At 35.7% G+C, this 144179-nt stretch overlaps 2 protein-coding genes and 1 long non-coding RNA gene across 3 annotated transcripts; 1 reads left to right on the forward strand and 2 right to left on the reverse strand.

Moving 5' to 3' along the window:
• The first annotated feature begins 13596 nt into the window (after nt 1–13596).
• On the forward strand, nt 13597–22963 carry LOC145666075 (uncharacterized). Its single transcript, XR_014127686.1, has 3 exons — nt 13597–13801; nt 21354–21499; nt 22469–22963. It is a non-coding gene; the product is annotated as an uncharacterized LOC145666075 (long non-coding RNA).
• Nucleotides 22964–32732: 9769 nt separating this feature from the next.
• sicily (NADH dehydrogenase (ubiquinone) complex I, assembly factor 6 homolog sicily) lies at nt 32733–59311 on the reverse strand. The gene is made up of 5 exons (XM_081757898.1): nt 59157–59311; nt 48099–48327; nt 47086–47245; nt 41876–42111; nt 32733–33181 (listed from the first exon to the last, which is right to left on the reverse strand). The coding sequence occupies exons 1-5, from the start codon at nt 59279–59281 to the stop codon at nt 32996–32998; spliced, it is 936 nt and encodes a 311-aa protein (XP_081614024.1). The 5' UTR covers nt 59282–59311; the 3' UTR covers nt 32733–32995.
• A 21155-nt stretch (nt 59312–80466) lies between these two features.
• On the reverse strand, nt 80467–117850 carry LOC145666081 (outer dynein arm-docking complex subunit 4). Its single transcript, XM_081733176.1, has 5 exons — nt 116690–117850; nt 104424–104556; nt 102454–102606; nt 97631–97819; nt 80467–80699 (listed from the first exon to the last, which is right to left on the reverse strand). Exons 1-5 carry the CDS (start codon nt 117338–117340, stop codon nt 80572–80574), a joined length of 1254 nt encoding a protein of 417 aa, XP_081589302.1. The 5' UTR covers nt 117341–117850; the 3' UTR covers nt 80467–80571.
• Between the last annotated feature and the right edge of the window lie 26329 nt (nt 117851–144179).

The following is a 144179-nucleotide window of genomic DNA, read 5'->3' on the forward strand; positions in this document are numbered from 1 at the left end:
AAAGTTTGACAACTTTTACTAGCAGAGAAAGAAGGGTTAAAAGAAAATGGGGCGCCAGCCCCTTCCCTTACACCTCCGATTTGGTGTTTTCTTATTTCAGTTGTTTTATCTACGTTTATTCAGGTTTGAACAACAATTGATAACGTTTGATTAACTTTATTGCAGAGACTTGTAACACTGCTAGAAATAAACAACTATTAAGTGTATTTAAGTGTATTTTAATTGTCTTCTCAAACAATGAATAAGAATGTGTAATAGAAAGGGAACAATTACATAAAAACCCTTTGGCTGAAATGCTGGGCTTCGCATGGTAAGAATAATATTTATGCAAAATCTTTAAAAGGAAGGAAATGCGTGACTTATATAATCGAATTAAATATATAAACACTATTAAACGTTTAATAAAGGTCCGTCAACTTGGAGTCCGAAATCGACAAATCATGTATTAAACATGTTCATAATTTTGTACACATTTTGTACATCTTTTAAAAACATTTGTACACCCATGTGTTTCCAGAAATTTGCGATCAAAATTCCGCACTCCAACTTGACGTTCGAGTGCGGAATCACCATATTCGAGATTTAGGTAGCTAAAAATAATATGCGAATTTCGTACAATTTTGTAGGTCCCTCCTCATATAACCTCGCTGCTGAAAGAACGTTAAACTCAAAATCAACTAAACTCAAATAATTTTGTTCACTCCTGTGTTTCCAGAAAATTAGCTCTAAAATTTCGAACTCAACCATCAACTTGGAGTGCGGAATCTTCATACCGATGACTTAAGTAAAGAAAAATAATGTATGAAGTTTGTACACTTTTGCACAACTTTTTAAAAAAATTGTGGCCTCCCAGTATTTCGAGAAAATTGACCTTAAACTTACGCAATCTACCATGAACAAACAATCAACTTACGTGTCTGATGTTGGTCCCTTACCTCTCCCAAATTACACCAAACGTCGTCCATCGGAAGTGCATCGTTAGTGCACATTAGTGTACTAAGAACTAACGTTAGAGCTATCAGAGTTTACGAGTTTTTGAAGATTTTTGGTGGGGGTCTTTCTTCATATGAAGTTTGCTCGCTACCCGTCTTTATGCAGACAGATTTTCACCAAACTTATCACATCATTAGTACATTATTAGTGCACTAAAACGCACTAAGCACCAAGGTTAGTATTACCCTATTGTGGGACATATTCAAGATTTTCGGTGGGTGGTCCGACTTCAGAAATATCAAATTTCATACTAACTGACATAGATAGGTTACATGGGTTAACGGCAATCGTAAGTGCATCGTTAGTTCTCTTAAACGCACTGAGCACTAATGTTAGCGTTACCATATTTTGGGATTTATTCAAGATATTTGGTGTGTGGGGGGGGGAACAATTTCAGAAATCAAATTCCATACAAACTGTTTTTTTTCTAGAAGTACTAATGATGCACTAACGAATTGCACAATTTTTTTCATTAGTGCTTGAAGTGTGGGCAAGTTCATCATGACCCCAATGATATTTTACTTGTAGGACATACACTAATGAACCACTAACGTTAGGGGTTGTTGCACTAAGAACCAGTAACGATGCACCAATGATTTTGTGATAGTGTTCCAGATTCAATTACAATGTTAAAGCATTCATCGACTCACGCGGAATTATTGCATTCTACAAGTGGAAATTTGTATTTATTATTATTATTTTAATGAAGATAAAAGAAAACCGGTTCTAGATGTTTCTATTTCTGACACACTGCTGATCTTTGTTTCATCCACCTGGGTCAAAGTGACTAGCATAAAAAAAGGGTGTGAGGAACCCTCTGCTTGGGTGCCATGACAGTGAGAACGGCTTGCATTGTTTTTTTATCTCTTCCAGGGGTAGCCACGGGGGGCTCCCAACGGGGCCAGCCCCCCAAATGACTTCCTTCCCCCCCCCCAAACGACAGCTTTAATGTTTATATATAAATAATTTTCCGTTTCTCTTCATCAGATTTCCTTCAAACTTGGCACTTATATACAAGACCGAAAATAAATCGACACGTATTTGTTGTTTCTTTCGGGAAATAGGTTGAAGGGGCAAAGGGCCCCTTTTCAAAAAAGGGCCCCCTTGATTAAAAGGACTACTTTAAAGAAACTAAACTCTGCCCATGCAAAGATGACTTCAAAGTAGGGAATACCGGTTTTGTCGTTTTTGCGAGAAAAGGGTTATAGGGCCAATGCCCAATTCGAAATGACAAAGGACCCCGCACAATCCTTACGAAAATCGGATTTTCGTGGAACTGCTTGAAACCGTGATATGTTGTAGATATGATGTTTCTGAGAAAAAGTCTCAATGGACATAACCACAAATCACTGACCGTTTGGCCACTACAGGGCCACTTTTTTTAAAACAGCCTATGATAACGACATTCTGGATTTCGGTTTAAAAAAATGACTAAAACCGTGATATGCTGTAGATATTGTGATCCTGAGAATAAGTCTTAACGGATATAACCACAAATCACTGATCGTTTGACCACTGCAGGGCCATGTTTTTAAAAGCAGCTGAATATCCTGATATTGTGGATTTCGACCAAAATGACTGAAACTCTTATATGTTGTAAATGTTGTGATCCAGAGAAAATGTCTCAATAAGCACAGTCAGCAATCACTGACTGTTTGGCCACTACAGGATCACTTTTTTGAAAACAGCAGAAGGTAACGTCATTCTGGATTTCGGTGGAATTGCTTGAAACCTTGATATGTTGTAGATATTGTGATCCAGAGAAAAGTCTCAATGTGCGCACCCACCAAACAATCACGGTTTGGCCACTACAGGGCCACTTAAAAAAAGAACAGAATGTAACAGTATTCTGGATGTCGGTGGAATTACTTGAAATCGTGATATGTTGTAGATATTGTGATCCTGAGAAAAAGTCTTAATGGACACAAACACCAATCAGTGACCATTTAGCAACTACGGGGCCACATTTTTTAAAACAGAAGAAGGTAAGGATACCTGGAATTCTGGTAGAATTGTATAAAATCATGAAAAGTTCAAAATTATCTCACAACCCGAAAAAGGGATGGAAGAGTAGCGGCCAATATTATTTAAGCATACCGGTAGATAACATTCAGATGCTCATTTTTCGAGACGAAGAAAAACTCTAGAATGTCCTAGACATTTTTTCTCAGGATCACGACTTACAACGTATCACAGTTTCATTCATTTACACTGAAATAAAAAATGTCATTATATTCGGCTGTTTTAAAAAATCTGAGCCTGTAGTGGCCAAACAGTCATAATTCGATAGTTGTGTCCATTAAGACTTTTTCTCATGACGAGATCTTCAACATATCTTAGTCTTACTCAATCTTACTGAAATCCAGAACATCGTTGTACTCAGCTGTTTTCAAGAAAGTAGCCCTGTAGTGACGAAACGATTAGTGATTTGTGGTTGTGTTCATTGAGACTTTTTCCTCAGGATGACAATCTATATATATAAAAGAGAACGTACAAATCCTTTGTCCGCTCATCACGCTAATACGGCTGAACCAATTTCTTTTATTTTTGGGGGGTTATTAGGATTTGGACCCTAGATAGTTTTTATCATATCACTTTAATTTTCAATTACCAGTGTCTTGAGATAATTGACCATTCAGGTGTCCACAAATCCTTTGTTAGTTCATCATAGGTAAAAATAAACGTATTTATATGCAACCCGCATGACCGTGTCACTCGGCGGGTTAACATAAATGACAGGCGATATACAGCGGAAAATAGCTTGAATCTTCTGTTTAAAATTTTTTAATTGATTTGCTTATTTTTACAGACACTTTTACAATATGCCAGCACCGGGATGACCGCAGCGAAGCGGGGCGGGTTAACATAAATGACAGGCGATATAATGTTAAGATTTACTGCAATCTTCTATGGTTTTTATCATATCACTTGAAAGCGAAAAAGTAAAAATTATCTAAGTAACAAAGTTTATTGCGTTCCGGGGTGACCGCAGCGAAGCGGGGTGAACGCTGCTAGTGTACAATATATCACGGTTTCTGTCATTTTGACCGAAATCCAGAACATCACTATCTTCGGCTCTGTTGCTTTCAAAAAAGTGTCCTCGTAGTGGTCAAACGGTCAGTGATTAGTGGTTGTGTCCATTAAAACTTTTTCTCAGGATCACAATATCTATAACATAACAGTTTCAGTTATTTTCACCGAAATCCACAAGATCACTATTTTCGGTTGCTTTCAAAACAGTGGTCTCGTAGCAGCCAAATGATCAGTGAGTGGTAGTTGTGCCCGTGAAGACTTTTCCTCAGGGTCATAATATCTACAACATATCACGGTTACAAGTAATTCCACCGAAATCCAGAATACCGTTACCTTCTTTTTCCAAAAAGGCAACCCTGTAGCAACCAGTCAGTTATTGGTGGTTGTGCTTCTTGGCTTGTTGAGACTTTTTCTCAGGATAACACCATCTAGAACATATCACAGTTTCAGTCATTTTCATCGAAATCCACAATATCACTATCTTCGGCTGCTTTCAAAAAAGTGGCCCTGAGTGGCCAAACGATCAATGATTGGTGGTTACGTTCATTAAGATTTTTCTCAGGGATCACAATATCTACAACACATCACGGCTTTAGTCACTTTACCAAAATTCAGAATGTGATATATTCGACTGTTTTCAAAAAAGTGGCCCTGTAGTGGCCAAACGGTCAGTGATTTGTGGTTGTGCCTATTGAGACGTTTTCTTAGGAATATAACATCTAGAATATATCACGGTTTCAAGCAATTCCACGGAAATCCAATTTCCTAAGGGTTGTGTCCTTTATCGTTTTGAAGGGGGCCATTGCCCTCTATAACTCTATTCTCGCAAAAACGACAAAACACGTATTTTCTATTTTTAAGTCATCTTTCCATCGGCAGAGTTTCATTTCTTTAATGTGGCCCTTTTAACCAAGGAGGCCCTTTTTGAAAAGGCGCCCTTTGACCTTAACTTATTTCCCGAAAGAAACAAAAAAGTGTCTATTTATTTTCGGTCTAGTATGTGTCAAGTTTGAAGAAAATCCGATGGCGAGAAAACCTTGTGAAGCTATCTCCTTTACACTCTCACTTTTTGCCCCGAAGTCTTCAATTTACTGCGATTCATATTGGACAGTTTGAAGTCAAATGTTTTAACAAGGTACTTCAAATACTACCATTAAACAACGATACTAAACTAATTAGTAACGATATTATATATTTTTATATGTAACTAGTGTTTTTTTTTATCAGATGGAAAATTTAGTGGAAAATAACGTTTTTTTATCAGTTTTTCAGTTCGGATTTCATTCGCTCTATTTAATGCTACTTGGTGTGTAACAGGATATATAGCTATTAATAAAATAATTATGTTTTTTAGGGACGAATAATAAATAAATATTTTTGTCAGGAAATCTTAAAGAAATTAAGTGCAATTCCAAAGATTAGTCTTATGTATAAAAATAGCCAAGAATGTTCTGTCCCTTTTTGTGGAGGTATGTGATCCATAGTCCCTCACACCATGAGTTGAATGCGAATGGAAATAAGGCGAAGGTCAGTTGTTGGTGTGGGTATATCCAACGTACTAACTGGTTGTGACAGTTCAGTTATTCCGTGAACTTGTGTAAGGACAGAGGGAATATGGGACCTCCACAGAATCATAAGGGCGTGTATGCTGTACGAGTTCAAACTAGGGTCAAATGACGCTGCAGTGAAGTAGAAGATATGCCAGGTCTTTTGTGAGGGTGTCGTGACTACGCGGATAGTGCAGTGGTAGTTTAACAAGTTTAAGGACGGTGACGAAACACTCGAAGACGCATCACATGCCGGAAGACCAACACATGTACAAAATGAAGATCTGCAAGCAGCAATTTAGGCTAACAGTGCCAGACGTGTCAGGAACTGGGACTACAATTCAATATGAGTGAAGAAATCATTCGGCAGCACCTCCATCAACTGTGGAAACACTACAAGTTGGGTCGATGGATCCCACATGATTAAACTCCGGGCCAGAAGGCAACGCGAACAGACACCTATATTTCTTTGTCGTCTCGTCTGAGGAAGGAGCCATTTCTGGACAGGGTGTTGTCATGTGATGATAAGTGGGACCTGTACGAAGCTCCACGGTGCCGCCATCATTGGTTAGCATCCATGAACCAGTTCCAAAACAGTCGAAACCAGCACTGCACCAGAAGAAAGTTCTCTTGTGTGTTGAGTGGAGTGCTCGCTGCATCGTGCATCTTAAACTGCTACCAGTTGGTCAGAGCATCAATGCAACTGTGTACTGTCAGCAGTTAAGCCGTGTCCAAGGAAAACTCAAAGATGTGGAGCCAGCAGTTCTGAATCACAAACGGGTCCTCCTGTTACAGGATAACGCTAAGCCCCACGTGGTAAGGATGACCCGGGACACCATTCTACGCCTTGAATGGGAAACACTATTGCATCGGCTATACTCCCCGGACATTGCACCGTACGATTATCACCTGTTCCATCCCTTGGACAGTCACCTTAGATGATGCCAGTTCAAATCCCTAGTAGAGATACAAAATTAACTTGATATCTTCTTCACTTCACGCTCCACGAAGTTCTACCGCGATGGAATCCATGGTCTCCCAGAACGTTGGCAGAAGATCGTTGATGCTAATGGGGACTACCTTTAATCTTCCAGGTAGTCTTAGCCAGAGGTAATACATCGATGTTCGAAGGTGGTGGGTGAAAAAGCGATATAACTTTCTTGGTAACCTTTATAGATAGGTTGTGTGTCCAAGGGCTTAAATTGAAATAGTTATACACAAAGGTATAATGTTTGGTCCGGTTCAGTAGTTCTTGATGAAACATAATAAAAACTACCTGGAACATAATTTATGAAGAAAAAGCAATAATAATAATAATAATAATAATAATAATAATAATAATAATAATAATAATAATAATAATAATAATAATAATAATAATAATAATAAGCTAAATACCAGTGTTTTTACTTTTCCGGAAGGAAACAAAAATTTTCCTATTTTTTAGGTCTCAAAAAACGCTAACTTCAACACATGTTTTTTTTTTGCTTGTTTTATACATTGTAGCTGGCCCCTCTTCAAAAACGAAGGGCCCCTCCTCCTTAAACCTGCTGGTTACACCCCTGATCTCTTCAAAAAAGTAGCCTTACTTTTGCCTTCGAAAAATATTAATCATATATACAGGTATTTTAAAAATAGCTTACACGGGAGCCTGCGGCTGCTTTGCACGTCATGGCGGTCACTGGTGTCCTTATCAAAGAAAATGCCATCGGACGAACACCGTTACAAATAAATAACAATTAAATATATTTTAGTTCTTCCCAAGCAAGCTAAACAATGTCCTAGGTAGAGAAGAAAGTAAAATTGATAGCGATGGCGACTCGTAAGTGAAAGATATAATGGTTTGCACTTGCCACACTTAACACAGTGTATAAATTATAATACACTATATACCTATTGGTAGAAGTACTCGGTTTAGCACGAGAAGAATAATGTTTATGTAAAATCTTTAAAAGTACAAAATGCATAAAAATATATAACTTTGAATAACGCCTTCGGCATTGCTTTTGTATTATAGTAGTGCAATCTGATATAAATTACATACATTAATATGAAAGTTAAGTTTTGAAATAAAATAGCAAAGATAATAACATGTATTTTTGTATATAATTTCCAATGTTTGTAGAAACTTGCAAACATAATTATTAACAGATAGTAAGAAAAGTGTAAGTTTCATCAAGGTGAAGGCACCGAAGGGAGGGGGGGGAAGCGACGCCGAAATATTTGTCGCCTAAGGTCTCGAAATGTCTACGTCCTTGGGCACACAAGTATCTAAACGTTTAAAGTTTGTTAGCAGTCCACACAAGGAAATTATACAGAAATAAGTAGGAAGTAAGCAAGAGTAGATGTACAGTCAGAAACAATATTAAGTATAGGTTGGACCTATTGTTTCTTATACCTCCACCTTTACTTATTATTGTTTCCGACTGTACACGAAAGATCACAATACGGTACTCACCGTAAATTGATGCATGAAGATGTTTTAGCTGTTATTTGATGTTGCTGATTCAGGAGTTTCTTCACTACTCCATGGTCCAAGAGAGTTAAAAAAAAAAAAAAAAAAAAAAACTCTTTTCATGTTAGTTTTACATACTTATCTTGACTCCCTTTTTCTCATTATTGTGAAACAACGCGCTATTTGAATCACTTGAAACGAAAAGAAGAGAATTTATACTCTCCAACTTTCTGCACTCATTTTCCTTCAGGGAAGAGATTTTTATTGGTCCATCCTCTTAGCACGGAATTCCGATTTACTTTAATTTCTGCATAGGTAGATACATTGGCGAAACTCCGGGGGGATTAATCCCCTCCAATCTTGGAACTGAGGGGGACTGTCCCCCCAATAATTCGATTTGAAATGTGTTTTGGGAAAAATATGATTATTTGTGCCTGATTACAACAAAGGAAAGTGAGAAGAAATTTATGTCCTCTCAGAATAGCCTCAAATCTGCCCCTGCAGGTCTCCCAATGTTGAAGACAATTAGTGATGCGCACGAGACGAATCGAGACAGGAATTTCCTGACAAAATTCGAGTAAAGACACGGCTCTTCCAATAGAAAAATATACGTTTTTCGAGTCGAGACATCACTTTGACAGAACATTTTCGAGACGAGACAGTCACAAATCTTGTCTCGTGCGCATCCCTAAAGACTATTCTAGTTTTCTGACACTCCACAGCATTGTTTTTCAACTTCATAAACATTTTAAACATCTTAAAAAATTGCTAACGGTCTTATCCGTCACTTCCCCCCCCCCTATGTTGAATACAGATTTGCGTCGCTGGGTAGATAACCGAATGTTTCCCCTGGTAGGTGGCAATTTATCATTGTTACTTTCTCAAATTTATTTCACTTTTATAGCTCCGTTAGTAAAGTTGATCAAACGTTAAAAATTGTTGATCATACCTGATCAAACGAAGATTAAACGATTGGCATAAGAAAAGATCGAATCGGAGGTGAAATGGGGCTGGCCCCCAATTTTGTAACCCTTATATCTCTGTTAGTATACTTGATCAAACGTTGAAAATTGTTGATCGAAGCTGATCAAATGATCATCAAACGATTGGCGACAAAAAAATTCGAATCGGAAGTGAAGGGCTAGCGTGTAATTAGCCCCAACCTACTAAAAAAAGCTTATGTTTATTTTAGTAATGCTCATTAAACGTTAAAAATTGTTGATCATACCTGATCAGACGATGATCAAACGATTACATAACAAAAGATCGAATCGGAGGTGAAGGGAGGGCTGGCCCCCCATTTTGTAACCCTAAAATCTCTGTTAGTATACTTGATCAAACGTTGGGAATTGTTGATCAAACCTGATCAAACGATGGTCAAACGATTGGCGTCGAAATATTTCGAATCGCAGGTGAAGGAGGGGCTAGCGTGTAGTTAGCCCCCCTACTAAAAGTAGCTTATGTTTGTAAACATTTCAGAAATTACCTGGAGTACATTTTGAGAATGCTTGCCGGAAAGTAAATCCAGGAAAATATTCACAAAATATATTAGAAATATTGTTTTGGATCTAATTTAATATATTTTCACTGTTGAGAAGGGAAATATTTTTGAAATGATACTAAAAATGTTTTCCACATGTCATACGGAAAACAATGAAACGAAATATACTCCACATATTTAAAAAATGTTTTCTAATACGTTATTTGCAATATTTTCTATTTTTACGAGAAAACGTATTAAATATATATTATAAAAACATTTAGAATATTTAAAAAAATATTTCGTAATATAAGAAATATTTTTCAGAAATGATTTTAAAAGGTTTACTTAATTTTTACAAAAGTATTTTGGTAATCTTCTTCTATAACTTAAATTAAATATTTTCGTATGATATTTTAGTATTATTTCCAGAATATTTTATCAAATTTTGAATATAAAACTTTAAAGCAGATAAAAGAAAACATTACAAATGAATAGAGAAATGTTTTCCATTCTGTTTTGGAAAATATTTTGTCTTTAGTGAACAACATTTTCTGATATAGGTCTATTATAGAAACATTTTTACATTGTTTTCAGAATATACTCTTCCGTTATTAGAGAAAACATATTCCTTGTTAGATCTGAGAAGTATCCCAAATATTTGCCGGAAATATTTTTAAAAATGTTTGGAGAACATTTAATGAAGTACAGGAAGCAGTGGCGTTAAATAAGCTTTCCAGGCTTAAGTCCCACCAAAATTTGTTTTACTATATTAAAGTAAATATCCTGCAGAATTTTCACATGTCCAGGAATAAAGTTAGCAAAAATTCCCTCCACGAAACAAAATCGTAAATACGCCACTGACAGGATGCGCATTTTTAGAACGTTAGTAGAAAATAATGTAAGGAAAATTTTCACAAATTGTAATAGAAATATTGTGTTGAATGTAATGTAATATGTTTTAAATGTTGAGAGCAGGGGTAAAAGTGGATTTGAAAAGGTGGGGGGACGGTAGGTAGCGGATGACGTCACGCCATTGCCCCTGACTATCTTTGACCATTGTATTTTTTTAGGAACTGGGGAGACGCCGTACATATTTTTGACAGGTGGGGGCGGCATCCCCCCGCACTTTTTACCTCTAGTTGAAAGAGAAAATGTTTTCGAAGTAACACTAAAAATGTTTTACATAGGGCCTACATGATAAAGAAAACAGAATAGGCCTGTGAACAGAATAAAATGTTTTCCAACATGTCATATGCAATCTTTTCTATTCTTACAAGAAAACATATGAAATATAATTTTTAAAATATTTCGAATATTTTAAAAATAAATTCGTTCGTAATATGAGAAATATTTTTCAGAAATATTTTTAAAACGCCTATTAATTTTGTATGGAAATGTTTTTGTTACCATGTCCTGTAACTTAAATGAAATATTTTCATGCAATATTTCAGAATTATTTCCAGAATATTTTATCGAATGTTGAATCAATTCTCTCACAAGAGTATCGTAGTAGCATTATTACCAATCATTATAGGGCCATTCCATCGTCACGGGCAGGACATTTACACTACATTTTTGATGCTTTAAAGTTGCATATTTCTAAAAATACAACATAAATTCTGCTAATTGTATGATACATGAGCAGCACAGACTTAGGAGTATATGTAGCTGATGTTTTTAGTATTTTTTTCTGTTTAGAGTAGAAAATATTAATTCCTAAACGTCTGTCACGGGCGGGGACAAAAAAGAGAACTGACTTTCGAGACACCAAGTGAATGTTACAAAACTCTGTGAATTCTTAGCTCAAAATGTTTTTATTTAACCGGAAATGTATAAATGATGAAATTTTTTACCAAACTTCACTTAAGAGAAATTTGCCAAATATTTATATTAATAAAAAAACTCAACTTTACTGTGTCACGGGCGGGACACATGGTTGTCACGGGCAGGACACCGTGTGAATCAACACACAAAAACTCAATAAGAATGATTTGAAAACTGAAATAAAATCGAAAATAAGTCAATTTCTGCTGTTCTGTTATATCATTGTACACAAACAACTCTATTTACTTTACTTGGGGCTCGCTTTTATCACATAAAATAAAACTATATAGTACACTTATTTCTAACCACCTACACTTTAGGAAATGGTTTTATTTGCCCATTTACACCCACCTTGTAGGGAACTTCGTACAAAACACTGTCTAATAGTATATAAAATAGGTGCTGGTATCCAGTGCCCGTGCCGTGGAAAGTCAGCGCCCGGGGCGAGAGTATACGACGGCGCCCCCGTAAATATGAGTGAGGTCGACAGACCAGCCGCAAAGCGTCACATGGCTGGCGCCATGCGTAAGAAAATTTTCAAAAATAAACCCTGTTTTTCTTTGATTTTGAGCACTATTTAATACTTTTTCCTTCCATTTTTATATATCTTTTATTTTGTTGTCCTGAATTTTGCGCCCCTATACTTTGACGCCCGGGGCCGGCGCCCCGCTCGCCCCTTTTTTCCAACACCACGGCACTGCTGGTATCACAGGTATTATTTGATTGAAATGCATGTAAGACACATCTTCAACAGTCTTGAAAATTTTACAGCAATCGCTTACGGTCTTCATACGAATTTCCTTGACTTCTTCGTCCTCTTCCACTGGGCTATGTGCGATAGTTGCACGTATATGCTTTCTTTTTCTGTCCACTAGAGAAAAATTCCATCAACAAAAATGTTCCTTGTGTTATATCTTCAACAGCTTGCCTAACACAAGCTTGTTAATATGCAAACCTATGTCGTCGCTCAGGATAGCTTCATGGTTTTCGGAATCATCATTTTCAGAATCTGAATAAAAGTCTGTTAGGAATTTAAACATTTTACACGGATGAAGCTCTGATTTAAAAGTTCGACGAACTACTCAATTTTCGCTATCAAATTGCAGGAAAAAAAGTGTTTTGATTGGAGTCATTCAATTGATAAGAGCATTTTCCCGCCTTTTATTCAAAGCGTCTTTTTTTATCTTAATTTCTGCTGATGATAATAGTAAAACAGATATATTTTCAAACGAAGAGCTTAAAGCTGCTACGAAATCAACAGCACATTCTACAATTACTTTCTTTTGTTTCACAAAGTTCTATACTGGCCTTCTTGTACGTTCTCCAATCCCATCCACTTCTCCCTTGAAATGAACAAAAAGGTGACGCTAATGATAATATTTATATGACACTTATTTTACGTTAAAACATCATACTGACAGTAATAGATAATCCTCTATTTAAGTAAATAATGTTCATGCTTAGAAAACTATTTTAGTACACATGGAATCATTTTCTATGATGAATAACCAATGTACACAAACTTTCTCACCAATGGCATGCCCACTGTCACGGGCAGGACATGTTTTCAAATTGAAATAAATCGAAATATATTATTAGCATTAGTCCAAAATTTGGTAAATGTGAAGTACACATGCAAATTGTTACTTCTACTAAGTATGAACCACATTCTCAAATTTAGTAGTTCAGTACAATAACTTTTGGTAGTTTTCTGTCACGGGCAGGACACTCAAGTTGACGTTTATATCTTTAATGATAGTATAAACAATTTTTATCCTGTAAACACTTTTTCAACTGCAGCTTGTAGCAAAGAGAAGCATCTTGAATAGCTCGAAGTTACTTTAGCCAAACATGCACAAATTACCGTAAAATGTTGCCGATAACAAGAATAAAAAAATCCTCGCAGTTGACAGGTTACAAACTCACAACTTAGATTTAAAATTTTACGTGAATTCTAAGTATAAATAAGTTTTTCTTTGTAGAAAAGTAAATTTCATTCTATTTACTTCATATATATGTAAAAATGCATTGGTTTTGACAGTTTTCGAAAATTTGGTTTCAGGCTCACTTTCGCGTGGAATGGCCCTATACTAATTATAGCAGCATCAAATAAATATATTTGTTAAAAATTTGAAATTTATAATATCTTGGTGACATCGCACAGGCATTTATTTCAGATCGCAAAATAGCATCGCTACATCAACCGTCATTTGTTTCTCAAAAGTACCAGCATTCCTTGCGCGATATGTTGAATTTGAATGTTGATCTGTTCCTGTGAAGTTGTGACAGAATCCCGGCAATTCTAAAGATCAAAGATTCATGTGAAACACTAATTCGAATGTTACCATTTTACAGTTATATTTATTATATAAATAGGAAGAAGGCATCTGATCTGAACGGTCGTGCCTATGAAGGTGTCCAATTGGAGGCCGAAATGAAATGAAATGAAGCTTACAACAAAAGTCGGTAAGTAGAACGATTACATAAAATAATTTAGCTTTATTGTCTGTAAAATTTAGCTTTATTGTCTGTAATAAATTCATGTGGGAGGCTAGATTTCCATTGTTTATGATTATACATAAAATACCGTGCAGGTTTCTTTTGGCTCACCATTCGAAATAATTGCTGAAAAATTAATCATTTTAATAACTTTCTTTTTATTGTCTCCTACGTGATTTTCGATAGGCGATTTGAAATACGTCACATGGCATAGATGAGATTCTAAAGGAGCGTCAGAAGTAATTGTCATTACAGTTATTATTTTATGATTTGCGTATATATATACGGGGCCGGATGTATCACGTAAAAACTACAGTGCAAAAAATACAAATCAGCCTACGTGGCCACTAAAAAGCACCAATAGGCAGGGCTCTAGAACACAGGTCTCCCTTCCCATTAATATGTAATATAGACAGAAATCAACATGCCCTGCGGGGCTCTAACCCGCTTTCTTGCTAACGCTCGCTCGGCAATACTATGTGAATTAAATACTTTACTTTGGTACAGAGAAAGAAATCTGTTAACCTATATGGGGACCTGTGTTCTAGAAACTTCCCACAACAATACTATCTGAATCAGAACAGGGCGAAGGTGGAGAACAACAGGAGCGAGTAGATGCTTTCCAAAGGGAAAAGATGTGGGCAAGTCTTTACTTTAGGCAAGGCAGTGGCAATAAACCATTCATCTGAACCTGTTCCTGCAGTTAGTTACAGTTCTCAAGAAGGAAAGACAGAAGATAACGTGCCCTACGGGGCTCTAATCCGCCTTCAATCGCTAACGCCCGCTCGACGATTTGTATTTTATATTACTACCTTGCCCAAAGTAAAGAGTTACCAGGCGTATATTACCATTTTAATGCCAGGTTATAATAATTTTGCGTGTAGATTTACTTCTGGCGTGCCACTCGAAATCTCTGTTTCTTTCAGAAGTAATGTTCCGGGGGCATTGCTAATACTATTCTAGTTATTATTGTAAACGTATTGTTTTGGATGCTCCGGGGGGCACTGCCCTCCCAAAAACAGGTCTGGAAGAAACACTGCTCGAAATACTTACTGAGATATAATTCTTTCGCCACTTTCTTTCTTGTTGTGTATTCAATGATTTTCGCCAAGCGAAGTATAAATTTTTCACTTGGCATAGATAAAATTCAAGGACACCGTCAGAATTAATTGTCGAAAAGTTACAATTCTTTTACGATTTGCGTATTTATACTGAGTCCTGATGTGTGGATAAGAAGTACAGTACAAAAAATAGAAATCAATCTGTGTTAGGGGGCTACTAAAAAGCACGAATACCATCTAACCGAGTCATGGAGGGTGAAGGCGGGGGCCCAAGGGGGTGCTTCCGAAGGGAGCAGGCACGTACTCTTCTATTTTGATCAAGGGATAATGGCGCGTATATTACCATTTTAATGACGTATTCACGATTTTTTTTTAGGGGACAGACGCTTGGCTAACTTTGTTCCTGGAGATGAAAAAATTCTGAAAGATAATTTATTTACTTTAATATAGTAAGTACAATTTCAATGGGCTTAAACCCGGAAGCCCCCCTTAAATACACCACTGGGTTATAATAATTGTGCGGTTCATTCGAGCAGACGTTTACATCGAGAGCAAAATTTATAGGTAAAATGTGAAGTATTTTTCGTGAAGGAATAAGAGTGTGAATGTAAGTTATTTCTGTCATTGCACAGCTTATTGAAGTGGATTTTGAATGCAAATAGGGTAAGAGTAAGCGACGGGAATTTCCGGTTCATACGTCAGTTGTGAACATCTGCGATGGCCGTAATGTGATTTTTATTTTTTTAAAGAATTGTGGAGTAAAGAGAGAAGGATTATAAAGTTTATGCAGAGTCATGGTATGGTGAAGCGCGTAAAATCAACTGCGCAAAGTGTGGAAAAGATGTATTCACGAAGAAAAATTCAGAACAAATTCAGAAAAATTCAATAGCCCTGCATAAACTATTTTCAGTCGTAAAGGTGAGAAAGAAAGGGGGTGTAACACACGTGTATTAGCTGTGAAAGGTGTTTTTTTTTAAAGGATCGAAATTTAATGTTTTTGAAGATAAGAATAATTACAAATATTGTGAATGACCATCCTCTTTTATGCGTACCCCCCACCCCCTGTCGCTGATGTTCCTGCTCCCTACGCTGTCGCTCGGGCCCCCCTGCTGTGCTTTGCACTGACTCGGTTAAATAGCGTTCTTGTTTTTTTACTGGCCACCTAGCACAAGTTGTTTCGCCTTTTCTTTTAGAGCTCCTCATTTAGTGCATAGGGAGGCGCGGTTGCTTAGTGCTAGAGCGTTCACCTCTGGTTCTTGGGGTCCCTGGTTCGATGCCAGCTCGAGCCGTGTCGACTTTGTGGTGAACAAACGTCGTGCTCGTGGGTTTTCTCGGGGTTCTCCCGTTTCCCCCACTTCCTTCATTTCACTCATTTCTCATTATCACCGTCTTCTTTAGCCTAAGCGGCATAAGCGTGGGACGTGAAACTTAAGGATTTTTCATTTAGTGCATGTTCTGCAAAAAGAAACTGGAAGATGCAAGAAATGCGTCAAAATTTGGTACAACAGCCTGCTAGAGTATTGCCTAATTCTGTGTGCAGGTTTACTATTGGCGTGCCGCTCGAAATATTTGTTGAAAAATTATAATTCTTTCGCTAATTTTGTTATTGTCTCTTAAGTGATTTGCGGCAGGCGAATGTAAATATTTCACCTAGCATATATAAAATTCAAGGGGGCCATCAGACTAGATTTGCCGAAAAATTACAATTATTCTTGTATTGTATTGTATTGTATTCAGGGTTTGCCCAAGTGGGTTGGACCCACCTGGGTTTTTGAGATTTTCGTTAGTATATTATTGGTGCAATTAACGTGATCACATTGGAAGTGATTCTTATCAGATTTTGGATTTTCCTTGGGCAAATTAGGTGCTTTCACGTTAAGGTATACAACATCCAAAGTGAGGCCTTTATAAAGTTCTTAATGCACTGAATGCATTTTAAAAAGCCGTACCTTAGATTGAGATAATTATAGAACAAATTAATTTATGGAATGTGCTTATATCCTATTTCAAGTAAAATATGCAATTTTATATTTTAGAAAATACTTTCCGTGAACAGTGTGCTCGCTTACTTAGCGACGCCGAAGGACATTATCCCTCATACATCTGATGGGTTTAGTGCTATAGGTGCTGGTACTACTAGTAAATATGTAGTGTATTAATAAAACTATTAGTATTATTTTTTATTATCTTTGATGGTAACACTGGTATTCTTCAGTAGAGTTTGGTTTTCCAACAACAGTTTAGTTTAGTTATTTGTTGCTGCTTTTCAACTAGCTTTCTGTAGAATCAACACCAGCAATAGCGTAAAAATTCGTGTCAAATTTAAGAATCTTAGTGCTCGGAGTTTCGAAGGGTGCGTAACGCTTACTATTTCAAGTCCTGAATTCAAACTTTGTACTAGTGGAAGTTTCGATGTACAGTAAACAAAGCTTGCATTTTCGGAAAATAATAATAAACCTTCGTCGCGAAATAAGTGCTCGGGAATTTTCAGCAATTAAACGCACAAAGCATTGGAACTGAATACTTGAACAATAAAACTATTTGGAAAAAATGAAATGAAATCTTTCAGTTTTACGTCCCACGCTTATGCCTGTTAGGCTAAAGGAGACTGTGATTATGAGAAATGAATGAAATGGTGGAATGAACCAAGTGAGAGGAAACGGAAGAATCCGAGAAAACTCACGAGCACGGTGTTTATCCACCAAGAAGTCCACACGGCGCGAGCTGGAATCGAACCAGGGACCCCAAGCACCGGAGGTGAACGCTCTATCACTGAGCCACCGCGTCCCTAATAAAACTGTTTATTTTACGTTGTAAGATATTTAGTTTCATTTAAGACATATTGAAACATTTACTTTATGAAATTGAATTATACAGGGTGTTTCAAAACAACATCGACAACGTTTTTGAGATGATTCCTGACAGCAAAATAAGACAAAAAGTATAGACCAACCTGGGTGCACAATTGCTTCCTTTCGGACTTGTAGGCTGCCGAAAATATGAAAAGATAAATTTTGAAGGTCTATAGCGCCAAAACTGTGGTACCTACCGTAGTCGTGTCGAGACTTCACTTAAAAACTGAGATGTGCACTCTCCAAAAATACGCGTTTCAGAATCCTGCGGTACTCACGCAACAATTTTTATAGAGCTAGCCTTGCTACTGGCATATAATTTGGAGTACTGGCCAACTACCTCTTGTTCATGTTTTCGGCAGCTTATAACTCCGAAAGGAAGCATTTGTTCACCTAGGTTGATCTATACTTTTTGTCTTACGTTGGTGTCAGGTATCACCTCCCAAACCGGTGTCGGTGTTGTTTTAAAACACCCTACATATATGTTAATTGTTTTAAATTAATTTTCTGGGAGAACGGTCTTGCAACAAGTGCTCGGGAAATTCCCGTAATTCAACGCACAAAGTGAACTTCAACAATAGAACCATTTATTTTACGCTAGAAAATATTTAATTTTATTTAAGACATTTTGAAACTTTTATTTTATAAAACATGAGTTACAGATTGATTTGTTTAAATTAAATTAATATATTTGTTCTCAATTAATACATTCGGCGAATGTCAGTGAGGGTATTAGGCTGATTCGTTCTATATTTGTTCGTTCGTCTGCCTGTACCACGCGTACAACAGGGTACCACTTTCCGTCTTTTAAGTTTAAATTTTCAGGGTACAAGTACGAGACAAACTAAATTTCTCATGTTCAGATTTTGGCGGCATACCAACCTAAAATTTCAAAATAGCGGGTATCCACGCCGCAATTTTCAGTTTTTCAAGTTGAAATTTTCAGAGTAGAAGCACAAGACACTCTAAATTAACTGTATATATTTTGGCGGCGATCCAACGTAAAATTTCAAAATGACAGTCATTTTTCAAACCAGCAGTGAAATTGTTGCAAGTTGTGACAATCATAATCTTGAAATATAAATCACATTTTAACACTTTTACCCTAAAGGCATTGGAATATTTAAAAAAAAAAAACCCTCAAACACGAAGAAAAAACAATTAATCCCGAAAAACCCCATATGGGTCCAGGTGTGTTGGGCTTTTTCAAAAAAGTCCGGGTTTTTCAAACACTGATTGTATTGTATTTATTTTCACACGTTTTCATACAAATTGTTCACAACATGAACGTATGAGTTGGACACGTCACAAGAACATTGAATGTGTACATATTTATACATTTAAATCTACATCCGATAGTAAAATAGCGTCAATTTAAGTAAGAGAGGTACAATTTTTCATTATTCTAATTTGCATACAACGATATGAAACAATATAACAGTTAATAAAGCATTACATTATACATATGCAAAAATATATATACACTAAACCATATCGGACCGGAGTTTTTGAAAATTCCGTATATTAGAGTGAAAGAGGCTCAATTGTTGGTCTGACAGTGAAGCGAGTACGTTTAGAACTAGTTGAAACGTTTAGAAAGTACGTAGTTCATCTCTGCTGCATGGGGTCCTTGGTTCGATCCCAGCTAGCGCCAAGCTGTCTTTGTGGTAGACAAACCGTGTGCGTGTGTTTTCTCGGGGCTGTCCCGTTTCCTCCCACTTACTTTATTCCACTATTTCATTCATTTCTCATCATCAGCGTCTCACCCTGGATGCATAAACGTGGGACGTTAAACTAAATGTTTCATTTCATCTTAATTTCCATGTACAATACCTGCTTCTTGAGTTATACATAATATTTTCAATCTGTGCTAAACTAGTGTATTAATATAGGTTGCTGACGTTATAGTACCTACAATTCTCCGCAGAATTTGATATTTATGAATTCTGATAGAACAACTTCGTGTAGGCTTTGCTTTGGAAGTAATTTGGAAATACGTGACTTGTTAAACAATGCATGCTAGAAAGTATCTCTCATCCATGTTCGCGAATAGATTGTTTTCTGCATTACTACTCCCTGAATACAGCGTGGGTGTAAAGTCAGTTCTTATTTGTAACAATGAATATTTCTAAAACTAAACAACTTATCACAGTTTTATTTTCATCGAATACATTATTAGAGTGCACCATTTGGTTATTAAGTTACATTGCAACGTATGCACCCGCATTTTCCACAACTGCTAAAATGTTAACTGGCCAGCTAAGCTGATGCCAGTTTCTAGGATAATCTAGATTAAAAATAGGTATTGACTTTACAACCACCGTGTATATTCTAAAACTGTTAAATTATTCCTCGTCTTCCTGTAGATTTCATAATATTTTTTATTGAAACGTTGCTTTCATCAATTTCTAATTTACAACGGCAGGGTTGGCTGGTTTAAACAGCTGTTTTTTTTAAAAAAAAACCCAACAGGTTTAAACCAAAAAAAGGAAAAAAGAACGAAAAATGCTTTAAATCGTGTGAACTTCATGGTGACGTTTCCACATATCACACCATCTGCATTATGTTTATCTACTTTTCATCTTTTAATCAAGGGGTCCCGTGTTCAATTCTCGGTCGAACCACAACCCATCTTTGAAGTGTAAACCAAGTAGCGATTAGGTGTCCCTTTAAGCGAAAGTCTTCTTCGTGATAACTTTTGTATTTCATAAGGATGTTAAGGCTAAACATACGAAACGAAACCAAATTGTATATTTCTACTTGCCTGAATGCCTGTTGTTTTATAAAGAAGCCAAGGTTGCTTAAATATATTGATAGAAATTGGCAAAATGTATCAACTGCCTACGTAGCTTCCAACATCAGCTTGGATTCGACTTTGTTTTAATTTTGTTGAATGTTATCTACATAATAAATTTGTCATTTAATATGATACGTTGAACTTAAAATTTTACATACAAATACATTTAAACTAATAATAGGATTTTCCCAATGGCTAAGGCGGGAGTTTCTTGATTTATATGTAATTCTGTATAATGTTTTTACTTCTGTAACTACTTATCTTTTTGTCCTTCCGAAATGACTCTTGACAATTATATTAACAACTAGGCCTATGTAAAGATCAATATAACGTATTTTTATCAGGAGTCCTTCGTGAGTGAGTCGACAATCTCACTTGTGACCAATTAGTCCCGGTTTCGTGTCGAAATGGACAATTTCTCTTGGATGTAACCCGAGAAGCGGTTTGGATTCCCTTTCAGCATAACCTTGTTGTTGCATAATAACACCAAGACGAAACAAATTAATTTCTGTCCATATCTAATATAAATACATAGAGTAAATTATTTAAACAAAAAAAAAACTTTTTTTTTTCAATAAAAACCATGGTTTTTGCGAAACCTGTACAACTGCTTGAAAATTAGTATGTAATTTTTCTTTTATTGGAAAAATAAAACGTCAGTGCAAATATTAATTTTTGAGGATGCGCCAATTGCAACTGACTCGGTGAGACTGTCGTCTAAAATCAATGTAATTTGTTTAAGGGCATCAGTTGTATGCTCTAAATTTCCATTACTATTACTTGAGTGCTTAATGTGTATTTCATTACAGGTCTAAGAAATGAAAAACTGGGAGGCCACAGCTTAGAAGCCATCATAAGAAACATCATGAAAAAGACAAGTGCAATAGCTGAGCAATTTAATTGGCACGTTGCAAAAGGAAAGAGCTTTCCTCGTTAACCACTAACACAATAATAGGTAAGAAACTCTCCCTACTGTTCTTTAATCTCATTTTCAGAGTGGAAAACAAAATATAGAAGTTGTCATTTAAAGAGGGATACACTATGTTTAAAATATTGTATAAAAAAAAAAATCTGGTGCCCTTTTTATTTTCTTCGCTTTAAATACTTACTATTGTGCCATGAATACTTCTCAGAACCATCTTCCTGTGAACTTTATTTCCCAAAAGCATATACTGCAACCGCTGTTATAACATTTAAAAGGCTTTGGAAATCCTTATTTTAGCAAAATGTGCAATTTTCCTGTCCTCAAATGACACGTTACATTTAAGTGTCCGTGGAAGAGAGAGCTGAATATGTATAAAATATATTTCATCTTTTTACTGAATTGTTCTGTCATGTTGGTAGTTTTCTTGAGTATTTCATGATTAATTCCTACATTATCAAAATTATTCATTTGTATAAGGCAAAGTAATATGTATGGCCTGCTCCGTGGCAAAGAAATCGAGCAAGGTAGCGGTCATCAAAGCCTTAGTAACCATCTCGGCATTCATCTTGTGCGACTGAGGGAAAAAGAATGATCAGGCCCAGATTTGAGATCGGAGCCTTCGGAATGAGACGCTAGTTCTTCATCAACTCAAATGCTGCCACATGTTTTCAAATTATTATTATTTTTAATATTAGGTTTAATATTTATAAAATGCTATACTTTTTAAAAATAAAAGTGCGACAACTTCAACATGTTAAAACGACCGTAATTAAGCTACAGTCTGAGGTATGTCACCTTCAGCTTTAGCTGTTGTCTTCCTTGCCCTTTACACTTTCTTCAGGATGTTACTTTTGTAACACATTATTGTCTTCACAACCTGCTGTAGGTCCTACACAAACATTTTAAATATTTTTGTAAGTTTAAGATGTAATAATTGATCTCTAATCATTCCCTGCTGTTATTATGTTATTAAACACTGCCTATTATTTTTATTTTCAGAAACTGCAACACGAGAGAAACGTAACTAACGATGAGATCGCGTAGATTATTGGGATTTGGCTTCAACATGCCATACAGAGACGAACAAGAAAATCAGTTAAGAATTCAGCTGCAGTTCCACAGAACTTGGAGTGACAATTCCCAGCGTCGAAATTAGAGTTAGTTGTGGTAATCAAAAGTGAGATTATACAGAAGCAAATGAGTATTTCTTGTTATTCAGCAATGTGATATTTCTTGAAAGTAGCAAAAAAGTGACATTTCGTGAAAAGATCTATTCCCCATGCGCCGTAGATTTGTGGAACATATTTTTTGCAACATCCATAAATATTGTTGTTGTTGATTTTTATTGAATTAGCGTGTCAGTGACATAATTTCCTGGAACAAGTTTTTACAAGTTAAAATGTGAATTTCTGATATTTGAGAAGATTGTTCTTAATGTATAGAAACAAATAATACGAACAGCATGAAGATTCTGCTGAAGAGAATTTAAATAAATAAAACCAGAATAGTGTACATTTATATTTTTATTTAACTACTAACCGATATAAACTGATATATATGCATATTTATTATAGTGGACAGTGTAAATTATAACTACATAATATTAGCTTGCTCTCATATTTTTTTTCTCCTCAAAATCTTATTTATGCACAGAATGTTTCTGGGTGTTCCACTGCTACTACTGGTATGTGGCCACGCCGTGTATGTATTTTGGGGTGTCTTATGTCATATTGCGAGGGTCAGACTGCAAATTAGTCTTCACAATCATCGCGTGCCAGTTTTCAAAGCGGCTATATTGAATTTATTATTTTTAGGATAGGAAAAGGTTTGCCAACAATTGTTTCTTGAATTGGATGTCTAAACCTCAATCTTTTTTTTTTTTTTTTTTTTTTTTATGGATCCAATACAGCCGCTTTCAAAACTGGCAGGCGACGATTATGAACACACTGATATCCAGTTTGAATCTCGTAAGTCACATAAGACACCCCAACATATATGCACGACGTGGCCATATACCAGTAGCACCAGTGGAACACCCAGAAACCATTTGTATAAATAAGATTTTGAGTAAAAAATAATGCTTAAAATTATGAGAACAAACTAACATTATTGTAGTTACAATTTACACTCTTTATTATTATTATTATTATTAATATTTTTTTTATTTTATTTTTATTTATTAATTAATTTATTTATTTTGTGTGAGTCTGTGGGCCGCAATGGTTTTTCGTCATGAAGACAGAGTGAGGCAAAGGCGTCTAAGCAGGTAAAATTGGACAGAAGAATATTATGTTTTCTTCCAGCTGCTATGTCACAGTATGGCCGCCTTGTTTTCGACCCACTATTTGTTCCCAGCAAGAAACCATTATATATACACAATGATGGAAAAGGCTGGAGCCCATAGGCCAACTCGGTTACTATTGCAGATATGAAAACAAGGTTAGATATGTAAGGACACTTTTAAATTCCAGCAACACTTTTGTTTTTGTACTAGTGTACCGCTCAATAAAGAAAATGCGTTACCATACATCATGTTGGGCTACACGAATGAAATAATGTGTGGTTTAAAATTAGCTACACCGAGAAGAATTGAAAGGAGACACAGTGAAGAATAAACATGCAAATGCAATATCTACGCCAGTGGCGTAGCAACCACGGTGTTGGGGGGGGGGAGGAAGAGCAGATACGAAGGACGCGAAATTGGGTCTTGCACTATATTTTTCATTGTGTCTTTCCGTTCCCTTTGGTCCAAATAATTTCAAACCACACTTTCTTTCATTCAGTGTTATCCAACAGTGACAGCTTTGTACTTCTCGTTACTATTGGGCAGTATACTAATATAAATACAAAACTTGCTGCATTTTAAAAATTTCCTTCTATATCTTACCTTGTTTCCGTATCTGCAATGGTAACCGGGTTGGCCTATGGGCTTCGCATTCTATCATGTACAGAAAATATTCTGTAAATATTTTGTCATGTACAGAAAATATTCCCTAAATATTTTGTCATGCACAGAAACTATTCTCTAAATATTTTCTGAGATGTACAAAAAATATTCACTAAATATATTTTGGCATATGTAGGAAAATATTGTCTGTGTTACTGGTAAATAATTTTAAAATATTCCATGAGAAACATTTTAAAAACCATTCCGTTAACATTGTATAAAACGTTTCAAATACATTTTCAGTAATGTTTGGAAATCGTACAGGAAACATTTTTTGGAAATCTTCTCTAACGGCGTATAAAATATTTCTACAACGTTTTTGAGTATATTCAGAGAATGTTTTCAGTATTATGTGGAAAATGTTTTCAAAAACATATGGAATATATTTCCTTAAGGGAAGTAGGATACATTTTCTGAAGGAAAATGATGGCACGTTTTAGAAACGTTTTGAAAATATTTCATTGCTGTGTGGGTATTTACCTTAGTAACACTGATCAAACGTTAAAAATTGTTGATCATACCTCATCAAACGATGATCAAACGTTTGACATAAGAAAAGGTCGAATCGGAAGTGAAGGGGGGCTTGCCCCCCATTTTGTAACCATTATATCTCTGTTAGTATAGTTGATCAAACGTTGAAAACTGTTGATCAAATCTGAACAAACGATGATCAAACAATTGACATAAAAAAATTTCGAATCTGGCGTGAAGGAGGGGCTAGCATGTAGTTAGCCCTCACTACTAAATATTGCTTATATTTATGTTAGTAAAGCTGATCAAACGTTAAAAATTGTTGATCATACCTGATCAAACGATGATCAAACGATTGACATAACAAAAAGTCAAATCGGAGGTGAAGGGGGGGCTGGCCCCCATTTTGGAACCCTTATATCTCTGTTACTAAAGTTGATCAAACGTTGAAAATTGTTGATCAAACCTGATCAAACGATGATCAAACGATTGACATCAAAAAATTTCGAATCTGACGTGAAGGGGGGACTAGCGTGTAGTTAGCCCCCCTACCAAATATCGCTTATATTTCTGTTAGTAAAGCTGATCAAACGTTAAAAATTGTTGATCATACCTGATCAAACGATGATCAAACGATTGACATAACAAAAGGTCGAATCGGAGGTGAAGGGGGGGCTGGCCCCCCATTTTGGAACCCTTATATCTCTGTTACTAAAGTTGATCAAACGTTGAAAATTGTTGATCAAACCTGATCAAACGATGATCAAACGATTGACATCAAAAAATTTCGAATCTGACGTGAAGGGGGGGCTAGCGTGTAGTTAGCCCCCCCTACTAAATATCGCTTATATTTCTGTTAGTAAAGCTGATCAAACGTTAAAAATTGTTGATCATACCTGATCAAACGATGATCAAACGATTGACATAAGAAAAAGTCGAATCGGAGGTGAAGGGGGGGCTGGCCCCCCATTTTGGAACCCTTATATCTCTGTTACTAAAGTTGATCAAACGTTGAAAATTGTTGATCAAACCTGATCAAACGATTGACATCAAAAAATTTCGAATCTGACGTGAAGGGGGGGCTAGCGTGTAGTTAGCCCCTCCTACCAAATATCGCTTATATTTCTGTTAGTAAAGCTGATCAAATGTTAAAAATTGTTGATCATACCTGATCAAACGATTGACATAACAAAAGGTCGAATCGGAGATGAAGGGGGTGCTGGCCCCCCATTTTGGAACCCTTATATCTCTGTTACTAAAGTTGATCAAACGTTGAAAATTGTTGATCAAACCTGATCAAACGATTGACATCAAAAAATATCGAATCTGACGTGAAGGGGGGCTAGCGTGTAGTTAGCCCCCCCTACTAAATATCGCTTATATTTCTGTTAGTAAAGCTGATCAAACGTTAAAAATTGTTGATCATACCTGATCAAACGATGATCAAACGATTGACATAACAAAAAGTCGAATCGGAGGTGAAGGGGGGGCTGGCCCCCCATTTTGGAACCCTTATATCTCTGTTACTAAAGTTGATCAAACGTTGAAAATTGTTGATCAAACCTGATCAAACGATGATCAAACGATTGACATCAAAAAATTTCGAATCTGACGTGAAGGGGGGGCTAGCGTGTAGTTAGCCCCCCCTACTAAATATCGCTTATATTTCTGTTAGTAAAGCTGATCAAACGTTAAAAATTGTTGATCATACCTGATCAAACGATGATCAAACGATTGACATAAAAATAATTTTAAATTTAGCATGAGGGGGGGCTAACTGCACGCAGGTCCTACGACTGCTTCTGGATAACTGAAAACCAATTGCAACCGCACTCTTCGGTTTTCAATTAGTTCAACACTAGTAATTGTATATTACTTCGATTTATCCAAACAGAAGACTCAGACGTTCAATTTATTTACGATTTTTTAACCATTATTTTCAACACAGTTTTCAAGGGGAATAGGCTTTTGCTGGAATAAACGATAGTCCGCTGTATAATAGTACCCTAAATGAACTCTTATTTTCTTCATGAATATTAGAAACAGACTGAGAATCTTATAAAATATAAACAAAACACAGTAGAGACTATAAAATAAAATGAAATGAAATTATATATTTCAGTTCAACGTCCAACGATTATGCCTTTTAGGCTAAGGGAGACGGATGATTAAGGAAGTGAATGATGATGGAGGAATCAGTGAAATGAAAATGTGTGAAGAAACGGGAGCGCCCCGAGAAAACGATGTTGCCCACCACAAACTTACTTGGCCGGATCATTGAGAGTACTGTCACTGTAGATGACCTAATATCACATTATCCTGAAAAGTCAATGCTGCTAATAATTTGTCCACGTCTGTAACTGTATTTCAATCAAACAGTTAATGCTGTGAACTTTTGTGTGTCGCATGAAATTTCAGCATGCTAATCACTTGACAGCAACGATATTAACGGTTTTCACGGCACTCTTTCTTTCGGACATGATTCTTTGATCATTATTTTGTATGTTTGAATACAGGTTGTTATTAAAATAATAGAAACAGCTGAAAAAAGTGCAACTTACCAGATTGATATGGCGTTGAACCACCTTTCGCCTCAGAATAGATCTGTTCTGAGGCGACGTAGAATGCAGTCACGGAGATTGTGAATGGCAGCAAGTGGAATATTATACCACTCCATGCACAGGGCGTCATTCAGTTCCATGAGAGAAGATGGAAGCGGAAATCTGCATCGGAGTCTGGTCTCCAAAATGAACCACAGATGTTCTGGTCCAGAAAGTGGGTGAGCCACAGGAGGTGCTCAATTTTATCCCATCATTCATCAAACCACGCATAACAGCTTCAGCTGTATGAATGGGCTCATTATAATCCTAGAATATGGTGTCACTGTCCCAAAACATCTGGACCGTCAGATGCACTTGGTCCCCTAATATGGCGGCGCAATCACGAACAGTGACGCGCACGGTAAACGTAAGCACAGAACCCAATGAAAACCAAGATACCGCGCTCTACAGCACCGAAGGGCTGTCGCCATGTTTCACTATTGTGCAGAAACACACATAAAAACGACCCGTGGTTTAGAAAAATGTGAACAATGATTCATACGACCGTACCACATGTTTCTAATCATTAGTGGTCCTAACGTTGCATGTTCGAGACAGCATTGGCGTCGTGTTAAATCATGATGATTTGTTATCAGCAGTTTCTCATGTGCAACCTCTCCCTGTATGTCCATGTCCTGTAAATCGCGTGGACTGTGATTGTCAACACAAGCTACGGGAATTCTGCTTAAGTTCCTCTGTCACTTACACCTCAGTCGCACGAGAGTTCTGAGTGACAATCTCCTTTAAGGCTCAGCGGGACTTGTCACTGAGGATCTTCGTCCAATAAACTGTTCCTTTCCGCCGATGTGGTTTTGCTGTGAGTTTTGTAGGCTGTCACATGACAAGCAATACACCTTCCACTTCCATCACACTCGTGTGACATAACCGAGTGCCAACGATTTGCTCCCTTTAGAAATCAGAGTAGTCGTCCATTTTCACTATCACCATGATGTCAATTCACTGCACATTACCGTTTTACTCTTCTCACATAATATGAAGTTTGCTCTAACACACCATCACCAATGACCGGTGTTGTGCTCATCAGCTATTTGTTGCCAATCCAGACATTGACGTCTTTCCACTTTAGCTGTTTTTATTATTTTGATAATCATGTGTTATTAATACGAAAAATATTTTGTGTAAGTTGGAAACTATACTGTAAGGAATAACCTTGACAAAACAACTGAAAGATAATTTGATATTCTAACAACTCTGTTTAGACAGTCTACAAATTCTTGTACTTGAGGTCAGGATAGTCCTCTTCAGAACTATTTTCCTTGAAAACCTTAAATTTTTCTAATCAATTTTGCAACCTATGAATCTAGGTTGAGGCAATGTTTCTCCTTAAATTATTCATTAAGCTTGTAACCCTGCTACGGATTAGATATATATACATTTTTGTTTACCACTCAGTAAAATTATACTTCGAAAAAAAATTCAAGCAAGCTGGATTTTGTGGAGTCCTTTGGTTCGATCTTCTCAGCATATCTCTAAAATTACCCTTAATTTGAGCCATGGATATCTTATTTCGGGGGGAAAAAGGGAGATGAAGAGAATTCGTTTTTTTTTTTTTTTTTTTTTGTAGTGAACTTTATCATCAATTTTTCGAGGAAAATAATGAGAAAAATTGTAATTTATAAAATTCTACACTAAAAGGTATTTCAAAGATATAAACTGAATTATGTTTGAACAGAAATAGCATACACTATAATCTTATATATAAAAATGAATGTATGTATGTCCGGTATACAAACCTAAGCCGTTTGCTTGGATACTTCTAAGTAATTTAAACGAAGAGACCATAGTCTGGAAGACTCAGTAGGCTATTTAATTTTTTTTTATGCATATCCTAAGAGGAAGGAGAGGGACTCAAAGAAAATGAGGTACTTTGTCTTATATTTTAAAATAAATGTTCGTGTGTTTGCCCGGCAACACAAAACCACATCGCTTGCTTGGAATACTTCTAAGTAACTACCGAAGAGATCAAAGTTTGGAAAAGACCGTAGGCTATTTAGATTTCTTTTTTATACGTATGCCCTAACGGAAGAGGAGGAGGTTCAAAGGAGAAGAGATAGTTTAATATATATGCGAAGAATAGGGTATTTCACGAGCTCCTCATATTAGAAAGATGAAACTCAGTTTGTAAACTCATTTTAAAAACAAATGGACATACATATGAGATTCACAATCTAAAAAACTAACTATGCGCATAAGATATCTCTAGCATCGAGGGGAGTGAGAGTGGATGATGTAAAGACAATAAAGTGCCAAAATGACTGAGACTAATGCCGAATCCATTTGATGTCCTCAAGCTGACTGGTGACACTACCCGATGGCATTTAAGCCCAAATTTGTCAAAGAACGTGCATTACAGCGTCATCTACAATAACTAGAGATAAATTTTCGAATAAGATTTATCCTTTTTTTCTCGTTAGATCTGCATCTGTAATAGAACATGAGAGTCCCCATTTGAGTTTTCAAAGTTGGTCTCTATCCTACTCCTAGGGGAAGCGTGAACGGGATAATGTTATCACACGTGAATTTCCTCCTCCTTTCTTCCGTCCGACTTCTATTGTTCCAAATATATTGCAATCTCAAATTCAAACCTCATCCAATATTTTTGTTCACTCTGTCTCTCTGAAACGACTGGTTCTACGAAAAAAAAAATGAAAGGATCTTTCCTGTGTAGAAATGTAGATACTACAATTTTCCTCTTAAGAGTAGTTTTCAGGATATGCTAAGGATATCAAAATAAAAGTCTCTTCAAAAATCCAGTTTGCTCGAAATTTTTTTTGAGGTTTTATCCTCTTTTGTCTAATCTTCTTGGGCTACACCACTATCCTGGGTTGAATATATGAAAGCATGACATAATGCAATTTGATAAAGTCATACTGAGTTGGCAACACTGCATTACTTTTGACATTAATAATAATGCTTAATTATATCATATATAGTATGTAGAACGTTACGGAAGTTTCTTGATTAAATGGATTTGAAGATATGTTTTTAAATAAAATTTTACCATTGACCGCTTTCAGGTTCCTGCAATCTTTATTGCGCCACCTCTAACTTTACTCTGTATTATTCATGGCTATTAGCAGCTACAACTTTAAAAATTGTTACACCTTCAGAGGTGCCTGCAAAATCTGCCTTGAGATTTTTAAAACCCACTTTACAGTTGGAAAGCACTCATTGTGAGATATGTTTTAATTATTATGTTCGCATCATAATAATGTAAAATGCCGGAAGCTCATTGACCAGTTGCATCAATTAACAAATAAAATCTTTTATCATTTCATGAAACGTACTTTTACTATAAATACATTCCCTTTAAAGCTCTAACGAAACGGAATTAACGAAACTCCTCTTGCTCATGGTTACTCAAGTTTAACAGTATTTTTCACACGATTTATGTACTGCATCTTCGCGAAACATAATTTCCTTGTACACGTAATCAAACATTATTAGTTACATCTAAACGCCCAGATAACATTGAAAGTTGACTCCACTCGTTAAAGTAAATATGACCATCTTTGTACACAGTTAACACGACGTAGCTGAATGTTTCCACCCCGAACACTGTCCGTTATTTGATTTTCTTATTACTATTTACTAAAAAGGTTACGGATATGGCTCCTGGTCCCATTTTAAATTGAAAATAATTAGCAATGAAAGATACAAAGGAATTTTCGAAGGAAGTTAGTTAGGGACTAAACCCACATATATCATATCTGCAGTCGTCCGGAGAAACTGGTGGGAAAAACACTAAAATTGTTAGGATGGCCGGTTATGGGATATGAATTGTGGACAATCTAACTGCTAAGCCAGAAGCTACACCTGCTCGACATGTGTTCCTTCGAAAACGGTTACATAATATTTTTTTTCCAATATTTTTGCTACCTCACATTATCAATACTTATACGCTTCAAAAATGCAACTAAACGTATCTTTTAAAAAGCACACTAAATTTTATCTTGTTATGACTGTCAAAATCTATGAATAAAGCCTACGGAAAATCCACATGCAATATAGCCTTAAATAAAAGTAAAATTTGACCAAAGCAAATGAAGAAAAAAAAATGAAATCTTTGAGTTTTACGTCCCACGGTTATGCCGGTTAGGCTAAAGGAGACGGTGATGATGAGTAATGAATGAAATGGTGGAATGAAGAAAGTGGGAGGAAACGGGAGAACCCCGAGGAAACCCACGCACACGGTGTTTGTCCACCACAAAGTTCACTTGGCGGGGGCTGGGATCGAACCCCGGACCCCAAGCACCAGAGGTGAACGCTCTACCACTGAGCCACCGCGGCCCCCAAAGCAAATGAAGAGTATTACTATTTCGGCAATGTATCATTGCCTTCTTCAGACACATTATCGTGATTCATTATCTTGTTCACACGTTACATTGCCGAAACTGTAACACTACTGTTTATTAAAAGTGATTTGCTCTGGTCAGATTTTACTTTTATTCCTAAGCTAGAAGGAATGGCATTCAGATGGAATATAGATATTGTGTTCATCTACATACATAGAGAAACATATGCTCAGGGGTAAAAGTAAGGGGAAACTTCGTCACCCCACTTCTAGAAAATATCTGTAGCATCTCCCCACTTTCTAAAAATATTACAATGCAAAGATAGGTATGGGGGGCGGCGTGACGTCATGCGTCCCCCTACCTTTTCAGATCCACTTTTACCCCTGCATATAGTATCAAATTTATATATATATATATATATATATATATATATATATAGAGAGAGAGAGAGAGAGAGAGAGATCGGGTGTTCTAAAAAGGCGCCAACAAAGCGCTATTCTTCAGGTCAAAATTAAGCAAAAACCCTATAGCATACCCTCCTGGGCCTTTTTTACCCATTAAATTTTACTATGTTGTAACGTCTCAGATTCACTTGGAACTATTAGCATTGCTCTACGAATCCATCAAGCACTACTTACATAGATTGCTATGCTAATAAGTGGTGTAGTGTCAACGTCTATCGACTTGAACCTTCCATCTACAAAGAATCGATCCAACTATTTGATAGATCTTCTCTGTGGTTCTTTATTTGCGACACTGCCACATAATGGGACTCGCGTCTCTAGATGCGGACCCGAAAGGTATACAATTATATATTTTTCGCTTTATTTTCACTTGTGGAATAGACTTGTGGTCCCTGGGCGTCATTTTTAAAATATCCGATATACCCTCGATTATTGCTCACACGACGCACAAAAAATACACTTCAATTCAAAATAAATAACATATATTTTATTTTTTAAATAACAAGAAACATCAAAATATACATATATCAAAAAATTTACTTCTCTCACATTCCTGAGGCATTCTATCACGATAAATAAATATTTCTTCTGTTATTGATCTTCCACAACATATCACTGCGTTGCATCCTCACATTCAACCATTCATTCATACCTTACAACACACTATTCACACAAAATATAGCGACCTGATCCTACTATTATCACTAAATAATTTCCTACATCAACGTCTAATATTTTGAACGTAATTTATTCCAATATAATGCAACAGGAAGAAAATTATTTCTTTCTGTAAGTTTATTATGGAAAGCATCGAAATCAGTCTGTTGAAGCTTCTCTAGGTAAGATTCAAGAGATATTGATGGCAAAAATACAATGTACGCTTCAGATGGACAGCTCTCTCGTAATGATCTTGCCTAAAAAGAAAGAAAGCGTACCAGTTACTCATTTCACAATAAACAAAATATTTCATATTAATCAAATCTTTTCCACCAAAATCAACGTAACATTTATATCATTACATCATTACCATTACATTAACTATAGTACGAAGTTTTCTTTTATGCATTCTACATGAACACTATTTGTTATGCGACAAAGTTCGAATAGGTAATCCATTTCTTGCCACACACGAATTATCTGGCCCCTGGTTATTGAACTCACTGCTGTAACAATTAGATCTCGTAAATCTTGAAGAGCAGCAGGCGCAGATGGTACATAAACAGTCCTTTATGTACCCCCTAGATAAAAATCTCAAGGGGTAAGATCTGACCTTGGAGGCCATTTAAGATGAACAAGATCATGTTGCCCACCTCTTTCAATCCATTGTCCTGGAATTGTGTCATTTGCATACTGCGTACCTCGTGATGGAACTGAGGTGGAGCCCCGTCTTGCATGAAGATAAAATTATCTCGATCTTGTTAAATTTATGGAAATAGCCAGTCTTGGAACATGTCCAGATATGTAATTCCAGCCACAGTTTCTTCCGTAAAAACGAAAAGATCATAACTTTGTTAATGTAAATGGCGCAAAACACATTCAGCTTCGCAGAGTATCTTTCAAGATTGATGACTGTGGCTGGATTTTCAGTCACACGAATTCTGACATTGTGGCAATTATTAGGGAGATACGAAAGGTTGATTCATCGGGAAAGATAACCTTTCAGAAAAAGTGTCATCTTTCAAATCTTGCGAAATTGCAGTGCAAAATTATGATCTTTTTTTCATGATGCCTAGAGTAACTGCAACTTGTACGGCTTTAGCTGCAGATGTTTTTTAATTACACGCCATATCGTTGGTTGCGAAATTCCAAGTACTCTGCTTCCTCTGTTCGTGCTACGTTTGAAGCAGTTTGAATACGCTCAAAATTTTTACTTGACGTGTGAGGACGACCAGTGTTTTTCTCTTTGCATATGCAACTGTCTTCTAGAATTTCTTGTACTTTGTGAATTTGCTTATGATGCAGCGGTCCTTTGTTGAATTTACAACGAAATATATGACTGCACTGCAATATTGGATTCACTCTTTGCATACTGCAGAACACAAAACTATTCTCGTCGCTATTTTCTCGTAAACAAATCACAGCACTGCTGTAGGCATTGAATGGAACTAATAGGTGGGGTTTAAAATTTTGAACTTTCCTCTATTTAGTGATGTATTGTATTGGTCTTCAATACCGAACAAAAAATTGTCACCCCCTTCTAGAACTAACTTTGGTCCATTTCTGTTCTTATAGATGATATTTCATTGGTAACACATGATTAAATAATTCACTTTAGACCAATGTGTTTAACTGGAGTGACTGTATTCGTTGGTTGTATGGAAACAGATCGTCAAGATGGGTCAAAGTAAAGATGTGACAAAATACCAAAGAGATGCCATTATGTTTAAGCAGGCATGCCCATGAGCATACATATAGTAAATAAAGTTGCGATTTGTTGGTGTATCAAAGCAAATTGTTCAACGCAGTGGCATACACAAGGGGTTGTTTCAGGTTTAACCCTCATTAAGCAAAATACTATGGAAAAATAAACATTTATTATATTAAGGTATATATAGAAAAATCACGATTGACTGGAAGGATATGAGAATGTGTAAATAAACCTCCTCCTGATAAAATTCTCTGTACGCCACTGTTCCAATATATCTACAAAAATGCCTTATTATACACGTGAAGGCAAAATATCAGAATTCTGGTTCCGAAGATTCTAACTCAGCAGACCTGCAGACGAGTTTCACGCTTGACCAAGAAAAATCGTTTCCAAACTCAATAGGAATTGTGCAGTCCGTGAATGCAGGTCGATGCCAAACAATTTGCGAAAGGAACTTCATGCAAAGGACACTTGAAGTCGATTACTATGAAAGAGGACAATTCTCAATGCAACGTATAAAGCTGAACGTTTTTTGTTTAATGTCACACGATTACGTACTGAGGTTAAGGGAGATAATGGTCATAATGGTGGAATGACGAAAGTGAGAGCAAACGGAGAACAGCTAGAAAAACTACCACCACTGTGTTGTCCACTACATAGCACACTTGGCAGGAGCTGGGATCGAACAAAGGTCCCCAGGCGCCAAAGATAAGCGCTCGACTACTGAGCCACCGCGGCCACTTCAAGTCTCATACCATTTCAAAAAGAACTGAAAATAATTTAAAATTCCCCACCAGCTGAACAAAATAAATTCCCCTAAGATGAAGCATAAATGTAATCTGCGCTCTACTTCAGTGAAACGCCCCTAGAAATAATGAAAATATTTATTAAGGTTTTAAATTCCACGCGGATCCGAATGTCATTAAGAGCGTCCAACTTAATATTTTCTAGGGAGTATAAATATTAATGGTTACCCTCCCTTCCCCCCTCCCCCAGGGAAAGTACCAAGCTACGGCGTTGTGTAATTCACGCTTTCATTAGATACGCCATACCATGAATTGTGATATCGGTAGTTCTACTCTAGTCAGCATAAACTTACTCAGTTTCGCTGCACAATCACAGCAGTCTTGACTCATGCGTGTTCTAATATACAAGATGCCTACCTCCAGCTTTCATGTAGCTACCCTGTTTACATAGTGCTACTAACATCAGTAGTACCTTAATTTAAATATTCAAATAACAACCTGAAACCTTTTCTCTTCAGTGACTAACTAGTTACCAGTTTTCGTACCATCTTCTTTTGAATTTTCAATTAAATGAGACTAAATACATGGTGTAAGTCTCAAAATTGCAATGTAGATTACTTCACTTTGTGCCCATTTATTCCTTGATATTTAATAGCTAACGAAGACCAATCCTGAGTGATATATTTAGAAAAAAATTCTAGTTCAACTAAAATTCTTCATAACAACATTAGTAGCAAATTAAATTGAAATGAACATATTTTTCATCACAACAAAAAATTACGTATTGTTTGTTTTGGTCTTCGTAGAATAAGAGTGATAGAACACAACCATTACTTTCAGTCAACTATGCAAAATTCCAGTCGTTACTGAGTTATGATATTATGTTCTGGGGTTGCTATAGTGAATGTATTAAAACTTTTCGTTCACACAAATAAATAAATAAAATAAATTTAAGGTTACATTTGAATTGTTGGCAGCCTTCTGGTAAGCCTACTTTCCAAGCACATAAATTTTACCCTTTCCTTGTTTATACTAAATGGGCCATATTGATGGAACATATTTATATTTGAATACTACGAGAAATAACAGACATGCATGTTTTTTTTAGTCTGTGGGCCAGTATAGGTAAGGTAAGTATAATTTAGGGGCACCAGATTTGCTTCGAACTACAATTGTATTGGTACCTGAGGACCACGAAAAACTATGATGGTTGTCTCGGAACGGTAGCTTTTCAAGATGGCGCCCGAGTCGATTTATAAATCTGGCAATATCTCAGCTCCTAATTATCGAATTTTAACACTTAAAAAAAAATAATAATAATAATAATAATAACAATAGCTCATTATATTTGCAATAATTATCGTTCTCATCATTTTACCGTATCTTGGACGATAAATGAGGAAAATAACAAAAAATGAATTTCGAAGCGCTTTAAGTTTTATTTAATCTATACTAATCGTGACAACAAAAGATTTTATGAAAATACTTTGGGAAAAGGAAAAGAGACATTAATTAGCATTCGTTTGATGTATTTGTGAACATTCTATCAATAATACAGCTGGAAATATCAAGATTTGATTGTTCAAAGGTGCGAGCGACAGCACTGCAATTCAATGTAAACAATGAATAGTGAGGCGAAATGTTCCCATAAACTCACCGAGTTAATGGCATTATAGTTCAGAAAGTATCAAAATCGTGTCTACCTCTATGACCTGTATTTAATAATTAACAAGAAAAGATGCATGGTAGTCCATCATTTATTGCAGGTAAGGAGATTGAGTCTCCTAACACTACAACACAGCCAATTCCTGATTGCCTTAGCTTGTTTTCGGAAAATTCACTTTGGGTTCTAAGTCAACAATACAGCTCTGGAAATTAGACGGCTTTGGACAGGATTTAATATACTAGTCAAGAACAACGTTAACCAAATACAATAGCTTATTTGCCTTCCATAAATCATCCAGCAACTAATAAGTCAACAGTTTATGAAATGTTGACTGAGTGCATCCAAATAAAATCAAGGCTAAATTTAGAAAATGTTGTTGTGTGTAGATTAAAAAATTAAATGGATACATCTCAATGAATTTGACAGCATTTTCATAATGATGGGACTTTTTCACATATTTTGTAACCTACTTTCTAATATTGGGAAGTTATTGGTAATGCTGGACTTAAAGACAGTAGTAGAATCAGAAAGAATTGCAATTAGCTTTATTTATCACGTTTTAGACGGAAAGCAATACAACAGCGCTGTAAGACTTCACGAATGCGTCTACGAAGCCTTCATGAGAATATTTTGGAATGAGTTTTTGGATCATGTCGAAGTCGAAAATACTCAGCTTCCCTTTAACAGTTACAGAATTAGTTATTTTGTTCATTTGCCGAAAAAATGTCTCAAAACAGTTTTGAAACGTACGGAGACGACAAAATCAAAGACATTTTTTATTCTTTTCGAAGGCTATATGAATCATTTGAGACATGAGAATGTAGTACTTTCATCTTGCTGGATGTTTTTACATATATTTAGTCGAGTTGCTGTTGGGCTTGATTTGAGGTCATGGGGAAGGTAATTGGTTACTCTACCTTTCGTGTTTACAAGAAATGATCCCATCGCGTTTTCTTTAGATAAAATGAACTATGCCAGGTACTTATCAATTCAATTGGCTAAACTATCCCACCCGGAAAATACAAATCTTTCTATTTTTGCGTTCTACATAACTCTAGAATTTTCTGTCCAGCTTAAATCAAAGAATCCATTTACACGAATTCCGGTTGATCAGGCTTTAGAGGAGACAGTAAATAGATACACATACAGCAGATGGGACAAAAAGATTCAGTTTAAAGCTTGGCACAGTCAGTAAATACTATTATCCGCAGAATATCGAGTTTCAGCACTTGGGAAGATACGAAAATTTGTGGAAATCATTCCAGACAAGAAATACAAGCATCCGGATCTTAGGAAGACCCGTATTTCTAAAGAACAAGTCTCGGCCTTAGTTGAACTTCTGTAGAATGAACGGACCAACCCTTTCCACAAAAATCCCTCAACATTATGCACATTTAAAAGACTTAGAAGCGCAGACAGAAGTTCACAATGATTTATTATTGGTATGACAGAAAGCTTACGAATATTTCCAACATGATCGTTTAGAAAAGAATAAATGTTTCTTTGACTCTACTAAAAAAAATCAGTTGCAAACTTTGAAAAATTACCACAGGTTAGGCGTAACACAATAACAAAGAAATAATTTTAAAGACAGATAGAAATATTATCGGGAATATGATTTTGATAGCAGAAAACTGTAACCTAAACATAGAGGAAGTTTTCAGTCATCCTCTGGGTCCTTTGCCATGGAGCGAATCCTAATGGTACTTTAAGGAAAATTAACTAGCGCCACACTAGCGAACTTTCTTGAGGGTATGGTTTCACTTACTGACCGTCTGCAAGGTAAATCTGCAACAGTTATTGACACAATGAAGCTTATTCATAAGTTACATGGAGAAAATGTATTTTTGATTAAATATCTCATTTAATACTGCTAAAAGTTTTAAAAGTAGGTCGTTTATGTTTTCAAATGTTTTATGTAAATCAAATGACAAGGATACGTTCGTTTCGTGTGCATATGCGTCTGTGCATATTGAATATCAAAGTAATGTTTCCATTAAACGGGAACAAAAAACCGAATTCGACTTATTGATGTAAGGAACTTGTCTCAGTTTTGGGATCTCCTTTATTGTCTGCTTTACCTTCCGTTCACACAATGACTGGTTGTGATTCAGTTAGTGATATGTGTAGTCAAGGAAAATTAAAGGCAACTAACCAAAATGATTATAAATATATAAATTAATTTTCTTTCTTTGGGAGAGATTGGAATATAAACAGTGAACTTTTCAGCCAACTGTTTACTTCCTGTATTTGACAAACAAGCGTATTGATCAAGTAAATGAAGCACACTACCAATTATTTCGAAACAAACTAGGTGTAATCGATTCTGTTCAACTTATTTCCTGCGAAGATTGCCTCTATCAGGATGCTCTTAAGAGGAAATTACCAATCTGCAATTTGGAAACGATGCCTGGAGAACATTCCTGAAAACCATAATTGGACAATTGATGAGAGTGGACATGTATCTGTTCAGTGGATAACCGAATACCAGCTCTAGAAGCTGTCTTAAGCTTTTTGAGTTGCCCTTGTTCTCGTTCCTGTAAGCTACTTAGCTGTTTTTGTTTGCTTAATAACATGAAGTATACACGTGCTTGTAAGTTCGCCGACTGTGACAACCAACTTCAAACAGATCCTGAGGAGTATACAGTTAACGAAGGGATTGTTTTCAGACAGTGAAGAAGAGAACTAAAATTTGCAAGATAAGTTCACATTTAAAGAGAGTAAAATAATATAAAATATAGCTCATGTTGCATGCTTTTTGCAGAAGAGAAGTTTTATTTTAAAAATAAATTTTTATTTGAGTTTTCTGAACGCCGCGGATCTTTGAACATCCAAATCTTTATTTCCGGCTGTGTTATTGATAGAATGTTCACAAATACATGAAACGAAAGCTAAGAAAATGAAATAAAACCTTTAGGTTTTACGTTCCATGCTTATGCCGGTTAGGCTAAAGGAGACAGTGATTATGAGAAATGAATGAAATGGTGGAATGAAGAAAGTGGGAGAACCCCGAGAAAACCCACGAGCACGGTGTTTGTCCACCACAAAGTCCACACAGTGCGAGCTGGAATCGAACCAGGGACCCCTTGCACCGGAAGTGAACGCTCTACCACTGAGCCACCGCGCCCCCAAAACGAAAGCTAATTAATGTCTCTTTTCTTTTGCCCAAAGTATTTCTTCATAAAGTCTTTCGTTGTCAGGATTAGTATAGATTAGATGAAACTTAAAGCGTCTCGAAATTCATTTTTTATTATTTTCCTCACGTACCGTCCAAGATACGGATAAATGATGAGAACGATAATTATTGCAAATATAATGAGTTATCGTTAAAAAAAGCGTTAAAATTCTATAATTAGGAACTGATATATTGCCAGTTTTATAAATTGACTCGGGCGTCATCTTTGATTCGACGCCATCTTGAAAAGCTACCGTTCCGAGACGGTCATCATAGTTTTTCGTGGTCCTCAGGTACCAATACAATCGTGGTTTGAAGGAAATCTGGTACCCTCAAATTATCAAATCTTGTCTGGTCCATATACTATATAGCTTAAAAGGAAATGTAGGGATGGGAGTTACTGACACATGTTTCTTTAATTGTTGCAGGGAATCATTGTAATGTAGACCGCAGTTTAAATTTCGTGCATTGCGGAGGCGTTCTGCAGTAGGGAAAGCTCCAGCATAGCACAACGGTGTTTCAAACATTTTTAAGAAACGGGTAGCACCTTCTCCAAAGGTTACACTAATGTTATGTTCTGTTCACAACTTTTGAGACCGCAAACGCGAACAAAACACGATCCCCTGGACGATCTCGATCGTTGCGTAGTGCAATAAACGTTGAACGTGTGTTCAATTCTATGGACCGAATTCCAAGGAAGTCAACTTAGCAATTATGTCGTCAAGTGCATATTCCACGTACGAATGTGCAGTGAATCCTTTAAAAGGACTTATAACTGTATTCATACAAGCTACAGGTGGTGTATACATTGTTCGACCAGGATAAGATTCAACGGACTACATTCTGTGATTGGCTAATCAGCAAAGGTGATGACTTTGTTCAATACCTTATCACATCTGGTGAAGTTCATTTCCACCTCAGTGGTTATATCAACAAGCAGAACTGTGGATTCTGGGCTACACAAAATCCAGAACTGTTGCATAAAACGCCATTGCACAGTGCAAAAATTAGTGTGTGATGTGCAGTGAATCATGCCTGTGTGATAGGTCTCTATTCTTTGAGAACGAACTTAATAACATCGTTACAGACACCGCTGAGCGGTGCAAGATAACGTTATGAACATTTGCCATTTCTGAAATGAGACGGCTTGACCAGAGAAATGAGAGGATGGTGCCACCAGTCATACTGTAGTAGTGTCAATGACAACCCTTCGACGACACTTTCCGGGACACCTTATCTCCAGATTCAGTGGTGTCCATTGGCCACTTAGATTCCATAATGTAACGCCACCAGACTATTATCTGTGGGATTTTTCTAAAGGAGAAGGTGTACACCACAAAGCCCATTACCATCAATGAACTGAAGGACACTATCCGAAGGGAGATAGAAGCCATCTCTGCCGAAACCTTGCGTCAAACTTCCCTCAACATGATTGTAAGGGGCAAATACTGTTCTCGTCAAGCTGGTGGCCTTCTAAGGGATTTTATCTCCTTTCAAAAAATACATTTCAGTATATCATAACTTTTTTTGTTTTATTGCACAGTGCATAGTGATCATATCATTGCAAATATATTACTCAAGTATCATTAAAAGCATTGGCTGCAACAGTGAATCAGTGAATACTTGTCAATATGCATCTACAGAATCACCTACCTTATCTAGATGTAACTTCGCTCTTTCAGCTATGTTATAGATCACATCTCGCAACTCCTTATTCCGAGTCCCACGAAGGACCACTTCTGCAGATATATTATGTCTAAGTAATAACTGCTGTGGGATTTGCAGCTGATTTTTCTGGCAAAAGTGAGGAATAGATCGAATCATATTTATGATTCCATGAGCCTTGCCAAGATGGCTAGCAACATGATCAGCATTCACGTTTTTAACACCTGAAATAAATAAAAGCAGACACTAATTAGCAACCAGATACAAAAACCCAACTCTCTGAATTTACAGCACAGTATAGAATATCATCAAATTCCTTCAACAAATAGCAAAAGCCAATTCATATAAACCAGGTAAGGTTTGTCACTTTGGAAAGTGTGCGTCTGATGCAAGTTTCGTTTTGTAGAAGTTAGAGTAGGAGTGTTTTCTTTTACAGTTTAACATGCGATCTCAATCACATACGCTCACCAAAGATCTACAGATGGTGATCAGAAAAATGGGAACACCTGAACGAAATTGTAACTTATCAGATTAATATGGTGTCGGGCCACCTTTTGCCTTCAGAACAGCCTTGATGCGACGTAGGATGTAGGCATAGAGGTCGTGAATGGTAGCAAGTGGAATTTTACACCATTCCTCGTGCAGGAGATCGGCCAGTTCTGTGAGAGAGGATGGAGGTGGAAATCGTCGCCGGAGTCGTGTTTCCAAGACGGACCACAGATGTTCAATTATGTTGAGATCTAGGGATTGGGCGGGCCAGGGGAGGTGTTGAACTTCATCCCGACGTTGCTCAAACCACGCTGCAACAACACCAGCTGTGTGAATGGGTGCATTATCATCCTGGAAGATGGCGTCATTGTTCGGGAACAACATCCGGACCATAGGATGTAAGTGGTCTCCTAAATTTGCGACATAATCGTTGGCAGTGATTCGTCCGCTAAGTGTGACCACAGGACCCAATGAAAACCATGATATGGCGGCCCACAGCATCACCGAGCCGCCGCCATGTTTCACAGTTGGGCGGAGATACTGGAGATCATAAGCTTCTTTGGGCGTTCTCCACACATAAACACGGCCCGTGGTTGGGAATAGGGTGAAGGATGACTCATCCGACCATATCACACGTTTCCAGTCCTCAACGGTCCAACTTGCATAGTCGCGGCGTGCGAAAGCGTTATGGTCCCTGATGAGCGGTTTGGCCCGTGCAACATGACACCGTAAGTTCATGTCATGTAATTTGCGGCGGACTGTGATTGTCGAAACATGGTGGGGGAGGTGCTGATTGAGTTCCTCCGTCACTTGCTCCGCAGTGGCACGACGGTTCTGCGTGACAATGCGCTTTAATACCCGGCGTGACCTGTCACTCATGATTTTCTTCCGCCCACTGTTCCGCTTCCCCGATGTGGTTTCCCCCTGTGTTGTGTAGGCCGTCATCACCTTCGACACTGTCCCACGCGACACACCTAACACAGTAGCCACTGCCGTCACACTCACTCCACATAACCGCGCACCAACAATTTGCCCTCTTTGAAAATCTGAGAGGTCTCCCATTTTACACTACCTCCGTCTGCTGCAGAAACTGGACACTGCTGTTCCACTGCGCCTGACGTAGTATGGAGACCGACCTAACACACCATCACCAGCGGTCCGGCGCCACGACACCACTGCCAACCCATACATCTGACGTGTTGCCAACTACAGGTGTTTCCATTTTTCTGATCACCATCTGTACTGTTTTCAGGTAAATACATCAGAATATGTCTACGATAGAAATATGGGCAAATATGGTGTATGCTCTGGATGTTAATAAAAATGAAATGAAACTTTTCAATTTAACGTCCCACGGCAGCTAAGGGAGATAGATGATTATGGCAAGTGAATGATGATAGAAGAATCAGTGGAATAACAATGTGGGAGGAAACGGGAGTACTCAGAGAACCCACGGACTCGATGTTGTTGTTGTCCACCACAAACTTACTTGACTGGAGATTGAACCAAGGACCCTATAGATAAGCGCTCTACTACTATTGTTATAGAAAATATCTAGGTTTTCAAGCAATAGTGACACGAAGCACAGACTGCCGTCGACATCATTCTTTTCTATCTAGACATTTCAACGAGACTGATTGCTCCTATTTCCTTGTGTTGCATCTCATTGATGTGCGCAAATAGCGAACACTAACATAAAAATATCACTTCTACCCAATTCGATGTCGTCAGTTTACGATTTGAAACAAACAAACAAAGAAGTCTATTGTTCCATACTTATTGTTTCTCTAACTGTAAGCAAATGTTGTGAATCTACAAGAAACACTGGTAGTGTCTGGTGAAGTCAGAATGAGTAGTTGGCGAAACTGTTACACGTTATTTTTTTTTTTTTTTTTTTTAACAATAAACGTAATGTTTTGCTCAGCAAGTAATTTAAATCAGATTTAATTCTGTTAAAAGCAAAGCTTGTACAATGGAAAATACCTATCTAAAATAAACGGTTTCTGAATTCAGTCCAAATGTTATTTTGTGCTCACAAACAAAACAATGTTACGTAATGTACTTATTAAATTATGTAATATTTTCATATTGACCTCTATTCCTTTAATCACTGATACTTCCAAATTCTGTTCTTCCTTCGTCAAGGGCTTACAACATGATTTCTTACAGATAAAAGATGTATGTATATAATCTTCTATATCTTTGACAGAAGACAGACAAGTTTCAATAACGCTAGATTGTTCGTCAAAAATTATATTATCCTTGAAATAACACTTGAGTTGTCCAGTTCAAAAACTGGCTCTTGTCCATTTACAGCAAATCCCAGAAAACAGAAAAATGTAGGATCTGCATGTTTTAAAGAATTACGAATACTTCAGTATGTTCATGTGAAAAACTTGAACATTCTCAAATATTTCCAATTTTACAAAACGCATCGATCCTACTGTTTCTCTCGGTTTTCTGGAATTTGATATAAATGGATAAGATCCGTTTTGGAACTGGAAGACTCACTTGCACTGATACGAATTCTATTCTAGTTTGCTAATGCACTAAATAAATATCGAAAATTACTCCGAAAAATCCCTGGCGGAGGTCATGGCGACTGTAAATATGAGTCTTGCGCTTATCTTTCTTAAAGTTAGTACTTCCATCTACCAATAGTTCTGATTTTTGTACTTGGATAAATTAAAAATAAATTATAATAAATTCATTATACAGTTCAAACCTTCCAATTTATCTTGAATTTTAATACGAATTGGTTATCATTAAAGAATTTTGATCTGTCTAGAAAGGTGAGTAACTGGTTTTTCAGTGCTCAAACTTCGAGACATTGTACATGGGCACAAAAATAATAAGTAAGTGAATAAATAACATTAAAGAAACGCACTGGTGCTTTGTGAAATTGGAAGTTATATTAGTTTGTACTGCTTCCTGTTTCAGTAGTGGAACACAAAATGAGATGGAACTTATTCTTGGGACACTGAAGCTGTATCAAAAACCCATTTCTTGCTATCTCTTACAGTTTATGGTTTATGAAGATTAAAATTGAAATCGGAAGTGATAGTAGATATCTATCACTTTTGGTTGCGATAGAGGAATAAAGTTCGAGACGGTATCTATTCTTGCCGTACTGAATACAAATCAAAAAATGGCTTCTCTCCATCTATTACAGTTTTTTTTTTTTTTTTTTTTTTTAATTTTATTAATATAGCGATCACTGATGAAAACGGAATTCGTAGATTCACCACTTCCGGTATCAAGAGAGGAATAAAAATGGAAACGTAACTTATCCTTGGCTAGACTGCTCGATTTCTGAAGGTCTAAACCGGGACATTGTTAATATTTTTCAAAAATTCTCGTGACATACACAATCAAAATTCATACTGCACGTTTTTCAAAATTCTAATATAAGATTTATTCTTACACACCACTCAGAACAAACAAATTTACACTGTATAAATATTAGTATGCACAAACTCAGTATTTTGATCTTTAGTACTACGTAATAATAATAATAATAATAATAATAATAATAATGCAGAAATCAGTCTGAGGCATTTTAATCTCAAAATTTGCTATTCAGTAGTGTAAATTTAGTGCTTTAATTTCTCGACCAGTTCAACTTCTCTTATATATATATATATAAAATTGGCAAGACATAATTTAACAACTAATTAGTTTAACATCCGCAAAACGAGGAGGAAAGGAAGATCTACTACACATTATTCAAGCTTATACTTTTTACTTGCATGAACCTTTCTTAAAAAGGGCTTATTTTTCTTTATCAAAGAATTCACTGCAAGTCATTGCAAAATTCATTTTGTAGAGCATTAGTCCTCTCACTGTTCGTTAAACTTCTCTACGGAGAAAGCGCCAGATGTTGTTAAATAACTTCGCGACTAGAAACAAAATTTCTCCGTGTGATCCGGACTAAACACAAAACCCGCAGGGACGCCGGGACGATTCCTCTAAACCGGGACGTCTGGCAAGCCTACCCTTGTCACATTGTATCCTTATCAGAGAGCCATTTCTTGCTATCCCTTACTGTTTTTACTCTATGGAGAGCAATATTTAAACCGAAAGTTGCAGTGCATTTCTATCAATGGAGAGATTAGGGTGGAGATCTATTCTTGAAACGCTGAATCAACTAAAGAAAAAGTCTTTTATCTATTACAGTTTTTGTTCTATAACGATCAACATTAAAACCGAAAATGGTCTATCATTACCACTTTCGGTTTGAATAAAGGGTTAACGGAGGAGATTGAACCTATTTTCTGGATGCTGAATCGACTCTAAAAAACCATTTGTTGAGATATACTGTATATATAACTCTGATACCTGCCGACAGACGGACATAGTTATTCAATTATTATTGAATAACTATGTCCATCTGTCGGCAGGTATCAGAGTTTTTGCTTAAGATACTTATATATAGCATAGTTTGAAAGTAATAATAATAATAATAATAATCCAAAGAAAGGGATGAGGAAGAATTCGATCACATTAAAGAAGAAATGAAATGAAATCTTTGAGTTTTACGTCCCACGCTTATGCCGGTTAGGCTAAAGGAGACGGTGATTATGAGAAATGAATGAAATGGTGGAATAAAGAAAGTGGGAGGAAACGGGAGAACCCCGAGAAAACCCACGCACACGGTGTTTGTCCACCACAAAGTCGATCACATTAAAGAGTAATTATAGATCACCTACCTGCTGCTTCGAGGAACAAATAGTATACAGGAGAGACAGAGTGTTCTGCATAATTTTCCAACTGTTCCAAGTCTTCAAACCCCGGTGAGTTTAACTTTTCTAGCCGTGAGTTCAAAAGTCTGAGAAGATATGCTTTCGTAAGCTTATGTCTCTTCACAGCCTATGAAAAGAACAAAGGCAAAAAGATGAAAATATATTTGTTGTAAAGAATATTGGAAGGTTATTTATATTAAGATGGATCACTAGGTGTTCTCGGTGCTATGCTAAACGCTTCTTGTGTGTGCGACGTTGCCAGATAGTGTCGAGTGTTCACTGGTGCCAGATAAAAAGGGAGTAATCATGGGATTCTGCTTGGATATTTAATGGAGAAATTAGATTTCGACCCTAACCGCAATTCACAGCAGAATCCCGCTTCTCGAACTGCAACGCTAGAATCCAGGAATTTTCTTATTGTGACTACCACAGTAAACGTGCAAATTTGGCAACAACGCATTATGGCGTTCTGCGCAAGTTTCTTCTCAAAATCTATTTCCTTAAATTTAAATAAAATGTGAAACATAACACAAAAAAGAGTCAAACAATATACCTATTTCGTAATGAGATTGTTACTATAAAAATACTTTACACATACAACATTTCATAAAATTGTGCAGTTCTAGTAAGATCTAACAGCAAGTGCCATTTTGTGTGCTCATTGTAAAATGAATCAAATATTTTCTTTTATTTGTTATCTTTTTCGATATCTGGAGACACAACCAAATTAATCAATGTCCTGTGTTGCAGCTAAAACATAACTCTATCTTACAGTACAATATTTATAATATGTAAGGTTCCATTGTGCAGTAAATAAGGGAATGAGCTAAAATATGTACTGACTTCCGGGTAGTGATCCACCTTAATAATTTTAAATGCTTTTCACCATAGCATGAGATTTATCATATTATAAATTTACTTAACGTTAATTAGTTTCCTTTAATATAATATTTGGACTTTAAATGAAAGCAGAAACTTACCCTGGCTAATTCTTGAGCTACCGGATGTTCCGGGACATTTCCGTTCGACTGAAAGATCATATTTATTGCTTCCTTCCAGAATGTCACCCTCATCTGGCCGATGGTTGGGTTGCTCACATTATCCTCAATCCTTGCCGATTCTACATTGAATGCTCGAATAGCAAAAGCACTTGTTCGTATGTCGTTCGGAAGAAGTAGGCAACACAAAAAATTTTCATAGTCATGTTGTCTGAAAGAAAAAGAACATTATTTTAGTAAGATATCAACTTTTCTGACAATGAGAGCTAATCACAGAAATAAAATTGAGTGTGCAATTGACATCTTGTACCTGCACACCCAGTTCTATAACAAACAGTGAATAATAAAGCTATTCTCAAGAAGACAGGTTCTTCTAAGAAATACTTCTGGCATTCTTCACATCAATAGTCAACTTCTCACCCAATGTAACATCAAGGATTCGAGCTAGGGCAAAAGAGCAAGTGCAGGTAGTATCATGTCCTACTGTATTGTAAGTTTGCTGTTTATATTTTATAGCTTATATATTATATTACAATATAAATGTATTTGGTCTAGGAATTAATTCGTGCGGTTTTACAAAAGATGGCGTAACTAGCTTATTGTCCCATAGTTTCGTTGATCCAAACATGCGTTGAAAACTACTGTCATTGAGCATCTTGTTTAGTATATGTCAGTTGCTTGAAGAAGAAACAACAACATTTTTTCTTCAACTGAAAATGGCGCATTTTGTGCCTGATAAAGTGTTTTTGCGGGGAGTTATTCTTCATTGCTTTAACATGAAGAAAAGTGCTACCGCAAGTCATCATATTTTAGTGGAAGTGTTTGGTGACCATGCTCTAGCTGAGCGAACGTGTCAGAAGTGGTTTGCACGGTTTAAAGGTGGTGATTTCAGCTTGGAAGACCAAAAGCAATTTGGACAGCCAAAAGAATTTGAAGATGAAGAATCGAGAGCATTGCTTGATCAGGATTCGTGTCAAACGCAGGACGAACTTGCAGAAGCATTTGGAGTTGAGCAAACAACAGTTTCCAAACGTCTCAAAGCCATAGGAATGATTCAAAAGATGTCTTATTGGGTTTCACATGAATTGAAAAAAAAGACGTTGAAAGAAGAAAAACCGTTTGCGAATTGCTGCTTCAAAGACAGAAAAGGAAGGGATTTTTGCATCGAATTGTAACTGGTGATGAGAAGTGAATTCATTACGAGAATCCTAAACGAAAAAAGGCCTGGGTGAAACAAGGTGAACCAGGTCCTTCACAACCGAAACGAGATATTCATTGTGCAAAGGTTATGCTGTATATATGGTGGGATTTGAAACGTGTGGTGTACTATGAACTTCTGAAACTTGGTGAAACTATTAATGGACACCGCTATCGACAACAATTAATGCGTTTGAAGCAAGCTCTGGCCTGAAAACGACCAGAATGGAATAACAGGCATAATAAACTTATTTATCAAGATGATAACGCTCGACCACATGTCGCAAAACCGGTCAAAACCTATTTGGAAAATGTCGGATGGAAAGTGTTACTCCACCCGCGATATTCACCAGACACTGCTCCGTCTGACTACTACTTGATCGATTGCATGAATAACGATTTGATTGGACAGCGGCTCACTTCTTCAGAAAATATCGAAAAATGGATCTTTGATTAGATTGCGTCAAAAGATGAGGAATTCTTTCGACACGGAATCCGTAAATTGCCTGAAAGATGGGAGAAAGTAGTGGCTAGCGATGGACAATATTTTTGTTAACGTATTCATTTACTTTGTTTTTGAAATAAAGCTTCAATTTTTATTAAAAACCGCACGAATTAATTCCTAGACCAAATAATAGGTATCGCTAAGGTAAACAGGAACTATTTTACGTACTGACTTGTTTTTCATTTCTCATGATTTTTAAAAGGCCGGAACCTGTCCCACTTTCAGCTGAAAATTTTATGGTCGCCCTACTAATTAATCAACAAAGATGATTCTAAATTATAGGGCATGAGTACGTTAGAAGTGTATCTTGTTAGCTCTTATATGTTGCACGTTAACTTGATCTTTATATATATATATATATATATATATATATATATATATATATATATATATAAGGGATTACGGTTACGACACTGAAGTAACGTACGCATCAGAATCTCTTATTATTAATATTTAATTCCACCTGAGATTGAAACAACAGAAGCGTAAACTTATTCCTCTTCATTAGAGATTACAATAACCTTGTCCTACTGACAATGAGGATGAATAACTGTGGAGTTACTCGAAATATTTACAGGAAACAAATTATATTTTATGAACATAAGGTGATTCCAAATCGCATGGAGATATCAATAAATTTCCACACAGATGATAGTGTATTGGTGATCCAAAAAAGTATACATCCCAACGTACTTGTTTTCTAGTTAACAGAGAAAGTAACTAATACTCTTCTGTTCTATTCTAGTTCGTACACAGATAATATTACAGAAGAGCAGATGCTCCAATGCTATTATACAATATTATTTTATTTTTCCGACCTGCTTAATCCCTCCCCCCCCTCCATGGCTGCAATATGCATAAATAAAAAGAAGAGTTCCCAATACTCACTAGTATCGTATTTACGCATATATACAACAACGGATATTATTATTATTATTTAAATAATGGTGCATATTAAATGCACAATAATTTCGGCAACACTACGAAATCACATGTATTTTCACAAAATCACTGTGTACAATAAAACAGATATCACCAGACGAGAAAACAAATTAATCTCTATGGATGGTCGGGAATCAATTCTGTATATTGTACAGGTAGAAAACATAATCTTTCTTTTTTATTTTACAAACATACCAACATCCAAACTATTCTGTTTTGAAAATTCAGCGCTCTATTGCGCGCACTACAATCTTTTCGATGTTTCATAAGTAAATGTGAACCTTTCTCGATAGAACAAAAGCGAGGTAACAAGTACAACACAAAATTAAAACGGTGAAGCCACTTCATTGCATTCATCCAAATTGTGACGGCTTATTCAATTTGAGTTTGTACTTTACGTCTCATCCCACATCCTATCAAACTTATCTATAGTATCACATCCAAGTTTGGATTATCAAGAATTTAGTGCAAGCATATGGAACTATGACATTAAATTTTGAAGTCTCTGTATGGTTCACACTCAAATTCTAATACTGATTTCCTATATATATAGGAGTAGGCAAGAGGATGTGATAAAAGGGGGCCATGATATAAAATAGATTGAGAAAGCCTAGCCAATTGTATTGTTAGTAATTCTTTCGTTTTCCGTGGTCACTGAACGAGTCAAAGCAAAAGATAGTTTAAATTAGTTATTACAATAAAGGAATAGTAGAATGTATACCTAAACGTACCAGCATAAAAAAAGGAATATTATTTAGTTTCTTTCCCAATTCACTTAGTATTGATTACGGTTTGTTATTTGAAACTGCGATGAAGTCATAAGTATAAATCCAGTGTCAACGTATCGCATAAAACCTACAGTGCATAAAATACGAACCAACATGTACTAGGCGGCCACTAAAAAAGCAGGAATGGTATCTAACTGAGTCAGGGCAGAAGCGCAGCAGAGGCCGAGCGTTAACGAGGAACGCGTCCACAGGGAGCAAGTGCGTCGGCGACGGTGGGTATATGTATAAACGACATTATTTACAACTGCTCACTTTCAAAGTACCGGTTCCGCACCCGACGATGGATTGGGGGAGATACTAAATGCCATCCAAATAATAATAATAATAATAATAATAATAATAATAATAATAATAATAATAATAATAATAATAATAATAATAATAAAATAAATAAATTTACACAAATACCTACACAGATCCAAGATACTAATAGCCATGTGGAATTTAATAGTAGGTTTACAAAACAAACTGAAATTAATTATTGTATCCACTACAAATATAGTATTAAATGATCCTGAGTAAAAAGACTAGTTCGCCTTTCTAATTATTGACGTTCAAGTAAAAGAGCGAAGGGTAGTGGAGGAACAGTAGAGTGAAAACATGGCAACAGAAAGTGGAAAACATTTTGAGCGCCTAGTTGACCTTAGCCCCGAGGCTAAAATTATTTTTCACACATCAAGTCATTTGGGTCTTGCTATAATGACCCTCTACACAAGCTGAACTTTTCTTTATAATCACCACTGGAATGTCGTCAAAACTGAGACACAAAATTCAATATTACAGCCTACAAACTCTTGGATGTAGGCCTAACTCAGAACATCACAGTAGTTCACGGAATAAAAGCGTTAACCACTATTTGCACACTTGCCCACCATCGCTAACGTTCCAGCTAAATTTGAAACTCCGTAGAGACACACACAAGGTCAGTAAGGGTAATTATAAGACAGATTTCCCAACTTTTCCATGTTACTCAGCTTACATTAGTTTTGAAAGTAGTTAACCTAGGCAGAAGTTTATAGTGCCAATACAGTAACAATTTGCTGCTGCCAATAAATTTCCTGACATCTTATAAGTTGATGAGTAAATGTCAAATTTGTGCTTCTCATAATTTCCCTCCAAAGGAGTAATTATGAGACACCTGTTGCCCCAACTTTCAGTATGTGATATTGAGGTATGAAGGAGGCCAATTGTGAGACAAAGAAGTCTTCGTTATTTTATGTTTATTACATAAAGATATACAAATATTTGGCTGAGTTACAAGCAAATAACTAAGAAAGAAAGCGGAAACAGCTACTGATGTCATTCTAACAGTTTTGTGAGCTGACTATAATAAGCCTATAGACTAAAAGCCTATATTAGATAGTTTCAGGTTACAAAACAGGCTTACGAAACAAATTTAGACCAAGTTGTAGGCTGTTCACTAAAACAACTTAGGCTACTTCTATTTCTTTATGTTTTAGTATATTGATATGCAGCCTAGGCTATTTGACAAAATAATGCAGGTCTACAACTTTGAAAGTTACTAAGAATAGGAATACAGAATACAGCTTTTTGAAACTTAACACACTAGGATACAGGGACAGATTCCAGCATGCGTCTCATAATTACACTCTATATAAGCAAAATGAGATACAACAACAACAAAAAATACGGAAAAAATGTAACTGAAACAAAAGCCCAAGCGATAAAGTCAACTTAACCTGTAACTGCTGACAGTTTTTGCTCAAGTGGGCCCAGCCCGGAAAACCTGCCTAAACTCACCTAAAAAAAAAAAAAAAAAAAAAAAAAAAAAAAACTGGGTTTTTGAGCTTTTTCTTAGTATATTATTAGTACAACCAAGGTGATCACATTGAAAGTTAGTTTTTAAATCAGATTTTGGACCTTTCTTGGACGAATTAGATGCTTCCATGTTAAAGTATAGAACAACATTCAACATAAGACCTTTATGAAGTCCTGAATCAATAAATAAATAAATAAGAAAAAAACTCAGCTTGAGATAATTATAGAAAAAATTAATGTGTGGATTATGGTTATAGTCTATTTGAAGTAAAATATGCAATTTTATATTTTAAAAAATACTTTCCGTGAATAGTGTGCTCGGCGATCCCGAGAGATGTTATCCTTCATACGTTTGACGGGTTTAAGGCCATTTGTACCAATACTACCAGTAAATATGGAAATACATTAGTAAAACTATTACTATTATTTCTTATCTTTGATGGTAACATAGGTAGGGTATATGTACCAGTAGTGAACCAGGTACCAGTAATTGACCAAATGCATTATTTGAGGCATTTTATAGGCGTTATATGATCCTTGCACTGAAGGATGACGTTCTGCTACGCACAAATGTTATTCGTTTATGCCTTTCGTGATGTATGACGGAACAAGAAGTAGGTTTTCCCTCCAAAGTAGGCGAAAGTGTGGGTAGTAGTGTCGAGTTCGCGGGCGCACAATAAGAGGCAGAAAATTCGGCGGTGTATGGAATAAAGTCGTAACCAGCTACAGGTACAGTATAAAACTACAATAGCTTGTGTTATAGTATGGTACGAACATTGAATTAATTAAAGAATATTGCCAGAACATTAAAAAAGGAAGGTGTCACATGGTTAAGGGGGGTGGTTAACCATTGGTACAACCTTTTTAGGTATGAACTAATAATTGACCACCCTGGTCAATTAGTGGTATAGGTAGTATCTTAGCAATTGACCAGGGCTTCCCAGTAGCCTCATAGTCTAAAGCATTCGCCATTGGTACAAGAAGTCGAAAGTTCAAACCTTCCTGCGAATCCAACGCCACGAAAACAAACCTGAAGAGTGGTTCGGATCCCACTTTAAGCTATAGGTCCCGTCAGGTGCGTAACTAACGGCCCCGCTGCTAAAGAAGAACGCAGAACACTGGCAAAACTTTACTTTGTATAGAACAATGTGTATAACTTTAAGAATTATAGTATAATTTTAAGTACATGGGCCAAAATGTTACTAAATACCATTCCTCGTTTTTAAAAGAAACTAACATGCCCGTTGTACTTAAGATTACAGTATAATTCTTAACGTTATACATAGTGTTTTATACAATGTAAAATCTTGCCTTGAATACTTAAAAACCAAACCCAGTAGTTGACCAGGCTTAGTAGTGATAAATATAATTGTTACATCCTTTTAGAGAAAGCTTAGTGCTAATTTCACCTTCTTTTCTATCCCCACCAATATTCGGAGGAAAATATGAAGCAAGCCATTGAAGCTGTGAGAAATGGGGCTCAAATTCGCGCAAGTGCAAGAACATTTGGGGTTCCTCACTCGACTCGAATCAACAAATTGAAAGGACGTGTTTCTGAAGGTAGAAAGATGAGTTCAGCAACGGTCTCAACACCAGATGAAGAAAATTTACTGTGCAATTGGATTCTGGCCAATGCTAAGAAGGGATTTCCTGTAAAACGTAGTGTTGTCCTAGAAACCGTGCAAGAAATAGTAAGAGGTGATAAGCGTCTCTGCCCGTTTACCGGGAAGAAACCTGGGAGAAAGTGGTTTTTCCTATTTATGAATAGACATAAAAATCGAACATTACGACACGCGGAAGCTATAAATTCAGGTCGACTAGCTGTTACCAAAGAGAAAATCGAAGAATGGTTCAGAGGTTTGGAAGACTTTTTGGTCGAACAAAACTGTCGTGATATTTTGGACGATCCAACCAGAATCTTCAATGCGGACGAGTCTAGCTTTCAAACATCTCCCAAAACCGGCCTTGTTCTTGGACCCAAGGGTTTCAAAAATTTCTATAACATAAACGTTAGCAAAGAGAAAGAAGCGTTAACTATTCTCGTTAACTTTCGCGCTGACGGGAAATCAGTACCTCCCATGATTTTGTACCCATACGAACGAATACCCAGGGATATAGTACAAAACATGAATCCTGAATGGTGTGCTGGCAGATCACCCTCAGGTTGGATGACTGGTCAATCATTTTATGAATACATTGCCAACGTTTTCTTACCGTGTCTTCGATTACAGAACATAAACCTACCGATTTTGCTGCTGATTGACGGTCATAGATCACATATCACGTATAATGTGAGCAAATTATGCTCTGAAAATGGTATCCACCTGTTTTCCCTATTACCGAACACGACACATCTACTGCAGCCAGCGGATGTGTCCGTACTTAAAGCCATTAAATCTGGATGGGCCAGTCTCGTAGATGAGTGGAAAAGGAGAACAAATAACAGGAGCGTGACAAGAGTGTTGTTTGCACTTCATCTCGAACAAGTGCTACAAGTACAAGCAACTCCCGAAATCGTCAGAAATGAGTTCAGAAAATGTGGACTGTATCCTTTTGATCTTCGGTCAGTAGATTTTACACGCTGTATGAATCATCCTTCTCGTTATAGCGAGACTACACCGAGAGCAAGTTCAAAACCAACCGAGTTTAGAATTGAACATCTTTTGTACCTGGAATCCGTGATGAAGGGTGATAGAGCGGCCGAATTCCGAACTGCGGAATCTCGTGGTGAGTGGGATGGAGATGAAAGTGCCAAGGAACTGTTTGATGTTTGGTTAAAATTAAGAAAACGATGTGTGCCAGTAGCACCAACTGAGAACAGTGATCCAGATCAGTCTGATGTAGAAGACCAGGAAGATCTACAAGAGAATGTACAGCGTGTGAATGATTTGGAAGAGACAGGAACTGTATCAACAAATGAACATCGTGTTGACGAGCCAAGTATTTCCTCAGGACAAACTAATGTTAAGAAAACAGCTGGGCCAGACACATTCTCTTCACCTCAACCTGGCAGTAACAACCATGGCACCAGCCGAACAAAAATCGATGACCGTTCAATAAGTCCTGCTTTTGTCAATTCAATACTTTGGCCAACCGAATCACCGATAAAGAGAAAAAGATGCAGGACAAAGGAAAAACTTCCACATGCAGCAACTTTAAGAAGATGGTTAGAGTATTGGCAAGACAAAGAAAAGCAAAAAGATCGAGAAAGCAGAAGAAAAAAACTACAGCTGATGACGACTGGACCTGTTTCACATGTAAAAGAAGCTGGTACAGAGAAGACAAGCAAGGCATAAAGAAAACCTGGGTGTCTTGTGATCAGTGTGCTAGACAGTTTCATGTTGCTTGTGTTCCCAAAAGGATCCGTGAACAGTTTGCGTTAGACAAAGTTTCGGATGACGAAGATATTCAATTTGTGTGTGACGAATGTTACGGGGTTACAGAGAGCTCTGATGAAGTGTCAGATGATTAAACAGTCCAGCGAAGAGCTTCTTTCGGAGCATTAAAGACTGTATTAGTATTTCTTAGGGTGTGTGTTTTTTTTTAATTATTTTTTTAATATTACTAATTAGACCAGGCCTATAGAATCATATTAGATCATTAATTTCTATATTTATAATTATTCTCTGTCGGATCCCGCAAACTTGTTGTAACAGTGAAAGACTGCAAGAAGTTTCTTACGAATGATCAAACCAAAACAGTTTCCGATCAGGTTTTTTATTTATAAAAATGTTTTACAGTAAAACATTTATATGTTGTGGCACTTTTGAAATTCAGTGAGACGAAGTTAGTAGGCCTTACTTTGTTCTTATAAAAATGAAAAAGAAAGGCAAACCGTTCAGGTGGCAATCAACCTAACTTAACGTTTAAGAAGTATTCTGGTGTACTTATTATAATGACTTTATTAAACATGCAGGCGAGATTAATGGCAAGTTTCGGCGGAAATAAGGAAGAGAACGTCAGAGGTGAGCCAAATATTTGGTGCTAATCGTTTTAAGGAACGTACACTGTAATGTACACAAACCTCAAAAAAGCATATCCACTCTTATTTTGTGTATCCCTTAAGATTAGACAACCAGCCAAACTTAGACTATTAAAAGTTTGAGCATTACAAAGATATACAAGCCAACTTTGTAATCTGAAATCTTCGAACCATCCATGTATAGGTGGTCGTCTAATGTTAAGAGATGTGCAGAATAAGGGTGGATATGCTCTTTTGGAGCCGTAAGATTAGTTATTGGTTTAATGTCACACGGTTACGATTCGAGACTAAAAGTGACGGTTACACTAACAGAAGAAGTGGCGTTAGTTCAGTCGATAGAGCCTTGATTTTTGGTGCGAAAGTACTTTTGTTCGATTCCAAAACAGACCAAGTATGTCTCGCGGTAGACATGTAGCTACCGCGTGCGTTTTTTTTTCAACGAGATAACCCAATTTTTTTCCCGCTATCTCATACCACCCAAATAAACTATTCCATCAGCATTTATCATTTCTGTTGTCGCGTTTAGCCTGAAAACAACCGTGAGGCAAATCCATTGTCAGGTCATGTCTCATACACGTTTGTTCGTACCATTTAAATACAATATTGCCTAAGTTCTATATTTTTAATCAGTGCAAAGAACTCTGAAGATTTATTTATGCAACGAAGTCCGTTTTTTAACTTACAGTAACCTTGGACTCTTAAAGTGCATGGTTATCCGTACATGGTTAAGAAATAGCCTCCTATACTCAAACTAACATAGGTACACCTTAATAGCTTAGATAATATTAAGGTTTAAATCAGTTGTGTTTAATTACGAATTGGGTTTAACAAATATTTAAGTTTATAAGCAAAAAAAAAAAAAAAAAAATTTCGTACTATTAAGTAATTATTTGATGTTGGTCAATTACTGGTACTCATATGGTCAATAAATGGAAACCATTGGTCAACTACTGGTGATAATTTACTTTTTACTATATAATGACCTCTTACATGTGTTTGGTAAATCTGCAACTAATTTTTTTAGTTTTCAAGCATTGTTGAGGACCTCCTGAATCATTAGATAAAAAAGATTCGTATAAGAATGTGATGAGACATGCTCAAAAATGTCTCATTAGTGGCCAACTGCACTAATTGGTCCATTATTGGTACAGTAACCCTATTCTTCAGTAAAATTTGGTTTTCCAATAATAGTTTAGTTCAGTCATTCGTTGCTACTCCTCAAATAGGCATTCTGTAGAATCAACACCAGCAATAGCGTAAAAATTCTTGTCAAATTTAAGAAGCTTATGCGTATGCCCCCCGTCGCTAACGCGCCTGCTCCCTACGGACGCACCCTCTCGGGCCCTCCTGCTCCGGCTCGATTAATTAGCATTCGTTTTTAGTGGCCACCTAGCACAAGTTGGTTTGCGGTTTATGCATTAGCTGCTCATTTAATGCATACCCTGCAAGAAGAAACCGGAAAATGCAATGTCTGAAAATTTGGTAGAGCCGTCTGCTCGAGTAATGCCATATACTTTAAGGTTCTAATATAATTATGTTTAATTTGTTTCGACGATTATAAACGGTTGCAGTTCATTTTATTTTTCAGTTACCAACCATAACGGAGGACAAATACAAATGGTGCCGGTGAAATATAGTGCAAGGGTTTATTCTGAACTTTTTCAGACTGTTGGCTTTTGTTCGGAATAGTATACAGTGTAAGCTGCGTATATTGACTATCTGTTTCAAGTAATTCTTGAACAGAACTGCAATTAGCTGCCAGAAAAAAATAAAGCAAAATATTTTCACTAACGAAAAAAAAAAATGTATACTTAAATCTAAAATGAAAATTTTCCTGTGTTACATACTTAACTATATTTAAACAGTAATCAGCTGGTGCAGACGATATATATCGCCTCTCGTTTATTTTACAAACTCTACGACTACACAAAAAACGGGCTCTTGGACATAATCTCAAAATTTGCGTCTCCATCACAGTTTATATAGCAGACGATAAAGTGCTACCAGGTGTTGCAAATAAAAAACTTCTTTCACAGCACTAACCACTGGTATTATCCCGTTGCTTTTTCTGTTAACGAAAAGCAATTTTGCGTTTTAATTTCGATAATCGGCATAAAATTGTGGTTAATTTTTCATGTTTTGAGTTGCATTACCTTCCACAATTGTTGTGAAGATTGTACAGAATAAGATATAACAATTATAATTAATTTTTGCAAATATTGTGTTCCATTACGCTCCTCAACTTTTGCGGAAGGTGATACGGAAAGACTGTTCGGTTTCATCGACAGCGATTTAACCAACGATAAATAGCATCTACAATAATAATCTAAGTAGTCTCTAAATGTGTTCTCTGATGCAACCAGTAATGACAATGATAGGTGGATTAGATATGGGCTTGCCAACTCACAATAATAGAATTCCGGGAGATTTCTATGAAACAAAAAAAAAAAAAAAAAAAGTATTCAAACTTTATTTAGTAATAATATACTAAATTAAATCTAGGCCTATACACGCTTAGAGGTTGTAACAATTACAACGCGTTTGGAAGATACACCATTACTGTATTTAGAGACTTCTGGAGCAAACAAATGAAATTTTAGTAAACCTCGTGAATCAAGCGCTGAAAAACAGTAGCCTGTATCTCTAATGAGTGGTCAAATGCAGCTTCATCCCTTGAAACCATATTTGGAACTAAACTCTTTGAATTAACATTAATTACATTTATTTATACCAAACACAAAGGATAAAAAACATGAATTTCACAGAGTAGGGAACTAGAATAACTCAACAGAAAGCGTGTGTCGGAGGATGAAACAATATTTTTCTGGACAGAGTATCCTCTGTCTAATTATTCTTCTTGAACTTATACTTTACGTCACTCCTAGCAGCATTCAAAAGCTTCTGATTCTTAAGTGCATATTTATAGAAATCACTGCACTTCATAGTATAATTTTGACATATTTGAAGTTCAGCTTTCAATAATCCCTCGCCCATGTTACGCCTTTCTTTGCAAAATGATTGGTTCATTACATTGAACTGTCTCTCGCAATTTGCATTCGAAACAGGGACTGAGAGGACGAATGACACTAATTTAAGTAACTCACTCCTGCATCCTTGAGGTGTAACTTTCTTGAAAAATTCCACCCAACGTAAGTCTACTCTATCACTAGATTCACACAACGATGTTTTCACCTTCCTCACTAAACAAAAGTCGTCGTATAGTTTAATGAATTCCGTATGTAACTGACATAATTAATTGTGTGTGTAATTTATTTACTTATTACATAATGCATGCAAAAAGAAAGAAAACACTGGTCATATATGAATTAGAAATTCCAACCACAAGTCGGTTCAAATCTTGCAAACGGTGCGAGATATTGAAAAAAATAGTGGAAAAAAATTCCCCTTTATGACACCCCTTGCCGATTTTTATGAAGGCGTTCTTCACTTCTATCTGTAAAGGGACATGTACAGATATGAAGAATGACAAGGAGATTCATGCTCGTATGTGAATGATACGCTGCCTAGAGAGCGCAGGTTCAGCTAGTTGAAAATTAATAGTCTGCACTTATTTCTATTATGTAATTTATTCGTGCATGTACATTAATTACAGAACTTTTACAGTTACATACAAGCCTAAGAACACGAAGTGTTTCTGTTGCAAGAAATAGGTCTCTTGAATGAAAATGAGTTCTTAATATGCTCTTTGATCTAGTGAAGTTTTGTTATTTTAACCAAATCACTTCTTAAGAGAAAGAGCAGTAGGCAAACTTCACTAATACTCATGCACTAAAATATATAATTACTATTATTTAATATTTTAATATAGACACTTATATAAACTTTATGTACAAAATCCTGTATGTAAACAAACACATGTTTTCTAATGTGACAGATTATCTATTACAATCAAAATGAAAGTGATATGTTTCTAACTTAATAACCCCTGAATCATCAGACCGACCTCCATAAAATTTTCAACATAGATGAGGTTCGGGATGATTTTTATCATTTCACTTTGAAGGTGCACCTTTAGGGAAGGGGAGAAGGGAAAATGACAGATATTAGTGTCGAATCCATAATTTTCGGGGTCGCTGAAATGAACAATGACACTTCCGATGCCATTTAAATCAAAATTCTGCCCCACAACTTGGAGGAGGGAGGAGATATATACAAAAATTATTAAAAATGACCGATATTAGTGTTGAATCGATAGTTTTCAGGGTCGCTAAGATGAACAATGACACTTCCGGCCGCTTAAATCCAAATTCAGCCCCGGAACTTGGCGGAAGGCAGAATATATGTGTGTGTTTGTGTGTGTGTGTGTGTATGTGTGTGTGTGTGTCGATTTTTCTGCCGGTATGCAACGCTACGGCGCACTGGCACCTTTTAATGGTAGCGGAATATTTCCTTTTCTGTCTTGAAAATGGGTTGACAAGAAACTTTAAAAAAAATACCAAATAGTAAATTACAGGTTTATTGAAAATCAGAGTTTTTTTGTTTGTTTTTGTTTTCCTTTTTTCTTTGAGGAGAAAGATCTGCGAATCTTTGTTCCTTCTTGAAACCAGTTAATAATATTCAGGGATCTTTCCCTCGCTGGTATGTCCTCGCGCTTCCTTTTGTTCATTTCTTTTTCGCACGGTAATATAAACCATAAAGACTGTGAACCAACCAGGTTTTTTTTTTTCTCTATAAAGACTGATGTCTCACAAATTTGTCTGTCGCTAATTCAATGGCTATTAGAGATGGAAAGTTGAGGGTTGAATTCCTGAGATAAATAAAGCAATAAGGCAAAAGTGGAGCAAAAGTCAGACTTTCTCTCTCTCTTTCACAAATGGGCATTCAGTAAATGGAAATGTGCATTCAAGATGCAGAAATACTAGAAAATGTTCATTCTATTATCTATACAAGCCGGCTACGAGTCTTTTGTTTTGGCCACGAGAGCAGTCCAAATTACCCTTTCCTCCTACCAATTTTACAATTTAGGATTTATCTTCTTACGGGATATGGAGCCTACCGAAGGACCACATAGATGTTATCGAAACTATTGTGCTATTGTTCTTTGTATGCTTTGGCAGAAACCTCCTTCGATATCAAAGCCCGCTAACTTTTGTTACTTGCGTACACGTTGAGGAAAGCAATTAGGTAAACCAAGCTTTCTGTCTACAACCTTAGTTTTTTTTCGCAAGCAAGTTTAACTCGTCACGCTCTCGAGTTTGTGCTCAATTACAGGTGGAAAAGGCTGAAGTTCCGACCACAGCGGCTCAAGAGATCCTGTGAATCTGAACATTTTGCAAGCGGCTTCGGTTTCGGGGACACTAAAACGTCGTGGGATGAATTTTCAGCAATGAAGTATCTTTCATTTAATTGGTCGTGTGATTTGTTGCGTGGTGTGGCAGACAAGAAAGCTGTAAATATTTTCGAATTATTAAAATTTTAATTGAATCTTAAACGGACGTATAAGCGTGTAGTGTGTAGAGGAACGTTGAGTAGTTATCTCCAGATATGACAAAAAATATAATCGCTTTTTTATAATTGCCAAGGACCATGTGAATACATTTCTTATCCTATGAACCATGTTTTAAAATACACTCTGTAAAGCAAAAATAGCGACACTTCAATTCTAAGGTAACTTACACAGAAAACCATAGTTGCAGCCGGCTAGAACAGAAATAAAAGAAAATTATGAGTGTGATAATTCATTTGCATTATCTGTGACACCTATGGTGTACAATGGCGCTTACTAATTATTTATGTATCAGTAATATTCTCTCCAGATGGCACCTGAGAGCGTCTCGTATATTATTGGGGTGAGAATTCTACATTGCATTTGTGATGTGTAGGCCCAGGTAATTAGCATTTTGTGATTGTTCTATGCTTTGTCATTGTTTGAACAGTGTCAAGTGGCAATATAGTTGTTGTGCAGTGTTGTTCTTGTATGAAATTGTTGTTACATGTAGACTGTAAACAAGTATGATTGGTAAGAAATGTGACTTGTCGTCACGTGAGCAATACATACTTCTTGCTTTGCACAGCTTAGTTACATCTCTAAGGGAGATGGCTGGAATACTCAAAATTCACCATTCGACGGCAGAAAGAGTAATTCACAAGCAAAAATAGTATAAGAAATCATCCCCTCGTCAACAGTGTAATAGAAAAAACAAAGCATCACCCAGAGCAGATCCCCAAATAAAATCAATGCACTGCAGAATTAAGGAATTACTTCCCCAAAAATCGTTCTGATTTTGGAACTGCAGTCACTCGTACCACTGTATTGTCTTAACTGTATGAGGAGAATATTACGAAGAAAAAACCGCCTGGAAATCGAAAATAACATAAAAAACAGAAGACTTTAACACATACGTTTGTGAGGCGATATGCTACTTGGACTTATGACAACTGGAAGCATGTTGTTTTCTCGGTTGAAAAAAGTTTAGAATAGTGGGAAATGATAGTGGTGTGAAGTTGTGGATACGAATGAGCGAGAAACTTGATACGGATTTTGTTTAAGAGATGCAAATAATCAGTTACTGAGTGATGGTATGGGCTTGCTTCACTGCCAAAGACGCCAGAACAATGAGTATATGTGAAGAGTCGTTTGATGTACAAAAATGTCTTCAAATTCTGGTATGTACAATTCTTACATAAGCTAAAGATAACTTTCCTGAAGAAGATATGGACAATTTCGTTTTCCAGGACGTTAATGCTTCATGTCAATGAACGAAAATCGTTAATACGTGGTGCAATAATATGACTATTCAAAGACTCATGTGGCCTCCAAACTCACCTGACATGAATTCAATTGTGAAGTTTGGGTCGATATGAGCAGAAGACTAAATAGACAACTATCTCGGACAGAATGGAACTCACGGAGCAGATAATCAGGGAGTGATTCCGTGAAATCAAGGTTGCATTTTGCAATAGCCTTGTCACCAAAAGGTCTCGACGATTCCCCTGCACTTCCTAAAGCCCATAGTCCACATAGAAAATCTAGTTTGATGTATTGTACCTCTCAACGTTCGTACACAATATGTCTTACTCTTAAGAAATTAGTTTTTGTTTTGTACTATTATTGTTGACTTTTCATACTTTTATGTATAATTCTTCCCACAGCCGTTTTTGCTGAAAACACACATAGATACTAATATATGCATATAAATTCATTATATGTATATAAAAAACCTAAAACTGCGGCGCAAGTATTAAGAATGAACTGCTCATTAAGAATATGCATTGTGATATTATCAGTAATTCATGTAAAAACTCATATTGGTTAATGTATGTTGTGAAAACCATTTCCGAGCAAGTGTCGCTATTTTTTCTTTACAGAGTGTATATGCTGTCTTTTCATAATTTACGTTGCTGTCTGGAATAGGCAATAAAACGTAGATATTTCAACAGGGACGAACGCAGGGGGTGGAATTTGGGTGTCCGGATCCCCCGAAATCCTGATTTTTGTGCAAATTTAGCCTAATTCTATGGGCAAGTTTACAAATTTTAATGTAATTTATCCTCAAATTGAACTTGAACCCCCCCCGAATACCTTTGACCCTTTCGAAATAAATAGGGGACGCGGTGTCTCAGTGGTCGAGCGTTCACCTCCGGTCCCGTAATCTTTTTTTAAATTTTATTTTACCTTAAGGAATTTCGTCGAATCACTACTATTATCTAAATGAATATTTATTTATCCTGATAAGACTAATTTTCATTTGAGATTAAGACAACCCATATATTTGATGGTAATTTTTTATTATTTGTTTGTGGTTTATTATGATTGAATTCCCTTAGAGAGCCGAAACAGTCTGGAAGGAGGGAACCACAACAATACATAGCATAAAATTTTTAAATAATTTTTATTAAACTCAATCTAAAATTATTATTAAGGGCTCTCGTGTACATGCTTGGGATTGTAACTCACTTGTTGCAAACCAAGAAATTAGCGATTGCAGTAATTAAAATGTAGAGTAATTTTGTTTCATATTATGATATAGTCTTTCTATATGCATAGAGTAAATATATTTACTGTTGTTCGAGAAAATTTTCGCCTTTTTTCATAATTGTAAGTTGATCTCTCACAAGACTCGCAGGTGCTACATATGACGCCATTGAAACTGCCTTAGAACCCACCCCCACCCTAGAGTACGTTTGTTTTATCTCGGCACACTTCCCGCCAAACACTTGGTTGGCTTTTAAAGCACTTTCTACTAGCACTCACGTGAACGTTTTAATCCAATAGATGTCTTGTTGGCTTTGTCGTGAAGGTGACGTTAGTTGTCAGCCAGCCCATCAAATGAGATTTTTACTGTTTGACGGATATTTGAAGTGCTTAGTTGACACGCGAACAAGTGTGTTACAGTGACTTGAGAGTGGTACTTTGCTGTTTCCTAGCGTATTGTAGCTCGCAACTTAACTGCGGTGTGGCAAGAACGCGTTGCAGACAAATCCATCCTTTAGGCAGGAAGCGTGCCGAGATATATCAAACGTACTCTAAGGCTAGTTTTAGACGGAAACATTATTGAAGCATTCCCCGTAGCAAAAATCGATATCCTACAGTGTAAAGTAGCAAATGCTATAGCATTTCTCATGCCATGGCATATTCTATGGAATTTCTTGTCGATAGAACCTGCTCTCTTTCGTAGCATTTTCCCCAGCATTTCTGGTCGATTGTAGCGCCGTGGTGAATTAAAAGGAAGCGAAAGATTTTGTGCCAAATATCCATGCTCTTTGTTTTGTGTGGGAAATTGAGTTGTAGTAAAAAATGAGTTGGAGTAGGGATGCTATTATTATGCTGATTGAAAAATATGAGGAGCATGCTTCTTTGTATAAGGTTAAAAGTCCTTTGTATCATAATAGGCATGTGCGACAAAGGACTTTAGAAGAAATAGCGACTGAAATCTCATTTTAGTTTCGGAACCAAACTTGCGTCCTTCTCCAGTGATTTGTTTACTACGTCATGACAAGATGCTCATCAGAATGCTAACTGTGAAAGCACCATATACTTTTGATGCCATAGAATATTATACGAGATTTTTGGCAGCACATCTGCTACGATAAATGCTTCCGTCTAAAACTATCCTAACAAAAGTTTGTTTGTAATCAATATGAATGCGCCCAATAAATTCACAGCAGATGACTTTAGCAGCGTATTCGGTAAGGTTGCCAGTTTCGTACTGAATTACAGCCGACAAAGCTCTAAATTTGTATGACGAATCTTGTAACATCATTCCCTTACAGCTTTAGCAAAGTTTGAAAATCACATAACAACATAGAAGACGCAATATGCGATTGAAAATGCTTTGCCGATCATCGCAAACTAAAACGCAAAATTTGGATTCCGTTCCCGATTAATATATGAAATACGACCCTTTCGGGAGAGTAATGTTGTTTCGCGCGCTACTCTAGCCAGCTGTTTTAGGCGCTATCCTAGCCAGTTGTTTTAAGTTAGTCACAAAATTTATATCATCGAGTACAAGGGGAACAAAACGAGCCCTGCGGGACTTATAACCCGTTCCTACTACTACTACTACTACTTACAAAATTAAGTAAATCTCTTTTCTGAGTATTATTTTATCTTATTTTAATTTAAAAAGTATTATAAAAATGTAAAAAAAAATCCTTGGGCCGGGTTTGAACTCACGCCAAAAACAATATTCGTTACTAGCATATTCAGCTCATTCAGCCACGCAAATCGATAGCAGCAATGTAATGTGGCAAGAACTGGATAACGCCAACCAATCAGAACTGTGTTTTTCCTTCCTACTTCTGGTAGCAAAGCTTTTTCTTCCTACTTACTCTCCTGAGCTAGTCCTTATGAAATAAGGCCATTCAAGTTGAGGCAGTTGTTTGTCCTCCCCAAAGAAAACATTTCCCATTTTCCTGAACAACCACTGAGGCCCGATTCTATAATAGTTTTCATCTACACAATTCAAGATCTGACTTTTAGTTTAAGATATAACAGGTACATGGTTATAATTTATTTTTTGAATTTTGCGAACGTAGTGTCCCGAACTTCCCAAAGGTTCCAAGACACTAGCACCCTTCAGAGTGGAAACACTGAAATAAAGTGGGGTCGCCATCCTGATATTTTTGATGAGCACAGGAAGACTCAGATAAGAAATTAAACTGTAAAAACAAAAATTTTAAATGCAACTTTTACGGAAGCGAACGGATAACACTAGACCTAAGCGAAGCTACCTCCCGCTTAATCATACGAATAAGTAAGAGGAAATCCTTTTCCCGCACTTGCTTTAAGAATAGGGATGCGCACGAGTCGAGATTTAAGCCTGTCTCGACTCATCTCGAGAAAATGTTGTCTCGACTCGAAAATATGTTTCTGTCTCGACTCGAGTCGAGACGTCTCGAATTTCGAGTTGAGACAAAATATACGAGTTAAAATATACGCACACATCAGCCAGACCATTATGAATACCTACCTAATTGTCAGTATGTCGCCTTTGGCACGGATAACAACGGTACACGTCTTGGCATGCACGCAATGCTGCTTGATAGGAGAGAGTTGACACCACACATGCACACACAGGTCACTTAATTCCCGTAAATTCCGGGGAAGGGGGCAATGTGCCCTGACGTCACGTTCAATCACATCCCAGATATTTTCGATTGGGTTCAGATCCGATAAGTTGGGGGGCCAGAACATCACTTGGAACTCGCTTCTGCGCTTCTCGAACCCTCCCCCCCAATCACACTCCTGGCCTTGTGACACGGTGCATTATCTTGTCGAAAAATGCTATTACCGTTGGGAAACATGGTCGTCATGAAGGGGTGTGCGTAGTCTGTAAGCAGTGTGCGATTTGCCTCGGCCATCAGGGTGCCCTGCTCGAGCTCCACTAAACACATGGATGCTCACGTGAATGTTCCACAGATAATAATTAAGCCGCAGCCAGCTTGTCTCCGTCCAGCAGTATAAGTGTCAAGGAGCTGTTCCCTTGGAATACGACGGATTCGCACCCTCCCATCGTCATGATGAAGAAGTTATCGGGATTCATCAAACAATGCAACGCTGTGCCACTATACGAAGATCCAGTGGCGATAGTCACATATTCATTTCAGTCGTAGTTGCCGATATCGTGGTGTTAACATTCGCACATGAATGGGTCGTCGGCTGCGGAGGCCCACTGTTAGGAGTGTTCGGTGCACTATGTGTTCAGACTAGTGTTGTGAAGGCCTGGGAAAAACTGAAATTTTGGGTTTAAAAAAAAAACAGTTTTTTTTAAGGTTTCCCGAACTTGGAAAAAACGGAAAATTTGGGTAAAATTGAAATTTTCGAATATTTTATTATATTATGCTTTCAAAATTAAATCTATTTTGTATTTACTAGTTTAGAGTTAAGATAATTGAGTACGTATGTCTCTTGTATTAGAATAGGGAAATTTTGTGCACAACTCATCCAAACAATTCAAACTTAGAACCGTGATAGAACGGAGTTATGGCTACAAAAGAAACTAAAATATAATCCTAGTTAGCTTAATTAGTATAGACACATTAAAATTATCTTGAGCAATCTTATGAAGTTTCCCCTTGATGGCAGGGAAGTGTTAAAATAACAGTGCCAGAATCATTTTTGTTAATATGTTAAATCAAACATGTATTTTATAGAGATGTCTTCCTTGTTGTATGTAAAATTTCCGGAAATTTTGAATCCATTAGAAAAAATCATTTGTCCGGAAATATTGGCAAAAACAGGAAAATATAATTTAAAAACTATTTCTTGGCCTGATGCGAGTAATCTTACTTGCTGTAACATGTCTGCAGCATATACAGTAGGAAGTCGAAAATCCGAACTAATTGAGACAACAGGTAGTTCGGATTTTCGAAAATGACCAAGAAAATGCCATTTGGTCTTACATATACTGTACGGTATGTTCTTCTATTGATACAGTGGTTATTCAGTACATACAGTAATTACAATACCGTACGAAAGGCTACTTACATTTAATGTTTCTGGAGAACTTCCTCGCACACTAAATTACACTGATCTTGTAAGTCACACTTAAAACTTATAGGCCTAAGAGAAAATTAAAAAAAAAATAAAAATATGTATGACACACAATTACGTATGAATGAACTTTTGTAAAAACACTGACTTCACGCAACGTCGACGGACACCCTATTGTTTGTTTATCGCTAGCATTATATTAAGACAAAATGTAAAAAGCTTCTACTGACCGCGTTCGGATTTTTGACGTTCGGATTATCGACGTCCTACTGTAGGTATATATACAATATATTTCGCTAACGGAAAAATACTTAAAGCAACAAGATTTAATTCTACTTTTTAGTTTTCTGATTTCTGGTAAAATCCCTCTTTATTCTTTGTATATTTTTCGAATAACTCAAAAAGAGAGATGATCTTATTTTCATATACAGACATATACAGCATAGCTTTGAGCAGCGAGAAATATATTAAAGGGTTGAATATGTGAAACTTCCGTTCGTTATTATTACAGACTAGCTGAATAGCTTGAACGGAGAGAATACGTTTCATTTTCGACATAAAAGGCACCAAAACTGTCACCAATGAACTTATCGAGCCCCAAAATTATGAATTCGACACTAATGTCGGTAATTTTCAATTACCTTTACCTGTTCCCGTCCCCTATTAGGAGTAGGTCTTCTAACGGGACTGAATTTGTGGATTTAAACGGCATCTTCTGTTCATCTCAGGGACCCCGAAGAGTATGGATTCGACCGCCATTTTCTATCATGTATATATCTATATCTTTCTTTCTTTCTTTCTTTCTTTCTCTCTCTCTCTCTCATAATATGATATATATATATATATATAGTGTTTTTTTTTAATAATAAAGGTGCCGGTACGCTGGACCTCACGTTGACAATGACATGCTGAGCGTCAATGTACTCTTGTCATGTAAAAGAGATTGGATCCCTGTACCAGGGCCGAATTTAGGGGGTGCACTGGTGCACGTGCATCCCTCCCCTTCGTTGTAAATATACACTATCTAAAATGAGAAGCTATCAGTAAAAATAGCAACACTTTCCGAAACTTTCTGCCATCACGTTTTTGTTTGGAACTTAAAAGAAAGCAGAACTTTGCAAAAGCAATAGTTTAAGTCGATTTTCTAAAGGTTGAAGGAAAGAGATTCATCAAGCAACATAATATAACATTTGTCAAGCAGGGAAGAAAAGAGAAGCCACAAGGAGAGAAGAACATTATTTTCCTGCATATCACTTGTGACCCCAGGGTGTCTACTAAAATTCCAAAATTAAATTTCGTTACTTTTTCGCGACCTTTTCTTTACCAAACCATAAAATTTCCTAACATTCTCAAGAGCGAATTTGGGTGCAAATTAGGCCGAATTTTCATGCATGCGATAGAAGAATGCTTTGCTTGCGATTTAGTAGCGTGTAAAGCCCATCATAAAGACATTTTTGGTGGTGAATTTTCACGTTTTATAAAACAAAATTTTCCAGTCTGTGCTTATATTTGTACAGATAAAAAAATTCGTGAACCAAAAGCTAAATTTCGTGACATTTTCTTGACTTTCATGACCGTTTTCTGATTTCGTGACTTTTTCATGACCTTCGTAACCGATAGACACCCTGGACCCTCTTTAAAATACTTTTCTCCGTTTTATGCATCAGTGTTGTCAGGGGTAAAGCATATTGTCACATGTCACTTTGAAGAGTTTGTGTGATTGGTTATTTTGGTAGATATTGGTACACCCCACTCAGACAATCCTGGATCCGGCCCTGCCCTGTATTCAACCGCATAACATGATAAAGCCTTATCTAATACGATAAATTATGCCAATAACCGACCACATGGTGAACAGATGACAATATGATTATTTTTATATGTTTTATCTACAGAAGGAGATAAACAGGACCACCCAAAGGGACTATCCGGTTTGCCATAAGGTCGAGACTGTGTCACGTGATCAGGTCAAAAGTCACGTTGCGTGCTAAATCGAGTCAAGAAATTCCAAATCCAGATGTAAGATATTTCAAGCATGTAAACTCCCGTGGGGCGCCCTGGGTAGTTCGAAGAATACGTATATAATTTATCATTAGTATTGATTTTACTATGATTTTTTACATGTTCTATCTACATTTACCTTACGTGCTATACATCGCTTTTATATCTTCATTATGTCTTTCAATTAGCCATCTCCTTATTATAGTTTTTGAGATACGTAGACGACTTCAGGTTTTTCATTGCTTTGCCATTGACTTCAATGTTCATGTTCCGTGAGTTTTTACTATGTTCCATCCCTAGGACAGTTTCATTTTTTGAATGTAGAATCTGCATAGACTGTTCTAACTTTACGATGAATTTCAGTCATCTCCCTCTTTCGGTTTTTGAAATAAGTGGAGAAATTATTTGTTTTTCATTGATTTTCTTTTCATTAACGTTAATGTTAATGTTTCGTGTTTCTTGACTATGTTCTATCCATTTTAGGACATTATACTTTTGGAATGTATAGAATATGCATAGCCTCTTCTACATTTGAGCTGAATTTCAGCCATCTCTGTTTACAACATTACAACCATATAGGTTCTTTACAGAATTATATATTGGAGTCCTAACGAATATTTACAAAGTTTCTTTTGTCATTTCCCATAGCTTACAGATGGCGCTAGTATCAAGTCTATCGACTTTAACTGCCATCTGGAAAGAATCGATGTAACTATTTCATGGATTGGTATATTAACTATACTGTATAGTTCTTTATCTGCAATGTGATATTGCCACATAGTGGAAATCGTGTGTTCCGACGACCATCCGAAAGGTATACAGTTATATATTTTTTGCTTTATTTTGGCCTGTAGAATAGTGCTCTTTGCTCTGTGGGCGCCGTTTTTAGAACATCCGATATATATATAATTTAGAAAGATCATTGCTATATACACACTTTATTAGTTACAGTTAATAATATTGTCTATTGGATTTCTTTTTCTTCCGCAAGAAGTTCCTGTTATTCCTTTGTGTCGGAGCTATTATTTATGGAATGAAGGAGATATTCGTTAGATAGGTGTTTTTATAGGTCAGATATCTACTCTTCTCTAAATGTGCCTAATTTAGTTGCACGTACAATGGCCATTTCTCAAAGCCGGATTTTATTTCAGGAATTTCTTCTTTTTCTATAATTACTTTGTTTTATTTTCAACGAACTTAAAAAGCTCGTACTGAATTCACTATATCTGTGCGTCAGTCTGTCTGTTATTTTCATTTAAAAAAAATGAGCCCTCCACTCGATAGAGTATCAAAAACTATCTGAAAAAGTGATGGGATTTTTCGCATCACTCTTACTGTTCCCGAGATATTGGCCAAAAATGGCCGATTTCACTGTTCAACAAATTTTGATCGAAAGTATGTAAATTCTTTGAAATTGCGATTTTTACATTCATTTAATCATAATATGAAAGGAAATGATAATAGAAGAATTTTCTTAGCTCTGCTTGTGAAAAAAAAAACGCCCTTGTACAACAGTAGCTTATATATACAAATGTATTAATATTATTAGAACATTTAAGCAAAATCCTTGTAAAAACCTACATTTCACTTTTTTTTTTATCTATTTCACTGTGATGTGATAAGCTGGGGAGTTAAGAAGTACCCTAACCTATAGCTTTCTATACCCTTGTACTTCCTTTTTCAAAATTGCGCAAATACCAGTTTCACAGTGATACAGAAAATAAAGTAACCGTGGTCAAGTTAAACATTAACAATTCCGTAATAAAAATCAGTATTAATATCAAAACATGAAAAATATGTTCAAATACCTTTTTGTGCAAGAACTACACTGCAATGTAGACAAAAGTTTCAAGTGATCCCTTGTACAGGATTATGTTTATTTTATTTTGAGCGTCTTCGCTTGGCTTGCCTTTTGTAGGTTACATCTGGAGCATCCCTTGCAATAGTCCAACAGTAGTCGGCCAATATGTTAGAACTCCACTTTCCCTCGTATCTCTTCTCCATGGCTGCAATATCTTGATGGAAACGCTCACCATGTTCGTCACTTACTGCCCCACAATCTTTGAGAAAGAAGTCTAGATGTGAATGAAGAAAGTGGAGTTTCAGAGACATATTGCAACCAAAATTTTCGTAGCACATTAACAACTTTGCTACCAGTTGTTTGTAATTTGTTGCTCGGTATCTTCCCAAGAACTATGAGCAAACACTCTTCAAGCTTTTCCACGCAGCTTTCTCCTCACCTTGGAGAATTTCGTCGAACTTGTGATCTTTGAATAGTTGCCTAATCTGTGGCCCTATGAAAACACCCTCTTTAACTTTGGCATCACTTAATCGAGGGAATTGTCCTCCTAGGTACTTATAGGCCTCATCCTCTTGGTTCATGCTCTTAACAAAACTTTTCATAAGACCTAATTTAATATGTAGAGGGGGAAGCAAAATTCGGTTACGATCTACCAGTGGTTCGTGCTGCACATTTTTCACTCCCGGATGAAGAGTTTCTCTGGTACTCCAATCACTTTTGCGGTAATGAGATCCACGATCTCTACTGTCCCATTCACATATAAAGCAACATACTTTGTATACCCTAACTGCATACCTAGCAATAGTGCTATTACTTTAAGGTCACCACAAATGAGCCACTGAAAATCGTAATATTCATGTTTTCATAAGATTCCTTCGTATGAACTGCGTAACTTACAGGAATTGAAGGAAGTTCATTTCCAATATGTAAAAGCACTGCCTTTAAACTCACCTTGGACGAATCTATAAAGAGCCTCCACTCCGTAGGTTCGTAATTAATTTTAAGTGCCCTCATGAGACCATTTACATCTGTACATGCCACAAGTGTGTCTTCCATAGTAAAAAATGAAGTGAACATCTCCCTATTCCGATACACTGACATATTTACTTTTTCCTGCAATAAATTCCATTGCTTTAAGCGTGACGCTAAAATTTCGGCTTTGCTTTTCGAGAGGTCCAAGTCTCTGATTAGATCACTTAGTTCCTCTTGAGTAAGTCTATGTGGTTCACATGGAGGTTCTTCTACAACAAACGTAGGGTCCTTCGAAGTACTTGATTCAGGAGCTTCAACTTCTTGATCATCATCAGAAAAAAAGATCGTATTCTTTAGGTGGGTCAGGAACAGGTAGTCCTTCTCCATGTGGAACAGGGCGCATTGCAGAAGGAATGTTAGGATAGATCAAGGCCCGCTTCTTCTTCGTGGAAATTCCCTTCTTGACGGAAGGAACCATGTGGTCGCTTGGCTCCCTCCAAATCATGGGCACTGCAAAAAGCATTGAGCGCCCCTTCCCATTAATCCAATTTCTTAGATTGCTGGCACAAGTGTTACCCACAATGTGGGGTGTCCAAGATTTATCTTGGTCTCCAATTTTACAACCAAAGTAATATTGATAGACTTTTCTTATTAGCGGTGTTATAGTCTGCTTTTGTGAGGAAAATGTCACTTCCCCACACACGTAGCAGAAGCTATCCGCACTGTTTATACAATTTCGCGGCATTTTTGTTTATTGAAATCCTCAAAATGTCACTTGAAATAGTTCCGACAACTATTTAAAAATATACATGCGAAATACCAGTATTTTTGAGTACTTGTAGTTGTATTTTTATGTCCTGCACTACACAATCGTCACACCCAAAACGCTGATAACTGCACTAAACCTGTCTTTTCTAACAATAGCAGAACACTACTGAGATAAGGAACACAATGAAACCAAGCGTTCATATAGTTTCTCCAGTGTTGCCGGATCAGTGTAACATTTTACCCCAAACGAAGCGAATATATTTATTTTTAAAGCGTTATTATTAGACATGCCTATAAAACAAAAAGTAGAGCTAATATTCGAAAATAACTTTCAAATTCGTGATCAGCACCACAAAATCAATAAGAATTACCTGATTTTGTTCAATTTACATTTTCGTTGTTGAACAGTGTTTCCGGAGATTTTAGGAACTATATCTTGGAAACCATAAGTTATAGAGAGATAATATTAATGTTGATCAATACCTAAGAGAATGGTGAACACTTTGGTTCCAAATAGTAACCAGTGGCTACTGACCAACTGGCCACCATTCCCCAGATATTGGCCAAAAAAATTCGAATTTTGGGAGATTTAAAGAGCCATATTTCGGGAAGCGTATGTCATAGAGAGATGATATTTTGTGAATTTTTGCGAGAACAGACGGTGGGGATTAAAAGATTTACATGTTGGAACAATCACAGTTATCCTTCCAGCTCCATCTCACCATTCTTTTTAAGTTCATTTTTGCAATCCTCTTGGAGCAATCTCAAGTGGTTTAGATTAATTTGATTGTACGCTATTCTAGCTGTAGGAGTTTTCATTCAGCTGATAAGGAGTGTGCATGATTCTCCATTCATTTAATTAAATATACACCGTACGAGGGTCGTTCCGAAATTAATGTCTCCTAATTTTTGTTGACTTGGACCTCACCAGACGGAAAAAACATAATCAAATTGATCACGTGTTAATAGACAGAAGACAATCTTGCATAAATGATGTTCGGTCGTTTAGAGGAGCTGATTGTGACACTGAACACTACCTGGTAGCAGCGATAATAAGAGAGAGATTATTGTTGAACAAAGAAAATATTCAATGTCTGAAAACGGTGAAATATAATTTAAAGAAATTAGAAGAGAGCCAGGTAAGAGAGGAAAACAAATTGAAGTTTCGAATAGATTCTCGGTTTTTAGAAGATTCGGAGTGCACTAGTGTTGAGAATACTTGGATTGAAATTAGAGATAACATCAAAATTTCAGCAAAAGAAAAAATACAACACGCGGAAATACGTAGGAACAAACCATGGTTCGACCAGGAATGCATTCAACTAGCGGAGAAGAGAAAACAGGCAAAATTACGTTGGTTGCAAAATTCGAATGAAATAAGTACACAGAATTTCGTAGAGTTCGATTCCCGGCGGGAGCTCATATGGTTCGGATTCCACGTTAATCAGTAGGTCCACGTCTCATATAGCCTCGCTGCTGAACGGGACGTAAAACTCAAAATCAATCAATCAATCAATCAAGAATTTCGTAGACTTCCGGGAAACTTCCAAAGCTTTTAGACTTTCGTAGACTTTCGTAGGCGGAAAACTTCCAAAGCTTTTAGAACAAAGTAACGCGATTTTTTGAAAGCTAAAATTAAGGAACTTGAAGATAGTAGTAAAAATATAAAAAAAAAAAAACATTCGGGACATGTATAAAGGGATCAATGAATTTAAGAAAGGTTATCAACCTCGTGCCTATATATTAAAGAAAGCTGACGGAACAGTTCTCACTTACACAAGTAGCATCTTAAATAGATGGAAAGATTTCTTTGACGAATTGCTTAACACGCGGCCAAAAACTAATGTGCATGGAAAAAGGGAAATACACACCGCAGAACCACATATCCCAGAGTCTAACCGAATAGAAGTAGAAATCGCTATAAATAAATTAAAGAAACACAAATATCCGGATGTACACGAAATCCCGGCTGAGTTAATTTTAGGTGGAGGCGAAAAATTGTGGAACAAGATACACAAACTCATTCTCTTTATCTGGAACAAGGAAGAATTGCCACAAGAGTGGAAAGAATCAATCATTGTTCCAATTCACAAGAAAGGCGACAAAACTGGCTGTAATAATTATCGAGGCATTTCTCTTCTGTCAACGTCCTATAAAATCCTCTCAAACATTCTATTAGCAAGATTGACCCCATACGGAGATGAAAGTATTGGAGATTATCAGTACGGATTTAGACGAAGTCGATACCATTCAACAAATTCTCAAAAAGAAGTGGGAATACAATACCCCGGCACATCAACTCTTTATTATTGATTTTAGAAAAGCTTAGGACTCGGTTAGGAGAGAAGCATTGTACAACGTTCTTACAGTACTTGGAATACCGAGAAAGGTAATTAGATTAATTAAGATATGTTTAAAAGAAACCCAAAGTAAAGTCCAGGTAGGAAAATTTTTGTGCACGTGCTTTCACTTCGAGAATGGCCTGAAACAAGGAGATCCGTTGTCGCCATTATTATTCAACTTTGTTCTGGAATACGCTATATTTTTTCTAAGGAAAATCAAAGATAGCAACCTGGACCTAGAGCTGAATGGTATTCACCACGTTATGGCGTATGCTAATGATGTAAATTTAATAGGGGATGATAGGAGAACAATAGAAAGAAATGCAGAGGTCTTATTAAACGCTTGTGGGGACATGGGTTTAGAAGTAAATGCAGAGAAAACGAAATACATGGAAGTTCATCAGGATCGTGATACAGCAAATTATGGATGCGTTAAAATATCGAATAATACTTTTGATAAAGTGGATACTTTAAAATATCTGGCATCAATATTAACAGACGAAAATCATATTCAGGAAGAAATTAAAAGTCGACTAAAACCAGGAAATTCGTGTTACTATTCGGTTCAAAATCTCTTGTTGTTGCGAATTCTGTCGAGGAATTTGAAGCTTAAAATATATAAAACGATAATCAAGCCTGTTGTACTGTACGGTTGTGAAACATGGTCGCTTACTCGGAAAGATGAATATACCTAGGTAAATTGAAAGTATTTGAGAACAAGATCCCGAGACGAATATTCGGACCAAAGAAAAACGTGAATGGGCAATGGCGGAAACTTCATAACGAAGAACTACACAATTTATACGGTTTACCCAACATTGTTATTGTCATCAAGTCTAGGAGGCTCAAGTGGGCAGGTCATGTAGCCAGGAACGCTTTCAAAATCTTAACTGAAAGACCAACCGGAAAACGACCATTAGGAAGACCTAGGCGCAGATGGGAAGACAACATTAAGATGGATCTCGCAGAAATAAGAATACAAAGTAGAAACTGGATCCAATTGGCTAAGGATAGAATTCAGTGGAGAGCTTTTGTGAACGCGGCATTGAACCTCCGGGTTACATAGGCCATAGAGAGAGTAGTATGTCTGTGCCAGATGTCGTTTGTCTAGTGCTAATGCTTGAACCTTCCTCTTTTATTTGCAGCTGGTCCCGTTGTTCTGCGGTAGTTGGGGACAGCAGAGGAATGTTCCAAAATGGAGCCTGATCTGGACGTGCGTATAAAACAACGATATGTGATTGAATTCCTCACTGCTGAAAGCCAGCAACGCTTGGTAAAGGTTTATAGAGACGATACAATAGATGTGAGAAATGTGAGGCGATGAATACGGCATTTTCAAGGTGGTGAAAAGGTTGTTCATGACAAGCCACGGCTCGGTCGACCCTGCACAGCTGTCATCCCTCGCAATGAAGAGCGTCTTGATCAACTCATCGGTGCTGATCGTCGAATAACGACCAGAGAATTATGTACAAAGCTGAATGTGGCAAAGACGCGGAAGCTGTTGTCAAAGTTGTAAGGAAGTGGTTAGCCTCAGCTGGTTCCGATATTTACAAGCGCGGGATGCAGGCTCTGGTTCATCGTTGGTAAAAGTGCATAACGAATGGCGGGAACTATGTGGAAAATGACAGTCTGAAGCTGAGATATTGCTTAGTTTAGCTCTGCTGTTGTTATTGATGTATCTCCATTAGTTTCCATGAAAAAAAGGAGGCATTACTTTCGGAATGACCCTCGTAATAACAAGTAAACAATACATTGAGGCACATTAGAACTTGCAGTAATGGTTGTAATAAGTTGAAAATTTATTTAGATATAGGCCTGCAGTAACCCTATGAATAGCTTTCCTCAACTTTTACATAACTGAAATTTTACGTAAGTCGAATTTGTAAATAGATTAAGTGTAAATTCGTAAGAAATGTCAAGATTATTATTATTATTATTATTATTATTATTATTATTATTATTATTATATGCAATATGTATAAATTTACATACATAAATTAAACATTATGCATTAATAACCGCATGAAAACTATATGATTATATTAACGTAATATTGTAATTTTCGAAATTTGCTACTTAATTGACTTGTCAGGCGGTTACAGTACAACTAGGGCGAAGGGCGCCCATCAGGGGGCAAGGGGGCGATCGCCCCCCTAAGAACAAATTGTACTTGGGAATATCGAAAACCCAATAGAATTTTTACATTGGTTACAATAAAATTTGAAACTATATTTGAAACGTCGCCTATACTTGCTCCTCCTTGGAAACCACAATATGGGCGCCCTTGACCAGGGTTAAAAGTGGTTCTGAAAAAGTAGGGGGAGCATAACTAACGCCGTTCCCCATGCCTATCTTTGTCCATTGTAATCTTTTAGGAAGTGGGGGACGCCATAGATACACAGTGAAACCTCTACTAACGGACACCTCTATGAAGCGGACACCTCCCTTAACGGACATATTTTGTATTCCCCAAACACTGGAATAGGAAAAAGCATATTGACAAACCTCTCTAAAGCGGACACTCTCTAGTACGGACACGGACAGTCTTCTGTCTTTTATAGGTATTATTTACCTCCGTATTACGGACACTTTCTCTAGAAATAGGTTGAAAAGTGTAGTAAAAATACATTTTTAGTAATTCATACATGTATCACCAAGGAAGCATTGTGACAACATTTTGCCCCCTCAACTGTCTGCTCAGCAACCCAGACGAAGCGTCTCTGTTTAACAACACTCTTCTGTCCTTTGCTTGCATCCCACTCCCACCCAAGCTGTCTTACACACAAAAGTGATTGACAGTTGCCCGCCGTTAGGGATGACACATTATGCTATTGTCCCGGTGTAATCTCTAACCAACCAGAAGACAAGTTTAGTACTTTTTGCCCTCAGGTATGTATATTGTCTCAAAAAGAACACTACAGGACTCCAATTATCCCACAAATTAAAGCACCATACTGAAAACGAAGGAAATACTGATAAGTGTAAAGTGCAGAGAACTATAATATGTTATTTCCATGTTGTGCCTCGAACATAGAGTATTGGATAACAGAGAACAATGCATGTAACATTCGTAAATACGTGATTCATGCAAAAATATTTTTTCTAATTGTATATTATCATGCTCACTAATTTACATAAAAAATACTGAAACCTCTTGAAGGCGGACACCTCTCTATAGCGGACAATTTTTGATCCTCCGCGGCTGTCCGCTTTAGAGAGGTTTCACTGTATTTTGGAAGTCGGGTAACGTCGTTCCACCGCGTCCTGCTCACTTTTACGCCTGAGTACAATAACAATAACAAAAATTTTTAAAGCGTTTATTTCTAAACAATTGTATAATAATTTATTTACATCTCTGAACAGTTATCTCTGACATGTCTGATTGGAAAATATGTGTTTATAATATTTAACAAACAACATTATTACTTTTTCTTATGCTTAAGTTTTTGTCTTTGTCTCCAAAATTCTTGTCTTTTATTCAAAAAAGCTATACCCTCTTGCGCATGCGCAGATATCTTCTCTCCCGAGCCACTGTTAATTGAATTGATATCTGAAAAAGAGAAAGAAAAGACTAATAGGCCTACTTTAATTTCTATATTAATAGTGAACATCTTAACATCATTGTGATAAGTTTATAAATACTCTACTTTACTTCAGGGACAGCTTTAGGATTTTAATTTTGGGTAGGTCTGCTCCCTTGCTTATTGGTGATTGATTAATGACAGTAGGAATTATTTTTACAGTAGTGGTTTGTTCTATTTGTTAAATAATTATGTACCATTAATATAAATAGTGCAAAATATATTTACTTTTTATTGTATCTTTTAGCGTTTATATATTTTTCAAAATTTTTGGGCAGGCCCTTTGTCATGTGCCAATCTATCATTAAACGGGTATGTTGTCACTATTCGTTCCTCGAGATATTGTCACACTGCTACGCATCTGCAGCTACATTGCAGTAGGGCAAGGCATCGGATCGAAGACACAGATAAGGAGATGTTACAGAAGTGATAGACTTTATGTATAAGAAGAGAGATGTTGAAACAACTGACCGTAATCGATGTCATTATTTTGCATTTGAATCCTTAAAAACCGATTTCAAAATCTCAGTTCATTTATTATGCTATTCATACCCATTATATAAACTTTTCCGTTTACTGTTGCACAAAATTTATCAGTTTGAATATCTATAACTTTAATCTAGTATTCGAACGGTCAGTTGAACATGATTTGCTAAAGGAATATACAATTTCTAGCTCATCAAAGAGAATGAGCCCAACGAACTTAGCTGAAGTTGATCATTTCACTAGATATGTCAACAACTAATAATACAAAATAACATTAGTTCCAATATATTTTAAACAAATAATGATCTAAGCACAATTAATTATTATTTTCCAGTGTTATGTACACAAAATAATCAAAATAAACAACAGTAATTATACCGAAACAAAATATTGTAGGAAATCTTATATTTGATGATAATTGAGTACACTTATTATACAAATCATAGTTAAAAAGAAGAACAAAATTGGCATTAAATTCATAGTCTATAGAGTCCAATTCTTATTATGTGGTACAGATAGAGAAAATAACAGCACACTAGAAATATCAAAATTAATTATTTAACGTTGGAAAATTATAACACCATTTAACTGATCAGGAAATAATCAAGCAAAATAAAATAAAATAAACGAAAACCAACTGTAACGAAATCAGGTCGTAACAGGTTACCCCGACTTCGAAAAAATATATACCTGTATATTTTTATGAATATCTACTAAGTAATTCAGATCTACGTTGTGCTGAACAATTGAATCGTTTTAAGTTGCGAAAGTTGTGAGTTCCAATGGATTTCCTCGTTAATGTACTCAAAACCGCACAATTTCTCAACACTTTTGTAATAAGATAGGGACCTGTATATGTTAACATATATTTATGAATTTTATCTTTAGCAGCTATGGACATCGGGTGTGTTTTTACATTACAAGGTCATCTTCATTTAGTAGCGGTTGCGATGAGGAACTGGACACACATCTTTTCGACAGTTTAGTCGGAGTTGATTCAATTAGTAACTGTCGATCCTGTATTTCTATGGATAATAGCTCATGTGGCCAAGGATAACGGCGTTTAAAACTATTAGTCGCAGAGAAAGATATAAACAATTCTGCAGATTTACCCGTGGCACTACTAATAGAATTATTTAAGAGATCCTGTATTTTTTATGGATTCGCTCCATCGGGTATGATCTTGATTGCATTTCAGTCTTAGGATCCTATTAAGCTCTCGATATTGTCGCTCAATCATTCCATTAGCTTGCGGAGTATATGGAGAACTCATATGATGAGAGATTTGATAATGTTCACAAAACTTTTTTCCACACCTTAGATAAAAATTGCGGGCCTTGATCTGTGATAATGTGGCTTGGCAGTGGAAAATTGTAGAAATACAGACGCTCAAGCACTCTTATAATTTCTTTGGTGTGTGCCGTTCGAAGAGGATAAAAACTAACAAACCTAGTAAAAACATCAATTACTGATAATATATATCGATATCCTTTACTCTTCGGCAACTTTCCCACAAGATCTAAACATAACTTCTCGTGTGGATAACTAGCTTCGATGTGATAACACTCTCCACTGACAGCTTGACTTCTAAATTTTGTGCGTGCGCATTCCAGACATTCCGGGATGTATTGGGTGAAATCTTTCTTTTGTCCACGCCAATAAAACAAAGATCGAGTAAATGCCATGCACTTTTTGACACCAAAATGCCCCTTTTGATGGATCTTTGCTACACTTTCAGGGACGAGAGATCTCGGAATTACCAACAGCCTTCGGTTGTTAGACTTGTCTTTGACAAATATTAAATCTTCCACTATAGTTACTTCCTCTGAACGATGTCTCGAATCCATCAAATTTATCATCTTCTGACAATAGCTGTCCAACCGCTGTTCCTTCCTTAGTACTTCAGGTGTAAAAAGATCTGGATCTTCAGTGAACATAAAATTAGAGTACACTACCGTATCTTGATTAGGAATCAAATTAATATAGACTTGCTTGATTTCCTCATCTAACTCCGGAGGATAACGACTTAACGTATCAGCGACGAAATTTTTTTTCCCAGATATATGTTCGAAGTATAAATCATAGCGCTGTAACTTAAGTACCAGTTTTGTGGTTCGTGCATCTAAATTCTTTAAGGTAAAAATATGAGTAGCCGCGCTATTATCACAGTGGACAATAGTTTTTCTACCTAAAATATAACTAGAGAAATAGTCACAGAGATATAGGATAGAAGCCAATTCAATTCGAAATATTGACATGGATAATTCATGAAGCTTCAGGCGTCTGCTGGCATATGCAATACTTTCAAGACATCAGAATTATCCTGAAATTGCGCTAGGAAACCTGCCAAATTTTCAGAGCATGCGTCACTATAAATGTTAAATACTTTATCAAAATCAGGCTGACCTAAAGCAGGAGGATTGCTAGCCAAGTTTCTTAAAGTGTTAAAAGCTTTAATGGCACTTTCATCAAAAATAAACGGGCGGTCTTCCTTTAATAGCTCAAATAAGGGTGATGCTAATTTAGAGAAATTCTTTATATGCCTGTGACGCCACCCAACGAGCCCGAGGAAAGATCTAAGTTGCTTCCTAGTTTTCGGGATTGGAAAGCATGTTATAGGCTCATTTGACTTCGGATTTATCTTAATCTCAGAGCCGTTCACTACATGTCCTAGGCATGTGACCTCTTGTAGTAAAAATTTACATTTTTTGAAATTGAGTGAGAAATTCGCTTCATCAAATATATGGAAGACAGAGTCTAAATGACGAAAATGTTCTTCCCAAGACGTTGAGAAACATTAAACGTCATCGAGATAAACAATGACGTAAGATCGAGTGTTCATCTTAAAGAACCGTTCATTGTTTCCTGGAAAATGGCGGGAGCAGATCGAAGACCCATTGGAAGAACGAGCATACAGTATTGCCTGTCAAGTTATACGAAGCTTGTGCATTGATATGACGAGGGATGAAGACTTATTCCATAATATCCAGAGACACAATCAAACGAGGAAAAGACACTGGAACCAGATAAACGCGCTAACAATTTAGAAATTGCTTCTACTTGCACCTTCGGTGAGATAACCTTACGATTTAAACCTCTCAAATCTAACATTGGGCGAACTCCTCCGTTGGATTTTCGGACACAGTGCATTGGGTTTCTGTATGGCGAAGGCATCTTTCTAGCGATTCCATGTTGCACCCATTTCTCCCATTCTTTTTCAAACTCCGTTCTCATCGCTTGCGGCACACCGTATAAATTTCCAACTACATGTTCATCATCACTAAGTTCAATTTTATATAAATCGGTTTTAATACCCCTAGGATATTCTGTAAATAGGTGACGGTATTTACAAAGGAGTTGAAACAATCGTGATTTGTTTTCTGGTGAAATATCTTCTCTTTCGTAGACAACCTTTCGTATTTCCTCCTCTGTAACATTCGGTTCAGGCACAGAATAGTTCACTGTCGCTTCACTTTCATCACTTCCGGTACTAATAAAATTGGTATGCATTAGTTTGTCATCCTCATTGATGGATAAATGAATAGGAGTAGGTTGTGTTAATTTTAATATTACTACATTTCCATCCTTATCCGTTAATTGAAGTTTTTGGTTACCACTATCTACAATACCATTACATTTTTTCAAAAACGGGCTTCCAAGAAGTTAATCCGGTTTCATTCCTTGAATGACAAAAATAGGTACTTCAAACAAATGGTCTTCTATACAAAGGTTTAGCATTTGCATTCCCATTATTTGAAACTTATCATTATCAACAAATGTCTTTATTTTAAAGTGAGAATATTTTCTGAGGTTGGCAGACGGAAATTTTGATTTAATTTGGTTCCATATTCTATCGCTAAGTAGGTTAAGTTCAGCGCCAGAATCAATTATACCGGTTAAATTTATTGTAGCTACACTGCAAGTCACTGTAGGTGATGGATAACAAAAGCAATAATCACTTCTTCCTAGTAGTACCTATTGATCTAAGTCTTCCTCTATAATAAATGAAATTGTGTAATTTAGTTCTTTCATAATTTCGTTGTCTTCCATTGCTCTAGCAGGGAATAGCATCTGCGCGCAACCCCCCTTCCCTGCTATACTTGGGTTCGCGGTCCGTTTTCCGACGCGGACATTGCTACAACTTGCTCGGTGGAACAATTTTGTACATCAGATTCTGTCGTCTGACAACCCTGATCTGTGCTGTATCGCCTACGATAGTTGGCACGATACCAACCATTTCGTCTTTGATAGTTGTTGCCACCATTTTGTCTCTTCGTAAATATGGTTGGTTTCCATAATCAGACGAGTTAGCTTGAGTTGAAGATTCACTAGCGCGTGGTTTCCAGTTTACTTTAGCCAATCTCACATACGGTTAACCTGAATTTATATTATTACTTCGCTGAGTAGGGTTAACCTCAACCGAGTTCAGTTCAGTTAGTCGCAATATCAGTTCGTCTACTGATTTCAAAGGCACAATTCTAACTAGACGAGATTCATCGGGTGGAATACACGCTAACAAGATGTCCAGCAATTCTTTTTCATCATAGGTTTCCACTATTCCGTGATATCGCTCTATTAACGACCATGCAAACTTTACTGTCGAGGAATATTTGGATTTATCGTATCTTGTCGAAAGTAAGCTTCGTTTTTGCGCTCTCTCCATATTCTCGGACATATATTGAGCTTTGAATTTGTCCTCAAATTCAGTGTAAGTTTTAACTTCTTTTATCTTTGAGCGGTACCACGCACTAGCTGCTCTAGTCTGACACTGGTCCACTAAAATTAATTTCTGTTCCTCTGTTAAATTGAAAAGTCGCGAGAGTCTATTGAACTCCTCCAGAAATTGTCGGGCAGCACCAGGAGTTGACTGTCCTCCAAATCGCGGGAAATCACGTACGTCCCTGGGTTTTAGAGATGGTTCAACTACTTTAGAGTCATTCGACTGTGTTTGCAATCTACATTTCTGAGGTAACGTCGGTAAATCATTCCCGATATCAACCGGACTATCTACAGTGGTCCTAGTTGGGTTACAACTAGATATAATATCTCGCGTTGTGCTATTCAATTCTCGAGTAACATATCTGTACGGCATTTTACAGAATTTAGAAATTTCACTTTGTCTATACATACTACTAACTCTATAAGTATTAACAGAACTAACAACATTAGTTATAGTTGGTGTTACAGTTGCGCTAGATGTTACAGTTGGAATATTAATATTTTCATTCCCTGAAACAAAATTGATATTATTAGTAGAAGTTACCAAATCTGAAACATTCCCGTGTTTGTTCATCTTCAAGTCTTCCACTTCCTGTCTCAGCTGTGCAAGCTTCCGATCCATAGATTCATGTCTGTTTTTACAATCGACCTCAATTTCGTTTGTTTTATCCACAATAGCTTCCATAACCAACTTGTAGTCCGCCAGTTCTTTCTTGAGTTCATCCGTTTTCTGGACCTCTTCGGAAATTGTATCTGTCAATTGTTTCATCTTTTTTCTTGTAAGCTCACTTTCAGATTCGCACGTTCAACTACAGCTTCAATTTTTGAAACTTCTCGGCCTAAATCAGCTTTCCGCTCATCCTTCATGGCTTTCATCTGGTCCTTTATTTCTTTGAACTGTTGCTCTGTTGTTAACTGATTCCTGTCCATTTTCTCCCTCATACTCTTATTTTCTTCTTTCAACATATTGACAACACCAAGAGTCGCACTTGATTGCTGCACCAAGCACATCAACTGCTCCATTACATTTTTAAGAGTTATTTGGTATCGGTCTCCTTGAAAATGTGTTGTCTCAGTCCGTGAGGAGTTTGGACTTACATCGTGGTTCGTAATTAACTGAACAGCACTCAATTCATTATTGTATGTCTCCCCATTTTTAAGTTCTTGATTCGCCGTTTCTGTACGACTCAAATTTTCTTTACAGATGTCACAATACCATTCCACTTCTGAATTACTCAATTCATCATACAGTGAATCATCCAGATTGACACAGCGAAAATGATACCAGCGATTACATGATCCACACATCACCGAGTTCAATATTTCATTACTAGTTTCGTCAAGTTCTGTTACGCCCATACAACAAGCGTAACTCTCGCTCTCACTCTGTCCATTAACTTCTTGTTGCACTTTTATGATCTCATTTACTTAGGCCCCATTCCCAATGATTCACTAGTAATTGTTTTCCTTTCCTATCTTCACATCTTTCCTTTCCTTTCTTCCTTGTCCTTTATCACTTCATTCTCTACGTAGCTACGCTGATGTTCTACGTCTTCTACGTTGTCCTGGAAATACGGTCGCCAAAATTTGTCATGTGCCAATCTATCATTAAACGGGTATGTTGTCACTATTCGTTCCTCGAGATATTGTCACACTGCTACGCATCTGCAGCTACATTGCAGTAGGGCAAGGCATCGTATCGAAGACACAGATAAGGAGATGTTACAGAAGTGATAGACTTTATGTATAAGAAGAGAGATGTTGAAACAACTGACCGTAATCGATGTCATTATTTTGCATTTGAATCCTTAAAAACCGATTTCAAAATCTCAGTTCATTTATTATGCTATTCATACCCATTATATAAACTTTTCCGTTTACTGTTGCACAAAATTTATCAGTTTGAATATCTATAACTTTAATCTAGTATTCGAACGGTCAGTTGAACATGATTTGCTAAAGGAATATACAATTTCTAGCTCATCAAAGAGAATGAGCCCAACGAACTTAGCTGAAGTTGATCATTTCACTAGATATGTCAACAACTAATAATACAAAATAACATTAGTTCCAATATATTTTAAACAAATAATGATCTAAGCACAATTAATTATTATTTTCCAGTGTTATGTACACAAAATAATCAAAATAAACAACGGTAATTATACCGAAACAAAATATTGTAGGAAATCTTATATTTGATGATAATTGAGTACACTTATTATACAAATCATAGTTAAAAAGAAGAACAAAATTGGCATTAAATTCATAGTCTATAGAGTCCAATTCTTATTATGTGGTACAGATAGAGAAAATAACAGCACACTAGAAATATCAAAATTAATTATTTAACGTTGGAAAATTATAACACCATTTAACTGATCAGGAAATAATCAAGCAAAATAAAATAAAATAAACGAAAACCAACTGTAACGAAATCAGGTCGTTACACCTTGCCTACCCGACCTAGCCGCTAAAGCCGCCACTGGTTTACTTTTATAGATATTATAAGGTGTAAGATGTAACACGATCATGCGTCTCTTTCTTTTGTAGGTGTTCCCGCGACTTGAATGATGTCATGAAGTGTTAACAAACGTAACAAATGATTCTGCTTGTTGAAGGTTTATTCAAAGCGATGTCCGTAAGGATCGATTAAAAAACGTACAACCATATATTACGCACAGTTTCTGAGGATATTTCATCCAAAAATTCAAGCACACAAGATCTATGGTCTAGAAACCTTGTAGTAGGTACCGAGGACATCAACAGATGAACAGACGAGTTGTAATGTTTTTATAGTGTTTTCTAAAAAGGTCTTAGAAATCCCACTACAAAGAAAAGATCTATTAGATAATCATCCACCTTATTCCAAAAAGCAATAAATGTCATCAATACAAGATGCAGTTGTTATAAATGTTAAATGACTATGATCGCGATCGAAAAATCGACTTTTATCGAATCAGCCCTGCTCCAACCGCGTATAGTATAGAGAATGTGCTTAAAAATATAAAAGAGAACATTAAACATAACGATGTGTATACAGTAAAAGTTCTTTATTCGCGGGGTATATGTTCCATAAATATGCCGCGAATACAGAAACCGTGAATACGGAATGGTAATTTATATGGAATTATAGGGGTTACGTTCCTAGGTGACAAAATAAAAAAACAAATACATATATAAAAAAATCAATTTACTGTAATTGAAGTTTTTGACCATATTGATTAATTATTATCTTCAGGCTTAGGCAATGGTTTGAAGAATTTTGTAATTTTTTCTTAAAGGCCTGGATTATTCCTTGGTCCATAGGTTGAAGCAAACCCGTCGCGTTGGGAGGTAAAAATGTCACTTTTATATTTGGATGCATAGTTTCAAGTTCGCGAGTATGACCTGGTGCATTGTCCAAAACTAGAACTGCTTTAAAGAATAAATTCTGTTTTTTTTAAATAAGTTTCAACTTCAGAAACAAAACAATCCCGGAACCAGTCACAAAAAAATAGCGCTTCTAACCCACGCTTTCTTATTAGCACGCCAAAAAACTGGCAGGTCGTCCTTGTTTTGATTTTTTAAAACCCGAGGATTTAACGATCTGTAAAGCATCAGTGGTTTAATGACACAATCTCGAGATGCATTTGAACACAGCAGCAGTGTAACTCTATCCTTTGCTGCCTTAAATCCAGGAGCAGACTTTTCGCTTTTAGAAATGAATGTTTTGTTTGGCATTCTCTTCCAAAACAGTGCAGTTTCATCTGCATTAAATACTTGCTCAGGTTTGTATCCTCCATCAGCTACTAAGTTTGCAAATTCTTCTAGATATCGTTCTGCTGCAGCAGTGTCTGCAGATGCAGCTTCTTCAACGATTTTAATGTTATGCAATTATTTTTTCACCTTAAATTTATTGAACCAACCTTCCGATGCTTGAAATCCTCCATCTGTACATTCACCACTACAACTACCATCAGGTTCTTTAAAATGAGCGTAAAGATGCTTTGCCTTCTCCCAGACCATTGGACCACTCAGGGGCACCCTTTTTTGGTTGCGGTCTTCGATCCATAATGACAACGCCACTTCCATTTTTTTTCTATTGCTGGATCACGAACAATTTTCGCTGACAGTGAAGTTGAAGCTACAGACGACCTTATTTTATCTTCGGATTTTTTTTATCGATCGTACAGTTGATTCGTTGACATTGAATGAGCGTGATATGGATGCAAACTACTTTCCAAGGCGTAAACGATCAAGCATTTCTATTTTCACTTTAAGCGGTAACACAGATTTTTTTCGTGTCGTAACTCCTTTCTCATTTTTTTTAGTTGACATTACTGAATAAATTAGGAAGACAGCGGTAGAGACGTGTTACTCGATCTCAATTTTTGTAACGAATGGAAAGATGAAACAATAAAACACGCAAATCGGCTCTTACCAGAGGACGGAACGTCTAATAATGTGGTGGCATTTAAAAATATACTTTATTCATTGAGTAATAAGGTTGCTTTCATTCTTTTTATTTACATTCTCAAAAACACCGAAGGCGGCTTATGTCAAAGTCCGAACGAATACAGCGGCGATATCATTTAACAACATACTTTAGGCAAAGTTGTAATAAGGTCTATTTTACATTTTATTAGTCCATTTGACTGCGTTTACAAAGAATATTGGGTTGGATACCTATTAGAATCCTTTTTATTATTATGTATGTACGTACTGATTAGATCCGCGAATACAGAAATCTTTAGCCGCGAATATAGGAATTGGGTAGCATTTTTTAATCCGCGAATAGTGAAAACGCGAATGAGGGATGCGCGAATAAGGACCTTTTACTGTATTAATAGTTAAATGATTATGCTGCATAAAATGAAAAATAATTATGCATAGTTTGCGAACAAATATGTCAATAATCACTATTTCAGAACTTCATATGAGAAAACACGAATAAATGTAAATAACATAGAACTAAATTAATTTTAACGTACTATAGTGTTATTTTAAGCACAACCAAAATTAAATAAATAACTGTAGTTGAATAAAATAGAGAATTTCCCTATACCAAAATAGGTTGATTCAATCACTGACATGTCAAATGAGAATGAACTAAATGATTACTTGTTTCAGTTACACTGTAGCTAGGGTTGCCATATTGCCCGATTTTAGCGAGTACCACCCGATTTTCAGGTCTTATATTCGTCCCCCGCTTAATCATCTCTTAATCACGAAAAACCACCCGATTTTATTGATTGGAGAAAAATCTAAGACGATTTTCTTGATAAAGTGTTTTTATTCAACGTAAACCGCTACATCTCTGTATCAATCTGAATCGCGATTGAGTTAAATTTGGAGTCGAGCTCGCACTCATTTTTTTCTTTTCAAATGTTTATGCTGTATTTCATATCGTGAAACCGTTGTATGTTAGTATGATTTCAGGTAGCAATCTTTAAAAACGATTAGAAATTTTATAAGAGATGGACCAAGACTCCTAAATACTGTATGTTTTACCTTTCTTATGATAAAAATTTAAAAATTATTGTTTTTTTTGTTTTGTTTTGTTTTTTTTTAAGAAAGAAAGTCGTATAAACAATATGTGCCATATATCGCTTCGTTTTTTTCGGGAAACTTTGAGTACAGATAACCTTCCAATTACAGATATCTTACTATAATACTTATTTAATATTTACTTTACAATTCGAAACTCATATTGTTGAACTTCATAAAACATTAAAGGCAAAACTAAATTTGCTTTAGTTTAGTTTCGTTAGAAAAGTACATTGGAAGTGTCACTTAAAGAAAGAACTAAAAAAAGAAGAAGAAGAAGAAGAAGGATCCCTGTAAAACACAAGTTCACATCAGTAGGTACGGTTTAGAATCCCCCGCTTTTCTAATTTTAAAATATGGCAGCCCTAACTGTAGCAAATTTAAAAAGAGTTTGCCATTTTACGCAAGATAATCCCATTTAGCAATGACACTTAAGTATGTTGCCAGAGTGATCGAGACATTGAAACAAAACGATGATAGTAAGAAAATTGTTAAACTTTCATTCTTGAAAATAAGTCCATTCTTGCCCGTGTTTGTACTTTGGTCACTAAACAATATTAAACAATAATACCTTGTCGTTAAACACTAAACTGAGATGTCTAACCTTCATGTTGTCTATTCTCGGTAAAGAGTGAGATGATACCGTTTAAGAAACTACTGGTTTTATACTATTTGATTAGCGGGATAAACGGTTCTCTGATTTGAGCTGCACGTATACACTTTATAATTCTGGCTAGCTACTTTCTTAGAATAGAAAAGTTTCGTTTCCCCTTCTTATTTTTGTACAGTCTGCAACAAAAAATCTGCAACATGAGCATGAAAGTTTATTGTGAAGCTACGACTAACAGCCCAAGGAATCAATATAACGTCTAAGTGGCACGCATCACGCCAGAAGAAACATCGGCGTCCTCCCCTGCACACTTATTTTGGAGCAAAAGGCTTCTTCATTTTTTCAATAAACTTACATGCTCATGTTGTAGGTTTTTTGCTGCGGACTGTACAATAAGGAAGTTACTCCTTAAATAATATGAAAAAAAAATGCCTTTATAAGCTTAATGTTAAAAATATGATTATAACAACAAAAAATAAACTTTTTCCATTTTTTAAAAATTAATTAATATAATCTCAGAACACTTCCCTCCTCAGAGGAAAATGTTCACTAATCACTTTCGACTGTGTTTTTGTGCTAATCATTATTAAATTCCTTGCTTTTCAAAGTCCCCACTCATCAACGAATTATTTGGAGAAAACTCGCACACTGAATAATAATTACTTGCACTAGACTTTTCACATGTAATGAGATTATATATGTATAATTAAAAATTATAGAAAAGGAAAATAATATAATATATATATATATATATATATATATATATATATATATATAAAATAATCTTCCTGGGTACAGTTTGTGTTGGTATATAACACTGATGACTTTAGTAAATTGTTCCATTCTACAACGTGAGACAGAAAAAAAAAACACTGAGTTAGGTTCATGCCTAGAATAGATTCAAACGCAAGTGTAACTTGTTTCTTTCTGAGGAGAAAGATTAGAGGTTCGTCAGGTGAGGCCTGGCCTCACCTATGTTTTTGAGCAAAACTGAACCAGCTTTTTGCAATACATTTCAAATTAAGTTAATATTTCTGTGTAATTTCTGAATAATTTATTTCAAATTATTTAATGTATAACACAAAATAGAATTTAAAAAATAATAAAATTCATTTACTCAAGTATAGAAAATGTTTGTAAATATAAATCAAAGGCAAAAGTGAAAATTTATATTTTTTGTCATGATAATTTTAGTTTAAAAAATTCTAATCCTGTATTGAGACCTGAAACAGATTTGGCCTCAGCAGCGAATCACTGTTGACAACGAAAACATCTCTCTTGCAGTTTGAAAGGCGAGAGGGGGTAACCTAAAAACAATAATCTTGTGTTAGGAATTACTTCAATGTTCTGTGCCTCAAGGGAGGCCAGATGAAAATATACCTGCCCCCACGCACTGCGCATGCTTGAACCAGAGAACAACACTCGTCATACTCTCCATTGCTCCCCAGATAAGGTTATGCAGTGTAGCAAATTGAATAAATTTAAACAAAAGCGTTGATTATATAGAAGTAATCAATTACATATGTTATTTCCTTCATATGAAAAACACTTAAACTTTTAGAACGTTTTACTGAGGAAGTATTTCCTTTGAAGGGAATTTTTAATATCTGATTTCAAAATATATAGTGGTCTATACTTAATTTCTAATAAACGTGCTAAAAAGTTGATGGTAAAAAAAAACTATAACAGTTATGGTAATACTGCGAAACACATTTTTGTAGTAAGAGCGCGAAAATCGACGAACAGTGGGTGTAATATCGTGGTTTTCTCCTTGTTTTATCTTGTTTTCAAGCAATATTGTGCGTTTGAAGATATTTACGTGTGTGTTATTTTTTATCAGTTGTTTTCAAACAATATTGTGTGTTTGTAAGATATTTATGTGCGTTTTTTGTTTTGTTTTTTGTAAATTTGTGACTGTGTATTAGAACGTTAGTCTTGTGCTGAATTAATGTGTACATGATGGATAACATTGGTTTGTGTGATGTGATCGTTTCGTTAAACATACCATTTCCTAGGCGAAGAGAGATGGCTCAACGGGTTATTCTTACCAATGGACCCCCTACCCCTGATTTACCATTGATTCAGGTAGACGGTAAGAGGCTAGAACTTTTAAGAAATCTTGGAATGACATTCATAAATGGCTATGCGGTAGTATTGTAGTTGGTAGATTGTTTTGTTGGCCGTGCTTGCTTCTAAGTGTGAAGAGCTTAGAAAAAACATTCTCAATCGAAAGAGCACATCAATAATTTTATCGGTTTGAAACATCAGCAAACAAGCTGCAACCTTATCAGAACAAATAAATGACCATGAAAAGCAAAGAAAATTAGAATTTAGCAAGAATATCACAAAAAAATCAGAAATTTTTTAGAAATTGGTTGATTAGACATGTAAGCAGGATATTGTTATGTAAGCAGGATATTGTGATTTGTGTGTTATGTAAGCAGGAACTATCGTTTCGTGGGCATTCTGAATCACACGACTCTTTGAAACGGGGGAAATTTTAAAGAAATTTTTGAGGTAATGCTAAGTTGTAACAAACAGCTAAAAGCTCATTGGAAAAAACTGGGTTATTTTAATACTCTGTCAAAAGCAACCCAAAATGAATTAATTGATTGCTTAGCCGAGATACTGACTGAGGTTATTGCAGAAAGGATTGAAAAAGCACAGGTTTATTTTATGTCAAGTCGACGAAATAACAGATGGAGATTGTACATCTCAATTTTCTGTGATCCTTGGATTTGTGGATACTGAAGATGAAATTCAGGAACATTTTTTAAGGATTTCGCGACCTAGGAGAAGACAAGTCTGCCGCAGTATTATGTAATATGTTGGTCGATATTCTTGATAAATATAGATTTCGACAAAAATTCGTTGCACACACTTCTGATGGAACCAGTGTTCTATCACGACAATTAAATGGTCTTCAGAGTCGGATGCGTGAATTTACTCCTCAGGCTATTTTTACCCACTGCTTTGCGCATCGTTTGAATTTAATTCTTCAACAGAGCTGTAAAATTATTTATCAGCAAAACTGTTTTTTTTTTCTATGCTGCAAGGAATTTCAAGCTTTTTTTTTGACAAATCTCCGAAATGAACAGTAATACGTTGCAGGAAAGTGAATACCAACTCACACTGAAGTAAGATGGAATTCAAACGCCAAAATTATATCTACCTTTTCAAACGAAAGAGTGAACTTAGTGAAAGTGTTCTCAGAAATTATGTCTGTAGAAACGAATGAAAAAACTATTCGGCAAGCTGAAGGATTCAAAAGAGTATTAGAAGAATTTGATTTTTCCTTCTTGTGTTTAAAGATATTTTTGCACAAACTGAGTTTTTGTTTATCATTATTCAGAGAAAAATGTGAAATATTCAAGTATGTATTCGCGAAGTTAAAGAATGTGTAAAGTTTCTTGATGCGCTAGGAACGATGTTAAAATTAGTGAGTACATTCGGCGAACCGAAGAAGAAACTAAAGTTGATGCTACTTTGAAAAGGGGTGAAGTCGTTGAACTTGAAGCAGGAACTTCCTGCGCCAAATACAAAAAAGATTTTCTTTCAAATAATTGACACTATAAAAAACCCAGTGGGCATCAGATTTTCAGATTTAGATAAATTGGAATTTCTTCAGTTAGCTGACAAGTAAATTTAATTCATACTCTGAGAATTTTCCCACTCATGCTTTGACTTCTTGATCTTAACTGAACTCGAAATCGTATTCAGTAGGGATATTTTCCGCAACTTAGATCTACCAACATTACTGAAACACATAATTGATGATGGAATATCTTAAATAATTCCTGAAGCATATACCTAGGTAAACTGTTTTCTCTCATTGCGACTATCCCAGCTACAACTGCTGAGAGAAGTTTATCTTGCCTGAAACGCATAGAAATTACTCTGAGAACAACAATGTTCCAAGATAGACTGTCAGCATTTCAGTAATTTCAATTGAAAAAGAATTGCTGTCCAAATTAACGAAACAACCGTCTTGGTATGATGAAGTAATCACACGATATGCAACACGAAAGAATCGTCGCATCGATCTTCTGTACAAGTAAGGTAAGTTCATGTTTTAATATTTATGTTAGAAATTCAATTCATAACTTATTTCTGTGTGTTTACTATACATGCTTTCTCTATTTTCCGTATAGGATATAGATTTTTTTCTGTAGGTAAGGGAGGGAGCAACAGTGATTCACCGTTGAGGGAAGAAAAAAGATTCCAACCCGATGATCGTTATCTTAAAAGTAATGTTATTTTTGTAACAATATATAAGGAGATATAGATTTACGAAAACCACTTCGTCTTCTACAGATGTAACATTGCCACTGGGGTCAATAACGCCTCTACAACGCGGGAAACATCGACTTTCATACCATCCTGAAGTGATTGGCTTCATACTATGTTTATTATATTACTAGCAGCCCGAAAGTCAGGGGAAAATCTTGCAAGAGGGAGAGCAATTTCACCGCCACTGAACACTACGACTCGGTTTCCTGTCCCTCACCTATTTATTTAGCCACGAGCCGCCTCTGGAAGAAAGAGATTCTTCTAAACTGTTCACAGTCCATATGGGCATGAAGGCATGAAGAGGAATCCATCTAGGGATGTGTTCTTTACAAAGTATGATTTCTCATTCATAATACCTATATGTAGTGTAACAGTTTATGAAGAGTGAAGATGTACACTTGTTACTTTCATTTACTAATTAAGCCACATTTCATGAAAAAGCACAAAATCCACACTACACAAATACTGGACTTGTCAAGAGAGTAGTATTGTAATATTCACAACAATGTTCATGGATGATTGTCTATCTTGAGCTTTATGAAGAACATAAATCTATTCATTATCATCAATATAACAGTCGGTGATGCTGGTTCATTCATATTTCGATGAGCACAGGAAGACACAGAAGAGACAATGGTGGGCTTATGCCACTGCACATTGGCAACACTGAAGAGAACTGGAATTTCGCCAAGGTACGCTGTCATAGTACTGAGTTACATGCGAAGTATAGGTTGCATGAAAATCAGCTCGAGACTTGTGTTCTTGGAGACACGTGGCCTTCCAGTTGGGTTCACTGTAGATGGGGTTCACCTGTAGATGGATGTAGAGCTTACTGCTGCTATGAAGGACTAGTGCCTTTACAATTTTAATGTTTAAATATGATTACGTCAATGAAAAGATATACTTTTCCCTTTTTGAGAGAATTTGTTAATATAATCATTTTCCTGCATGGAAATAAGTCCATCCTGATCCCTATTTGTACTTTGGCCTCTATAAAACATCAAAGAACAATATTTTGTCGTTAAATACGAAACAAACAAAGATGGTAGCCTTCATGTTGTCTACGCTCGCCAAAGAGAAGCTCGTACATTTAAATTAAACATATTAAATAAATTAAAATGATAAAGTAAAAAGCTAGGAAGGTATGGTTAGTGCGGGTGAAATTTCTCCACAGTTGTCTCTTTCTTTGGTAACCTGTCAGTAGTTTCCTTTATCAACTAAATTTTAAAATTTAGTAGAAAAAGAATTATCTTATATTTCTCTCACCTGGGTTTTGTACTAGTTGTTCCAAGTAATTTTTATCAACACACAGTTCACCTAGAAGTCGCCGAGACATTTTCCGATCAGCATTAGTATCTGAAGTTACAGTCCCTGAGCGTGTCAATGCTGTCTTTGGGTTCGATTTTTGTTGTTCTGCAGTTAAAATAGCAGGAAGTTCAATTTGACCTGGCTTGCCTGTAATTTTAAAATTTATTAAGAGTTTGTTTTGCATGAAAAAGAATAAGTTATTATTATTTATTGAGTTACTAAACAAGACAATTTAATATTCATTGAACGACAATGTTATATTATAAACTGGAGTATGGACGATAAAGTATGATTATAAAGTAAAAAAAGAACTAGAGCTAAGCGAGCAAAGCACCTAGTGGTTCACTTTGTGTATTATTATCCACCTATAATTAAAGAACAACTATATTTACAAACATCAACTTTGCACAGTAATAGTGACCATCTATTGCTTATTTTTTGAGTAAAGAAATTCATGATCGATAATATTCTTTGAATTTATCACTAGAAAAGTGTGCCATAGACTTAATGGGAAGGGGATTTTAATTGTTGCTTGTGAATTTATGTTTTAAAGCTTGCAAGGTTATTATTTGTAAGAATCTATCATTGTCAATATTGACAAACTAGAGTGTTCAGTTTCGTGTGGATTCACGTTGCACTTAACCATGTTAAGGACTATTCAAGGCCTGCCCATAGACATAAAAACTAATTATCTTCGAGATAAATCATTAAAAATTATGAATCATTTTATGTAGGTCCATAAAGGTTAAGTGTTAGTCCATTTGGCACAGATCTGAAAATTAAAAATTTATTTGAGATGTGTTTGATCCGGAAACTGAGAGGCAGGTAACCTGCTAATCAGGAGGTTAATCGATAAACAAGTAAATATATTTAATCAATGTTATATGTTTGTTTGTTGTTGCAAACTCGTTCAGCTTGATCAAAGGCAAATTCGACTATTTAATTATTATATACACGAATCTAAAAATAACCGAAAAGCTTAAGAGGATAGCCGAGGCAGTGAGAGAAAGACAAGAAAGTAGGAGAGTAGAGAATACGCAAGAGGTTAACAGGATGGTAGATAAATTAGGAAGAAGAAATGAGAGCACAGTGTTATTCAGTCTGGATGTTAAGGGTATGTTCCCGAGCCGTAAGAGAGAAGAAATATTGAGAATAATGGAAGAGGAAATGGGTGAAAAGATAATAGAAAATTGGGACAGTAAGAAGATAATAAAAGGATTAGAGGCATTGTGGGTGAATGGATACTGTATAATCAGAGACAGGATTGTTAAAATGAATGAAGGACTTAATATAGGATCTTGTTTGAGTCCAGTACTATCAGATATAATAATGAATCATTGGGAGAAGGAGACGATAGAAAGAGGAGGAGAAAGACTGCTTCTTTTTTGCCATTATGTAGACGACTGTTTAGGAATATGGAAGGGAACGAAAAAGCAACTGGAGAAATTCACAAGAGACGTGGAAGATGAAAAGAAAGGGATTAGACTAGAAGATGAAATAGAAGTAGACAAGGAGATAAACTATTTAAATATAAAAATAAAGAAGTCGGAAGGAGGAGAGTTTATTACATCCTGGTACCAAAAAGAGTGTGCAGCGGGAGTGTATTGCCACAAACGAAGTAATGTGGATGAGGGTACAAAGAAAAATTTCATAAAAAGCATGGAAGAAAGAATAGGAGACCTAAACACAAATGAAGAACAGAGGAAAACAGATTTAAAGAAGTTCTGGACACAACTAAGGAGAAATGGATACAATGAAGACGATAGGGTCACAAGAAACATAGCAAGAAAGAGGAAGAAGACAAGAACAAAAATGGTTTGGAATAGGAAACCTAGGCAAAGAAACAGAGAAGATAAAGAGAATGCTTCGGAAAGCAGGAATTAGGACGTACAGGAAAGGAGGAAATACAATAATTGAACTAGTCAGAAGAACCAAGAGAAAAGCAATAGCGGACATAGATCAAAGGGGAGTAATATATAGAGTAGGATGCGCGGAGTGTAACAAAATTTACATAGGAGAAACAAAAAAGAAGATGCAAGAAACGATAAACAGCACCAGGATGATGTAAGATTGAAAAGGGACAACAATGCGATATACAAATATCAGAAAGAGACAAACCACAGGATAGGGTGGGAAGGAGCAGAGATCATAGAAGTAGAGAGCAGAACTTTGGTGAGAAAACGGAAGGAAGCCAGGGAGATTATGAAGGCAGGAGAAAGATGATGAATTGGAATGCATTTTTCTCGATAAATAAAGAGTGGAAAAAGATTCTGCTTAAAGAAGAAGAAATGAAAAGGAAGAAGAAAGAAAGAGAAAAAATAATAAGGAAAATAAGGATAATTAGAGAACAGAATGTATCCAGCGAAAAAAGTAAACTTTTAATTGGACACGTGTGCAGCTAAAAAGTAAAACTGAAAGTCACACAAGTGTTACTTTTTAATGAAGTGGCGGAGCCTAATTAAAAGTTGATCTCCTGAGAATATATAAGTGATGACCACCTCCCAAACAGCGAGAAGGAGTGGAAGTCTGATGAAGACACAGTAATTGTGTTGAAACTGTTACGTGATAGTGTTTTTTTTTTACATATTATCACATAACCTTGCTTAGTGTTTTATTGTGTATTAGTACAAAATGGAAACAAGGCCTGATAGAATAGTTATAAATGTTGTGATAGTGTTTTTTTTTACATATTATCACATAGCCTTGCTTAGTGTGTTATTGTGTATTAGTACGAAATGGAAACAAGATCTGATAGAATAGTTATAAATGTTGCATTGTAATCTTAAGATTCGCAGTAGTTCTTTTGCCATTATTATACAAATTATATAATGATTTACGAAATATATATTGAAATAGTTTTAAGAAAACGAAGAATGTCCTCAGAGCTACATTTTCTTCGATTACAAACTGTGGCCGAAGTGCGTATCCAACTGACATTGTAGTGAGAAGAAAAGTATGGAAGAAGACGCTAAAAAAAAATTCAAAATATGTTGCAGAAGATGAAGGAAAAGAACACCTAGAAACAGGATAATATAGATGATGGTAAAAAAAATGTATAACAAGTTTAGTAATGAATTAAGTGGAAAACAGAGAGAGAGGCAGAGTGAGAGAGGGGAAATATTCTACAAAAGAAAATGGAAGGCCGTTGAAAAGTAGAAATTATGAGAAAATGTGCAAGATACATTTTTGAGAAAACAACGAGATTTTATGATGACAATGGAAAATACAAATATGAATATAGCGAACAGAATGAAGTCTCTTGAAGATGGGTCGAACATATTGAAGAATTGTTTGAGAATAATAATACACTATTTAGCCTAGAAGTCGAAGTAGAAAACAATGTAATCAAGGATGGAACGGATTTACGATACGGGACGAGTTCGAGAAAGAGATGTCCGAAAAGTAACGAGAACATATAATATTTCAATCGAGTTTATTAAAAGTATAAAGGAAGAGAGTAAGAAGGAATTGTTCCGACTTTGTAGTGAAATACGAGATTGGAGATTGGCTAAGAATTAGTTTGCAGACAACAATAATACCGTTAGCTTAAAAGTCGACTTTAGAAAGAAGTGAGGACTGTATAACAAATTAGTCTTATATTGCATGCACCAATAATGATGTTTAGAATATTGAACAGAACGTTATATGGAAGATCAAATGAGGAGTGCACAAAAGATTCTACTGGTTAATTAAGAATAATCGATAAAAATTTATAGTAGAAGGTTAAGGACATACTTGTTGCGTTTATTGGTCCAGGATAGGCTTATGATCGAGGACTGGAAGGTGTTAATGGGATTACTAAAAGAAGATTGGGTGAGAATGGAAGGATCAAAAGCCTATAAGAAAATTATGTATAAACAAATAATTAAGTTAGAAAGGGAAAGCTAAGAGAGAAAAAGTAAAATTGGAAGGTGAGTTCGTCAGGGATATTGTCTCTCACTATCATTATTTAATATGAGTATTTAGGTAGAAAATTAGTGAATAGAGGTTTCAAGACAATGTATCGGTAGGAGGTAGAAGGATTACGGTGTATACAGTTTACAGATGGTATAACTTGTCGCAAAAATCTGAACAAACAAATGGTATTGTGTTAGAATAACTGAGAGAAAGCTTTGAAGAACAAAGGATTAAATAAGCGATAAAAAGACGAAAGCAATGATAATTGGAACGAAGTGATTTGCATGAAAGAAAGAAATAAAAAGGAAGAACGTACAATATGTGAATACTTTTTGATGTCTTAGTACTATTGTCAGTGAAGATATAAAGTGCGAGCATGAAAGAAAAGCAAGGTGGTATTGTATTATCAGTGAAGATATGAAGTGTGACTGTGCAATAAAAGCAGCTTAATATTATCAGTGAAATGATGAAGTGCGAGTGCAAAATAAAGGCAGGGTAGTATTATCAGTGAAGACATAAAATGCGACCGTGAAAGAATAATAGGGTAATATTATCCGTGAAGATACAAAGTGCAAGCGTGAAATAGAGGCTGGATAATATTAACAGTATGACGTGAAGTAAAAGCATTGGTAAGAATCGAAATAAGTTATATGAAGAAATTCTTTAAACAGAGCTGAGAAAAAAGATTTACTAAATATTTAGAGTATAACTGTATTTTTCAGGGTAGAAACTTGGATCATGCTAAAGCGAGGGTGAATGACATGGAGAAGTATGTATTACAGATTATGCAATGTAAGCTTAAATTAAAATTTCTAAAACCAAGATCTGAAAACTAATGTTAATCAAATATTACTAAGTTAAATCAAAGTATAAGTATTATTTACTTCCGATAGAGTTTTCTATAGCTTCTTGTGCCTTTTGAACACCTAGTCGAAATCCTTCCAATTCAGGGCGAATCCTGTGTCCTCGATGGTAATAAAGCAGGCTGTGTTCGAAATCTCCTAAGTGATAAAGAGCTTCTGCTTTCTGGTAAATAGCTGAAATAATAATATTTCTTATTTATTTATTTATTTATTTATTTATTCATAGTACTAACACTACTAACTATATATCTTGACACTTTTGTTGTTTGGCTCCAAGGACAGCAGTCTTAAAAAGGTTTCTAGATTTCCTCAATACACGCTATCCTAACATCAAGTTAATTATGAAAATAAAAATAAAGAAACTTACCATTCCCGGACATTCCGATTAGAAGAAAAACTTATGGCATCCTAGGATACGGTGTATACAGAAAGACCACACATACGAACCTCTCCCTGAACAATAATAATTTTCATCATAAGTCTCAACAGATGGTAGTAATTGACATGTTGCTGCACAGAGCCCTAGCCATATCAGATGAACATAGCCTACAAACCGAACTCCAACATCTAAACATTACCTTACTTCAAAATGGCTATAGCAATGCAGATATATGAAGGAGCCTTAAAAAGATCGGCAACAGTCGGCAAAGGGCATTCTTTTTAAACGATTTTCGACCGCTTGCCGCCTCGGCAAAAGGTCGGCAACTTTGAACAAGTAGATCGTTATGCTGCCGCGGACGGGTGCCTACCGGTGGCCTGCCACCATCGATGGCGGCAATCTCTCTTGCCGACCGCGACTTCCTGATGTGGTATTTTCCTGTCATCTTTCCCCTTGCCAACACAGAGTTCTCGTTTTGCACCTTATGTTCGATTATCATGTTTCTGAGAAGCAAAATATGATGTCACGTCAAGGTGGAAAACACTATTTTATTAATACATAAGTTGATCAAGTTGAACATTTTCTGTGGTCAACTTCGACACTGTCGCTGGCAGTAGAATTACCGGCACCTAAACAAGGAATATATTGTGCTACAATATACAAACAGAATATGATATATAAAACGTAAGAAATTCATAAGCTACTAGGGATCCAAAAATAAACAATTAAACTAAATACATAAATAAATCATCAGTTACATTATTAAAAACTATATATATTTAATAATATTTTCTTTGTTATCAAGAGTTTATATTTTCGATCTTCTTCGTTATGTTTATACCTATATACGGAGTGTTTCAAAATGGAAAACGGAGTTTTAAGGCTTTGTACTATCATTACGTTTAACTTGCGATTATAAATAATCAATCAAATTAAGAGCAACTCAAATAGTTTTGCACGCACACATGTGCATGAACTATTTCCTCTGTCTGCTGCTAGAAAGCGCTAGTAGCAAAGATATCGACTAGTGAGCAGGAAGCTTTTCATGTTTTACATTTTGCAAAGACTGGATCTATAGAGAAAGTGCAACTGTCTGTGTGGAGAATTTAAAGGATTCACTTACACTACTTCCTTATCGTTTTGCAGTTGTTACAAGCTCTATAGGCTACGGTTTACGTTCCAGCTTTGCAAATGAAATGTTACTGCATGACGATGAATATTTTCTGGATCGTATCGGCTTCAGAGATGATTCGACATTTCATCAAGTGGTGATGTGAACACTCATAATGTTCACATGTGGGGGGTCAGTAAATCTCCACGAGATGGTACAGTTGCAACGAGACTTAACTAAATGTGTTTTGTGACACATTCCGGCGGAAAGTTTATGGGCCTTTCTCATCTATTGACTCAATATGTGCCGTGTGACGAATGGTACTCACATTGAACAATCGTAGCAAAAACTGTTTGAGTTGTTCCTTCATTTTATGTATTATTTATAAATTTACGTTAAATGTAATAAATACTCCAAAACCCTAAAACCCAGATATTAATTTTGAAATATTAACCCAGATATTAATTTTAAACATGAACTTTATTTAACTTGAGTACTAACCTCTAACAAACTTCTTATCTACACTAAGCACCGTCTCAGCATCTTTGAGAGCAAGCTCTGGCTGTCCCAACAACAAATAACATTTACTTCGAGCTACTAACGCATTCTTGTCCCCGGGTTCCAATTCAAGAGCCTGAAAATGAAAAGTATCGTCAGTATCTTATATAACACTATCGAAAGACAGTAAAATATACAGAAAGGCATTATAATATCGATTGTCGTAGAATATAAGCATTATGTAATATACCTAATAAAAAATAAATATCAAAGTACAATATACAAATAAAAATCAAAGTAACGAAAAAATAATATGTTGATGAATCCATAATACATAATTTTATACATGGTATTGGTGTACTCTAAGCAAACCTTCAATAGTAGTGACTACTATCGCAGAAATTATCAGCAAAAAGCTAGAAAACATTTCATTTAGTACGTCATATTGTAAAACTTTCGCAAAAAATAACAAAGGCTGACCAGATTTGTAAAAGATCGGCAGTATCATTCAAGTATAGCTTTCCTTGCTTTAGATACTAAAAGACTGCCTAACAGATCAAGACTTCGAAAGGCTGTAGCATCAAAGATATCATATTTACAAGCAGCATGAATATCACTGTTAAGATACTGTATAAGTGTCATTGTTAAGTTGTTAGGAGCGTGTGTTTTGCCGTTATGAGAACATAAACAATAAATACAATCTGCTGGTTCATTATATTTACAGGGAGTTACAAAAAATGTATCACAATGTTTTGGAAACAGATTACTCACATCAAAATAAGAGAAACGTACATATGGACCTGTGCTCAAACGTAGATAGTTTCGGAATTATACAGGATGTGGCTAAAAGTCTGGACCGGGCTAAATGTTTGAGAAACTGTAAATGCCGTCGATCCAACATCAATTGGAATCAATGTTGGTGGGAGGGGAAACATTATAACGTGGTTAAGGTTGTCGTCCGCCATCTTAGTGGCCGCCATATTGAAATCAACTTGCTTATTTTAAATGGCAATATAGTTAGGTTACATATTAAACAACATCCACGTTCGATGAGAAATCAAACGATAAGTTATTTTTCCTAAATCTGCAACGATTTTGAAGGTGTGAATGGATTTAGGATAGGTTACGTCATCTTTTAGATTTAAATTTTGGATACGTTGAACTTCGTGGTCGTCCTGATCAAGGTAAATCATCAACATTTCCCGTTGTCCCGAATTTTCGGATTAGATTTCGTACAGCACTATCTGTCATCGGGTCGCGATTAGGATGTCGCTCATTGAGTACGGTTGCTATTTTTGCTGAACGGTGTCCTGCAGCCAAAAGGATAATTTCGATTCTTTCCTGTCGAGTTAACATCCCGTCCTACATACAAATAAATAAATAAATAAAATAAAGAGACAGTTTCTGTCTATACAATGCTCCACACATAACAAAATTTAAGTGGATAACAATATAAGATTTCAACATTCGCATGGAAAATAATTGTGAACAATTTCTGCACTTACGAATAAGAATATCACTATTCGCGTACTCAAATCAATCTCAAACTTACTCATCGTTGAAACTCCTCGTTGCTATGTAGACAGGGTACACGGCTTTAGAGCTTGAGACCCGCACCTATTCCCAGTGGAAGCTCGTGTGGTTCGGATTTTACGTTAAGCTGTAAGTCTCCGTCTCATATAGCCTCGCCACTGAAAGGGAAAGGAAACCAATTTAAAAAAAAAAATAATTGATTGCTATCGATATACCTTATATTTCTGAATCTAACGCAATCCACATTTCTAAACAAAGGGTTAAAAAAAATACATGTAGAGCACATACTTGGTATATTTTCATATCTTACTATGAAGCTGTACTAAAAATCAAATCAGATTATGCTTTTTCTTAGTCTTTTTCACTGAAGGAGTCCACTGAATTTCCGAACGTTCAAGGAAGAGAGTAAAGTGATTCTGTTTAGTAAAGAAAAACTACACATCATACATGTGTATGTCGCAAAACCAAATGACCTCATATATTTTGGACACTAAATTGTGGCAAAAACCCTCACTTTCAATTCGGAAATATATGGTATAGCAAGTAATTCTTTTCGTGGTCCATCGAACAGCTATGTTTAAAAATAGTTTTATTGGATTTATAGTGTCCGCAAATTAGTATAACTGATGATGATGTGCAGTGTTATAGCGAGGAATCATCCCTTTCACTAATTTTAATCTTAAACTCGAAACCGACACAATGTTCTGCAAAAATCTGAGTGTTTTCAATGTGCAGTGAAGCCTCTACTAACGGACACCTCTATAAAGTGGACACCTCCCATAACGGACATATTTTGTAGTCCCCAAACACTGTAATAGGAAAAAAAACATATTGGCAAACCTCTCTAGCACGGACACTCTGTAGTCTTTCTTGTCTTTTATAGGCATTATTTACCTCCGTATTACGGACAGTTTCTCTAGAAACAAGTTGGGAATTGCAGTAAAAATACACTTTTAGTAATTCATACGTATGTCACCAAGGAAGAACATGTGGGTGTAACAACATTTTGCCTCCTCAACTGTCTGTTCAGTAACCCAGAGGAAGGGTCTCTGTTTCACAACACCCTTATATCCTTTGCTTGCATTCCACTCCCACCCAACCTGCTTCAGAAACAAAAGTGATTGACAGTTGCCCACTGTTTGGAATGACATATCATTCTACTGTCCCGCTGGAATCTCTAACCAAACAGAAGCCAAGTGTGGTGACCACGGGTACGCGCATTGTTTTTTTTTTTAAAAAAAAAAAAAAGTCATTGCTGGGTTGCAATTAACTCACAAATTAAAGCAACTCACCGAAAACGTAGTAAGTAGCGATAAGTGTAAAGTGCAAAGAACTATAACATCTCATTCCCATGTTGTGCCTCGAATTGGATGGCGCAAGATAATGCAGGTACAGTAACATTTTGGTAATATTCATAAATACGCGATTCATGCAAAAATATTGTTTTCTAATTGCATTATTAATTAAGGTGCTCCTTCACTATTGACTCATTTCAACTACAATCAATTAAAACAACCTGAATTTCCAATAAAGAAAATAGGCAATATTCGACGAAATTTCATTTTCTACAAAAGTTGTTATAGAATTTTTATTTAAATCTTCAGGTTGGTGGTTAAAAGAGTCCTCATACTTGAAAAGTGAAATGAAATATTTTAGTTTAACGTTCCACGATTATACCTGTTAGGCCAAGGGAGACGATGATTAACGCAAGTAAATGATGATGAAAGAATTGGTGGAATGAGAAAGTGAGAGGAAACGGAAGTACCCCAAGATAACCCACGGACACGATGTTGTCCACCACAAACTTACTTGGCCGGCGATCGAACCAGGGACCTCATGCACCAGAGGTAAGCACTCTACACTGAGCCACCATGCCCCTCACAGTCCTCATATTTGAATGAGTTCAACTGCAAGAGTAGAGATTATGTGGAAACCTGAACAAACATATACATAATACAGGCACGTAGACAGGATTTCGTGAAGGGAGGGAGGGAGTCCGTGACATGAAATACTGTGGTCATCACACCAGGGGCTAGATCATTCTAAACTATTTTACTGTAACATATATTGGTTCGTTTAGCCAGGATTTCGTGAAGGGAGAGGGGGCGAGACATGCAATTCTGAAGGCCCAAAAGCTCGATCAATCTCAACTACTTTACTATTAACAAATATTGGTTAGTTAGAACAATAAAATGAGGATATGTTGGTAAGTATTTTAATAAACTATGAAGAAATCTCGAGTAAAATAATAAAAAAAAACGTATTGAAAAAGATTTTACAATATTAACGCCCTTCCTCTCTTTATTCAAATATAACAATTTTCCTTTCATTATGACCTCAACTATTATAAAAAGTACATACTCAATAATGTCTTGTAAAATATTTTACAATATCTGCGTTCCCTTCTCTGTCGAATCAACTGTTTACAACTTTTTTCCACATAAAATTTTGTCTTTATTATTCCTTCAACTACTGTCTGTTCCAAATGACAGGTTAAGGGAGCAGTAGAAAATTGTTTTTGAAATAACATGTTTGATACTGCAAGGGTACGATGACGAAAAATTATGATAAAAAAATATCCACGTTGTTACACAACGGCACTATGCTTTCAGAAGCTTGAAATCTCCATGACTAGTAGCAGAAATTCTGAGAATTCCGTATTTTTTCTAGAAATTTCAAATTCCCTGACTCTTCCAGGTTATCTCGCTCACCTCGCCACCATATATTGCAAGTAATACAAATCTCTTCAAAAGAAAGAGTAACCAAAAGCTTGCTGTAGCTTTTTACTTTTAACCCTGATCCTTCTTTTTCTCATTTCATTTTGTTTCATCGTTCCTTAATTTTTTTCATTTCTAGTTGCGAAGGGGGGGTCCTGATCCCCCGGACCCCCTGGCTGCGTGCCTGCATAATATTGTGTTAAAATCGAATAATGTTTATGAAAGTTATAATAGAATATATTTTATAACTTCGGAGAGGTTCACTCTCTCGTTTTCGATTGAATTTAAATCCAACTAATGGGAATGATTGTGAAACTTGAATATGTCCATGAAAATCTAACATCATACTTCATGATCTAATATTTTTATGAAGATATCTTAGACCATAGTTTTTAATCGGAAGAAAAATATACATTTTGTCATATTTGAATGATTTTACGTGGAAATGAAAATGAAACCTTTCAGTTTAACGTCTCACGATTATGCCCGTTAGGCAAGGGGAGACAGATGATTAAGACAAGTGAATGATGATGGAAGAATTAGTGGAATGAGAATGAGGAAGGAAACGGGAGTACTCCGAGAAAATCCAAGGACACGACTTTGTCCACTACATCTGGAATCGAACCAAGAATTCCACGTAACAAAGGTAAGCGCTCTACCATTAAGCCAGCGTGACCCCAATTTTATATGGTTTATGTTCGAAAATTACATATGGGAACTTGCAACAGGCGTGTATTTTAGGCCCATTTCCCTCTTATACTTGACAGATTGCAGCCTCAAACAACAGGGTTATTTCTGCATGTTGAAGAAAGACACATTCCAAGTTTCGTTAAAATCAGGTAAGTTTAATGAGAGTTATCGCGGAACTGACGGACAAATACCAATCAAGTCGAATGGTAAAACCTTCGCTAATGCTTGTTTCATAAAGCGCTGTTAGAAGTGTTTCCAAGCGTGGGCATTTTCTTGACCAATAATATGAGCGCTAGTTCAGATTTATATTCGGTAAAACAAAAACGAGAAACCGGACTTTTAGGAGAAAAAATGGAAGATTTTCTGAAACAGATATTGCAATACTAATAATAAAATATAATTTCTGTAAAATGTAGTTCAATTATGTACAGCCTGCAACTATAGTTTGTGGAGTTTGGATAAGAAATAGTAGCAATTTTCTCCAACAGAATTGTCTCACTATACGCCTGATAGTTGGACAACCAACACGACAGTACAGACATGCTCCAAAACATGGCATGCCAGGATATTCCTCCATTTGGAGCAAGAAAGAATTAGTAGTTGAGCATCATTTTGAGAAATACGAGATAGAGAGGAGAAATTCCATTCACATTAAGTTGTAAGAGATATGAATTAATACAGAGAAAATGAAATTAATAATATGCATCATACAAAGACAGAGAAAGCATGGAAAGAGTGAAACAAGAGGGCAAAGAAGGAAAGAGGAAAGAAAAAGCGGAAGACATGCGAATAAATGAAATTTTAACACTTAATGATAAACAATCTCTTGTCTTTCCCTCCTGCCCCTCTCTTGTATTTTTTTTCCCCTTTATGGGATCAATCTCTTTCAGTAGCACTCGAAGATCATTTACAATGTTTAATTCCTTTAAAAAAGTTACTGTAACTCCCGGCTGGGAATCAAACGAAGAACCTTTAGAATGGAAGTCTCACACACTATTCACTTAACTATACAGACCATTACACGGGTGTTGTTAAATCAGTGATTAAAATCGCAACTCTCAACGAGTTACCTCCGGTTCCATTTGAAGTTTGAACTTATGGCTCAGCCTCTCTTGGTTTCATAAAAAAAAATGATCTGTAGATCAAGATCAAGAAAGAATTAATTCATAATATTGAGAATTTACTGTTGCACCAACGTATATCTCGGATTAATCGATCACCAAAAGAGTGATTTCGTGAATCTACGAAACAAGTCCTAGTATCTGAAAGACGTGGTCACCAGTAATCCACGCGCGTAATAAAAACCGCAACGTTGTTACGTAACAAACGTGCAGTACAAATTAGGCTTCGAAAAGGTGTTTTGCAAACTCTGAGTGGATAAATCGGTAAGGCGTCGGCTTGTTGAGTGAATAACCAGGGTTCAAGTCCGAAACTAGTACGAGAAACGTTTTTTCTTTCAAAATACATTTCTATATATCCATATTTGTTATTAATAATTGCTATCTTGTATTTTTCGTTAATTATCTTAAATTAGAGAACACGGATTAGTGAAGTTAGTGATGAATCAGCAATAAGAATAAAAAAAAGACACAGTAATTGCCGTGTGCGCCAAAGAAGTTTAAACGAGCGCTCACTCAAACACGTTCAACGTTAAACTTTCAAATTTAAACGTGGTTCCAGGACTTTTGTTGCGCCATTGTCGAAGTTCAGTACATCTCGTTTAAGTAAACTTCGGTCAATTTGTAAAATCGATTCTGATTGGTTATCGTCTTTTGCCTCCAATCGTCGTTTAACAAAGTAACAAAGGAAGAAAGCATACCGCGTGCTATTCCTTTCGACTTTCGAGATTGTGTGCATAGAGTTGTGAGTAGTCTAATTTCAGTGATCGTAATTGTGATGGAAAAAATAATGAAACCACAAGCAAAAGATTTTTCCGAATACGAGAAATGTATTGTAATTTCATTAGTGGAAAAATACAAAGACATTATTGAATGTAAACAGACTGACTTGGATCAAAGAAGTTTAAAACCCCAAATTCGGCTGTTCAAATTAAAACCAAGTTTATCCACCATTTGACTGAGACTTAACCTTGAACGTTGTTGGTGCAACAAACATTTTCACGTAGCTTGGTTATGACCTTCGTTCAGCAGTTGAACTTCGTTGGTGCACACGGCCATAAGAGAGTCAGCTGTCAGCAATATATGCAGAAACGATAATAAGTACTTCCTAATCTGATATTCTTCAACTCTCCAGAACGGATTGCATAGAGGAGAAGCATCAAGAACCAAAAGAGAAAAGATATTCTATGCAGTAAAACACTACTAATAAATAGTAGTGAAATTGCAAAAATAAACTAAAAATCGGAAAGAGTATTTTAGAAAAAAAAAAAAACGGAAGAACAAGGGAAAAATTACAATCTGGCAACCCTAGCTACAAATTACCGAAAAAATACGGATAAGATGTAAACATCTTAAGATGGACGAGGAATATTGTATACAAGCGGTGTGTATAGAGTTCTGATTAAAAAAGCTTGGAAAAAGAAACTTTTGGGTAGATGAAGATGAATGAGAAGAAATTCGAAATAAGATCATAGAAATGAAGAAATATATATATATATATATATATATATATATATATATATATATATTTGCATGACTTTAACCCGTATTGGCTTTGTCTGTTTTGATTCCCCGAAAATAATGAGTCGAAGTCTAAGGCTGAGCAACTTGTTGATACTATCTGAATCGTAAACAAAAAGAACAAACCAAAAAAAGATTAACCAACTGGGAAAGTCTATAAAATATATATATATATATATATATATATATATATATATATATATTATATATATATATAAAATCCGTGGCGTCTCGTAACATAATTTTTCGGTAGCTCACAGTCGTCAGAAAATTCTATTCTAGAATTCTTTCAGTATTCTAAATAAGAAAAACTATAAATAATCAATGAAAGTAACCATATATGTATTTACACATAATGAAAAGTGTCAATTTATAAACAAATGCTCCGTTTCATTCGTATATGGAGCTCCTTCGTGGCTAAGCGGTTAGCGTACGCGTCTTTGGCGCGGGAAACCCGGGTTCGATTCCCGGCGGGGCTCATGTTGTTCGGATTCCACGTTAATCAATAGGTCCACGTCTCATATACTGGTAGCTCGCTGCTCAACGGGACGTAAAACTCAAAATCAATCAATCATTCGTATATGAAATTACTTCTCATGTTCTTTTGAACAATCACTTGTCAATAACTCTTCTGAAGTTTAGTTTTTTTTTCATTTTTTCTCTGTTGATACTATAGCTAATGCACTGAGACTATTTTGAGCTACGACACTCCTTTAAATGCTTCCATATTCTTTAATATGGTAACACAACTTTCAGTTTCTGAAGTCAACTTCGGATTATTTGCTATGATTTTCATGAATTTTGTTGTATGCCATTCTCTATCTACAGACTCACCATCAATTTCACAATATATTAAATGTAATCTCCATTAGTATCAAGACTGCAAACGTCTACTATCTCGTATACTTGAAGAGCTCATTCGTGGTTAAGCGGTTAGCGTACGTGCCTTTGGCGTGAGAGACCCGGAGGGAGCTCATGTTGTTCGGATCCCAAGTTAATCAGTAGGTCCCGTCTCATGTAGTCTCGCTGCTGAAAGGGATGTTAAACTCAAAATCAACTCAATTCGTATATTTGAATTGTCATGTATGCTCTTTAGTGCACTGTTAACAGTATACAAGAAAGATGCAATGTATCAAATTATAATGATAGTTGCAGAGGTACCTTTAATTAGGAACGCTTTGTCCATGCACTTTTGCAGTGTTATCTCAAGACACTTCGTTACTGTTCCGCCCCCCTCCAAAGAAAAAAAACCTTTCCGGTTACACCTGAACGTACGTTACTGTAAATCTCAATACTCGTCTTTTTCTATTTTGCATGTGTTAAAGGTGAATGTTGAGAAAAATCAATTCCAAAATTTCCTTCAGGTTTCTACAACACAGAAGGTAAGATTTTACTACTGTAGCCATATTACCAAGTACAGCATGTTTTGATAAGCTATTCGCTTTTCTTACAAATATTTAGTTTATTTAGGTAGAAAGAAAACCGTAACCTAAAGAAAAATCAGAGATTGTACATATTTAATAAAAGTCTTGAAAAGAAATTAAAATTTAATTTTATTCTGCATTAACGAAAAAATCTCTGCCTCCCCCACTCCCCTTGGTACGACCTCGGAAAGCCGTATTTTATTTGTTCCATTAGTGTATTTTCATTACGAGAAATTGGGATAAAAAGAAATATAGATAACTGATTGAAAGAATGAGTGTATACTATATTCTTAATGTATTTTAAGTTGCAGTTCATTGTTTGATTCTGCTTAAAGCGCCACATTACTGGAAACAAGTCAACAACAGTGCTGTCAACGCGGGATACGGACAAAATCTCGCGGCCGAAACATCGCTGCCCAAAATCTCGCCGCCCAAAACCTCGCGGGACAAAATCTCGCCGGGCCAAAACCTCGCCACCCAAAACATCGCGTGGCCAAAACCTCGCCGCCAAAATCTCGTGGGCCAAAATCTCGCCTGCAGCTTAATAAAAATTCAGTGTAGTATGGTTTTGGTCCGCGAGGTTGTCGCCGCGAGGTTCTGGCCGCGAGGTTTTGTACCCAAACCGTCAACGCTGCTCGTGCAAATCTTGATTTGAACGTCAGGAGAGCGCAGTTCCTCCCCATAGCTGTCCGCGTTTTCCTTCCATACTACACACAGAGCAGCCTATCACGTTCGCTGTTCTGTTGTGAACGTGGTGTGATAATGGGATGCATATACGCAAGGGGTAAAGCAAGCGAAGAATAGAAACGAAATGACAATATAATAATATTCTAAATATTATTAAATATCTTAAGGAGCAACAAATAGCCCACGATACTTCGTGGTTCACGTGCTCTTGCGAACTGTACAAGGCGACGCCACTGTATATAATGATTAGAATATGAATATTAAAAGATGAACATTCATTTTTCAAAAGGAATTTTTAATTTGCAATTTGTTTCCAAATCTCTGATATTAAAAGAAAGGTTGATATGATAAAGAAAATAAAGTTTTTGTGGAGCATGAACATTTATATGATTTGATTTTTAAGTTTCTCTTCTATTTCGTTCTTCCCAGGGACGTCATTTGTGGCTTCAGGCAGGCAATTGTCCCTGAGTTTGACATTTGTATACATTTTAATCCATAAGATAATAATATACCAATGAAAAACCTGAAAATCTAGTGACATCTATGGTCCCCCCTCCCAAGCAAAATTTGAAATAGAGATGCTGGTTCTTCCACGGATGCAGAAATTCATTTATTGTATTTTTCTAATCTTTCAGAGATTTTCGTACCAATTTCAATGCTTTTATTGTATTATTTATGCATGATAAGAGCACCTATTGTTATCCCGTATAATTCTGTCTTCCTAAAAATTGCTTATAAAATACACAAATGTGATCAAAATGAGTGATTTTCTGTAAAATTTTGATATTGGCAAGTTGCTCGGTGGTTAACTCAATAACCCGAAATTACAAATATTTCAATGTCATACTAGCAAAAAAAAAAAAAAAAAAAAAAAAAGAAGAAGAAGAAGAAGAAGAAGAATATATTTTGACTTTTAGTAAACACTGGTATTGAGTATTATGCAATTAGTTGCTGAAAAATTGTTAAGAAAACTAAATTAAAAAAAAAAAAGTTTCTAAACGTTCCCTTTGCATATTGTGGATAGGCATTTTACCAATCAGAGATAATGTTTTGTTCATACTTTGGCCATTCAAAACCAAGTATTTGTTTGTATCTTTAAGGTATGTCCTTTAGGATGTATCCTAATAGTTGTCCTTTCAGTTTTCTATAAATTATGATGATATTTAAATATCCACCGTAGTTACTGTTCTTAAGTCCTGTGAGGAAGCTTGTCGGAATTAAACTGCGGAATTTTGCTACTTTCAAAGTTCTTGGGGAATGAACTTTGGAGAATGAACCCTCACAAGCAAGGTTATAGGATAGACCAACATGGGTTATAAAATAGACAAATTCGTCATTTTGGAGTTGAATCACATCAAAACTTTATTAAAACAATAAAGGTCGATAATTCGAGAACAAAGTGTTTGTTGAAAGAACATAGTGCTTATTTCAAGCCTAGATTCAATTAATATACCAGTGGACGCGAAAAGGAGTCGGTGACAGGGTAAACCTTGAAACAGAGAAGGTGATTCATGGTTTTCGAGAAAGTAAAAAAATATTTCGATAAATAAAAACTAGAATATATTTTCTATCCATTGGTATATTAATGGAATATAGTCTCAAAATCATCACTATATTATTTTACCCAACCTTCATCCGACATTTTGTTATATAGTTATGCTAGCGATGTAGCCAGGAAATTGTTCTAGAAGAGGGGCATGAATTTTTCAGAGGGGAAACAGGTATTTTACATACTGAAAGCAAACCAATTTTCTTCTTTTAGACTATGAAAGTACTAAAAATTTACTATACATATGTACTACTTACATATTACACACACACATACACACACACACACACACACACACACACACACACACACACACACACACCACACCACACACACACCTAGGTTATTACAAGAATTTTCAGTATCTTATTATCTTGAAACATAAGTCTTTATAATCTGAGAAATTAGAATCACAGATAGTAGAAAATGCACCAATATACTATTCATAAGGAAACAAAATCTGTAGAAATCAATTTGTTTGGCTTTGCATTTAAATGGGTATGAATAGTTAAATAAGAATTTGAAGAAAAATATGAAATTTAGACATTATTATGCAATAGTATAGCAATAAATTTTGCAAATGTGTGCATCCAATTAGGCCAAGCAGAGTACAAAGTGGTTGTTTTACTTGTATTAACATGTCGATTTTTAGAATTTTAAAAATAACTACAAACATTTTTCATTTGATGTAAATATTAAACAAGTTTTGTAAACATATAACAGATGAACTCCATTTCGGGCCAGAAGATCATTTGAGGCTGGACGCTTCTGTTTTACCTTACCCGAGGTTACACCCCCTGGCCACGGCCCCTTTTGATTCTGACCAATTTTAGGATGACTATAACTCGAAAATAACGCATTTATACACCCATGTTGGTCAATATTTTGTTCTTGTTTTCATGTGAAGATTTCCTTCTCAAAGATTTTGGCGTTGTTTCGAACAAACTGTATAGATAAATGGATAAGCAAGTATCTATAGATATTATAAAAAGAAGGAAAAATCATTTGCATCAAAATGTTGCCACAATACCTTATTAATAATGGTAAGGCCAATCTCCACATTTCCAAACTTCATCTCGTGTTCTCCATGCGCCAACACAGACGACACATCCGCCTCCTCAGGGATAGCCAATAACTTACTCCTTTCCATTTTCTTCTTCGCCTTCAGAGACTGTTTGATGTCTTTGTTGCCCATATTAACAGCTGCTGCTCGATCTTTGTCTGTGTAGATTTCTTCTCGACGAGATCTACGACCCCGTCGGCGCTTTTTTAAATCTCTTGTGAGCTGCATAAAGGTCGCCTTTTGACTTTTAGTGGGCATGCTACCGTCATCCTGTTTGCGTTCTTTGTCAGCGGTGTCTGGTCGTCCATCGCCAGAAGAAGGAGAGGCCTCCGAAGCTTTTTCCACCGTTTTACTAGGCTTCGCGATTTCTACTGGTAATATTGGAGCCAGGACAGGTTTTCTAACAACCTTCTTTGCCCCATCTCTTCGATCTGTTAAAGGCTCATCATCTGAAGAATCACTATCCTCCCCTACTCTTACGAAGCTTTGTATTACTTCAGTGTCTCGAGCAATTTGTAGCATTTGTTGATCATGTTCACTAAGGAACTTTGGTATGCTGTACTCTAAATTTTCACTGCTTTTATTTTGTTCTTCTGGGCTTTCGGGTATCGGCTCCATTTAAAAAAATCTTTGTTTGCAATTTACCTCAATTTGTAAAATTGTATATTCGGAACTATTATAGGTTCTTATTTAAAAATACTAGTAATGAGTTTTTTTATATACAAAATGGACAAAAGCTTTTAATAATATTAATATTAGTCTTTTTCTAATGAAATTATTAAATATTGTAGTAATTATATCAAATATTAGCAGACTTTCTAGTTTTTATTACTTGTCTTATTAAATGTTTATGTTTTTAAATTGTTCCTTGGGCTAGTGTCATATATCTTTACTGAATATTATCAAATGCTTAATTATGTGCTCACTATATGCATAGAACAATTTTGTGAATCCAAAATGAAAACTACAAAATATTTTCCTTAGAGCACAGAGTTAAGTTATATGTTCTTATGTGATTTTTTAAACAGGTTATTTTTAAGAAACGATGAATTTAAATTACTTGCAATGTCCCGCTGTTTTCTTTTAAAAGTTAAATTATGGTATACATACCTTAATTGGATTCTGCTTCTAGTTTAAGCTATACACATTATTACAATTTAATATTAGTAGAATTTACATTTTTCAACAGTTATAGTGATGATTAAATCATTAGATGGCACTATATGCATCTATTATTTTAAGTTATTCTATCCTCTTGTATTAGTAAACTATGTCAATTTAAAATTTCAGATTTTGTTTTAAATATCAATAAATAAATAGTGTGATTTTATTAAATTTTGAGACAGTACAAATTATAGATTCGTTAAGAAAATATAGCACTATTCTGGCCTATATGGTACGTGCTATTAATGTAATTTATGTGCTGTATAATAGCTAAAAGAATTGCCTATTTTTCACGCTATTTTGATTGCAATTAACTGTATATTACTGGTTTTATTGTTAGACGATGTACTCCTATTAAGATTTATAGATATAAGCTTAGGTAATAATTGCTACTTCCTTTATATTGGCTAAAATCAATCCTGACTGCTGCGTATAATCAATTACAATTCAAAGCACACGAACATAAACAAACACACACACACTTGACACTTTTAGGACAGATGATTTTTTTTATGTTGAATCACAGATGGCTGCAATCCATGGTCTTTTAGAAATCAACAGCAATAAAAGGTAACAATTTTTGGTGATAGTATCACTGCACTTGCGAAAGTCTTTCAAAAAACAAAAAAAGAGATATTATCTTTAGAGAACTACTCAAAGGTACCGTTTCGTGAGGTACAATTTAATTCGTTGCCCCAGCAACTCGTCAACAAATCAATTGACGATCAAGTGCTTCTAATGGTTGTTAGTAGGTGGCATCAGTGTCTTCAAAAACACTCTTCCTGTTCATAGAGATCTATTATGTTAAACAAACTACCTCAATTGACGAGATTTTTAATCCAAAATATATATATATACCCTATTACCTAATTTCAGAAGAATAGTTTCTACGTACGAAATAATTACTTAGCTTTTTCATGTTTTCTGATTGTGATCTAATTGTAAAACAAACTATAATCATACTTTGTAAGTATATACTTCCACAAGGGGTAGGGTGATGTGAGGCCGTGGCTAGTGGCGTACAGAAGGGGAATTCGGAGTTTAAACCCTCTTGAGCAAACTTTTATCGAAGAATAAAGTCTGGTAGACACCAAAAAGAATCACCCACTAGCAGCTTCAATTTTATCCGTTAGATGTCAACAACTAGATATAGTTTGACGGCACCTAACGGTGAGATGTGTAATTTCCACTATCTGTGCAAAAAAAAAAAAAAAAACTAATTCAGAAATTCACTTTCGTTCAAGAGTTATGCACTAACGGACGGACGTAACTCACCATTACATGTTAAGATAATAACTGTCTGACTGCGTTAACGAACTCAGTCCAGATAATTGCTCTAGCTAGGAATGAACGCAGGAAATCATTTTGGAGGAGTAGTCCAAATTTGATCTGAGGATAAATTATATTAAAATTTGTAAATAGCCCTGGCTCCAGCTATCTATTGCAAAAAATAAATAAAAATAAAAATAAAAAAATAAATAAAAAATCGCTTTTGTTCAACTTATCATGTGCACTAACGCACAAATGTGTCTCTGTTACCCATTAAGATGTTACCGGATTCACTCCATCGAACTCGTCCGAGATAATTGCTCTAGGTACCTATTAGAAGAAAACAGAAATCAAAAAGTCTTTAGAAGAATTATAGTGTATACTAACGGACAAAAACAACGCCGTCACCCGTTAAAATCTCTGGCAATCTATTGGCCAAAAAAGGACTTAAAAAATTCACATCCGCTCAAGAGTTATCGTGAGGAATAACTGAAGTACTATATTATAATAAGTTCTATTTGCCTGATTCTAATAAACATTTACTAAAATGCTCACACTATCTAATATATATATATATATATATATATATATATATATATATATATATATATATATATATATATATGTGTGTGTGTGTGTGTGTGTGTGTCTGTCTGTCTGTCTGTCAGTCTGTATGTATGTATGTATGTAAATACGAAAATCAGATTTGTCTCGAAGGAATATGAGATTCAATACTACATCAAACCCTTAATGAAATTCTGTGTACACCACTGGCCTTTGCTCCTCATCGGAATTCAAGTGTATCAATAATTTGAATCAGGCACGAGCACTATTTTCTAAATTTAATTGTGCAATATTTTATACCACGGGGTCAACAGAAATCTCTGAATCCCATGTGCTCTCATGGTCACGGCTATACCACAGGTATCATTACACGTTTCGGTCCATATTGTGCCATTTATTCGTGTCACTTTCATATGTCCAGGTCTGTTCCTGTTTTGATACATTGCTAAACATTGTCATATATCTTTGGAATGTCATTGCGTGCTTACGACTGCTAGCTTCTTCGATTTCAATTTTGGACATGTGTATAAGTGGATACGTGTCCCAGCGCTTTTGGCTTAGCTTACCTTGCAACGTTTGCAACGTTGGCTTACCACTCCACAAAGGCTCCAAGATTTCTATCATTTCTCCTATTTTTTCAGGTGAAGGGATCAATTTAAGTTTTGTTGACAGTCTTGTTTTCGTAGTAGTGGTGAGTACAGTCTTCCTTGGTATGGTTCTGTATTTATTGAGACAAGTTTTCGTTGAGGGTCCTGGTTTCCACCAAAGCTTCAGTGTTTGTTGTTCTTTTGGTGCTCTGAGATGAATTTTTTTCTTTCTTTCTTTCTTTCTCTTTCTTTCTTTCCTTTATTTACTTCACCTTCCAGCATTTTCGAAAATTTCGTTTTTTAAGGGGAAAGGGAGGATTTTTTATAATTTTTCATGCTACGCTGAAATTTATGTTGTCTGTCTCATTATTACGGGAAAGCAGTTGAGTTTATATACCAAGTTTCATCTTCTTAACTTAAAGGACTCTAATGTGCATTATCTGCTTTCGCCTATCAAATTGTCAGTATCCTTAATTATGGGTTTACATCTAAATAGCGTGTTGCGTTCTTGGAACAAAGGAAGGTTTGTACTTGTATTTGTTTTTATTTATATTTGCTAATCAATACGAATAACCAAATAAGACTCTCATAACCATTATTCCTACTTTATTTCGTTTGTCATCATTGTTCATTGATGCAAAAGAAAGAAAAATGACCTTACGTCTGTTCTCATTATACATATCCATATCCATTAACATACATACATTTAATAGCGTAATATGAAACGGTTACAAGAATCTAAGCAAATAAAATGAATTAGTTTCATTTCTTATATATACGTAGGTATAATCCGATTCATAATGCAAATACTTCTGAGTAACACTAATAGGCAACCCTCAAAACATTTTCGAGTTTCGGGTTGCATAAAGTTAGGCAAAAATTTAGATATTCGTAATCCATCCTTCTTTGTCAGTCACGCTAATTCCCAATATTTTACAGTCAGGTTAATAGGTGTCGATAGCTGTGCTGCTTCCTATCTGATATCAAGAGATGTCGCTCGCGTCCAGCAATCTGCAGACAAGCCAAAGGGTTGGGGAACACATAGTATTTATTAATTTGTAGAATGGGGACACGATAATATTTTCACGATGCATTTAAATTCAAGTCGTCTACATTCGATTTATATCATTTCGTAAGCAATGAGTAATTCATTCAATCATTTATTTTCAGCACCAATTAGTACATCTACTGTTTAACGTATCACTCGTGCTATTATTGGGAATCGAGCCCTGGTATCCCATGACCTGAATCAATTGCAGAAACCCATTGTCGCTACATATTATCATTTTTTTTTCTCTATGACGATAAATGTTGAAACGGGCAACGGTTTAACCATTTCCAGTTTGAATAGAGGTTTAATAAAGAAAGCGGAACCAATTCTTGGGAATCTGAGTCAATTGAAAGAAACCTCATTTCTGTATATCTTAGTGTTTTTGCTTTATGAAAATCAGCATTTAAACCGTAGGAGTAGTAAATAACAACCACTTCCATTTTGGTAGAGTGTTGTAGATTATGATGGTATGTAGCTTTGACACCCTGGATCACTCGTAGAAAACTGCTTATCGCTACTTAATACCATTTTATTCTATGTCGATAAATGTTGAAACCGGAAATGGTTTATTTTAACAACTTCCGCTTTGAATACCTGGTTAATGGAGGCAATAGACCTATTCTTGGGATGCTGAATCAATGGCAAAAAAAAAAAAAAAAAACAGATTTCGATATTTCTGACCATTTTTGCTCTATGAATATTAGCATTGAAATCGGAAGTAGTTGTAAGTTTCAACCACTTCTGGTTTTGATAAAGTGTTTGAGATAGTCATGGTGTATTGCCTTGAGACACTGGATTGTTTGCAAAAACGTTTCTCGCTATCTGTTACCATTTCGTTCTATGGCGATAAACATTGAATTCGGAAACGTCTAATAGGAATCACTTCTGGTTTGGATTAAGAGTTAATGGAGAAGATTGAACCTATTCTTGTGAGGCTGAATCAATTGCAGAAAATCACATGTCGATATCTCTTACTATTGTTGCTCTGTGAACATCAGTATTAAAACCAGAAGTAATATTAAATTGAACCGGTTTTGATTGTGTTCGAGATAGTCATGGTACATTGCCTTGAGACACAAATAGTTTCTTTTAAAAAAAAAAAACAATTTTGGGTATGTTACCGTTTCCATTTTATGACAATAAACGTTGAAATCGGAAATGACTAATTTGAACCACTTCCAGTTTGAATAGAAGATTAATAGAGAACACGGATCATATTTTTGGAACACTGAATCAATTGCAAAAAACAGCATCTCAATATATTTTGCCGTTTCTTGTCTGATACCTGTCAACAAATGAACGGACAAAATCGTTTTAAAAGACTTCTGACACATATGCACAGCGTAGTCTGGAAGTCTAATAATATTTTTTTGTTCTTAACAATATGTATTAAAATAAAAAATATGCCTATCTGAACAAAATTCAAAATGATATTTAAAAATATTTTCTGGTATTAGATTCTAATTATATTTACCTCTTCCGCTTATCTTCATGACCCCCATGAAATTCTCTTGAGACTCCCAAGGGGTTGCCACCTCAGGTTGAACAACCCTGCTTTAGTGCATTAACGGTTTCTTTCAATTACTGTATGAATTTTTATTTAAATACTAGCTGAAATACCTATTCTTCGCCCGGGAAGAGTAAGGTTGATGCAAAATTTTTGAAGGTAAGTAAACGAGTGAAATGGAAAAATAAGGAAGGGCAATGCCTATGGCGTTGCCCCTGTTAATATGAGTGAAATAAATGTATAATAAAGAGCCCTGTCAATTCTCGAACTAGCGGGCATATTCCTTCTTGCGTAAACTTGGATTTAAATCTTATCGGGCCTGTCATCAATCAGTTTAGCGATCCTAAAAGTAAAGAGTTGGTCATGTCTCGAAATTTGTTAAGGTTAGAGACATGGAATTTGGTATTTAGACTTTTCATTTAAAGTAATTAAAGAAGTGTTTCAGCGCTTTCTTTTTATGTTTACTTTCGAAGAGAAAACCTACAGGATTTCCCATCCTGATGTGTGACAAAATATAAATATTAACACTATAAGCGCTTGAGTTTCATGATATGATTTCAAAGACTTTTATCAGATTTTGATAAAAACAATTTATAAGAATTTGTGAGAAAGTATATTAAAAATAAAAAAGTATAATCAAAATTGGTACATTCGTGTTCAAGTTATGTGTGAATATGCACACAATGAAGTCGGTTAACTATGACAAGAACACCGCCACAAGTTGAAAAGTTTCGTGGTCTATCTCCGAAGGCTCCAAAGACTTAGATCCTTGTGAAATTTATATGAAACCACTTAGAAAACATAATCTTTTAAACAAAAAGTAAATAAAGAAATTTTGTGCACCTTTGTCGAAGTTATTTGTAATCATACACACAATTACGATATGAACACTGTCAACCGTTGAGGAATTTCGTAGTCTAGCTTTGAAGACTTTTGTTAGATCCTTATGAATTTTATGCAGAACCACCAGATATAATAACCTTTCAAACAAGAAAAGCATCATTAAAATCGGCGTACCCATGTCGAAGTTATACGTGAACCTACGCATATTAAAGTCGGATAATTACGATTTTCACATTTTCACCCGTTGAGATATTTGATGACCTAGCTCCGAAAACTATCATTATATTCTGATAAAATTTACCGTATATGAGTGTGCTATGTTGAAGTTAAGCGTGAACATAGACACTATATGTTAGCCATCGGCTAGCTCGGGACTTCCCACTCAAGCCTCTACATTTGCTCGGCATACGAACTTCTTATATCTCTAATCTTAAGGGATTCGAAATACGGTAATCTGATTTTAAGAATTACAGCCCGACTCTTTTTTTCTTCCAGTCTTGGAAGAGAAACATTTAAAAACGCCGAAACATGTCTTTAATTATTTTAAATTAAAAGCCTAAATACCAACTTAATGCTTCTAACCTTAACCTTAACCGGTGGCATGCACCTTAAGCATAGGTGCCGGAAGGGAGGTAGGGCCCCTTGGCTCACGAAAATGTGTACGTAATATAGCAAACCAAGTATATTACACACCAGAAATACCAGACGTAAATTAGCAACCATGGAAATGCCCTCCCCCTAGAAAAGTTTCTTCAGGCGCCCCTGAAGGAATTTCGAGAAATGGCCATGTTATTTTAACAATTTCAACCCCTACTCCCCTTGTTGGGAAAATATTTTTAAAAATGCTGAAACACGTCTTCAATTATTTTAAATGAAAGGTTTAAAAGCCAAATTCCATGTCTACAACCTTAATGAATATTGAGATATGACTATCTTATTTTATTTGCTACCCCCACCCTTTTTAGTTCCTGACTTCTTCCCGTGTTGGGAAAATATCATAAAACGCTTAAACACGTTTTTAATTATTTTAAATGAAAAGTCTAAATACCAAATATTATGTCTCTAACCTTAAAGGATTTCGAGGTATGGTCATCCTGTTACAACAATTGTTACTTCACCTATTTTCTTCCCGTCCTTTTTCTTCCCTCCTAGGAGAAATATTCAAAAAAACAGAAAACGCTTGTCTAATTATTTTAAATCGAAAGTCCATATACGAAATTTAATGTCTACTCTTTAGAGACTAGGAGATATGGACACTTTACTACAATAATTGCCACCCCTAGTTATTCCCTTCCTCATGGAATTTCCAAAGATCCTTCCATAGGAATATCTTGTGTCACGAATCCTATGCACTTTCAAAATGTCAAGTCTCTAGCTCCATCAAGTTGGCCTGGGCGTTGAGTAGCCACTCAAATTGACTGGTTTAACTTCTCTTTTCAGCAGAAGGTTATATGAGACGAGATGAGAACTGCGATAAAAAATAAAATATGAACCGTTATTAGGGTTATTACACGAAAAAAGTATACTCAGCGAGAATCGAACTTGGTATCACGTGCACGACACCCGAAGTGTATCAATATTTCGAAAAATTGTTATTCGAAAGATCAAGTAGAATATTTCTTTTATCTTACTCCATATTATCACTCCATCCCGGAAACTAAGCAATTACATAAACAGTTATTGACCTCCGTCACTGCAACTTCCCTCGTAACTACCCAGTATATATATATGTGCATACGTTTCTTATAGACTTGGCAAAACAAACTTTCTCGCATCCGGTGGCATGCATCTTTCTTGTTTGGTCGATATTCGTGGCAAGCAGGCATTAATTTTGTGTCGGAGGCCGCGTCAATTCACAAACACTCACACACATTGACACAAAAACGTATATAATACGTAAGGTTGTAACACAAATAGAAGAGATGAGAAAATATTTTACTCAGTGTTAAAAGTTCGATTCCTGTGACCGGTAAAAATGAGTGCCAGTTGAAATCAGTGTCCGAGCCTCTTTGTCACTGTCACAACCCTTCTTACGGTGAAGCCCAAATGTTAAGTGGAAGGCTATCTACCATGTTTTAATTCGCTTAATGGATTCAGCTCGAACGAGTTCTGGGATACCATTTGTTGCTTTTTGAATTTGATACGACTAAACCACATACAATAATAAAATCATCTTATGTTTGCAGGGGTTTGTTTAATTCAATTAGGCTATTACAAAGCACAAATTCTATTTCCAAAATCCTATGTTTTAATCTTCCAGTTCTACTAGTAGTAGGAAGTTGCATTACGTAGTGAAATTTTCATTTTGGTATGACAAAATAATTAAAATGTATTGATGAAAAGTTCTATTGTATTTAGCCCTTAACTTACTTTTTCAGAACAGAAACTAAATGAGATGTACACTACATAACACTTATAGTTAATTATGGAGTCCGTAGGATAGGAGTCCTCTGCTCTGATCTAGTTAATTAGCACATGTGCCTTTTATGTACATGGTCTCGTGTTCGATTCTCGGTGTAGATTATTAAAATTTGAACTCATTACAGTTATTCGGGTTTCGCCTTAAATTATAGGTCCACGTTTCATATAACCACGGTACTGGAAAGGGAAGCTAAAGTTCAAACAAACAAAAGCATATAAACTCGAATGCCAGTTTTTCTCAGCCAAAAATGGCTTAAGAGTTTTATTCACTTGTCCATTACAGATCTCTGATGCAAATTGTAATATTGTCTTAATAAGATATCCTATCTTTTGTTGCTATTAGGATCACCCTAATCGGCTTTATATGATTGTAATGTTAGCACCTCCGTATTTTACTCCATAGCATAATGCTTAAACGAAAGTGGAATTTTCAGTTCTGTTATCTGTAATAGCCAGCTACAACGATTATTTTGGACAAGCTCGTTGATGCAGTTAATCCGTTAATACGGTTAGTAATGAATTTAAAGATGCTTATTCATATCCCTTTCATTCATAAAAGTACGTTTTGCGTAACACTAATATGCAACCCTCAAAACATTAAAAAAATTCGGGTTGCATAAAGATCTAGGCAAAAATATTAATATATTCTTGATCCTTATTATAAATGCAAGCCTATTCATTCTTAAAAATACGTTCATGTCACTGTCTTTATTGTCTTTAGCAAAGTTTACTTTGATATTTCATACGTGACTATGAAGTGGCAAGACTTAATTGCATATTGCCTCTCATAAAATATACTTTCTTTAGCACTTACAAGTAATTGGAATTGTAAGTATTTATGTTTGACCCTTTAGGTCAGCATTTCCCAACTGGTGTGCCGTGAATGGACCGCTGGTGTGCCGCCAGGAATCGAAACAAAATTATTAATTTTATAGCAATCAAATTGCAAAACGTAGGGGAAAATGTATATTTGTATTTCATATTATTATGAATCTCTACTATGAATCTACAATTTTAAGTTTCATACCGTGTTACTGTTCTGTACATTTCTAATGTTGAAAAAAGTATTTGAAGTCATTGTGATGACCATTATTGCTTCTTTATTGTTGCAGACTATTTCGCAACTTGAAAATTTAAAATATCATTCAATCCTTTCGACAAATTACCTACATTTATGTTTTAAAAGTAAAAGAGATTTGTTTGTTCGTTCGTTATTTAGTGATCTTCCTTCTTAGTAAAAGGTTGGATACAGTTTTTTGAAAAGAAAGCATATTTTTTTTTTTAAAAAAAAACTTGAGTCCAATATTTTATTGCAATTGTTTTCTATTTTTAAATTAGAATGAAAAATAAGCATAATGCTTTACTACGGGGAAAAAACAGTGTTCGAGCTTCTCTGTGAGAAAGAGATCAATAATCACAGAAAAAATACCACTGTGTTTTATATTTACAAGTAATATCTATAAATGTGCCGCGAAAATCCAAGTAACACCCGTAGTGTTCCCAAGTTGAAAAAGGTTGGGAAACGCTTCTTTAGGTGATAGTGGTTATATTTCTAACCACCCACTCTTTCATAAGTTCTTGCAGCATGCCTGGATGGGCAGTGGCTACTTAAATAACCACCCAAATTTTTCTACAGTATACATAATACTTATTACCCAGGCTAGTATTTGTATTGGGATTTACAGGGAATTTTGCCATTTAAAGGCTAACAAATATATCCTACTAATACCATACTTAAACTTCAATAGGTCATAAATGTAAAATTATCCTCGTGTTGTTTGTTACTGTATTATTTCTGTAGAACATTCTGGAATTCCTTAGGTTCCTTGATATTAAGTATCTTCTTATGTATTTTACACATTATAAATTATTTCTTCAGATATAATTGTACTTATTATGTACTACCATGAGCAAAATAAATGACGCGTCTCTTTATTTTGAAGTTTTTTGAAAATATCTCCGTTTTCTTTATATGTTCGAAATTTCGGAAGGTTTCCCCAGCAGGACAGGTTAATAACAAACCCGTTTTTAATATTTGTGTTAGATATTAGCTTAAAATAAAGAAATTAGAAGCAAAAAACATTAAATCGACAGAAATCTCGAGAATTACCAACTCTGCTAAAGTGGGAAATTTTCAAGAACGCGAGGGAATTCTGCAGTTCAACACGAAGCAGCGACATCTATGTCATTGAGAGAAGCGTGGATTAGATCTACAAACGAAAATTTTAACGAAATATTTCTAGTGTCTTATTATATGCATTATTAGCGAACTCCAAATATATGAATCTATGCTAAGTATTAACGTATAGATAGTGCAAATAGTGGAAATTACCTATGGAAAAAGACGAATTGTTAGCCCAATCGTAATGAAAAATCGTCTTTACTGTAGAACAGGGTCAGCTTACGTAAGAGAGCAAATAGCTCAGTTAGATAAAGCAACGAGTTTGTATACCGAAGGTAGACGGTTCGAATTCCGTGGAAGTACTGTTGACATTTTTATCACTAAGGTTATTTTATTTATTTTTTATTTGGGAAAGAATCAAATTGTAACATATGTGTAAAACTCATGACGATACAAAAAAAAAAAAAAAGAAAATATCGTCGCATTTGCAAACAGATTCGTAATTATTTCCCCTGTGCTCACTGATGCATAACGAATGTTTTCCAGTAAATGTTAATTCTAATTTGGAGAATTTTATAGTTTCACAATGTTTCTCACTACATAGTCTTCTATCTACGTGTTTGGATATTTTGATAACAGATTTCCCTATTAAATGTTTAATTTTCTCTATAAATATTTGTCTTAAATTGAAATTGTTTTGAATTTACTACATAAGCAAAGTTGCCCGAAGGAGGGGAGCTCAAGTAATAGATATTCTACGTAAAAGCAACCTATTGTAGAATGATGATGCTTCTTACCTTCAGCACATAATCTTAACGTTAGAGAGTCAGAGAGAGAAAAATCCTGGTTTTTCCTCCTCTAGGACCACCCATCTTAAACCTCTACATATCATTGTTCGTCTCACATAATTTCGGCTCTCCAAAGACATTTATATTTATTATTATTATTATTATTATTATTATTATTATTATTATTATTATTATTATTATTATTATTATTATTATTATTATTATTATTATTATTAATGAATATGCTACCCTTACATAATGTTGTAACTTTACACATTTTAGTTTAAAGTGCTTTCTTTAGTAATAATTTGAGCAACCACGTCACAAAATTTAAAATGTATGAGGGGGCACGACGTTTTATTTCCACTCCTCTCTTTTCAACACCCTCCAACAGAAGGTATATAATTTCTGAGAAGCAGGGCAGACAAAATGAATAAGAAATATATTTAGAGCATCCTTTCCTCCTTCGTGAATGTAATATCACGTAGCATTTTTTATTCTACTGAAGACGACCCTAGGCCGTTATGGTTAGGTAACAAAAGAAATACCTAATATATTTATAGCGCCCCTTATCTGTAATATTACCTCTTCTTTATTTGTTCGAGGCTTCCTTACACAACCAAGGGTGACAAAAAGAATAGGAAAAGTATCTAAAGATTACAAAAGACTTTATATTTTGTCAGAAACAAGGCAGTATATACACAACATTGCTTTCGTTAACAAGTGTTTCACCCTTGAGTCGCTTATAAAATTATGCAGAATAACTTTGCCGATCATTGTTCTAGAGGGATTTGTCCAGGATGGTTTGGTGTCGAGCTAATAACGATAAGTATATTTATTTACATCACTGTTAAAGAAATAGCAAACTTTCTGAAAGGAACTTACTTAGGAAACAGATCTTCCTTCTACTTAGCCAGAGCCCACTCTGAAAAATTGCATCTGGCATTCTGAGTGAAAGTTCTATGGGACTATTAGAAAAATATATTCCCGTTTTCACGCTGATGGTAGAATTTCTTAAACAGTTATTGAATTACGTTCGAAGGGTAGGCGTAAATAGCGCCCCCGCAACAATGTGGCGTGGGGACCGCACAAGCTGCAAGGCCAAAAAATATACAGAAAGTACGCAGCGGCGGAGTAGGCCAAATTTTCACACGGGCAAAGTGACTTTTTGGCGCCCTTCCCCTAGTAGTAGCCTATATTTTACATTTTATCATAGTGTTTTTAATAGTTTAAACCAGGAGCGTCATGTCAGATTTTGCTTTGGGGGGGGGGGGGCAAGACCTCTCGATATAAGTAAAATTTCACTGATTTACTACTATTCTAATGATAAAATCTATATATATCTCAAACTCACGGGGGGCAAATGCCCCTCCCTGCCCTCCCTAAATGACGCCCCTGTTTTAAACCCATTTTCAAAAAGAAATCCATTACCTAGGAAAAGTTCACAAAGAATATGGCCCGCTATAAACAATACCAATTCCACCCCCCTGGTCTAGTGGCTAGCACGCCTGCCTTCTGTGGTACCGGGTCCAATTCCTGGTGGATTACTGTTGAACGATAAAAGTGGTTCGGATTCCACTATAATTAGTATCCACATCTCCCTTGCCCATTAAGGCATAACCGTGGAACGCTAAACTCAAGCAAACAAACAAACAATACTTAATTCCCGGCACTCTTTATTCTACATGCCATCTCTCAATTTTTCGATACAGCCCCCTTAGTACTATGAAACTCTCTTCTTCCATAGTGAAATGGAAAAAGATCATATAATTGCCACTACTTTACAAGAATATAAACCAAAAACGTCAGTAGAAAGCACATTATAAAATTTACTTTTTGAGGCTCGTTTTGGTGCCCCTCTTTCTCTGGCGCACCGGGCAGTCGCCCGGCCCTTAGTCCGCCCTTGAAAGTACGGACGCATAACTAAGGACTGCGGAGGAGAGGTTAACCTTCATGTTATGCCACTGGTTTGATGTGTTTGAAATGTTCAGTAAGTGATCAGTTGGTGAAATAATTTCGACGGTTACTGATGTTTAAAGTTTAGCTAAGACAAAGCTACCTAATCAAATACATTTGATATCGCGATGTCACAATTTGATCTTTCCTCACATAAAAAAGATAAAAACAATAGTAATAAAAACCCTTACTCGTACTGGGCTCCTAACTAACTAACAACCTAATTCTTACAGACTAGTTGCTCTGACCAACTGAGTTTCGATTTCTTACGCGAAAGAAGTCTGTTATATTAAGAGGCATGCTTTTCATTATCAAAACTGTTTGAAGTAATACGAACATGGCTTAAGAACAGGGACGGAACTGAATTACCACTCGATTGACCTTGAGGGCAAATCACCAAAGCGTAGCTGTAAACGTAAGTTCAGCATGCATTTCTCAGGAGTTGTGTTCAGTATTCCTATCTGCCAGTCATGCTTGTTCGTAGGAGTAATATGTTACAAACCTAACCTTTCGATAGAGCACAATGACAGAGAATCAAAATTAATGAATTCTTGCCCTTGTGAACTTGGGACACCACCATGTGCAATAAAACTGTCGCGTCTTCTGAAGTGATATTTTATCGAAAATAACTCGTTTTCCTTTATATATCCGAAGTTTTTGAGGGTTTCAAAATGAGGAAACGTTACTGACAAACAAGGACGCATTTAGGGGTGGGTCCAGGTGGTCCGGACTCCCCTCTGAAATCCTAACTTCTCTGTAAATTTAGCCTAAATTTAAGGATTATCTTTTAAATTTTATTATAATTTATCCTAATATTGAAGTCGGACTTCTCCCGAAATAAATTACTGCATACGTGCCTGCTGACAATTTTCAATATATTCCTTAAATAAGTAAAATAACTAAATTAGGAGCAAAAAGCTTCAACACGGGCTAACTTTTGTCCACTGCCAATATTGTGAAGCAATGAAAATTATTTATCGAAATATGTGAGCAGGGAATTCTAACAGCCAGCCATTTTATTTAAATCGTAGTAAACCCTGTAACCGGGCGTTAACGTGAAGACAAAGCTTGGTCCATTGGTAAAGTGTTGGAAGAATATAAACTCAATGTTCGTAGGTTCGAATCTATCCACTCGCCATAACATTTTGTTCTTATGTGTAACGATGAAATAAGAAAGAAAAAATGTATAACCGTTAAGACAAAACTTCAACCAAGTCTGAAGAGAACAATACTAAAATAGTAATACAATGACGTCAACCAAAAATTATTTCATGTAGCGTTTGGACGAAATTACAGCTGTTAACGATTGCAGAAATAAAAACAGGCTGTAATGCAGTCTAGACTTCTGAATGCATTTACTTCCTGAAAACTTCCGTCTCGTCATTGGTATGCCGTTAATCATTTTAAAACCTTTCAATTGGAAGTGAAATGACACAAACTAAAACAGTTTTAAATCAATAAATGTCTATGTGTAAAAGTAGGTGTCTTTTATCTGTAGTTCTGAGTTCCTTTTACTTTGAAGTGACAAATGAGAGAAGAAAGTATGGTGTTCGAAAAAAAAATCAAATTTGAGATTTCAACGAATTTACACGTATTATAGCCCCTAACACCGAAAAAGTTATTTTTCGATACATGTCCATCAGTTCGTCCGTCCGTTCGCTACACTTTTCTGTGCACTCGCCTAGAAGCCATACCTCGCCTAGAAGCCATACTTGAACATACCGTAAATTAGTTGAAAAATTTACGGTATGTTCAACTTATCTGCACCAAATTTTAGTTTAAGATTTTCATAGTATTTCCTATAGTTTTTTTTTATTTCCCTCCTACTCCCAAAACAAGGGTAGTTTCCTGTACGATGAAAATAAAAAAAAAAGATATTTTCTCATAACTGGCTCTAATGATCTTGTTTTCTTTCTTTTTTTATCAATCAATATTTAATTAGCAACCCTATTTTGTGGTATAAGGCATTTATCTGAAAAAAATCTACAAGGGATAGTTTATACTAAGGGGGTGAGTTTTTTCTCAGTGATTTTCTCAAAATGGACTCAAATGTTTTCGTTCATATTTCATAAATAAAGATTTCATTAATAACTTATCAATATGGCATAACTCGTTTGTCCTAAAAAAATGCGAGGGGTAGTTTATTCTTGGTGGAGTGTTGTCTGGGCGATTTTCTCAAAAACGACTCAAAAGACTTTATTCATATTTCAAAAATAAATATTTCGTTAATAACCGAACAATATGGCAAAACTCGTTTGTCCTGAAAAAATATGCGAGGGGTAGTTTACTCTTGGGGGTGTTTTTCCTCCACGGGTTTTTCAAAAATGAGTCAAGCAATTTTGTTCGTACTCAGAAATAAATATTTTATTAAAAACCTAGTAATATGGAATAACTCGCTTACCCTGAAAGAATCCTCAAGAGATAGTTTATTCGGGGAGTTATTTTTCCCTCACGATTTTCTCAAAAATTACTCGGACAATTTTATTGATAATTCATAAATAAGTATTTCATTAATAACCCTATATTTTAGTATAAGTCATTTCTATGAAAAACAATTACAACGGATAGTTTATTTTTGGGGTCAAGGTTTTTTCCCCGACAATTTTCTCGAACGACAGGCGATTTTGTTCAAATTTCGCAAATAAATATTTCATTAATAACCAAAAGTATATCTTAACTCATTGTTCGAAACAATTCACAAGAGGTAGGTTACTCCTGACGTGTTCTTTTTGAATGACTTTCCCAAAGTGACTCATTTGATTTTTTTCATATTTCATAAACAATGATTGCATTAATTGGTCTATTATATGTCTAATGAAAATGTGCTCAAAGTGTGAGTTAGTTTTGTAGTATGGATTTTCTTCAATCGAAGTTTTTTATTCGATAATCTGACATTCGATGTATTTGAATAATACGATAATTTTATTCGTATTATCCAAATACACACTTCAGTAACAACTGCGGCCTAACACAGTTAAGAAATTGAATTGAAAAAGTTTAGTGCGGTGGCCCTGTAATTGAATATTTTTTGAGAAACTCCCTAGTTTTTTGTGGTAAACTCAGGCTTTTCTTTTTCGAGCGACAAAAGAGAGAAGAAAAAACAGTGATTGTGAAAATAATATCAAATTCAGATTTCAACGGATTTACATGTTTCATGGCGTCTACATACCGAAAATGTGACTTTTCGACACCCGTCCTTCCGGTCCGTCCTTTCGGCACACTTTTATATGCACTCGCCTAGAGGCCATACCGTTCAACTTATCTACACCAAATTTTAAACTTAGGGTTTACTTAGTATTCTTACAGGAGCTTTTCCATTCTTTCCTACCACCTAAAATAAGTGTGGTTTACAAACAGCCGAAAATCGAAAAACGCTATTTTCTCAAAAATGGTTTTAACAATTTTGTTTATTTTTCATTATTCAATATTTAATTAGCAACCCTATATTGCAGTATCAGATATTTATCTCAGAAAAACTTACGAGGGGTAGTTTATTCTTGGAGGTGACCTTTTCTCGACGATTTTCTCAGAAAAGACCCTGGCGAATTTTGTACACAGTTCATAAATAAATATTTGACCTTACAACATGGTATAAGTCAATTGACCTGAAAAATATATGAGTAGTAGTTTATTCTTGGACTTGAATTTATTCCCAGTGAGTTTCTCAAACACGGCCAGTTGGCAACCCTGTATCTCGACAACGAAGCTGAATTCGAAAACTGCAAGAGGACCATTTGTCTCCTTTTGATGTCACGAATCACCTCCCGAAGTTTGTGGACATCTTTCAGGTTCACCCTTAATGAAGCTTCTTTTCGAAAAGTTAACTATTAACTTTAGGCATTGTTTATCTTTTTTAAATCACAAATGTCGTTATTAATTTTAAGGCAGAGAACTACTTCTGAGAGAATAGATCTTGAAAGATAATTTTAAAACTTAGACTTTTGTTTTCGAGACATTCCAGACAAGACGGGACATTTTACAAGCTATCTCGTGTCCAAAACATTTGCTTCGTATTATCTTGGATGTCACAAAACGCGTCTTGTCTCTTTCTCGAGACATGTCTTATCTCGTGCGCATTCGTTAACACTTGGGAAGGATTATCTTTCTACTCAAAGCATTGTTTTTATAATGGTTGCATATTTATGATAATTGCTGTCCACATAAATTACAGTCCTTTCAGTTGAATTAATTTTTATTATTATTATTATTATTGAAATTGCAATATCTAGTTTAACGTTGGACGATTATGCATCTACGCTAAGGGAGAATGATGATGAATGAAATGGTGAAATGAAGAAAGTGGGAGGAAAATGGAAAATCTCAAGGAAACACATACCCATGCACATGGTATTTGTCCACCTCAAATTTCACTTGGCACGAAGTGGAATCGAGCCAAGGACCCCCTGCACCAAAGGTCCCTGCAATGCTTTATTATTATTATTATTATTAATAATAATAATAATAATAATAATAATAATAATAATAATAATAATAATAATAATAATAATAATAATAATTGAAGCGAGCTTAACGAGTTTCAACCGTACGACTCAACCAACGTTTGGGTGCCTGTTCGTTCGTCTGCTCCTCTCATAAAAGACATTTCATTTTAATGAAACTAGTAAGTGCCTTCTTTTAGCTCTGCGAAGTAACTATTGCTTGGAATATGAATCTGCAAAACATAAGAGGTAAAATTAACCAAATGGTGCAAGTTTCCACTTATATATACAAAACAATTTCGCAATATCAACTACGTGAATCTTGTCCCATAAAGAAGCCGAAGCCCCTACACCGAAGAGCCCTCCGAGATTTGATCATTGTCCACACGGACTGAAATTGTCATTTGAAGCCAAGACTTTAATATGAAGCCAATAATTTCTTTAAAATAGACGAAAAATTCGGAAGTTATAAGCATTTTCATATTTTTGCCCTTTCCCATAAGGGAGCCGTAGCCTCCTATACTGAAGACCCCCCCGGAGATTTGATCATTGTCCACTCGGACTGAGTTTGTCATTTGGAACCAACACTTTAATACGAAGCAAAATATTTCTTTAAAATAGACGAAAAATTCGAAAGTTATAAACATGTTAATAATTATGCCTTTTCTCATAAGGGGGCCGTATTAGCCTACACTGAAGAGCCCCACGAGATTTGATCATTGACCACTTGGACTGAAATTCTCATTTGAAACCAAAACTTTAATATGAATCCAAAAATTAAACTTTTACATCAATTTAAACTGACTGGGTTCCAGTTCCCCCCACTATTGTTTAGTTTAGTTAACTGGTAATTTGTGACAGCTTCACATCATCAAAAGAATGTTTCACTTCCCCTCCCCTCCCCCAGGAGTTCGTGCTGGATCCACCACTGGAATCAATAGACACTCTTCCTATTCTTTTTGTCACCCTTGATTGTGTAGGGGCTCCCTCGTACAAATAAAGAAGCGGTTATATTACAATCAAGGGGCGCTATATATTAGGTATTTTTTTAGTTACCTACCCCTAACCGCAGAGGGCCATCTTTCGTAGAATAAAAAATATTACGTGATATTCCAATCATGAAAGGGGAGAGGATGCTGTAAATATATTTCTTATTCATTTTGTCTGTCCTGCTTATCAAAAATTACTTTCTGTTGGAAGGCTACTGAAATGAGAGGGGCAAAATAAAAAGTCGTACCCCCTCCTACATGGTTGCTCAAATAAGTACTAAAGAAAGCATTTTAAACTAAGATATTTAAGATTTAAACTAGGAAACTAAGATATCCTACATTATGTAAGGATGGCATATTCAGGATTATTATTATTATTATTATTATTATTATTATTATTATTATTATTATTATTATTATTATTATTATTATTATTATTATTATTATTATTATTTGAATGTTTTTGGAGCACCGAAATTTTGTGAGACGAACAATGATATGTAGAGGTTTAAGATGGGTGGTCATAGAGGAGGAAAAACCAGGATTTTTCTCTCTCTGACTCTCTAACGTAAAGATTATGTGCTGAAGGTAAGAAGCATCATCATTCTACAATAGGTTGCTTTTACGTAGAATATCAATTACTTGAGTTCTCCTCCTTCGGTCTACTTACCTCATGTAGTAAATTCAAAACAATTTCAATTCAATACAAATACATTGTAAAACTTTTCCGTAATTAAACGTCTAGGGAAAATTAAACATTTAATAGGGAAATCTGTTATCAAAATATCCAAACACGTAGATAGAAGACTATCTAGTGAGAAATATTGTGAAACTTTATAAAATTCTCCAAATTAGAATTAACATTTACTGGGAAACATTCGTTATGCGCCAGCGAGCATATGGTGAGCAGTGAGCACAGGGGAAATAATTACGAAACTGTTTGCAAACAAAATTAGGGACGCTAATGCAAGTGCGACAACAGCATTTTTTCTTTTTTTGGTATCGTCATGAGTTTTACACATACGTAACAATTTGATTCTTTCCCAAATAAAAAAATAAAAAAATAACCGTAGTGTAGTGATAAAAATGATAACGGCACTTCCACGGGATCGAACCCGCTACCTTCAGCATACAGACTCGTTGCTTTAACTAACTGAGCTATTTGTTTTTTTACGTGAACTGAGCCTGTTCCGGTAAAGACGATATTTCATTACGATCGTCCTACCAATTCGTCCTTTTCCATAGATAATTTCGACAATTTGCTCTATCTTTATGTTAATACTTAGCATATATTCATATATTTGGAGTTTGCAGATAATGCATATAATAAGACATACTAGAAATATTCGTTAAAAGTTTAGTTTGTAGATTTAATCCACATTTCTCCTAATGACATAGATGTCGCTGCTTCGTGTTGAAATGCAGAATTCCCTCGTGTTCTTGAAAATTTCCCACTTTAGCAGAGTTGGTAATTCTCGAGATTTCTGTCAATTTAATTTTTTTTGCTTCTAATTTCTTTATTTTAACCTAATATCTAACACAAATATTAAAAACGGGTTTGTTATTAACCTGTCCTGCTGGGGAAACCTTCCGAAATTTCGAACATATAAAGAAAACGGAGATATTTTCAAAAAACTTCAAAATAAAGAGACGCGTCATTTATTTTGCTCATGGTAGTACATTATTCTCAGTTGTCATATTGTTGCAACATACATAGGTCTAGATCAGTGGCGTATTTAGAATTTTGTTTGGGGGGCTATGGGCAACACATGAATAAGCACTTATATTTTTCCTTTTGGGTGCCAACAAATTTTAATGAAGTTGTGCATATAACAAATTTATTTCGGGGGGGGCTTGAGCCCGATAGCCACCCCCTAAATACGCCACTGGCCTAGATAGTATAATATAATAAATTATTACTTATAATATCATAGTAGTTAGGATTTAGAATGAGTAAAAGACAACCCTAAACCCACAAACATTTTTTTTATATTTACACATCCTTTTTAAATATTTTTGTTTAAATGATAAATCAAATAAAATAATATGTAAGCTCATGTAAAATTCTCAAAAAACATACACTTTACACACATTACTAGTTGTTCGGGGTCAAGGTCCAAAGTTGCAAACTACACAATCGGTGGAAAACTTCTGTTATATAAAACACTTTTGAATGCTACTTCCATGTCTGTCAATTAAATTATCCTCATCTTCAATTGAAACAATAAAAGCTGATTTTGCTAGTTAAAAATTTCTGAATCAGTCAGCTAGAAACTTAATTTTAAGTCATCAGGATGATTATTAACAATCACTTTTATATTAATGGGAGTAGTAAAGGGTATTTCCAGTGGCGAAGCGTACTATGAGGCTCTGAGGCCGGACCTACCCTGTTTTCTTTCATATACTTTCTTTATCTTTGATTTCTTATAAAATAAAGTCAATACTTCAACATTTCGGTTTTTCCAGTAAAAAAATAGTACCGGTAGGTTGGAACTTTTGTTTATTTTTCATTAATCAATATTTAATTAACAACCCTATATTGCAGTATCAGATATTTCTCTTAGAAAAATTTACAAGGGGTAGTTTATTCTTGGAGGTGACTTTTTCTCGACGATTTTCTCAGAAAAGACCCTGGCGAATTTTGTACACACTTCATAAATAAATATTTGACCTTACAACATGGTATAAGTCAATTGACCTGAAAAATATATGAGTAGTAGTTTATTCTTGGACTTGAATTTATTCTCAGTGAGTTTCTCAAACACGACCAGTTGGCAACCCTGTATCTCGACAACGAAGCTGAATTCGAAAACTGCAAGAGGACCATTTGTCTCCTTTTGATGTCACGAATCACCTCCCGAAGTTTGTGGACATCTTTCAGGTTCACCCTTAATGAAGCTTCTTTTCGAAAAGTTAACTATTAACTTTAGGCATTGTTTATCTTTTTTTAAATCACAAATGTCGTTATTAATTTTAAGGCAGAGAACTACTTCTGAGAGAATAGATCTTGAAAGATAATTTTAAAACTTAGACTTTTGTTTTCGAGACATTCCAGACAAGCCGGGACATTTTACAAGCTATCTCGTGTCCAAAACATTTGCTTCGTATTATCTTGGATGTCACAAAACGCGTCTTGTCTCTTTCTCGAGACATGTCTTATCTCGTGCGCATTCGTTAACACTTGGGAAGGATTATCTTTCTACTCAAAGCATTGTTTTTATAATGGTTGCATATTTATGATAATTGCTGTCCACATAAATTACAGTCCTTTCAGTTGAATTAATTTTTATTATTATTATTATTATTGAAATTGCAATATCTAGTTTAACGTTGGACGATTATGCATCTACGCTAAGGGAGAATGATGATGAATGAAATGGTGAAATGAAGAAAGTGGGAGGAAAATGGAAAATCTCAAGGAAACACATACCCATGCACATGGTATTTGTCCACCTCAAATTTCACTTGGCACGAAGTGGAATCGAGCCAAGGACCCCCTGCACCAAAGGTCCCTGCAATGCTTTATTATTATTATTATTAATAATAATAATAATAATAATAATAATAATAATAATAATAATAATAATAATAATAATAATAATAATAATAATAATAATAATTGAAGCGAGCTTAACGAGTTTCAACCGTACGACTCAACCAACGTTTGGGTGCCTGTTCGTTCGTCTGCTCCTCTCATAAAAGACATTTCATTTTAATGAAACTAGTAAGTGCCTTCTTTTAGCTCTGCGAAGTAACTATTGCTTGGAATATGAATCTGCAAAACATAAGAGGTAAAATTAACCAAATGGTGCAAGTTTCCACTTATATATACAAAACAATTTCGCAATATCAACTACGTGAATCTTGTCCCATAAAGAAGCCGAAGCCCCTACACCGAAGAGCCCTCCGAGATTTGATCATTGTCCACACGGACTGAAATTGTCATTTGAAGCCAAGACTTTAATATGAAGCCAATAATTTCTTTAAAATAGACGAAAAATTCGGAAGTTATAAGCATTTTCATATTTTTGCCCTTTCCCATAAGAGAGCCGTAGCCTCCTATACTGAAGACCCCCCCGGAGATTTGATCATTGTCCACTCGGACTGAGTTTGTCATTTGGAACCAACACTTTAATACGAAGCAAAATATTTCTTTAAAATAGACGAAAAATTCGAAAGTTATAAACATGTTAATAATTATGCCTTTTCTCATAAGGGGGCCGTATTAGCCTACACTGAAGAGCCCCACGAGATTTGATCATTGACCACTTGGACTGAAATTCTCATTTGAAACCAAAACTTTAATATGAATCCAAAAATTAAACTTTTACATCAATTTAAACTGACTGGGTTCCAGTTCCCCCCACTATTGTTTAGTTTAGTTAACTGGTAATTTGTGACAGCTTCACATCATCAAAAGAATGTTTCACTTCCCCTCCCCTCCCCCAGGAGTTCGTGCTGGATCCACCACTGGAATCAATAGACACTCTTCCTATTCTTTTTGTCACCCTTGATTGTGTAGGGGCTCCCTCGTACAAATAAAGAAGCGGTTATATTACAATCAAGGGGCGCTATATATTAGGTATTTTTTTAGTTACCTACCCCTAACCGCAGAGGGCCATCTTTCGTAGAATAAAAAATATTACGTGATATTCCAATCATGAAAGGGGAGAGGATGCTGTAAATATATTTCTTATTCATTTTGTCTGTCCTGCTTATCAAAAATTACTTTCTGTTGGAAGGCTACTGAAATGAGAGGGGCAAAATAAAAAGTCGTACCCCCTCCTACATGGTTGCTCAAATAAGTACTAAAGAAAGCATTTTAAACTAAGATATTTAAGATTTAAACTAGGAAACTAAGATATCCTACATTATGTAAGGATGGCATATTCAGGATTATTATTATTATTATTATTATTATTATTATTATTATTATTATTATTATTATTATTATTATTATTATTATTATTATTATTATTATTATTTGAATGTTTTTGGAGCACCGAAATTTTGTGAGACGAACAATGATATGTAGAGGTTTAAGATGGGTGGTCATAGAGGAGGAAAAACCAGGATTTTTCTCTCTCTGACTCTCTAACGTAAAGATTATGTGCTGAAGGTAAGAAGCATCATCATTCTACAATAGGTTGCTTTTACGTAGAATATCAATTACTTGAGTTCTCCTCCTTCGGTCTACTTACCTCATGTAGTAAATTCAAAACAATTTCAATTCAATACAAATACATTGTAAAACTTTTCCGTAATTAAACGTCTAGGGAAAATTAAACATTTAATAGGGAAATCTGTTATCAAAATATCCAAACACGTAGATAGAAGACTATCTAGTGAGAAATATTGTGAAACTTTATAAAATTCTCCAAATTAGAATTAACATTTACTGGGAAACATTCGTTATGCGCCAGCGAGCATATGGTGAGCAGTGAGCACAGGGGAAATAATTACGAAACTGTTTGCAAACAAAATTAGGGACGCTAATGCAAGTGCGACAACAGCATTTTTTCTTTTTTTGGTATCGTCATGAGTTTTACACATACGTAACAATTTGATTCTTTCCCAAATAAAAAAATAAAAAAATAACCGTAGTGTAGTGATAAAAATGATAACGGCACTTCCACGGGATCGAACCCGCTACCTTCAGCATACAGACTCGTTGCTTTAACTAACTGAGCTATTTGTTTTTTTACGTGAACTGAGCCTGTTCCGGTAAAGACGATATTTCATTACGATCGTCCTACCAATTCGTCCTTTTCCATAGATAATTTCGACAATTTGCTCTATCTTTATGTTAATACTTAGCATATATTCATATATTTGGAGTTTGCAGATAATGCATATAATAAGACATACTAGAAATATTCGTTAAAAGTTTAGTTTGTAGATTTAATCCACATTTCTCCTAATGACATAGATGTCGCTGCTTCGTGTTGAAATGCAGAATTCCCTCGTGTTCTTGAAAATTTCCCACTTTAGCAGAGTTGGTAATTCTCGAGATTTCTGTCAATTTAATTTTTTTTGCTTCTAATTTCTTTATTTTAACCTAATATCTAACACAAATATTAAAAACGGGTTTGTTATTAACCTGTCCTGCTGGGGAAACCTTCCGAAATTTCGAACATATAAAGAAAACGGAGATATTTTCAAAAAACTTCAAAATAAAGAGACGCGTCATTTATTTTGCTCATGGTAGTACATTATTCTCAGTTGTCATATTGTTGCAACATACATAGGTCTAGATCAGTGGCGTATTTAGAATTTTGTTTGGGGGGCTATGGGCAACACATGAATAAGCACTTATATTTTTCCTTTTGGGTGCCAACAAATTTTAATGAAGTTGTGCATATAACAAATTTATTTCGGGGGGGGGCTTGAGCCCGATAGCCACCCCCTAAATACGCCACTGGCCTAGATAGTATAATATAATAAATTATTACTTATAATATCATAGTAGTTAGGATTTAGAATGAGTAAAAGACAACCCTAAACCCACAAACATTTTTTTTTATATTTACACATCCTTTTTAAATATTTTTGTTTAAATGATAAATCAAATAAAATAATATGTAAGCTCATGTAAAATTCTCAAAAAACATACACTTTACACACATTACTAGTTGTTCGGGGTCAAGGTCCAAAGTTGCAAACTACACAATCGGTGGAAAACTTCTGTTATATAAAACACTTTTGAATGCTACTTCCATGTCTGTCAATTAAATTATCCTCATCTTCAATTGAAACAATAAAAGCTGATTTTGCTAGTTAAAAATTTCTGAATCAGTCAGCTAGAAACTTAATTTTAAGTCATCAGGATGATTATTAACAATCACTTTTATATTAATGGGAGTAGTAAAGGGTATTTCCAGTGGCGAAGCGTACTATGAGGCTCTGAGGCCGGACCTACCCTGTTTTCTTTCATATACTTTCTTTATCTTTGATTTCTTATAAAATAAAGTCAATACTTCAACATTTCGGTTTTTCCAGTAAAAAAATAGTACCGGTAGGTTGGAACACTTGGAGACCCTTCCGTCTGGGCCTCACCAGCTTGGTAAACAGGTTTGCGGGCTATACTGCTCAGGAAGCGAAGCTATTATTGCTGGGGATTGCACGCATTCTTGGGACGGTTCAAAGGCTCGCCTCTGGGAGTTTATTTTTAGCGTTGAAGGCATCTTTCAATGACAATATGTTACTAAATGACTTCTTTATGTATTTCTACTAGTGATAACTTGTTTAATTTAGGTATATACTCTCAGGAGTTATTCAGAATAACTTTTTTTTTTTTTACTATGTGGTGCCTGGTTCATAATAGTTTGTAAAATACAAGTTTGTAAAATATGATACATTAAACATATGTATAAATTTACGAAACGCTACCGTACAGGATAAAATAATAATATTTAGTTGAGTTTTCCATTTCATAGAATCAGTGAGGTATTTACGATTTTGTTCCGGGAGATTTCGCTTGTTTCGAGAGGGGTTTTGCTAACTTTAATCCTGGAAATGTGAAAATTCTGCAATATATTTACGTAAAACAATAAAAAAAAGTGCGATAACATTTCGGTGAGTGTAAGCTCTGAAGCGACGAAGTTCCTTCTGAGCATTAACATTTCTAGTAAAGTCATTATCACGTGACGCATTAATTAAATACAGTATTGTACTTATTTTTAAATAGTGAGATGCAAGTAACAAACGGTTATCCAAGAAATTTGTCATCCACGTGGCGTAGTCACTAACGCTCTCGC

Source organism: Thermobia domestica, chromosome 1 (genome assembly GCF_964235325.1).
Source record: "Thermobia domestica chromosome 1, izTheDome1.hap1.1, whole genome shotgun sequence".
Lineage (NCBI taxonomy): Eukaryota > Metazoa > Arthropoda > Insecta > Zygentoma > Lepismatidae > Thermobia > Thermobia domestica.

Excerpts from the sequence above, each read along its gene's own strand:
- sicily (XM_081757898.1), bottom strand. The coding sequence starts at position 59,281 with ATGGAGACGCAAATTTTGAGATTATGTCCAAGAGCCCGTTTTTTGTGT. Across the intron at positions 48,328-59,156 it reads TACTGTTTAAATATAGTTAA|ACAACATGACTATGAAAATT; the intron begins GTATGTAACACA and ends TTTTTCTTTCAG. Across the intron at positions 33,182-41,875 it reads CGAAGTTACATCTAGATAAG|GCAAGATCATTACGAGAGAG; the intron begins GTAGGTGATTCT and ends CTTTCTTTTTAG.
- LOC145666081 (XM_081733176.1), bottom strand. The coding sequence starts at position 117,340 with ATGGAGCCGATACCCGAAAGCCCAGAAGAACAAAATAAAAGCAGTGAA. Across the intron at positions 104,557-116,689 it reads GCCTTACCATTATTAATAAG|GCTCTTGAATTGGAACCCGG; the intron begins GTATTGTGGCAA and ends TTTCATTTTCAG. Across the intron at positions 102,607-104,423 it reads AGATAAGAAGTTTGTTAGAG|CTATTTACCAGAAAGCAGAA; the intron begins GTTAGTACTCAA and ends TTATTATTTCAG.